Source organism: Cnephaeus nilssonii (assembly GCF_951640355.1).
Source record: "Cnephaeus nilssonii genome assembly, chromosome: 9".
In the NCBI taxonomy this organism is placed as follows: Eukaryota; Metazoa; Chordata; class Mammalia; order Chiroptera; family Vespertilionidae; genus Cnephaeus; species Cnephaeus nilssonii.
The window spans coordinates 64,841,557-64,976,643 of NC_137080.1; the positions used below are offsets into that span (position 1 = coordinate 64,841,557).

Consider the following 135,087-nt stretch of genomic DNA (forward strand, 5'->3'; position numbering starts at 1 on the left):
TTTTTATTTTCCATAGCTAGGCCCAAATCTCTGAAGAGGCCAATGCAATCATAACAAAACTTCAGATATTCCTTTGTATTTATACATCTCATAGAGAATAAGTGGGTTGATATATGGATCTGACGCAAAGAAAAAATTAAGATCATGTGTCTGATGCCCCTGATGTCATGGGAGCTAGTTAAAAATAAGAATTACTTTTATTGAGCTCTTGCTACTAATTGGGCATTACCCCTGTAAGCTTTACATTTGTCTCATTTAATTTGCACAACAATCATTCAAGAAATTGTTATTTTTTCCATTTTATGGTGAAATGGTGTCTCAAAAGAATTAAGTCATTTCCCAAAGTTGATGGTCAGTGGTAGGCAAGGACTGATTCTAACCCATCTGTGAACATATATTGGTAGAGGGTCTTACTAGTTCTCAGACAAGTATCAATAGGTCTGCATAGCACAGATCACAGCTCTGTGGAGAAAAAAAGGAATGCTCTGATTCCATAGCAAGGATATCACATTAGTGAAAAAATAAATTGTTATTAGGATCATCACATTGTTTCCACTTGAGCAAGTCTTCAGAAGTTAATTCATTTTCACAATTTTTTATAGTTAATTCAGTGTGATGTTTTTGAGGTAAATAAAAGTCCAGATTCATTTATCTCTGCTGTCACATAACATAATACAACACCAAGTACATGGTTAGTGCCTATTTAATGACTGTTGAATGAATAGTGTATGTGTACCACTAGCTTTTCTCAGCCAGGGCTTGTCATCTGAACCACAGAACACAAAAATATTTTGAGTGCTTATTTACTTAATTCTCCCAAGTATCTACATAGCAAATACCACTCAAGACCCATAGGCGAGAAGTTGATTCATTACCTACAATGGAAGCCTTAGGACATTAGGGCTTAATTCTCTCTTGGAATCCCATAGAGAACCATACCTAGATTGACCCATGGTCTTTGAGTACTATCTTGACTTTAGTCAGGGGTGGCAGTGTATAGCTTGGGACAAATGTGATTCATAACCTATTTTTATAAGGTCTCTGAACTAAGAATGCTTTTACATTTTCAAAGGTTTATTAAAAATAGAATATGCAATAGACTTACACATGGCCTGCAATGCCTAAAATATTTACTATATGACTCTTTGCAGAACAATTGTGACCTTTGCTTTAGTGGAGCAGGATGAACTTACCTGATAATATTTAAGAAGGTCTCTATGATCCATGGTTCCTAAACTCTTCCCTACCAATCTGTCTTCAGATATGAAAATTTTATCTGTTTTCATTTGTACATGGACATCAAAACATCAGTCTTGCTCCATTTATCCCCCATTAAAGGCTTCTATAAAAATGCACATGCCCTCCACAACATGTAATAGAAGGTGATGCCTTGGACTCAGAGTGACATGAGTGCCAATCTCAGCTTTTATTAGCTGTTGCCTATTAGATGAGGAAGGTGAGTATGTCAGAGTTCATTTCCTCCTTCACCAGCCATATGTACAGCAAACCTCTATTGATAATGCTTCTCAGTATATAGCATCTGTATTGGTTATCTATTGCTATGTGAAAAATGACCCCAAAAATGTAGTGATTTCAACAAATAATACCTATTGTCTCATACTTTTGTGACTTAGACATCTAGGCATGGCTTAGCTGAAGTCTCCAGCTCAAGGTCTCTCACAGCATATAATCAAGATGTCAGCTGAATGTACAGTTCAACTGGGATAGGATCTGATTCCCAGTGCATTCACTTGTTGTTGGCAGGATTCAGGTTCTGGAAACTGTTGGTTAGTGGCTGTCATTAGTTCCCTGCCACAGGCCTTTCCCTGGAGCAGCTCACAATAGGCTGCTGGTTTCATCAAATTGAACAAGCAAGAGAGAGCTAGAGAATACCAGCAAGATAGAGGTCGCAGTATTTGCTAACTAATTTCAGAAGTGCTATCACATCACCTTGGTTGTATTCTATTAATTAGAAGCAAATCATTAAGTCCAGTTCACACTCAAGGCTAAGAGGTCACACACAAGGGCATGAATATGAGCTAGTAGTGATCCCTGAGAGCCACCTTAAAGGCTGCCTACTCCACCATGACTGTCATGGAGCAGGGAGTCCATGGGGTGAGATCAGAGTGGCATAGTAGGACTAGACAAGGGGCAAAACCCTGTGGAGCATGTCATTATCTCTAGGAGGGCACGTGATGAGCATCCTAGCTCTGGAATAAAATGGAAGTGAACACACTCCCTTCTTCTGAGACTTACGTCACCATCTCTGATCTTCTGCTTCTTCAACTGTAAATTGGAGATAATAATACCTATCTTGCAGAGTAGATGTAAAGATAACCTGTAGAAAGCACCCAGCACAGCACTTGGCATTTGGTATATGGTAAATAAAAATATTTATTATTTTCCTTCCTACCTACATACTAGTCTATCAACTAGCAGTCAATACTTTTCAAATCACAAAGCTCTGTGCAAAGAAAACGGCGTCCAGAAATGATGTTTCAGAGAAAATAGTATTGCAATAAAAATATATTTGTTTAACACTTTGCACTTAACCAAGTTTTTTCACATGCTTTATCTTACTTGATTCTCATAAGCCCTGTGAGGACAGTATTAAGGCATATCTAGACTCATGTTTGTAAAATGAGAAAACTAAGAAACAGAAAAGTTAAATGCCTTTCCTGCGATTGCACATTAAATCGGTATATCAGTAAAGGAACTCTGAAAGGGTGTGGAAGTGGTCAGAGTGTATGATGGTGTCAGGCCCAACAACGTGCTGAAAGCAGAGGTACAGGTGAGGCAGGGGACCACACGGTCAAGAATCCAGAGGGTCCCACATTCCAAAGGATAGGGCAAACCAATGAGTCAGCAGCCAGGAAACCAGTGGCTGTCAGGCCTTGCCCAGACCAGAGCTCAGAGCAAATTTGTAACAGGAAAAGATGGAGGCAGAAAATGTTTAAATGCAGATGAGCAAGGCAAGGGAAGGCCAGTAGGTAAGGTGGTCAGGGGCATAAAAGAAACAAAGGGGACTTCTAACAGACAGATCAAGTGAAACTTTGAGAGCCAAGAAATGCTTAGGAGGGAGCTGGAATGGAGCCTGAGCTCGCATAGGGGGCAGGCACTGGTGTGTAGAGAGGGGCTTTCAAAGTGTGATTGGTTCAGCAGGTTACAGCTTTCAGCCTGAGGAGCTAAGGAGCTAAGGAGCCGTAAACTTTCCTGATGGTTCCCTAGTTCCGGAGCTGACTAGTTTTCAGTAGGGGAATGATCTGATCATATTTGTATTTTAGCAACATCCCTTGGAGTGAGAGAAAAGAATAGAATAATCAGAAGAAGATTTCAAACAAAATAATTTATTCCCAGAGAAGTTTCTGAGAAAAGACTGTACCTAATCAAAACAATCTAATTTATGCACATGTTCCCTCTGTATGCTTTATACCTTGCTCCATTATTAACCCATTGTAAGTGATTCTCATTAAAGACACATCTAGATTAGACTGGAAACTACTTCAATTGACACCCTGGATTAAGAATCCCCTTCAGAATATAAGATTCTGTGATTAACTTCACATTATTCACTAATTTCTGAAAGACACACTGGGCTGGTTTTGATGGCCACTGCATTTTTTTGTGGTTTAGAGGTGGGTTTACATCCCACCTCAGAAATGATAGCTAAAAATTTATTTGTTTTTAAAGAAATAATGAACAATAGAAAAAATTTTTACCATTTGTTAGTGGCATCTGCCAGTCTGCTTGGCAGCGCATGACAATAAATATCTTTCTTGCTTTCAGAAAATGACAAATTTAAATGTGACTATTTTCACATTCATTTGGAGGGGAATGAGGTACATATCAAGCACATTGCAAGTACAATAAAGCATAAGATAGTTGCACCTGACTTTTTTACACAGCCTCTTCAGACTTTTTTAGTAGTAAGAATGGAAAAGGATGGAAATGACACTCAACAGCCAGCTGCCATTCTCAGAGTTGAGTATGTAATTCCATGGCTTTAGGGAAAGGGGTAGTTATTTTAGTGTGTGTGTAGGGAGGAAGAGTGGCATGGTATTTAGAAAACAAAAATATTGCCATGGATCCATGACACATGCCACTGATGACCCCCAATATATTTCCCCAAATATACTTTTAATTTCCAAAACTAAATATCAACGATTAAAGATTGATACTGTGTGGTAATCATTAGTGCTGTTCACCAAAAATTTCTGGTTCTCTTCCCAAGCACAGGAGAGGACAGTAGTTTCCTGTCCCCTAAAGTTAAAAGCACCCACTTTTAACTCACTTTGGTCAATTAACTATTAAAATGAAGTGATTTCTGTCATATATAAGGAGAGGTTTCAAGTGACAATGGCTCTCTTATTTCTCTGGAAAAGCAAGTGGGAATGTTCTAGGTGGTGGGCGCTCTATCAATCTGGGTTCCTGAGTCATGATCAGAGGCCCATTGTAGACTTGGTGGACATGTAGCATAAGCAAGAAATGAATGCCCATTTTTATTACAACAAAACTAGCCTATCTTGAATAATAATAAAATTGGTACTTACACATGGAGTGCTACCATAGCAAATAAACCTAAAATATATGTCCATGGTTAAGTCCTGGGCAGTGGACAGTGAGCAAACTACCATTAGAGACTAGAATTCTTTCTAGTTGAAGCATTTGGGTCTAATCAAGCAATATTCCCACCACCCAGGGGCCATCACTTGTGCCTTGTAAGTTCTTATAGATTCTATGAATCAGTAGTTATCTTTTTCTTCCCCTTTCTGATGGCTAGTCATAGACATTAGTGCTGGTCTGGTTCTCTTTGCACTTCTCCACCCAATTGAATTTAGACAGCAACATAACTTGCGGTGACTAATAAAATGTGAACAAGATGATATGTGTCACTTCTGGGTGAAATCCTGAAGAACTAGTATGTAATTCATTGCACTCTTTCTTTCCCTTTCCAAGTTCAAGATGGTGGCTCCTCCCTCTGATTTGGTCTCTGAGACCTTACACTAAGCAGAAGTAATGAATGTGTGTCATGAGCAAGAAATAAATTTCAATCATTTTTAACTCACTGAGAGATTTAGGAATTGCCTGGTTTTACCCCCACTCTAACCCCGTCAATCCTGACTGATAGGTGTAGACAGTGAATTAACAGCTGCTATTTAGACTATGAAATATAGTAAGTGCTAAGGTGGAAACAATAACTTTAGAATCCTTAATATCAATATCCCTATTGTCATTCTGTAGGGCCATGCTAATTGTGAAACAGATGGAATCTGATTCAATTATCTCTATGCTTCATTACCCCCATACCCAATGAAAAATGGCTCTGTCCTAGGCTTTCTTAGAACTTCAGCTTAGTGGTTGCCTATAATCTGAATTGACTGTATAATAATGGCTAATAACAAGTGTTTACTTCTCCTTTCAACAAGATTCAGCAAGATCCTCCACTGTATCAGCACATTTCTAGGCCTCAAGTATATCCTTACAGTGACTGAGACAGATAAGGCTTCTGTTTTCATAAAAGAGGGAGGAAAGGTAGAAGGAAGGAAGGGAGGGAGGGAGGAAAGGTAGAAGGAAGGAAAGAAGGAAGGAAAGAAGGAAGGAAGGAAGGAAGGGAGGAAGGGAGGAAGGAAAGAAGGAAGGAAGGCCGAAACCGGTTTGGCTCAGTGGATAGAGCGTCAGCCTGCGGACTCAAGGGTCCCAGGTTCGATTCCGGTCAAGGGCATGTACCTTGGTTGCGGGCACATCCCCAGTAGTGGGTGTGCAGGAGGCAGCTGGTCGATGTTTCTCTCTCATCGATGTTTCTAACTCTCTATCCCTCTCTCTTCCTCTCTGTAAAAAATCAATAAAATATATATTTTTAAAAATATTTTAAAAAAAAAAGTACTAAAAAAAAAAAATGAAAGAAGGAAGGAAGGAAGAAAAGAAGGAGAGAAGGAAGAAAAGAAGGAAGGAAAGAAGGGGAACTGGCTGAGTTTTCTAACTTTGGCAATGAAAGGAGGATCTCTTCATGGCATGAGGTGACCTGACCTTGAAGCTTCAATCTTCCCACTAGCTCACCCCTCCCCTTGGTGGCATCTTACCCTTTGACCCAAAGAATGAGAAGGTAGGGGAAATTCCTATTTTCCTATAATGTTAAATCCAAACTGTTAAAAAATGATAATATAAGAAATTTAGGTAAGAAGATCAAACTTTATTTAACATTTCATGAAGTAGACAGGCTCCTTTCACAGAACTGCAAAATGGGGTGGGAGGCAGGACGCTCCTACAGAAGAAAAAATAAAGAACAAGGAGGAGAAAAATAGAAAATATCTAATTGTCTGGGACCACATAGTCAACCTCTTTTGGAGTGAGAAGCCCCAGAGTTTGATTGGCATTTGGGGGATTGGCTGACTGGGTATACCGTGTTTCTGGTCAAGCAGAGTATTTACAGAGTCATGAAAGTTATCTAAGTTTCGAGTAGAAGCAATGACATCTTGGGCCTAGAAAGTTATCACCACAAACAGCCACATGACCCTTCCCTTAGTATCCTGGGAACATCTCTTTGACAGAGTGAATGTTTAAACATGACTTTACTAATGGGAATAGGTGGAGGGTATAGCATGAAACTAGATTTTCCAGTTTAACAAGACATAATTTCTCCTCCACAGCTTGTTGTGCATCACAGGGATTCCTTTTAAATTCCTAGTCTGTCCCCAGGAGGCCAGGATGGTGGGGGTAGTGGGAGTCACTATTATCTCAGCACACCCGCTACCCAAATACCCACCCCAAGACCTCATCTACTCCATCTAGTCTGGTACCCAAATCTCCCTCTTTTCCCTGTGCAAGGTCTTCTCTTTCCTATATATTGGTGCTGGGGAGGATGCCCTCCTAGCCAGAGGACTGTGTTATCTGCCACTTTAAGTTTCAAAGAGTCATACACAGGCTATACTTGTACATGTGCTCTGGCAGGAAGGGGTGGGGTCCTTTCCTCCTTTAGCCTTTTGGCATCTCTGTCAGTCTATGTTAAAGGCTTTCTCTCCATAGACACTTACTCTAGTGGTTAAGAGCTCAGATTCTGGGATGAGACTTCTAGTTTTCAAATTTTAGCCCTGCTGCTTCCTAAATGAGTGCACTTAAACATTTCCTTAACCTCTGAGTCTCTGTTCTTCATGTGAAAATCAAGAATAATAATGGTATCAGAATCACAGTGCTGTTGTGAGGATTAACCGAGATAATATGTGTAAAATGCTTATCCCGGTGACTGGTACTTATTAAATTCTCAATATATATTAGCTATCTCCATTATTTTTGCTGTTGTTGTTGTTATCATTATTATCATCCCAGTTCTATTTAAAAACCAAAGCACACCACAATGTTTACAATTTTTTGTTGTTGTTGTTAATCCTCACCCGAGGATATTTTTTTCCATTGATTTTTATAAAGAGTTGGGGGGCGGGGAGAGAGAGAGAGAGAAGGAGAAACATCAATGTGAGAAAGACCCATTGATTGGTTACCTCCCACATTTACCCAGACAGGGGTTCCGGGGTGGGAGGTGTGATGTAGTTTGAACCTGCAACCCAGGTACATGCCCTTGACCAGGAATTGAACCTGTGACCCTTTGGTGCACAGGCCGACATTCTAACCAGTGAGCTACGCTGGACAGGGCAGTGTTTACAATTTTTTTATAGCACCAACCCAGAAATAGAGTGCTTTAGAACATTTCTGGGAATTATGCATACATGAAGTAAATAAGTGGCCTGTGATCTCCCAGCAAACAAATGAGAAGCTAATAGGGCTTTGTTGTGTTTTCTAATTGGCAATGGCTCTGAACTATCTCCTTTCTCTGTCAATCTAAAATATTTAGCTTTCTTTTTTTTTTTCAAATATATTTTTATTGATTTCAGAGAGGAAGGGTGAGGGAGAGAGAGATAGAAACATCAATGATGAGAGATAATCATTGACAGGCTGCCTCCTGCACACCCCCTACTGGGGATCGAGCCTGCAACCCTGGCTTGTGCCCTTGACTGGAATCGAACCTGGGACCTTTCAGTCCGCAGGCAGACACTCTATCCACTGAGCCAAACCAGCTAGGGCTTAGCTTTTTTTATATACTAAAAATAAAAATTAAATCCATGATTTCTAAAACAACGCATATTTTGACTTTTTAAAAAATGAGATTTATTTGACATACAACATTGAGTATGTTTAAGGTGTACAAATATTGCTTTGGTACATTTATAGTGTTGCCATCGTAGCATTAGCTCTACCATGTCACATAATTATTATTTCTTCCAGTGTTGGGAACACTTAAGAGCTAGTCTCTTAGTAGGTTTAATGTTTATAATACAGTTTTGTTGTCTATAATCACTGGACTGTGTATTAAGTCACTAGGAGTTAGTTATCTACTAGTTGCAATGTGTACCCTTAAACAACAGTTCTCCCATTCCCCATCCCTCTTAGCCCCTGGTAACCACCATTTTACTCTGTGAAGCATTTTACATATTTAAGGTACCACTGATATTAATTCTATTTTTGTTGGTATAAAATTGCTCAAATGTTCAGCTAATGCTACACCTTCAGTTTTATTATAACTAAGAGTTGTCTTTTCATAGTTCCCACAACGTAATATTAAATGAGTGCTTTTCTGTTATAAGTTCACTATTGAGTAGGTGTTTGCAGATTGCTGTTAATAAAAGAGCGGTTTAGTTCTGAACCTATGATTCATGAACAAGGCAGAAGATGAACCATAAATCCTGGTGCTGGGAGACAGAATACTCAATCAGATGGACCCCAGACTTCTGATATTGGTGATCTTCTGGGTTCTAATCATTATTTTCAGCAGTAGAGAGAATTAAACTTCGTTGGCTTTCTACAATGAATAAAGAGGTAGTTTACACAAGATCTTTCTATTTGGGTTAAAAAGAAATATACATAAGACAAAGAAACCACCAAATAGTTACGATCCACTTGAGCAAAAATATCCACTTCCGAGTTCAGCTGTATTTGCAATAAGGCCCCGTCATTCTAAAGAATCCCTTTATTTTATTATTTTTTCTTCTTAAAAGACAATATCCAAACCAAACCAAACAAAAACAAAACAAAAAAAGAGGAGACAAGTTATATAATCTACAGACTAAAAAGACTAACCATTTTTATTTCTTATTGCAATTTGAAATGGAAAGGAACACTCCGTCCTAGAACAGGGTAATTCGTCTCCTGTTCCTTTGTCTGCAGCTACAAGTAGGAGATAGTTTAGAACCATTGCCAATCAGAAAACACAACAAAGCCCTACTAGCTTCTCATTTGTTTACTGGCAGATCACAGGCCACTTCCTGCGCATCCCAGACATCCTGTTAGCTCTCAGAGGCCCCATCCAGGCATACCTAGAGTACTTCACTAAAGAAAGGGCATCTGAACAGGCTCCTCTTTTTGTCCTGTGAGCATGTCATAGTTGATTTGAGTTTTTTTAAATATTTTCCACCCTTGTTTGTTTCTTAATGCAGCACCAAGATGTAATTTTTCTGAAAGCCAAACTGGAGACATGCTGAATACGTGAATACTGAGGAAGTGGTTTCCTTAGCAATAACAGGCATGTGAAAGTCAAAACTTCCTTTCCTTCTCATGTGACCTTTTTTCAAAGCAATTCAGATAAAGGACAATGGAATTGAATTCCAAGCACCCACAGTGTTCATGAATTGCTAAGCAATGATTCACCAAGCACCCAAATTACTCTAGACTGCTTGAGCATTTCATTAATGAAATTGCTTTGTATTTAAATTTTCCTTCCTCACTTTGTACTTCAGTTTGCCTCATGCCTACAGGCCACTTTTCCACCACTCCCAGAAAATGGAGATATACAGAGCAGTCCTAAATAGTGATTAACATAAGGACTTTAGAATGTCAGAATTAGAAGGTTACATACAATATTCATAACTATTTGCTACCCTTGGATACATTGGATACTAGAAACTTAAAGAAAGGTTCGTTTGATATTTGAAGTCTATTATTTACTCAGAATAGGAAATATAATTTAATTTTTTGACAACTCCTTAGATATTTTAGAAACACTGAAGCTTTCATTTATTCCAATTACAGATTTATCTTGATCCACTCATTCTAAAAATAATAATAATGTGTTATATTTGGCTTATAAATTGCATGTTCTGGTTAGTCCTCAAAGGTTAAATGGTAGTAACTTATTAAAAACAATATATTAGCAGGCTGGGACTTTAAGGTGCCATGCTGTTTTGCCTTTAATTAAATTGCAGTGTTCTTGAGGAATATAGACAAGGCCACCCTGGGAACTCTTCCTCTTTATAGCCTCTGAATCGTGAATCTCAAAATAACTAACATTATTCAACATTTTAGGATCATAATTCTGTGAAGTGACTACAGTGAATGTTGCCAGACAGACCCAGGACCCAGGGATTTGGGTGACCTTTCCTCTGTGATCCTGTGTGTCACAGGGCTAATATGACTCTCATACTGGCTTACTACTCGTAAAGTGTGTAAAGAGAGGACCTAGCAGACTAAATGTTGCATAGTAGTTGCTCAATAAATATCAGTTTTGCTTCTTTCTCCTGCATGTCCTCTCCATTCTGATGTTGTGTATTCAATTTAGTCTGATCTGCTCCTAGTTTAATGGCTCTCCTGGACTCAGAAGTGGTCTGGGATAGAACCTTCATGTTCAAATGGGCCCCAACCATTATCTTTCTTGATAGTAAACAAGGGATGAGTCCTAATAAAAGTGGAAGGATCTCCAGTGATTTCACTGTCTGGCCACTTTCTGGAGTACTTGTGGAAACTGTTTAACAAACAATCTGAGCTGCCCCAGCAAGCAGGGTAATTTTCCATATCCTCTGACAATGACGGTGGAGATACAGTTTGTAATGTTCTTATTTGCCCAGCACACCATGCACTTTGGCAGTGAATGAGGTCAGGCTTCAGGAAGGTTATTTCTCAGCCTGGATGTGTGTCCCACAGTGTGTGTGCACTGGGTACCCTCAATGAAAACTGGTTCTCCTTCTTAGTGCCATCAATCCTGTAAGCATCCCCTTTCTTTCCTAACCCAGGCTGGTTCTGGAAGGTCGCACTAGCCCGCACTGCTGATTAGACTAGTCCAGCTGCCACTAGAACCAAAGGCACTAGGAAAGTGTACTTGGTTGCCTTTGGAGTGGAATAGCCAGGGGAAAACAGTGGGGGGGGGGGGGGCAGCGGGGGGGGGGGTGTAACAGTGTGATTAGTAATTGCTTGTCAGAATATTTTTAATGTGTTGCTGTTTTTTTGTGGTTGACTCAGCTGGTCAGAGAAAGGTGACTCCAGGAGTAAGGAGTGACCTTGGCTAAGTCACTTTATCTCTCTATTCTTTGGGAACTTGGATTAAATCACAGGTTTTCAAACTATGTTCCAAGTAGCCTTGGAGTTCTGCTGTGCAGAAAGCTGGGACAGTTGGTAAAAAAAACAAACAACAACAACAACACTTAGCAGGTGGGATTCTGGGATTTGGGCTCAGAGAAGCTCTGCTTTTATCTGATTTTATAGACTTATTTAACTTGTTTTGAAAAGGTCCCTTAGCAAAAACAAGTAAATAAGGGTATAAGTTAGGTATTTTCTCGTTTCTGTTGGGCCTTGATCGTCTAGAATTGTATGAGTACAGATTTATAGATTGGAGTGTACATAAGAACCAATTAGCAAATACAAATCAACCACAAAACCATGAACCACAAATCCTGTTTCATGATTAAAGACGATTCTAGTCTTAGTCAGAAACATCTTATTTTGGTCCACATGGTATTGAGAAGGATGGGATAGATAATTCACAGTAAATCAATGGCAATTAGTTGGAGGAAACAATTAAAAACGCAGCACAAGATGAGGTTACCATGCTTGTAAATCATGCTTGTATGGTTCTCCCTATAACTCGGGGCAAAATAGTACCTAGAATCAGGGCTATCTCACACTTACCTATTTCACTAATTCTTTGTGACCTTTGAAAATGTCAAAGGCACCACTGGGTATTCAAAGTGAAGGTCTTAAAAGTAGACATTTCATCCACATCATCAGGCAATATTAGCAAGGACCAGAGCCACAGAAGTGTGCTGGCCACCCTCTTTTTAGTCACACAGTGTTGTCCCAGTCACACAGTTGGGGTCACTCTGCACAGCCTTTTTTTTTTTTAAGAGGTCAATTGTTAGATACCTGTTCCCTCTTATCCAGTGTCTTCAGAAAAGGCTGGAAGTAAAGCAGCCACTCTTTCTGGCATGGTTTTACCCCTATTAAGAGGGCTATTGTTGAACTGTTCAAATTGGGATGCTTTGATTGTTAGCACGTTCAGCCGGCTGTGATTACAGTAATTACAGACCTGTGAAGGTCAAATTGACAAAAACTGAATATAAACTGGAACTGAATATAAACCAGGACAGCACTAGTTCTTTCTATCCTCTTTGGGATGTTGTTGCTGTTACTGTTGTTGAAAGAGTTGCCAAGTGGTAAATCTATAGTAAAAAATAAAAATGAAAGTCATTGATTTCACAATTTGGCTTTGACAGCTTAGCAACACTATGTGAGGTACTGCACTGAATGCTACATTGTGCTTTTGGGTCCAGGCATATTTTTGGCTCTATTACCTTCCTGCCTAGTCATGGCCTTGAGTTTGTGTGATGCATCTAGGTACTTTTTAAAGTACATCAAGAGTCTTCAATGACTTTCCCCTTTATTTTTCTCTTTGCAAGAGTATGATGCTGAATACAAAATGGACAGATACAATTTTTTATGTTTGTGCTGTATTGTGGGATATTCTGCAGAAAACAGCTCTCACAGAAAGAGAACCCACCAAATTATATGAAAATAAATGAAATGATCTTCCTATACTTGCCTAACCAAAGACCAGAATAAAACTGCTTCACAGATAAACTAAATACAAAAATGTATTATTTCCCTTTGTCCTTAACGATGGCCTCAAGCAATGGTTTAAGTAACAATTAAATAAAAAACAGAATCTATTATCATGTGGAGGAGTGGAGAAAGGTAAAAAAATAAATGAATATAAATCCTTTCTACACAACAGATGTGTAGGGCTAGGAGAAGATATGTGGTCAGAACAAAGATTTTGTCTGAATGAAGACAAAATAGTGGAGGTTGGTGGAAATTAATCAATTCACAGAATCCAGATGTTTTAGCTACTCAGAGCCAGATATCTAAATTTTGGCTGCCTGAAATTTTCATGTTTCCTCCAGATGTTTGCTTTCAGGTAGACATAGTCATAATCTCACATGCTTGATTTCATTTTAATGTATCATGTTGTTCAAAATTTAAAGTGGCTTATAACAAGAATAAGCTGTTTTTCATGGTTTAGTAAAAATGACATTGACAACAAATATTTTTAAAGGATGAAATTAAGTCTTTCATACAAATAGAAAATAAATGCGTATCATAGATTTCATTCAACTCTTTAATTAATGAGGAAAACAGCAAAATATTACAACTAGTTCAAAGGAGATTGCTAAGAACTTTAAATGGATATATATATATATACTAGCGTTCCCGTTGCAGGAAAAATCCTGCAATAGGGTTTCCTGCTGCACTCTACCCCACCCTGCCTGCTCTCCTCCCTTGTCCCCCGCCCCGTGATCTCCGCCAGCCCCCTTGCTTTTCTAACTTCTCCGCCAGCCCGCTCTCCTTCCTTCTTCCCTGGCCCCGCCTCCGCTCCTTCCTTCTCCCCTGGCCCCGCTTCCACTCCTCCCTTCTCCCCTGGCCCCGCCTTCGCTCCTCCCTTCTCCCCTGGCCCGCCTTCTCTGCTAGCCGCTCTCCTTCCTTCTCCCCCGGCCCCGCCTCCACTCCTCCCTTCTCCCCTGGCCCCGCCTCCGCTCCTCCCTTCTCCCCCGGCCCCGCCTGCTCAACTTCCTTCTCCCCCGGCCCCGCCTGCTCAACTTCCTTCTCCCCCGGCCCCGCCTCTGCTCCTCCCTTCTCCTCCCCCCCCCGGCTTGCTTGCTTCTCTGCAGCTTTGCTCCCTTCTGCAGCTCTTGGCTTCTTTCTAAGCTGTCGCTATATGCAAATTAGCTGCCATCTTTGTTGGGATAATTTGCATATTCGTCCTGATTGGCCGGTGGGCGTGGCTTGGCTGGTGGGCGTGGCTTGGGCGTAGCGAAGGTGCGGTCAATTTGCATATTTGTCTATTATTAGATTATATATATATATATATATATATATATATATAAAGAAATTTTGAAGTGAAATTACAAATAGAGGAAAAGGGGGTATAACCACAGGGTAAGAGTCAATGACATCTTACCAGACCCAACTATTTTTTATTTCTATGGACAAGCATCATTTGCATTAGTACCAATTTCCTGGAATATACAGAGTTGTAAAATAGCTCAAAGACAATGGAAGGCAGTGAAAAATCGGAAGCGTGCACTATATATGACACTTGCTAGTCTTTTCTATTCCAATTGCAAAATATTTATTATAATTTTTAAACACAAAGCTTTGTTTACTAAGTGAACAGTACCTATATATGCAAATATTTCTGAACCTCCATGGTACTTTTACTTAATATCACCAAATTTACCACTTTTTAAAAATATATTTCTTTATTGATTTCAGAGAGGAAGAAAGAGAGCGATAGAAACATCAATGATAAGAGAATCATTGATCGGCTGCCTCCTGCACCTCCCCCCCAACCCCACAACTGGGATCAAGCCCACAACCCAGGCATGTGCCCTTGGCCGGAATCGAACCTGGGTCCCTTCAGTCTGCAGGCCAACGCTCTATCCACTGAGCCAAACCAGCTGGAGCCAAATTTACCACTTTTATAGGCAGTCAATTACATTATTGAGTCTTACAAATGTCTTGCCTTGCCACAACTCCTAAATTAATTGCCTCCTACTCACCGTGTTGGTGAGGGAGAGGTTCCTGCCCTAACCTAGGATTATGGAGATGGCCAGGCACACAAAACCTGGCACTGGACAGATGCACTCAACAGCAGATCCTAAGTCACATATATGCACATCCTAGGGGAGGAGGACAACATGCCATACAAGGCCACATAGGAGCTGCATTTGGGAACAGAGTAAACAGCCAGGGCTGTGAAAGGCAGACTTTGTAGTATCAAGAAGATGAGTCCCCAACCCCAGCCCATTTCCTGCAGAAGGATGTGATTGATTGGCTTTTTAAATAATTCTGCAGGTTTTCAAGGTACTGAAACCCACTCCTCACCTGGTCTGTTTGACATGGAGGATTGTTTGACTGGAGGTCCTTATCCGCTGGAGCAGAGTGGGGTGGGTAGGCCATTTTGAGTTCTCCCAATTTTACCAGATATCAAGGCAGCACATAGTGAGCCTTAGTTTTAGGCGTTATGCAATACTTCTGGAGAGCAGCAACTAAACTTATCCATTCAATAAACAATTTATTGAGCTCCTACTATGTGCCAAGGGCTGTTCCAGGCTCTGGGCATGCAGCAGTGTCTTGGGGGATGGGAGAAGGGGGGAATCCCTATCTTACATTCTAGGTACAGTCAATATATAAAATGTAAAATACTAGTATGAGGAAGAAATTGTAAGCAGGAGATGGAGGAGGAAGTGCAGAGTGCTGGGGGTGGGAGCACTGGCTTGAAATTTTCAATGTGGTGATGAGAGGCCTCACTAAGAAGATGACATTAGAGATAGAAACTAAAGGAGTGAGCCATAAGGATATGTGGTGAAGGAGTTTAGAGACAGAGAAACCGGCAAGTGCCATAGACCTGTAGGAGAAGAATGTCCTCATGTTCAAGGACAGCAAGGCTCCAGAATGGCTAAAGTCAAGTGAGCTAGGGGAGGAGTGAAAAGAGAAGGGGTCCCACTGAAATACAGAGGCTGGAACACGAACTGTGCAGGGCCTTTGATTTTTACTGAAAGAGGGGACTGCATTAAAGGGGTTTTGACAAAAGAACGAGCCATCCTTTAACTAGTTTTCCCTCTTTCATCTCTCAGAGGACTGGAGAAGTACTGAGATAGGAAGGCTAATCAATATATTATTGCTGGGTCATTGTAAAGGGGACAACCCCTTCCTTGACTGCTTGCCACAATTGTCTACCATGGTCACACTTTAATTTAGGTGACTTCTCGCTTCAATATATGCTCACTGCAGAGAAACAGGCACCCAGGAAATTCAACTTATACATAGTTGAGTTTTGGGGGGCAATACCTTTTCCTTCCATGGTTGCATCCTCTGACTTGTCTGGGTCTCCCTATGGCAGAAAACATGGCAGGGATAGGAGCAACTAACACACTAACCTGCAGTGAGGGACACAGTCTTCCTCTGCCCATACAAATTCCAACAATTCCTGCAGCTTTCTACCATAGGACAAGGCAAGTTTGAACTTAAATACATTAGACATATTTCAACTAGTTTTTCTTCATAAATTTTGTTTACCTGATAGAAATATTTTTCAACTGTATAGCAGTTGTAAATTTATGCTAGGATGAACTCCTAAAATTCCCTTCTATGAACAAGTTCCCATATAAAAACAGCACATGTAATAAATTCTGAGATCAGCAACTTGACTATAGATTGTGCAGTTCGACGGACAGGACTCATAATTTAGTCCAGTCATGCCTTTCCTGAGTAAGTACAGATCGATCACTGACATAATTACCCTATCTTCATTTTCTCCCACCTGGGTCATGGATTTGATGTTTTCACCAATAACATTTAGAGAGAGTAGGGTGTAGAATACAATAAAGTATTGGCTGTGGGTATAGAAAACCAGAGGAATTACTTCATCTGCTGGGGAAATATGTCATTCTGAACCCTGAAGCTGACTTGTTTGGTTTTAGTGAGGTATCAACTCCTATATCTTATATTATTTTTGAAATATCAATAGTTACAATGGGAAAGAGTCCCAGTAATGTGGTATGGAGAGAAAGTTGTCTGATGCAATTAGGCAAGAGCTCACACACATCCTTCCTCAAACTCTTCGCTGCAAACACACCTGAAAATTCATCACCATTCCCAACTTTGTCTGCCTAGAAAACAACACTCATCATTAAGATTCAACTCAAGCCGAAACCGGTTTGGCTCAGTGGATAGAGCGTTGGCCTGCGGACTCAAGGGGCCCAGGTTCGATTCCGGTCAAGGACATGTACCTTGGTTGCGGGCATATCCCCAGTAGGGAGTGTGCAAGAGGCAGCTGATCCGATGTTTCTCTCTCATCGATGTTTCTAACTCTCTATCCCTCTCTCTTCCTCTCTGTAAAAAATCAATAAAATATATTTTTTAAAAAAAAGATTCAACTCAAGGATGACCTTCTCAAGGGAGAACTTTCATCTCTTCTCTCCTGATCTCTCGCAGAATTCACCATAGACTCACTGTACCTAAATATATTCCTATTACTGCCAGTTACACACTGGCAATTTAAAAATAAATGTTGACTCACACATGCATGATACATATAAAGCTCTCACTGGTGCCAATCTAGACAGCATAGGAATATTCCTACCTGAGCCCATTTTCGGACATGGTCAGTTATATATTGCTTTCATTCAAGTTCAAAGAGTGTGTGACGGTAAAGTTAAAGTTGTAAATACTTCATCACAAGGGAAATTAGTCAAGCACTCTGAAAGTGTTTTTACTCTTAATGTGGTATACAGGGAGATATTAGAATAAGTTTATTCAATTTATCAGTCATTGTTTGTATCAATGTTATTTTTATATCATGTTTTTGTTGTTTTTATATCATGTTTTTGTTGTTTTTATATTATATCTTTGTTGTTGTTATATCATGTTGTTATTGTTTATTTATTAATAAATGTATATATTATTTTCATATACATTTTACTAATTTTCTTTCATCTCTGACACTTCTATTATAGAGAAAGGGTGAATAGCGATATTAAATTATTTCTTCTAATTAATTTCCTTTCAATGTGCACGAATCCATGCACCAGGCCACTAGTGTACTTATAAGTCTGTTTCTCCTATTACACTGGAAGCAGTTTAAGTGCAGGGACCACAATTTTATCAGCATTTCATTCTGAACACTGAGCCCGATGCCTAGCACGTAAAGGATTTAAGAAATATTGTTGACAGTTCGATCTTGGCATACTCACTAAGCACAACATCATGCTATGTGAGAATAAAACCTAGTCCAGCTTTGTGATTTGGGAAAGGCCATTCTTCTTTCTTAGAGACAGCCTCATTACATCACAGAGCCACCGCTAGCAGCAGCAGAGTTAGTGTATAAAGAGAACTGGGATCACTAGCCTTTAAATACATCTCTGTTTCAGCATTATGTTACAAGGTATTTATTTAATAGAAATTTTCTCATACTCTCACCAGCTGTATCATCAATGAAAAACGCACTTTTGGTGGCTCTAAGGGTCCAGCTGAAATTTGTCCTTGGTGAAAACTCTTGCTTTGTGTAAAAGAAACCACTCGCTGAGCCTTTTTAAATCATGCACACTATTGGATTTACCTAACCCCTGTTCTTGGGGAAGCCCTGACTAGGAAAACATCTAAATGCCCATAGTTTGGAATAGGATTTACACACTCTATATTCTTCTTTTTTTTCCCAAAGTATTGATTGCCTTCTTGGAGGATAGCATAACACGGCTAGATTATTATGACATTCAATAATGTTATTTGCTTCCTTTTATAGACCAAAGCGTTGGGGGTTGGGAGTCTATGTTCTAGGAGGAAAGGGCCTAAGAAATAACTATAGATCTGGGTACCACATGTGGCAGCCACCGGGGCAAGAAGAAAGAGAGACCAAAGGGGTCCTTTGAAAGATAGTGCATAGATTCTCAAAGGGGTCGCTTAAAAGGATTTCCCATTCTACATTATAAATCCCTTCTCGTAATCTACAGAACTTTGTTATTTTCTGCCAAACACAATAGCTTTGAGTTTGGGGAATAGAGAGATAGTGGCAGTGGCCTGGAAAAGAATTATGATATAGTTGGTGGGGCTTGGCGTTGGAGCAGTGATGCCTTTAAGAAGTGCCAAAGCAAAAGCCTGAATAGCTTTATGCAGCATTGAGACCCTCACCAGGGGCCCCGAGGAATGTCTGAGAACAGCCCTGGCTTCCTTCAGTCAGGCAGGCCGGGAGCTCGGCTAGTTGTCTGTGCAAAGAAAGAAGGATCCTTGAAATACTGAAGAAACTAGGGACACTGGATTACAAAAGTTTTGACTTTTCTCAAAAAAAGTTTAAGGTAAGACTAAAATCGGTATATGTTCCAAAGTCTCTCCTGAGGAGCAAAGGGTTAGCAGCAAGGGTCCATAACCTTTCTGTCTTCACTCCTAGATGTAATAAAAGGCCTCCTTGACCAAAAGAAGCCTCAGAGGTTCCCAGATGCCTCAGGAAAACCAGACGTCTAGTCAGAAGAGGATAGCAGAAGGGGGAGGAAACAGGAGAAAATAGAAGTGTTCCCCTGGATGGTGAGAGAATTCTTCACGGTGCCCTTAGCAGCTTGGATTGTGGTGACAGTGGCAGCGAATAGGTAACATGGCACCAGTATTGACCAAGGGGGACAGATGAACAGGTGAGTGAACCAATCAGCGTGGCCAAGGTGATGATGAGCAGGCAGGAGGCGAGGTGCAGGCTGGCTGAAAGTCAGCAGGAGTCCTGCAGACACCAGTGGTCTCTAGTCTCCCTACATATTGGCCCAGATGCCATCGCTCTAACCAGAGGGACTGCCTAGTAATGAAAAGCATCCTGCCTGCAGTGAAGAACTTTTCTGAAGGTGGATTTGTGCATGGTTGGTAAGGAATTCAACCACTTGGGCAGTCTCCTTCCCCCATATTCCTCCCCACCCCACCCTCCCCGCTTCTTTGGGAGGCTCAAGTCTAGACTATTTTTCCTCCCCTCCTACTTTTCCAGTGCCTTTTGCAGCATGCACTCAGCTCTTTGGAATTCTGTGGGTGGCAGGGGTTTCCTCCTCCATTTCATGTGCTCAGTGATGTGGAATGGAAGAAGTATGAACTCTGACACTTGCTTTTTGTGAACATTTCGATGACAGAACAAGTGATAGTCACAAATCTTAAAGCAGGTGGCAGAGGAGATCCGGAAGACACCTTATTTATTACCAGCAACAGCTCCCCTCTCAGATCATCCCCAAATGCTGGCATGTGCCCAACAGCTCAATTTGGAGAGGCTCCTGTTTTATTCAAGCCCCAAATGGAATAAGCTGTGCAATGGTTCATTGCGCAAATACCCATTTTCTCTCTCCTCTAAGCCCCGGGTCTGTCCCTCTTGCACCCTAGTCATCTTTGCTATTCCTCTCTTTCATTAAAGTCCTTTGAAGTGCTGGATTATTTTTTCTGTCTTTGAAAATTCCTTCTGGCTAGTGGATTTCAGGACTGCAAGTGCTTTAAACGTTTCCCTCCTCTTTTGAATTAATACTGTACTCCACCGTTTTTTCTCTCTCTATTTTTGGTGGGCGACCACTGTGTTGTTTTATATTACATTTTCATTTCAGAACTGTTTGAAAATGGCACTCATGCCATGCACGTGAATATTTTGCCTCCTCTTAGCTGATTTAATCAGCATGGATGCCATTATTCATTCAATTGCATGAATAATTTATTTCACTGTTGTAAAAGTTTAATAAAAGTTTTCTTGTCTTTATCAAATCCCCTTATTCTTTGTTCATTTTTATAGCCACAACATAATCAGAATATAAAGCAGTTCATATCAAAAAGCAATGAATGTCATGGACTGCATTAAAACTCTAGAGTATATTTTATTGCCATTTTACTTATGATTAAATAATATTGTATACAAAATATAGTAGCTCTATAGACCTAAGCACAACGAGCATCAAACTATCAGTGCCACTTATAGATTAGAAGAAAATTGGAATCACAGAATTACTAGTACAAACTGAGATGCCCAGCCTTAATTTGTACTCTCCAATAGTTCTTGGCCATGCCCATGTGTGTATGTGGGGGATCTCCTACCCACTGTGTAATACTATATTGGTGATGAATTCCTGATCTAAGATGATTGTTACTTCTTATGTAAATAGAGGCACTAGAGACAAATACTTGTTCACAGTTAATTTTTCTGTTAAACTGACAACTTACTTTTACCCAGTGAAATTACTCTATAGATTAAAAGTATCTTAATTTTTACATGTTTCTTTTTTTTTCGTCTAACATTTTATTTTATTTTATTCATTGACTCATTTATTTAACAGGAACCATGTATCAAGCCCTTATTATGTAAGAAACTCTACCAGTTCCCTCAGATACAAAGAAAGAAGACATCATTTCCACCTTCCAAGAGTTGTAATGGAGAAATCAGACAAATAAACAGGCAAATGACAATATGTCTTAATGATATTAGTGAAATATTAGCAAAGTATTTGTACAAGGTCATTGTTTTGAGATTCTGGTTGACAAATTGCTTGAACTGATTTGAAACAAGTGCTGACACAGTGACAGAAATATTAGTGAGTGGCACGCCATGTGTACTTGAAGCTCCATTTACTTAGAATTTGATACTGAATTTTATGTCATTTGAATCAATCTTAGAGCAAATAACACCTGTCCATATGCTTCCTGATGCTACATGGCAGACCTTATACACAAGAGCCTGCAACATTTATGTCTACTTGTTAATAAAGTCACATTATCAAACTGTGGATGCTGAAATTGCAAGCATGCTCTTTAAGTAGTTATAATATTATTGACTATATTCCCTATGCTGTACTTTTTATCCCGATGACTATTTTTATAACTGGCGATCTGTACTCCTTAATCACTTTGACCTTTGCACCCATTCTACCTCCTCCCATTTGGTGACCATCAATTTGTTCTCTGTATATATGGGTTTGTTTCTGTTTTGTTTGTTCATTTATTTTGTTTTTTAGATTCCACATATAAGTGAAATCATATGGTATTTGTCTTTCTAAGTCTGACATTTCTCTTAGCATAATACTTTCCAGGTCCATCTATTTTGCTGCAGATGGTAAGATTGGATTCTTTTTTATTGTTGAGTAATATTCCACTGTATATATGTACCACAACTTTTTATTTTTTAATCCTCACTGCAGGATATTTTTCCATTGATTTTTAGAGAGAGTTGGAGGAAGGGAGGGGGAGAGAGAGAGATACACCGATGTGAGAGAGACTCATTGATCAGTTGCCTCCCACTAGGTCCCTGACTGTCCCAGGATTGAATCTATAACCCAGGTACATGCCCCTGACCAGGAATTGAACCTGTGACCCTTTGGTGTGTGGGCCAAGACTCTAACCACTGAGCAATACCAGCCAGGGTTCTACCACAACTTCTTTATTCATTTGTCTATCAATTGCCACTTAAGTTACTTCCCTATCTTAGCAATTGCAAATAATGCTGAAATGAACATAGGGGGGCATATGTCTTTTCAAATTAGTGTTTTGGATCTCTTCAGATAAATACCCAGAAGTTGGATTGCTGGGTCATACAGTATTTCTACTTTTAATTTTTTGAGGAAGCTTCATACTGCTTTTCACAATGGCTGTACCAGTTTACAATCTCACTGGCAGTATATGAGGATTCCCTTTTCTCCACATCCTTGCCTAAGTTAGAAAGTTAGAAATTAATTCAAGATGGCTATGAAGAATCCAAACAGGCATTTATCTGATAAAGGACAAAAGGATGTGACATAACTATAGAGAAAAAAGGATTGGTCACAGTTCGGAAAATGTTCCTTTGCCAACCACAGTCCACCATCTCTTACCTTAAACTCTTGGAGCTAGATGTGTTTTAGAAATCCAGAATTTGGAGAGGTAATCTAATACATATACCTATGTATCATGTAACATCACCTTGGGGGCCTAAACAGCACCCTACAATGAAGTGTTTAATATTTCTTCAGCCAAGTTTACAAATGCCCCATCTGTGTGGGTTAATGACTACACATACTTTTGTGCCCATTTAGATCAGGTTTTGTTGACAAATGAGTTTAGCTTAGGTCAGGTTTTCCTGAAAATTAGACACTGGCTTTTTGAGGCTGTGAATTTGTACCTACATATCAATAAACATCTATGAGCACCTGCATGGCTAGTCACTGTGCTAGATGCTGTGCCTAAAATAAAATATGACAAACTTCTCCTCCCAAGGAGCATACAGTCTAGTTGAGGAGACACTTCAGCACACCCATATTTACATGTTAGCACTGGGTACTGAGGAGAAAAAGGAAAAGAGCATTCTAAAGGACACTGGGAAATCAGGGGAAATGCTTAAAGAAGTTGCCATCTCTAATCTCATGAGAAAGATTTTCATGACTTAACATATGTAAATACTTCAAACACTTCCAGAAGAATTGTATTTCTAAACTTGCCTTTGGGAACCAAGCCATCAAATAGTATATAATTCTCAACCTCCAAAATCCCCTCTGGGTAAAACTGAACTTTTACTAGATTATTTCACAGTAAGAAACAATGTCTAGATTTCAGTGGCTTCCAATAAAAATGGTTTATTTCTTGCTCATGTTACACATAGACTGTTCGTGTGTCTTCTTTTTTCTGATACAGACTGAAGGAGCAGTCCTCACGTGGGACATTGTTGCCCTTAAAGTAGAGGGAAGAGCATCATGGCAGAACCGTGCAATAGCTTTCAGTTTGTCTGCCCAGAACTGGCACACGACACTGCTAATTGTATTTCATTATCCAAAGCAAGATATGTGCTAAAACTTGATATCATGGAAGCATATCTTTACACACAAGGGACCCAATAAGGAACATAGTAGTGCCCAATAAGGAACAGGCAGCAAATTTTGGCATTAATAAAATCTATCACACTTAGTTCCTGATTCTCTGGTTCATTGTCCTTCACTGACCAAGTGCTGTGCTCCCTCTGAGTCAGTAGCACAGTCTCTCTAGATGGGATAAGTGGTAAACCAATTCCCTCAACTAGTGAGAGGATCATTCCTATCAAGTGATAAGTGTGTCTCATGTAGAGAAAATAGGATTTGGGCATGATAGAGGTTGATGAATACACTAAAAAGTACAAGAATTAGGAGTTTAAGAATATACACTGAGTGGCCAGATTATTATGATCTCTGAACGCATAATAATCTGGCCACTCAGTATATATATATATATATATATATATATATATATATATATAGAGAGAGAGAGAGAGAGAGAGAGAGAGAGAGAGAGAGAGAGAGGAGGGGGGCCCGGTACATGAATTCGTGCATGGGTGGGGTCTGGCCAGCCTGGCCAGGGGGAGGGGACAGGGGTGGTTGGCCGGCCTGCCTGCTGGTCAAACTCCTGGTCGAGGGGACAATTTGCATATTAGCCTTTTATTATATAGGATATACACTGAGTGGCCAGATTATTATGCATTCAGAGATCATAATAATCTGGCCACTCAGTGTATATTGGTAAACAAAAAATAATAAGGCCCTTGGCAATGGGCAGAAAGGTCTATCACCATTAGGTAGGTCAACAATAAAAACAAAACAAAAATGAAGAGACTATTCAAACATTTCAAAATTGTATTTTCAACTATTTTAAATAATTTAACTTACAAGTAAAACACTTCTGCATGTAGCTATTTCAAATATCTTATTTAAGAAATGCAATGCACTATTGTATTGGATGAGTGCACTGGGATCATTTAGAAATGTTAAACCTGGAAAACTCATACACATATTTGATAGCCTAGAAACATTTGTTTCTAATCATAATAGACAGAGAACATAAAATAAAATACAAGGATGTCAGATAAAGGATTAAGTATCTATTTATAAGATCAATTCATGATAATTTAAAGTAATGAGATTTTGTCTGGGGAATATACAGTGATCCCTGAAAGAAATAGGAGCAGTTTTATAAAAGACTAGAGGCCCAGTGCATGAAATTTGTGCATGGGAGGGGGTCGTCCCACAGCCCAGCCTGCACCCTCACAATCCAGGACATCCCTCTCACAATCCTGGACCACTGGCTCCTAACAGCTCGCCTGCCGTCCTGCCTGATCACCCCTAACCACTAGCCTGCCTGATTGCCCCTAACTGTCTCTGCCTGCCTGCCTGATGGACCCTAAACAACTCTGCCTGCCTGCCTCTGCGGCTTTGTCCAGAAGGATGTCCAGAATGACATCCAGAAGGTCATTCAGCTGTCTGGTCTAATTAGCATATTATGCTTTTATTATTATAGATAATGAAATTGATAAATATTGCATTTCCTCTCTTCTCTTGTTCCCTATTTCTCTCTCTCTCTTTCTTTTTGTCTCTTTCTCTTAAACACAATATCTCATTTTGGTCTTCCTATGATCATAGAAATATAAGAAACAATAAAAGTCCCAGAAAAGAGGCAGAAAAAATGATTAATGACTTCAAAATGTGTGTGTACATAAAATATTACATATCTATATATTAATGTAAAGTACTCCCAAAAATGTATACATACATTTTGAATAATTACAAAGGCAGTGTTTTTAAAAATACATTTCATTTTCAAAAATGAGCTATTAGCTGTTAAAGTGTGCATACATTTTTGGGGACACCCTGTATATATAGTAAATAAAAGTCTGGGGCTATATAAAAATATTACAGTGATGTGTTTCTGAAGAAGGCTACTTATAAGTTATATTTTTAAAAATCTTGCTTTAGGACAGAATCAAAAGAAATGAAATTTAGTTGAATCAAAGATTTAAGATCTTGTAGAAGCATTATTCTTATTTGTGTGTATTTGGTTACTGTCACTTCCTATAATAATTTTTAAACATTACCTAAAAGTAAATAATTTTATAATTCAATTTATGTGGTTGTGATTAAGTTACATGTTTCTGTTTATTACTACACAATGAATAATATCAATTCTTGTCCTTGTTTATAAACATCCAAAATCATTCTGACTGGTTAAAGCTGAAAGGGAATTTGTTAAAAGGATACATATGCTTCTGGTTAGGATGTCTGATTTTCCATTAGAGATCTGAAGATAAAAAGAAATATAAATAAATTGAATTTCAGAAAGGGAAGAACCCTTCCTAAGAGAGAAGAAACCCAAATCCATGGTCACAGGAGGAGAAAAAACAAAGCCACTGCAGACATAGAGGTTGTGTATCCTTCTCTCGATTACGTCCCTGAATCGCTTATTGCTCTATAACTCTTGGCACTTATCATACACTATTTCATGTGATGTACTTGAGTTCATCTTGCCTCCAAAATTTAAGAACCTGGAGGGCAGAGGCTGTGAGACATGAGTCATATTTCTTTTTCATGGCCCAGCATGGTAGGTTATACATGCCAATGGCTCTATAAATATCTGTTAGGAGACATAGATAAGCAATTTCAAGAGAGTGTAGTGCAAATTGTTTACATAAGTGTTGAAACTCCTTTATTTTATTGGTTCTAAAATAGTCTTTCTCAAGCTTCACTAGGCAAACCCAGTTCTTGGTTAACTAGGATTTAGTACGCTGTGCGGCACATCCATCCCAATGATAGCTTTTAAAATCCTATTGACTTTATTAAAACCCCATTTCAGTTTATTAGACTCAGTTTAATTTTAAATAATTAAATAAGCAGCCATTTAATAAAAAAAGATCACCAAGACACCACTTAATACATAAACTGTGTCTTATTTTGCTTTAATGGAAAATAAAAATAAAACCTCATTACCTAGTTATAGCTTGTCTTCAGTAGCAAAAACTCATGAGTTGGTTATGTAGAAATAACTTTCATGAATATAAGGCAAATTTGTCCTGCTTTCTTCTGATATACATGAATTAGAGCTATATAAAAATCATAATTTTTTAAGTTTAAAATACCTTTATTTTTTTATTTTTTCTGGGAGGAACTGCAAGGTTTTTGTTTCAATCCCTGGTCATGGAGCATAAGAAAAGGAACTGATCAATGTTTCTCTCTCTCTCTCCCTCTCCCTCTCCCTTTCCCTCTTCCTCTCCCTTCCTCCCTTCCTCTCTCGAAAATCAATAAACATATCCTTGGTTAGGATAAATTTTTTAAAAATTTGCTGGGAGAATGACTGTCCAATGGTAGCTTAATGACAGCCTTACTACAGTAACAGATAATCCACCAAATCTTAGTGGTGCAACACAAGTTTATTTCTCCCTCATCTAGCAGTCTAATGTGGATGTTTCTAGTCTGTCCATGACCCAGGGACTCAGCCTCCTTAAACCTAGTGGTCCTTCAACATATGACACTTGGGGTTCATCAGGAAATCAAGAAGATAACAAAAAAGATTATATAAGGCAATGAAATCCAATCCTAAAAGCAAAAGAATGATCACTTCTCTTGTTTTCTTAGCTATTAAGCAATAAACTAACAGCTGGACATTAATTACCAGAGCCCTAAAATTAAAGATTTTGGATGAAATGAAAAACTATTCATAGATATTACTGGCATGATAGTTATGAGTTACTCTTTGTCCATTTAATTGCCTTTGTGTCTGCCTTGATGAAAAACTTGAAACTCTGCTAAGTAACAGATTTTATTTTTCTTTTGTCATTTTAAAATGCAGAACTAAGATTCTCTGTTGAAATCAATTTTATGTTGTGTTCTATGAAAGTAGCTCTTTTCTGCTGAATTAAAATTTTAATTTATTTTGGTAATTCCATTTAAAACTTTAAAATGTGATGTATGTACCCCATGAGAAAAATAACTTGAATTTATTTTGTCTTTTTTTAAATTTATTTTATTGATTTTTATAGAGAGGAAGGGAGAGACAGAGAGTTAGAAACATCAATGAGAGAGAAACATCGATCAGCTGCCTCCTGCACACCTCCTACTGGGGATGTGCCCACAACCAAGGTACATGCCCTTGACCAGAATCGAACCTGGGACCCTTCAGTCTGCAGGCAGACGCTCTATCCACCGAGCCAAACCAGCTAGGGCTTATTTTGTCTTATAATGACTCCATCACTGTTATTACTATAATACCTGAATAATAAATGAATAATAAAGTCCTATTATTTGTTTAAAGCAGGGGTCTGCAAATGTTTTTAAAATAAAATGCCAAGTAGTAAGTACTTTTTGGCTTTGCTGGTCTTACTGTCTCTTTTGTAAATACTCAACTCTGTTGTTACAGAGAGAAAGCAGCCATACACAGTACAGAAATGAATGAGTGTGGCTGTGTTCCAATAAGACTTAACTTATAGAAATGAGAGCAAACCAGATATGGACCATGAGCCATAGTTGCAGACTCCTAATTTAAAGAAACATAAAAATTGTGAAATAACAGGCAGGAATGTAATAGGAACTAGTTGATATAAAAAAGAAAAAAAACAATTAGAAATCTCAAAATAAAAACTATGGTCATTGATATAGAACAATGGTCAAAACAGAATCGATAAATTATTTGTTTGTTTTTTAAACATGGCAAAAAAATAGATAGTTAAAGACATTAAGCCTTTTGCTGAATTTCGGTAGGAGATAAAAATATTACATACATTTTAGACTTTATCAGGAAAATAAGTAAAATTAAGTATGTTTAAGACATATTTAAGAATAACTATTAAAATAATAAGAATATATTTTACAACTTCCAACCCAACAGAGAGGGATAAATGGTGTGGAGTTAATAGGGCCACACACAAACATCCTATGACACTTGATAGCTTTTCATTTCCCTACCTGTTTGAAATTAGATGTGACCAAACAATTTCTTTTGGTTGATGAAATGGAGGCAGAAGTGACCTGTGTCACTTGTAGATGGCAGCTTTAAGAGCCAAATGGGTGTTTGGCATATTCTCTTTACTCTGTCTCCCTCATGGAAGCAGGAGTTGAGATGGAGCATGCATCAGTTTGGGTTTCTGAGTGACTGAATAAGCCAACCCACAATGATCAGGTAGAATGAGTGAGAAATACCTTGATTTGAAGCCAAGAGTTTGGGTGTGTTACTCCAGTATCTCAAGCTTTTCCTGACCGATAGGCTATAGCAGTCAAATTGAAACCATGAAAGGGGAAAATTAAAGATAAAGAAAAAGGCTGGCAAACAGAAAACAATGCAATAGTAAGATTAAAGATGTTATAAGTCATAATGAAGTTTAAGTTGATTAAACTCATTTGTTAAAAGAAAGATTTGGCGATTGCCCAGCTGGTGTGTAGTCCCAAGCACTTGAAGGTTGGCAGTTTGATTCCCTACCAGGGCACATACCTGGGTTGGGAATTCAATCCCCAGTTGGGTGGTGGCACATACGGAAAGCAACTAATCAATGTTTCTCTCTCTCTCTCTCTCTCTCTCTCTCTCTCTCTCTCTCTCTCTCTCTCTCTCTCTCTCTCTCTCTCCTCCTTCCCTACTTCCCTCTCTCTAAGCATTTCCTTGGTGAGGACATACAAAAAGAAAGAAAGATTTGGTGGATTGAATTTATATGCTTCTTAAAACACACACATACACAATGCATTACTTCACATTTTCCAAGAAGTAGACACTAAGACAAGATCAGATATGTAAGACATATATTGGAGAAAACACCTGTGAAGGCAAAAGGGAAAAGTAGGGTGGGAGCCTTCTGTCCTTGACATAGGTCTGAACCCTGAAAAGGACAGGGGAAAGGAAGGACCAAGGAGGAAGATTCTTGGACTGCCCTGCAGTTACAAGAAATTGGTTGACACTCTCATCAGCAGTCCTTGAGTCAAAGTCACCTGGGAGTGCCTGTGGCAAGCGTGGCCTCCTCGTGAATCTGGTCCCGGGAGCAGCAGCTGGAGCACCCCGTCAATTACGCTTCCTGGTCAGGGGGTCTGAGCCCAGCGTTTTCAGGGCCACAGCAAACACAAGTTACAAATAAAGGGATTGGAAATGTCTATCAAGCAAAACCTAAACAAAAGAAAGAAGATAAGAATATCAGACAAAATAGTTAAAGGCTAATAGCATTTAAAAGAATAAAGAAACTAAATAACAATAAAAGGAACCCATGGGGGCTTTGCATTTTGTCAGTTTAGCTAAATGAAACTAGGCTTCCCAGAATTTCCTCCCCTGTCTGCTTCCAGATTAAGGTTGCCCTCCATAGGAATTTGCATGCAATTTGGAGCACAGAAGTTAAGTAATTTGTGCTCTTCGGTGTAGCAGTTGCAGCCCGTGGGGCAGCCCCTGGGCCCAGAGCAACTGTGTCTCCTCCTGACTCACCTCCAGAAGCTTTGCCGTAGGCACAGTGTCCACGGTTCTGTGGCAAAGGGGACCAGTTTCTCCTTCAGGTCACCTGCATTATCAAAGGTCAAGGCTCAAAGGCAGTGAGATACAGACAAAGGTTCCAGTTTGTTCTCTGGGTTTCAGCTTATCCCTTGGGTTCCAGTTTATCCTGCTCTGCCCACTTCATGTCCATTCTCCTTCGTGGCCTTGACCCTGCTGTCCTCGAGCCTAACACCAGACAAGAAGCAGCACAGACAGTCTACCCAGAGTCCACAATTACAGTCCATCAAACCCCTATACACAATCCCTCCTTCGACATTATTCACACTGGTTCTGATTCACTAATCATGCCCTAATTGGTAGACGAGACTTCTCAAAGATAGTGGGACAATTAAGAAGACTAACAAGGAGAAACTCACCAAAAATCACAAGCATGGTAAGAGTTTAACACACTTTTATTAGAAACTGAGGGATCAAGTAGACCCTCCAAAATAAACAGTATTAACAATATTGATCTAAAGATATAACATAAATATATTCGTGTTATATATGTATTAGATATAAATGCCAAAAAATAGAAAAATATTCAGTACACAAGGAAAAATATTGTCCACAACATTAGTTTCAATAAATCGTAAAGATATTATATCATACAGAACATGTTTTTGGATAATAATTAGACTTAGAAATTACCACTAAAATACAGTAAAATATTTATGTGTAAACAGAAACTAAATACTCCCAAATAATCTTTGAATCAAAGGTGAAACAGCAATGAAAATTGTAAAATATTTAGAGTAATTTTCCACATACTACACATAAAAATGTGTGTGATAAACCTAAACTACATTTACAGTACATTTGTAGACTTGAGTGCATATATTGAAACAAATAAAATAAAAAGAATTTTAAATATGCACTGTGTTAAACTAAAAAATATAGTAAAGCAAACCTAAAGAAAGTAAAAGAAAAATAAAGGAAAAGTTAATAAAATGGAAAGCTAATAAATAATAGAGCAAATCAAGAAAGCCAGCTAGAACCTCCAGAAATACTACTCAAGAAACAGAGAGAGTTGATATGAAAAGAAACAAAACATTAAAAATTAAAAGAGAACTAACTACAGATACCAGAAGATTCTAAAAAGTAACAGGATATAATAGGAAAAATTTTTTGCAAATAAAGTTTACAAATTTGATGAAATGGTAATATTTAGAAAAAATATAAATCACTAAGAAAAACTCAAAATAAAAAGAAAAACCACAATAAGGCAATGAACCTTTAAAAACTGGATTGCTGCCCTGGCCAGTGTGGCTCAGTTGGTTGGCCATTGTCCCAAGGAAAGGTTGCTGGTTCAATCCTGTCAGGGCACAAGCCTGAGTTGTGCAATCAGTCCTGGTAGGGGGCCTGCTGATCATTGTTTCTCTTTCACATTGATGTTTCTCTCTCTCTACTTCTCCCTTCTCTCTCTAAAAATCAATTTAAAAAGCTTTTTAAAAAATTGGATTATTACTAGATTATTGTTAGATCTAAAGCCCAGATGACTTTCCAGGTAACCTGACACCAAGAAAAAAAAAATATTATTGTTTTCTATAAATTGCTGCAGAAAACCACAAAACAATAGCCTCAAAATAGCAATCAAAACTAAGCAAGCATGTATAAGAAAAGTCAAGTATAGATCAAACTCACTTATAAATATAGATGCAAAAACACTAAATAAAATGCAAGCAAAAAATGTCCTAGTTTTTCTAGTTTCTAACATTAACAAAGTTTTATTTCATGTATACTTTCTTAAAAACTTAAAATTTTATTCGTTTTATGTCAAAGATATTTGTCATTATCCTTTCACTGTTGAAAACATTTTTATAGTGTTACCCAGAATAACTCCTGTCACCTCTGAAGAATTTGGTAAATGTAAATCAAATGAAATATAATGCTACAGGCTTAGCCCTTGTGTTAACAACAATGAGAAGTGTATCAGTGACAATCTGGGGGCTCTGTTCCATGCCAGGATTAAATACAAACAGAGAAAATTCTCCCAGGAGTCAGCGTGTTGTGTAAACGCAGGCCTTGAGTGGTGTCCTTAGGCCCAGGCCCACATCATCATAATTGCACCTTTCAGTTACATTTTCTCTCCTAACCTTGCTCCGTAATTATTTGGCAAAGACCATTTTTCCAGGCCAGTTGTAAGGATTCTTTCTAAATTAGCTGGGGAATGGTGGTGTTGACAGCCCAGGGAGTCTAAATTACTAGCACTGTTGCATTCCCATTTCTAGTACCATATGGTTAAAATATGCTAAAGGGGAAGGCAACATATGGTTTATTTCTTTCCCTAGAAATTTAGATTTAGTAGTGGCATACTTGGTAGCAGTTTGCAAAAGAAAAGTCGTTTGAAGCCTGAGAGAAGTGGTTCTATTAAATTCTATTGACACGTACCAGTGCAAAACGGGGCTCATCAAGAGCCCCCACCTTTGTCATCACAGGAATAAACACAGTGTCAGAGAAACTGAGGCATGAAATGAGGGAACCCCTCAGAGTGGAGTGATTCCAAGCGCCCAGTGACATTTACAAAGGAAGAGGTAAGTGAAAGGAACCATCAACCATAACATTTCTAAACTTGCCCTGTGCTTCAATTACAACCCGGGTCAATGGAGAGACTACTTTCAGTCAAGTGATAATAATAAGAAACCATGTTTTATCCAATTCAGAATATGCTTTTGCTGCATTTTTTACCTGTATAACTATTATAGCACCTGTATGCTTTTGATGCTAATACAAGGTTTTGGATTAGGATAGAAATTTAATATTTATGGTGTGTGTGTGTGTGTGTGTGTGTGTGTGTGTGTGTGTGTGTGTGTTCTCCTTCATCTGACATCCATGTGGCTCTCTCTGGAGACAGGATTGCACAGTATAAACCAAACAAATTTTGGAACCAATGAACTTAACTTGAATCCTGGTTCTTTCACTTTCATACTTGACCTCGACAAGTTACTCAGTGAATCTCAGTATTCTCATCTGTAAAATAGAAATTATAATACCTACCAGGCAGTAGTTAAAAGAATTGCATTGCTTAAAGATGCATAGTATAAATAAATAATAATAACATAATATAATAAGAAATTGTTTTGCTACTAGTAAACTGATAATAAGCTGTCATTTCTTTTTCAAATCTCTTATGGATCTTTTAAATCTTTTTGGAAATGCTATTATCAAAAAAAATGAAAAAAGTCTATAATCAGATACTTAATCTCTTGAAAGAAAATTCCTTAAAATATAATAAACTATTTTGTTCTAATTATACTTAAAATTTATGTTCATCATAATTAAATTTTATTAAAGCTATAAAATTGGTTTAAATGCTGCTTATATAAATTATTACCATGTACCCACATCTATCAACAAGACCATACATTGCACTTCACAAGGGTCTTTTGAGTCTTGTGAACATTCTGAGTACATTCTTGATTGAAAATCTAGAATCCAGAAAATAATGGGTTCTCAGTTTAACTTTCTGAAGACTTAAAGATTTACACATGATAAATTAGAATACAAAATCATCAACAGATTCAAAGCTTTTGTTTTAAATGAACCAATTTCTTTCATTCACTCAGTTATTTATTCATTTATTCAATTAAAGAATTACCAAAAGCCAACCAGATTTTAATTTGGTCACTAAAGAAACAAATATCTCACAAGCCAGGGGTCTTTCATCTCCATATTCTTCCATCACCCAACTGCCCTCCTCCAATTAAGCCTCTTCTGAATTATCCGTTCCTCTAAGAAATCTAACTTCTGTACAAAACCAGCAAACTCTCCTTGTCACTCTTTCATGTAATCATACACACTTTGGAATCCTTGAAGTCACTCCTTCATAGACACAGCTTTCTGGAACATATTAGTAAGTTGTGTAATTACCAGAATAACTTTACCAATTAATTCAATGTTTTCTGGGTGTCTGGGTCATTTGCATTGCTATCAATGGCTTTTTTTTTTTTTTTTTTAGAAAGAGACTACCTATTAACTTTCTCATTGTAAGATAAACAATGCTACTATATGAAAGTTATTTAGTTGCTTTTGTGATAATAAATACTAACTCCTCAACTATACTTCTTTTTCTGTGGAAGGAAATAATAATTGTAAGAAGATAGAATGGCTATTGACTGGACATAGGGCTTGCTGTGCTAAAAGGTCCCTAAGACAGAAAGAACAGTCAGGGAAGACAGAATCGGGAGAGAAGGGAGAGTGCCTGTGAGCACTGGGAGGGGGGCGTGCAGGTGCGGAGTGGGGATAATGAAATGAAGTAGAAGAAAGAGGAGACAGGATGACACCTTCTCCAGGGCCATCATAGCACTTGGATTTATGGTAAGTAAAATCAAACTATTCAAAGGAAGTAAAGGTGATACAAATTTGAGATGGCCACAAAGGAGAGAAAGAAAACTCACCTAACGGGTCAGCTACAGGTTTTGTTGTAATTCAGCAGCCAAAACCTTGCAAATCCTTCTTGGGTTGGTTCTAACCACTAGCAGGTCTCCATCTGCATACTCCAAAGACGGTAATGATTATCTAAGCACCTTTCTAGTTGATATACTAATTTATGGTCATTTAACAACTCGTTATTACAATAGATTCTACTATTGTTCCATTATAATATCATTTTTAAAACTGTTGCACTGAGCGCACCTGTGCAACCAGCACCCAGACTAAGAAACAGAACAGTGCTAGCACGCTAGAAGCCTTCCTGTACACGAGTAATCCTGACTTAGAACAACACAGATGAGTTTTGCCAGTTTTTGTACTTTATATAAATGCAGTCATGCAGTATGTAATCTTTGGTGTATCTGGCTTTTTTCATTTAATATTATGCTTGTGAGAGTCATCCGTATTCTAGCAAGTAGTAGTAAGTCTTTTGTTTTCATTGCTCTGTGGCATGCTATTGTGTGATTATATACCACAATTTGTTTTCCCATTCTAATATTGGAGCAATTTCAGTTTGGGGCTACTATGATAGTGTTATATGAACATTCCAGTGTCTATAAACCACCACATAAAGCAATGTTTCTTGGGAAGTAATGTGTTCATATTTTCTGTGCTTATATGTTATTTGCTACATACTAGCCTGTATGATCTGTACTTTATAAGTATTTATTTTTATAACCCTATTGATCATCCTATGGAGTAGATACTATTATTACTCCAAATTAACTTATGATGAAATGAAGCACAGATTTTACAGCAAGTGAATGGTAAAAAATCATGGCAGCTTAGAGCTGTGGCCAAGAGTATCCTCCTTGGGTGAAGCGCGAATATTTCTTAGTCATGAAAACCCTTTATTTTTCCTTCCTTGGGCCCTATATATTGGCCTAACAGTTTCCCTTTCCATAGATACTATCTAAGCTTCTGAGGAGATTCTCTCTGCTCCCTGCAGAGAGAAGCAGAACACAATTTCACAATTTGTCCCCGCATTCCCATAGACTTTTGGGAAATTCTGTGCCAACAGAATTAGGAGATATATACATGCTTTCCTCTCCAGATAGCCCACCCACGACTGTTTTCCCTTCTCACGGCAAGATAAGAAACACACAACTATATATTTCCCAGCAGGCTTCATTCTTTTATTCATACCACAAATTTGTGTAGAGCTTACTATGAGCCAAGAAAGTGCTAGGCATTATGGTAAATATAAAATGGAATAAGAAAGAATCGGCAATTTTAAGAAGCATACAGTCTTCTGGAAGAAATGCATAGGATTTCACTTTTTAAAGTATGGTATATGAAACATCTGTGTATAAGGGGTGATATTAAAAAGAGTGAAGAACCTATCAAAGTATAAACACTGACCAATTGGAATGCATGTCGTGTGCAGTGTGTTGTGTGGCAGGCCGTAGCGGTTTGTGCAGCCCCTGCCTGCCCTGTTCAAGGGGCGAGACTGCATACCAGGCTGTAGCCAGAGCAGGGGACACCTCAAACGCCAAGTTACGTGCCTTGGCTTTATTCTCTAAGCCCCACTGAACCACAGAGACGTTCTGAGCATGGTTATGACACAACAGGGCTACGTTCGGAGACTTGTTTCTCAGCCCTTTAGCCTACTGGAGACCCAACGTCACAGCATAAAGAGGATTGTTCTTTTCTATTCTTGTCACTTTATTTCTCAACAACCTATGACCCAAGCACTGGCTTATAATTTTTTTCCACTCACTAACGTTTGCTCCAAGTCCTTGAAGACCAGATCTGGGTAATTGCGTTTGGACATTTGGATTATTGCAGAGTTGTCATCCTTCAAGAAGCAGGCAGCCAACTGAGCTTCTGACTTGTGTGTGCCAGAGAACAACTGAAATAAAAAGCTCGCAAGGGGATGCACAACGCGACTGGAATTCCCCTCTGCCAGCTGGCGGCTCTGACACTTGTGCTTCTTTTCATAATGTTTCCAACTTTTGAGACTACTAAGTAAGCCAGGGAAGCAAAGGTTAAGCTGGGGGCTGGGCAAATCCCAGCGGAGTGGAACAAATGAAGGAATGCAGAGAGATGTCTCAAAGAGACACTTCTTTTGAATTAATCTCCATAAGCATGTGCCCTTTAGCACTATTATTTTTTTTTCTTCTTGAATTTGTCCTTTGGGGAAATGGTTTGCTAATTTCTCCCATATGAACTGAGCACTGCTTCATCCACCAAGGATTAGTTGGCTACGTTTATCAGCGTGGTTTATAAAACAGTTTGAAAAATCTCCTGCCGCACTCTTTGCAAGAAGGATGGCAGGGCTGGAAGAGTGTGAGCACTGGTCTGAGAGTGCTTGGGTATGAATTTTGGCTCCACAGTACATTTGCTGTAAGGTCTTGGGAGGGTTTCTTATTGTCATTTTTCTCATCTGTAAAATGAAGATGATAATGTTAGCTACCTCATACGGTATACTGAAGATGAGTTTTAATGTATATAGACAAGAACTTGACATGTAATAATAACACAGAAAATTTGAGTTGTTTCTATTATTATTAATACTACTAGAGGCCCAGTGGCTGAAATTCATGCACGGGGGGTGGGGGGGGTGGCGAGTGAGGGTCCTTCAGCCCGGCCTATGCCCTCTTGCTGTCCAGGACCCCTTGCTAATTACCGCCCGCCTGCTCGCTCCTTACCACTCAGCACACTGCTCCTTAGCGCTGCCACAGAGGTGGGAGAGGCTCCCGCCACTGCCGCTGCTCTCACCAGCCATGAGCCCAGATGCTGTCTGAGCAGCACTCGCCCTGTGGGAGCGCACTGACCACCAGGGAGCAGCTCCTGCATTGAGTGTCTGCCCCCTGGTGGTCAGTGCGCATCATAGTGACTAGTCGTTCTGGTTGTTCCACCATAATGGTCACTTAGGCTTTTATTATACTAGAGGTCTGGTGCACAAAATTCGTGTATGTGGGGGTGGGGGAGAGGGGTGTTCCTCAGCCCAGCCTGCACCCTCTCCAATCTGCGACCCCTCAGGGGATATCCAACTGCCGGTTTAGGCCCGATCCCTGTGTGGGATCGGGCCTACCGGCAGTCGGACATCCCTCTCACAATCCGGGACCGCTGGCTCCTAACCACTCACCTGCCTGATTGCCCCTAACCACTCTGCCTGCCAGCCTGATAGCCCCCTAACTGCTCCCCTGGTGGCCTGATTGACACCTAACTGCTCCCCTGCCGGCATGATCATCCCCAACTGCCCTCCCCTGCCGGCCCAATTGCCCCCAACTGCCTTCCTCAGCGGGGCTGAGGGTACTGGGGGACTCCGGCTGGATGAGGCAGGGCTGAGGGGACTGGGGGACTCCGTCTGGATGAGGCGGGGCTGAGGGGACTGGGTGCCACCATCTTGTGGCTGTGGGTGCTGCCATCTTGTGAGGGCATGGCAGTCAATTAGCATATTCCCTCTTTATTGGCTTGGGCGCCACCATCTTGTGAGGATGTGATGGTCAATTAGCATATTCCTTCTTTATTAGATAGGATAATAATAATAATTAATTTTTTTACCCTGTGTTTTCCTATGTCTCTTTCTAGTACCTCTTTGTTAATGAAGCCTAAGTGTGTGTGAGCCACAAACTACAAAAGATACATGTATCTCTCAAGAAGCATAAATCACCCAAAAAATACTAAAACTTTTAGAAATGTAATAAAAAGGCAGATAATTTTGCACATTTTTTTCTCTGAGATGACAGATCTCCATCAAGACCTCTGTAATTTTCTGGACAAGGCAGGTTGCTCTGAGTAATTCTCTAATCAAAGATATGTTAAGATCACTGAAATACCTGCTAGCTTACTGAATGAAAATGTTTAATCAATATCATTGATTTATTCTTAAAACAGTAAATGTGAGGGTGTCACACTTATTGGACTAGTAATCCTTCCTCCTCACTGCTCCTCCGGTATACTTGCAAAGGTGAGTTTTGTAGAGAAAACTGCTTTCCAGAAAGAGAAGCAGTGGCCAGGGATGCACTTCACACATTGTTTTAAATACCCATTGTAAAAGAAAAGGTGGAGCAGATGTGAAGGAATGGGAAAAACCATCTACCCAGAAACCATGTGACTTGGATCTCACTATTAGTTTTTGGAGTAATTATAACACTATTCTCTGGCTCTTGTTGGTCATCTATAGAATGGGAATTTTAAATTTTCCTTACAGAGACCCTGAGATATTTTAAAAAATTAAAAACAAAATAAAACTGGGAAGTGCTTTGAGTTCACAGAGCAACAAGGACTGATAGTAGAGTGCAGCATGCACATCGACAGATGGCACTCTCTGTTAGTTTCAGTAAGACCAGCAGCTCATTGTTATGCTATTTTATAAGGAAGTAGGTCAGCAGGAAGCACCAAGCTGGAAAAAAAATGGGGAAAAAAACCCAGCACTAATATGTGTGTGATGATCAATTCTTTGAATTATTCATTCTCATCGTTGATTGCTTAATTGAGTAAAATAGATACAAAAATCCAAAATGCTCTCCAGAACTCAAGATATTAAGATAACAAGCAAGTCTCTCTGGCTTGGAAGGATCTGTCTGTTTTAAAGAACCTAGGATGAAGCTTTCCCAACTTCTCAGCCAAATTTGTTTAAAGTTAAAGGAAAAGATGAAAATGCAATGCAAGGAAACTAAGACTCTCAGGCAAACCTGTGCTAGAATCTGGGAGGGCTGTCCAGGGATGTCAAGCAACTGGGCAGAGAGAGATCAGCGCTGAGGGCAGGGCATGCTGGGAATTTTAGTTTTTTATGTACTACAACTTTCCAGATGGGCAGAAAGTCAGGAATTGAGATATAGGAAGAAGACTCCATCATAAGCCAATACAATTGTCAATTAGAACATATGGTAATAATTGCTCTAAAAGCCAAAGTATAAGCCTAACAATGGAAAAATGGTGGTGTTAAATCTACTGACATACCATTTGCATCGAAAAAATGGTTACTTATCCTATATAATAAAGACCTAATATGCTAATTAGGCTGGAGGACAGAACGACCTTTAGGAACAACCAGTGGGTGGGGCCGCGGGGCCGCAGGGGCCACAGGGTCCCAGGGGCCTGGGCCGGGAGGCAGCCGGAGCCAGGAGGGCCGAGCCCCTTGCACAAATTTTGTGCTTTAAGCCTCTAGTTTAAATATAAGTAGAGATAGAAAAACACACCCAAAAATCCAAAAGCCATAATAAACTGAAAATGGTGTAACTGAAGCAAAAGGGAAAAGGAACATAAATAACCTCTTAAAGTTAATTACTTTAGAATGATATCTGTCATCTTTTATAAGATGCAAGAAAATATTTTTCTCTATGAAATAGGAACAGAAAGTTATAAGGAGAATGAAAGAAAAAAAGTATGAAAAAATTATGAGACATGAATGGTAAACAAGACATAGAATAAAACTAAAAATGCAATTGTAACTCAGAAATTCTACTCAATGGCATGTACCTAACTCTAGAGAGATTCTTAATAGGTGTACCAAAAGTTATATATATGAATGTTTATCATATACTAATTTGTATAGCAAAAATATGACAACAACCTTAATGTCTACCAGTGAAATAATGGATAAGTATACTCAGCAGGCATGGCTCAGTGGTTGAGCATCAACCTATGAACCAGGAGGTCATTGCCAATCAATGATTCTCTCTCATCATTGATATATATATATATATATATATATATATATATATATCCCCCTCCCTTCCTGAAATCAATAAAAATATATTTTTAAAAGAAATAATGGGTAAGTAAATATATTTTTGAATATTTAAAATAGTCATTGTTAAATGAAATCCACAGCAAAAGCAATAAACCGCCAGAATTTGCACTATGGGAAATCAAATCAGGGATCTTAAGGACAAACTTGAGTAGTTTTCCCAGAAAGCAGAGGAAAATTATGAAATGATAAAAATGCTAAGAAAGGAGATGGTAGTCATGGAAGACAGAGAACCAAAAGTAAACCCAAAAGTTATAGGTAATCTCAAGAAGAAGAAAAAACACATGGAGTAGACATAATCATGAAAGATATCCCAGAGGGGAGAAAATTCAAAATTTTATATGAATATCACCAATAAGACTTGAATATTAAGATCAAAAGTATTCCCCATATTCAGGCAAATATTCACTAGAGAGAAAAAAAGACATAGAACCACATTGAGTTTTGTTCTGGAAAAAAAACACACCTTTAAATTCAAACATTAAGAATGTTTATTTTAAGCATCCTGGAAGTAAAAAGTTAATGATTTCTAATAAAATTGAACCACATGCAATTTGTAAGACATTTTCCACTAACAAAATTATGGAAATCAATGCAGCAACATCTCTTAAGGAAAAAATTGTGAAGGTAAAAATTTTAAGACTTGTGCTCCCAGAGAATATAACTTTCAGGTCTGAAGAAAAAGAAAGGTATTCTCAGGTTTTTAAGAACTTAAAAAATAACTATCCATGTGTGATTCTTGGAAAGATTAAAGTTGACCTAGAGATGAATCCTACTAAAGACCTCAAGCAAAGGAAGTCACAGAATAATACATCAAACCAGTTCAACAGAAAGGTAATCTCAAAAACTATCACTAATATCTTTACAAAACAGAAGGTAAACATATTGAGTAAAATTTTAATTTAATGATAATTATCTGTTTCTAATCTTGCAGGTAAGAGCAAGGAAAACACAGAAGTGAGGTAACAATAAACCTAAGGGAAACTAAGCTAAATATCTCATTTTGTATAAAGGGAGTCAAAATCTATCTTTTCTGTTATTGTCCTGATAATTAAAAACTCTGAGTTAAAGTACAGTTTTGAAGGTAATCTGTATACAATTAATAAATACTAGTTAGTGTAAAAGCTTATGACTATGAATATTACTAAGAAAACATGAGAAAATTGCGAATCAAGATAAAAGAAATATAAGTAAAATATAAGTTATAATAAGTATTTGAATAATTGAAAATTTCCTAATAGAAGGAAAAAATTCATATCCAGTTTAAAAACACTGAAGCTCATGAAACTTACAAGAGAGATTCTAAAACAAACTGATACAGACAAGGTAAAAATAAAAGAATGACAAGTATCCATTGGGCAGTTGCAAAAAAAACAAAACAGGAAATACTAGTTTGAGAAAGGGCGAAAGATATTAATGGTGGCTAAAGAATCTTTACATACTAATAAAGATACAAATCACAGGAAAACAACAGTCATTCAATTTATATGTCATAGAGAGAGAGAGTAGGGAAAGGTGAGGAAAAAGGAAAAACTACACATGAAAGAAAATATTAAATCACTTTATTTCAAATACTTTTGTTTTAAAGGCTTTATTTTTCACATATCAAATTAGCGACACTTAATTCTAAAGCCCAGAATTGTTGGATGTGAGATTAGAAATTGGAACAACTTTTCTGGAAGGTAAATTTGATGATCGATATTAAGAATTAATGCCCTTAGATTGAATAACTCTACTTTTAGCCATTCATCTTATAGTCATAATTAGGAAACGTTTGAGGGTAGAGATAGTCATTATGGCATTACATCTGTATTAGTTAAATTTAGTGTTAATCACCTGAGATGTCACAAAATATCCAACATCAGTTGGGAGGGATGTCACAAGTAATTTGTTAGTATTAATAGTAAAAGTGTCAAACTTTAAACACTAGTTAATAAATTGGAGTACAGTCAAGGTTATCTCTGTAATGTTACTCTTACTCCTATAACAATACACAGTCATGAGTGGGAAGGAAAGAAACAGAGCAGTGACAAATGCCCAGGGCAATGTGCATAAGCCAGAGCCTTTGTCATCTAGGTCCGTGGTTGGCAAACTGCGGCTCTTTGGCCCCTTGAGTGTGGCTCTTCCACAAAATACCATGGCCTGGGCGAGTCTATTTTGAAGAAGTGGTATTAGAAGAAGTTTAAATTTAAAACATTTGGCTCTCAAAAGAAATTTCAATCGCTGTACTGTTGATATTTGGCTCTGTTGACTAATGAGTTTGCCGACCACTGAATTCTAGGTGAACATCAGAACTCATTGGTTTCTGAACAATTATACATCAATGTGTATTACGCAAAAGAAAGAAATCCACACTTACAAGATTGAGTTAGGTGCAGCCATTTAAGATATATGATACAGACATTATAAATTGTCTTTTGGAAGAAGTTTGATGAGATAGGTAAATGGACAGTGCAGAAGGCAGGATTGGGCACACAGTGACTCCTGCTTTATAGAAGAAATGGGAGGAAGTGGACCTGTGTTGGAAGTGGTGGTCTCTAGGGGTATTTTTCTCTTTTTATGCCTTCCTGAATTTTCCAAATATTAAGTAGTATTTTAGGACCAGAAAAAAAAAGTTATTCACCAAAATATATTGTAAAATTATAAAGAATAACTGAATGTTTACAAAGTAATTCTGTAATCTTGTAATCCTCTTTCCCTCCTGATCACTATACCAATTAAAACACATAATAAATATTTACAGAGTGGATTTATGCTTTTCTGATTAAAGTCATAGAATCTCTTCTATCATTAAAAAAAAAAAAGGCTTTGACAGCATAAAGTAACTTGATCCTCAGCATGTCTTCATCTAGGCTGCCAAACACAATTTGTGGCTCCTTACGCATTACACATTTAATTAAAAATGAAAACAAAATATCATCATGACATCCCATTTCATCCCTCCTGAGAACGTGCCCTGTTCTATGAGGAAAGGAGTAATAAAGACCAAATGGGTAGGCTTTAGTTAACAATCTTCATTCTTATTTACAGGGAACTAAGTTAATGCCCTCTCTAGGGAGAAAAATAAAAAAGCATGCAGTGACCTTCACTGAACTTCATGCACTAACCAACTGAAAGTGTATTTTAAAATGCCCTGAAAAAAGCTTCAGGGTTGTGGGGTTAACACAATACAAAATGCTGCCAAACTTCCTGTGTTGTCATTGTGTTTTCTTAACCCAGGAATCTTCCTATGAGAACACGAGGTTCACAGTGGGGTGGTGGGGAGGAAGGGTTCTGCCCTGTACCCATGAACTGCCTTTCTAATAACCCATGATTCTGAAGGGCACACAAAACATTGTCATAAGTGCATTTTGTGTTTTCATTTATTTCTTGAGAGAACAGCAGTCTGTATTAATGCATGTTCTTGACATATCATTGGATTCACTTTCCCAACCATTTTGAATTACTACCTAAAATAGTCTTTGGGGAATGTTTAAAAAAAAAAATGCATTCTCAACCAACTTGCCAAAGCACATTTATTTTCCATGAGTTGTACTATTCCAATTTGCTTTCTCAAACACCGTGAATATCTACCTTAACTTTTAAATATTATTTTATAACAAAAATGTACTAGGAAATTTTCTACTTTTTACTTTTGGGGGAGGAAAATATCACTTCTATTTTCTATGACTTGAAAAAAAATCATAAATAAGAATTGTTTTCCTTTTTGCAAGTTTTGAAGTTGATGGTATCATTATGTTTATTTATAAATAAAAAGGCATCTAAAGCAGGAGTTTTTAGCCTATGCACTATTGACGTTTTAAGCTGAATAATTTCTTGCAGTGTGGCTCTGTTTGTACATTTCAGCATGTACAGCAGCACTCCTGGCCTCTACCCACTGGATGCCATTAGCACCCCTAATCCCTCAGTTGTGACAACCATAAATGTCTCCAGACATTGCCAAAGGCCCCTTGGGGGAAGGGAGGGGCAAAATATCTTCTGGTTGAGAACTCTGGCCTAAATTATATCATTCGCAGAGAGCCATGTACTACCTATCTAATTTATCTACTATAATTCTTCAAAAAGTGAAAATTCCTATCTTTCAAATGTTGAGACTGCTTGCTACTCTATTATTTTGGTAATCTATAATAATAAAAGCATAATATGCAAATCGACCGAAAGACCGAACAGCAGAACCACAGTCCAGACGACATTACAGATGACCATGCTATGACATGCACTGGGGCCAGGCCAGCCAAGGCAGGTGCAATGCGATTTGTCGGGGCCCTGCAATCGCTCCACGATCACCCCACAGAGGAAGGCTCAGGCCACCCTCTGCAGGACGATCGATGGGGGGGCTCTGCAATCGATCACCCCAAAGAGGGAGGCCTAGGCCACTGGCCAGCGGGGCGATAGATGGGGTAGGGGGGCTCCATGATCACTCCAAAGAGGGAGGACCAGGCCACCCTCTGGGCGGCAATAGATCGCGGACTCCTGGCTGGGTGGGTGGGGCCTCCCTCTGCTGGGCAATTGTTATGGGGGCCCCGTGATCTATCACCCCACAGAGGGAGGCCCAGGCCACCGGTCAGCGAAGTTGTGACGGGTGTGCGGTGCCGGCCAGTGATCGCCCTGCAGAGGGAAGCCCAGGCCAGCCAAGCGATCGCACCCCATGCCTGTGGCCTGTAGAGGGAACCGGTGGTGGGGGTGGGGAGGGGGCAGCGCTGCACAGATGGCAAGCAGTGGCAATGGCAGGGGCGGGGCCAGCTGCCAGCATCATGGGGAAGGAAAGCCCCGATAGGCCCTGATTGCCGGCCAGGCCTAGGGACCCTACCCAAGGGATCCCGGATTGTGAGAGGGCGCAGGCCGAGCAGAGGGACACCCCCCCATGCACGAATTTTGTTCACTGAAAAATATTAAATATTCTAGTCCTTAAATATTCTACCTAAAGTGAATAAATAAGCCACTAAGATTTTCCATATCCTTCAAAGAAAAACAGCTGACCAAAAAACTCGAGTTAGATGTTAGAGGTAACTGTCACACTGAAAATTTATTTCACTTCTTTTTTATAAGATTTCCTTATTTTTAGGTGGCTATGAAAATCAACTAAATTATTTTATCACAATGAATATTCAGACTTTTGGTTCAAAAGTCCAAGTAAAGAGATTTTCAATAAGAAACAATTTAATATAATTCATACATTACACACACGTCTCTTTTTATTCAAAAACTTTGTAACTAATGCAGCAATGAAGAAGTGAGTTTCTGCCAGTTATATACCTTTAAAAGATTTTTGTAATTTTAATTGTAACATGTTTATTAGAAAATTTTCAGAAAATACAAAAAAGTATGTAGATCATCATAATCCTACTACACAGAGATAACCGCATTTAGGTATTGATCTTTCTAGATTTTATTCTATTCATATATTGTGTATTATATCCTTAACAGATCACAATTTATATTCTATTTTATGTGAATTGAACATAATGTTTGCTGGGCAATAAGGACAAAATTTAGCAATAATAAGAGACGTGGGTACTCAAATAAGATTAGGGCTTGTCTTTACTTTTATTTCCATTCTATGCTATGTATCATCTAGCTATAGATGTCCAAAGTTCTACCAATTTTTCTGAGAATTCTGGGGGAAGGAAGAAAGGGTCTTACATTTTCATGGTCATCTCTGTTCCATATGGATCCACTGAAACAAAACAAGGCCATTTATGTGTTTAGAAGATGTCACTGAACATTTGCCCTTGAACCTTAGAAATTCCCTCTCCATGTCCATTCTATGCCTATATTCAGGATATCTTCAGGAACTGTTTCATGTTTTGAAGTTTCCAACTCACACCATGTCCCTGGTTCTCTGTACCCATTTTTTTCTCTCAGGAGCAAGGGAAATGCTCCTGTTTTCTACACAGAGCTCTTTATCCACCTTGTTGGTTGTCTTCATTCCCTTTAAGTTAACAGAAAGCCCTGAGAGAGTTGAAGAACCAAGTTCTTGATTATCGTAGGGTTTCTAGTCAGAAAGGCCCTAGTAACCAATTAGTCAAGCTCTTCAATTCAAGAAAGAAATTGAGGAAACATCAAATTATTCCAATGTCATAGCTGATGCCCACAGTTCAAAGGATGCATCCGAGTAGTTAAAAGAACATGAATAATTAAGAGACCTGGGGCCCTAGGGCCATGAACAGAGCCTTATCTAAATGGGTAACAGAAAATGCATCTCAATCACTGTATCTCCTTTCCATTCTCTCAAATATGGGAATAGAACCTATGCTAATAAGCACATTGGTGACCCACATAACGGTCTGAAAAGCACATTCTAACAAATTGGCCACTTCCATCCTCAAAACAATATAGCAAGAGAGATAAAGCATCTAAAATTATTATCATCCTCATTTATAGGCCCAGAGGAATTGGTGACCTGGTTGAGTCCCATCAGAGTAGCAGAACTAAAAAATGTCTTTGAATCCAAATACTACCCCAGACTGCCTTCTCATAATCTGGAGAGAAAGTGATGAAGAGTTAATGATATTACATGTGTGAAGGTTCTTTCCAAATTAAGAAAAAAAAAAAGGTGAATGAAAATTCAACACTTATTGCTACATTTATTTCCAGACAAGTTTGGAGAGATGGAATCTATATGAGAATGCTTTGGTTAGAGTTCAGGTAGTTTCCACAAATATTTTCTCCAAATGGCACCATCTATATATATAAAAGCCTAAGCTACCTGGACGACCAGATGACCAGATGACCAGCTGGTAGCTATGACACACATAGACGACCAGGGGGCAGATGCTCAATGCAGGAGCTGCCCCCTCATGGTCAGTGAGCTACCACAGCAGGAACGCTGCTCAGCTGACAGACCTGCGCCAGATGCAGGGCTCAGGGCTGGCGAGCGCAGCTGTCGTGCAAGCCTCTCCTGTGGACACTCCCCCTGTGCGCCTGAGTGGCTGTGGCGGCAGGTGCAGCAGGGCCAGGATGAGTGGGAGTAGCGTGGTGCCCAGCCCGGGCTTGGGCTCCTCCCCGGCCACCTGCAGCTTCATGTACTACTTCGTGCTGTGTGGGATCTACGCGGACAGTGGGCTGGAGCCTGACAAGCTGGCAGATAAGGTTGGGCAGTGGCACAGAGGTCCACTGATCCCCACAGGCCAGGCCGAGGGACCCCACCAGTGCACGAATCCATGCACCGGGCTTCTAGTACATTATATAATAAAACTTTGCATAATGGGATTAAAACATTATACTCTGACAGTCATTTTTACTTTCACCATAATTCTTTACGTTTTTTGGACTTTCTTTTTAGATTTATCCTGCTCCTTATCAACTGGCAGCTGATCCAAAGGTTTGGTGACCGAATAATTAATCCAGTCTAGTCCCTTACACACACACATACACACACACACACACACACACACACACACATACACACACACACACACTTTCTTCCTCCATGGATTCTGTTAATGACTTTTCCCCCTTGTCTTTGAATATTTACAATGCAGACTGCAAATCCAAGAGGTTGATTTCCCTCTTTTCCAAGATGAACTAACTCTAAAAGACCCCCTGGAGTATTTCACAGTGGCCCCAATATGCTTCCTCACTAGCACATAAAGTTATCTATGAGTTATATATGAAAAATCTTAAAATTTGAGATTTTGAGCCCCTAAGCTCAAAAATGTTAATTACTCAAATATTCTCTGTTCCAGATTTCTAAATTCTTTTGTAACTTTCCACAGAAACTTCTCTCCATAATTTTCATTCATTTCTCAAGCTACAAAGCTTACAATTGAACACATTTTCTATTGAGTTTTTCTGTGTGCTGAGTCTTACAGTTTCAAAGGAAATACAATTACTTCATCAAAAACAGGCATTTAACAAACACCCTCCAATCTGTAACTAGAATCTGTGGGATTTCAAGGCACAGTTGTTCTCAAGCACAAAAAAGATAATCTACTATATTATGAATTGATTGTGAAGAAAATAAAATATTTGCACTATACATTCCGTTATAATTGCTTTCTTAAAACCACCATATATATTCCTGATTAATGTTTGCATTTTAGCACACTGAGGTCCCAAACCTCCTTTTATTCTACCCAAAATATTTACAATTGTGCTTTCCCAGCATACCCTACATTTATTTATTTTTTAAACAAATTTTATGTTAAGACTTTTTGTAATATTGAAAAATTTCATCTAAACAATATTCATACTTGGTTTAAAATTTTTAAATAAGACTACAAACCTTCTCACACCCAATTGAAACACCAGCCCCCACCCAAAAGGAAACACCTTTCAATCATGTCTGCTTTTAGAAAACTAAATAATAAAATTATTTGAAAAAAAATATGAAACTTAAATAATGAAATAACTAACATATGTATATATTTGTTTTTATCCATCTATCTCTATATGCTAGACCCTCAGCTATGTAAAATGAGATTTTAGTTCCTTTCCTGTAGTTCTTTTCTCAACCCTCTGTAATTTGGATAATTATATTATTATTTTAAGTTTTGTTGGTTGTAATTTAGAAATATCTACTCATACTTCGGTTCTTGTCCAACAAATTTGAGTTGGGTTCTTGACACCCCTCTAGGTGGAATAAGGCTATTAATGCCTCTACTCGCCTTCCACTTTTACTCCCTTCTCTCATCTTCCACCTTCTGTCAGCTTTTTAAACTTTTCTTACATTTAATTTTACTTTGTCAAGATTGTAAAGTGAACTGTTAATTATGTGAGCTGACAAAAATGTTTTTATATTTAAGTTGAGTTTTTGATACTTAACAGCAGAAACTCTTCTAACTTCATTGAGCACCTCCTACACGCTGACCTGCTGGCCAGAAAAAGGGATGCTACACTGTCTACTTTGTGTAAATGACTCAATTTTAAATGAGATATGATTTTTTAAAGATACAGTTAATTAAAATAGATCTCATAAAACAAAATAAAATAAGATGATTCTGCAATGGTTTTTAAGACAGTATCTTATTCATGAAAAGCCTTTAAAAATAAAACTATTGTAGAATATTATTTAAAAACAGAAGGGGGGAATGTTTATTTTCTAAAAGAGACTACTAAAATTGAAGGAAATAGGTGTATAGTAATCTTAGTGAAAAGATATATTGCATTTGAAATATATTCTAGCAGTTATTGTCTTAACTGTAAAGGCTGCCCTTAATTATAAAGTGTAACATGGGAAGTGACCATGATTTAAGAGTAATTTATAATATGCATTTCAGTTTAAATTTAAAACAAATATTCTATTTTTGAGTGAAACTCCTGACTTTGCAGAAAACATTCATAAATGCATATTTCCTATAACTTTAACTTTAAAAAATAAATGTAAATACATTTTCTCCATCTTGTACCTCTATATTTTTCTGCCTCTTTGAAAAGGGTTTTGAGAAAACTGGTGAATCGGATTCCTCTTCCCCTGTGAAGAAAACCCATAGCAATCTCCTTCATGCTGTCCTCACTGCTCAGCTAATCATACCCAGGTTAATGTTTGACTCAAAATGTTATTCATGCATTTATACTTCACCTTATTTTAGAAAGTCTTTTAGATAGCTTAAATAAAATGCATACATGCAAATATAAGCTGGTAATGTATAGTAAAAATAATAAACCAAGATAAGGAAAATATGTTTCTAAAAACGTCACGATGAGGCAGACCACAATAAGTTCCTAAATTGAGCTGTAAATTTAATTCAGAGCTGCCTAATAGTGGAAATAAAAAGGAGACACTACAAGTATGTCAATTTAGGGGAAACAAAATGTATTCTAATACTAATCACTAAAAGAAATTTTCCTTGAGACTGTGGCCCAAGATAAAATGAGAAGGGATGGTTAGTTTTTTTTGAAATTTTCTCTCTGTTCCTTCACATACATATAAAAGACTCTTGCCATAAATATACCACAGTGAAGAAACTCCATGGTCGGGTTCAGAAAAAAATATAAGTTTTATAAAAGGAGAGTTAAAAAACTCTGATGTGGTTCAGAAAAGAAAATTTCCCACATCCATTTCAGAAATAGAAAGGAAAATGAGGGAATTATTTTTCTGTTCTCTCTAACAAATACTATTTCCTTTTCCTAATAACATCATTTTCAAATGAGTGAATTGGATTCAGTGAATTGGTGAGAAGTCACATGGAAGTTTGATTTGTCCAAGACACACAGAAATTCAGAGGCATACCAATGATCAGAATCGGTAAGATGTGAATGCAGTTATCTATTCTAATAAAAGAGAAAGATGCAAATTGACCGTACCTTTGAGATGCCCACCAGCCAATCAGGAGTGAGTATGCAAATTAACTCAACAGAGATGGCAGGTTAATTTGCATACACAGGAAAGCATTTTGCACCGCCCCAGCCACTCTGGGCCTCTGGGCAGCGTGGGAAGGTGGAAAGGCGGCTCCGGGCCGGAGCAAAGGCTGTGCTGGAAGCCAGTGTAAGGAAGGCCCATTCTGCATGAATCTTCATGCATCGGGCGTCTATTTTATTATAGTCACTGATAAGAAATATTGAGATAAAAGTATCTTAAATGTAATATTCAGAAAAAATAATATTGTCATTAGTCAGATCATGTAATTCAACTTATAAAAAACTCTCTGTTTTTTTGGTCCTGGCTGGGTGGCTCAATTGGTTGAAGTGTCATCCCATATACTGGAAGATTTTGGGTTCAATTCCCAATCAGGGCACATACCTAGGTTGGGATACATATGGAAGGCAGCCAATTGATGTTCCTCTCCCTCTCCCTCTCCCTCCCCCTTCCCCTCCCCCCTCCCCCTCATCCTCACCCTCTCCCTCTCTCCTCCCCCCACACCCCACCCCCTCTCCCTCTCTCTCTAAAAATCAATAAAAACATACCTTTGGGTGAGGATTTTTTTAAAAAACCTCATGTCTGTGTATTTAAAAATTATTCTGGCCCAGCTGGCATGGCTCAGTGGTTGAGCATCAACCTATGAACTAGGAGGTCATGGTTTGATTCCCAGTCAGGGCACATGCCCGGGTTGTGGGCTCGATCCCCAGTGTGGGGTGTGTAGGAGGCAGCCAATCAGTGATTCTCTCTCATCACTGATGTTTCTATCTCTCTCTCCTTCTCACTTCTTCTCTCTCTAAAAATCAATAAAAATATTTTTAAAAATTTAAAAACTATCTTTACAAATGCTAAAACTACCCCCAAAGTCAAGTTGTTTAGTAAACATTTAAATATATGTTAAAACTGATAGCTCTCTAAAAGAGGGACTGCTCTCCTCTTCCTTGTTGAAAAGCTGATGAAGAAATCATCAATGATGATTCCAATGATGACTTCTTCATCAATGGAGTCACCCATATTACACAAACAATTGATAAAATATTCATTCCCTGAAATAAATGGGTGTGGACTTATTAATTCCTAATACTGGTTTTGACTTAAATATACTGAATAAGTGGTGCAATTTGGATTCATAATAATCGATCCTTCCATAGTTCTCACTCAGTTAATTAGCTGAAAATAACAACTGCTGGTTCAATTAAATTTAGCAAATTCCACATTCTAGCATTACCATATGTACATTTGTTTGAAGTAATAATTAAACTTCTGTATTAGATTGTATATTTTTGAAGAAAGTAAACAAATTATATTAAGACACATGGAAATGTCTTTAAAATACATATTTGCTTTTCTCTTTGAAAATTAAGCACAAATATCTTAAGTGTATCCCTGATAAATGGCTGCAAAATTACTTTATGATGTGGGTATAAACCTGACTAAAGCCACTAACAATTTCCATGTAAAACTATGCACATTGACAGCTATAGGCTATGTTAATTAAATGTCTCCCCTAATACCTTCTCCATTAAAAAATAGGGAGGAAAACAGAGGAAGGAAGAGAGGGAGGGGGAGGGGGAGAGAGAGTAAAGAATTAAGCGGGAGGAGTCTCATTTACATCTAATTTGAGGGAAAACTTTCAGATTGAGAAAAATATGCAGTCAGAGGAAATATTGAAAGACTGCTAGTGGGCAAGTATCTTGACACTTGCTTGTAGAAAAGCAGAGATAGAGTGTAACATGTTAAGACTCACAGAAAACAAATTCTTTACAATCACTATCTTGGTTGCATCTCACAGCACCTGGATGAGGCAGGCAGAGTCTGGAATACTGTCCTTGCATAACTAGAGTTAGTCACTAAGAAATTTGCTCAAGGTCAATACAGAATCTTTTGAGAAAACTTAGTCTTAGGGCCCATGTTATCCCTTGAAGCTACTTTGATAAGGTGTGGTGAGTTTCAATTGCAAAAGCAAAATGGTAACACGAGCCATTTTTATTTTGTTTGATCTCTCCTCTTCCTCCTCCTCCTCCTCCTTCTTTTTCATTGTACAGATCATCTTAAAATAAATTTGGTCACCAAAATGATTTATGCAGAAGGAACATGTGGCAAGTGTACAAAAATGTTTAAATGCAAAGTTTATTGCCAGAAGAAATAAACTGAATGTGACAGCTATCTGAAATACAAATAAGTGTTATCTGTTTATAACATATGCAAATCATGTTAAAATTTTCACCAGTAACTGTTTTTATCAAAGTGTAGTCCTCTTTCAGTAAAAAAAACCTCAATAAATTTTACAAATCTTGTATGACCAAATCCTATTAGTATCATATAAACAACTATAGTGTCTATTATTTGCAAGGTACTGTGATTGAATGCTAGGGTGGTTTAGTCAAGTCCCTCCCCCCCCCCCCCCCCTCAGCTATTTCATCCAATCTCTATTTAAGATAGTATGTGACTTTATTGCAGAAATAAAGTTCACAATAAAGATGACTTGAATACAAAACTCCTATATTTTCATTCTTGAATGAAGTAAGAAAAGAAAACAACCTTGTCAGTGTCATGACCGCCTGCCTTTTGAAGAAGGCTGGAAACCGGTTTCAGATACCTGGTGTACTGGCCAATTTATTAAGAATACCCATGTTCAGGACAGCAGATGTACCCATCTGCGAGCTGCCCAATTAAACACTTTAATGCGATGTCCTAAAAGGAAAGTCTTTAACTCGAATAGTTAACAGTGCTACTCTGTGTTTGTGCAGCTTTCCTTCATGTATGAACTTTCGCAGAAAAAGGAGTTCAAGTCCAGGTAGCATGTAGATGACCTACAAAAGTAGCGCGTCCAGTGTTCCCATTTTCGTCCACACCCCATATAACAGTCCTGTAAGCGCCGGACTTCCCTCCATAGACTCTCACCCTGTGACACCGCTCGGCGGGGCCGGACTCACCTTGCTCTGGGAGCCCGGAGCCAGGTCCCGCCGCGGGCTCCGAGAGGTTTGCTCCCAGCGGATCAGGGCGGGGTGTGTTGCCGGAGTCGCCTTCTATTGGCTACCCTCTCGGGGACTGGCCGGGCTTTCCGACACTTGATTGGACGGAACTGCCCCCGTAGGCCGAGGCCATTGGAGGCTGCGGGAGCCAGGGGGCGGGGCGGGTCCCCCAGGAGTCCTGACAGAGCGCGCTGGGCGGCGGAGCGGGGCGCCGGGCGCCGGACCGGAGCTGGGCGGGCGGGTGGGCGGCCGCGGTGGGAGGGCGGGAGGGTCCCGGCGCGGAAAGGGGCTCGAAGGGGGAGGACGGTGCCGAGGTTGGTGCCTGGCCGCGTCTCCCGAGAGCAGTCCCGGTTTTGTCCCGGCGGGGGCCGCTCGGAGACAGCATCTGTCAACGCCTGCCCCTCCTCTCTCCTCCTCCGGCCGGGCCGGACTCCGCCGGCGGGGGACGCGGAGCCGGCGCGGCGCGCCCATCAGCTGTCAGGCGAGTGGCGGAGCGGCCGAGGGCGGCGAGAGACACACAAAGAACGCGGTGAGCGGCGCGGCGAAAAGGGGCGGCAATTTCGGGGCGGCTACTCCCGGCCGCACCCGCTCGTGCCGCCGCCGCCGGTCCGAGGCCGCGGAGACAATACGGCCGCGCTCCCATCCCAGCGCCCGCGCTCCCCCGGCCCCTACTGGACGGTGCCGGGCTCGCCCAGCCCCCTGCTGGCCCGCCGGCCCCCGCCCGGGAAAGGGGCGCCCCCTCGCTCTCGCGGCCGGCGAAGGAAGTCGGTCCGCGGCCGCCGAGCCCGGCAACTTGCGCGCCGGGAAAAGTTTGCGGCGTCTTCGCGGGGCGGCGTGGCGCGGCCCCCGCCCCTGGCGTCCACGGTCCCGGGCCGGTGACTTTTCTGGGCTCGTCGTCCGCCCGGGCCTGCGGGTGAGTTGGCTTTGGGCGCGGTGGGTCTCGGCGGTGCGGGCCACCTGGGCTTGGGGAGAAGGCGTGCAGAGGGCCGTTAATTACTTTTTAGAGGAGGAGGCGGGGGAAACACATAAAAAGTGCGAGGGCTTTCAGAGGCGCTGACATGCCACTGACTCGTGAACCGTATCCGTGGGAACCCTGCGGGAGCCGGGGCCACCGAGGGCCTGTGCGGGAGGGCGGGCGGGGGGGGGGGGAGGGTGGAAAAATGAGAAGGTCGCGCACCAGCCCGGCCTGCCACCCACTGGCTCTGCTTGACCTTGGGCAAGTGACTTAACCACGGAGACAGCCTCCTGGGTGATCCATGAGGCCAGAGCTACAGGAGCTGCCTGTCTCCCCCCTTTTAAAAATACATCTCGGTTTGAGATTTTTTTTTTCCTTGGGCCTCCGCGTGAAGCGATAGGCCAGGATCCATCTACCTGCGCCGGGGTTCACCTTTCATTCTACGGAGAAGTAACTTGGAAGCCAGTTGTGTTCAAGCAGTCGTATTTCAAGGTTTTGTTTGGGTTTTAATGGAAAAAAATAAGTTACTCATGACTTGTTTTATACACATACGCTTCTCAAGACTGTCTGTTTTTGCTGCACCCGCTTAAAAAGTTTTAGGGGCCGAGGCTGGGAATAGGAGAACCAGGCTTGGGGGTGAAGTGACAGGTACCCTCAGCGATCTACCCCTTCATCCCTTCAGTTTAGGGGAAGAACAGGGTTTTTATTACACGTAGGAGAGCGTAAACAGGGCAGGTGTTTTTTCCCCCTTGTTTTTTTTCTGTATTTCTTTCTATGGAAAACTTGTGGTGGGCAGTGGGGGATGGGGCTCTAACTTCTGACAAAGAAGGAAAAGAAAATGTCACTTGGAACCAAAGAAACCTTAAACTAATGTAAATCTTCATAATGCAAGTGCAGCTTGATCTAATTTTAATGAAGGATTGAAAATAGCTGCTGTGTTCAGTATCCCTGACGCCAAGATGGCTCACTTACATAATCTTAGTTGGGATGTGTTAGTGGCATGTATAATTTTAATAAATTATTAATGTTAAAGCTTTGGTCTAGTAATGGTATTGAAAGATTGTTATCACAGGTTGTGTTGCAATACAGTGGAGTGTTAACTTTTGGTTATTATGGTAAACCTGCCCTTTTTTTCCATAAAAAGTGAAGTCAAACATTTTTTTCCTAACCAAACTTTTCTCAACTATTAAATACCTACTTGTCAGTACTTAATACAAAAGAAGTTATTTTGTCCTCTCAGTGATGAGTTAGTTCCTCCAGTTTTCTCGTCATTCTTGAGAGTGCCTTCTAGATGCCAGGTGCTCCTGGGCATTTTATCTTCTCATGGAGCTTATAGCAACAAAAGTTGATTTAAAAAAAATATGTGTACACACATATACTCAACAAATATTTGCTGAAAAAATACCTAGTGTTCAGATAATAATAATTTTAAAAAATTGCCCAACCTTAAAGAGAATTATCATCATGCTTTACGGGAAAGAAGGAGAGTATTAAAGAAAAAACTGGCAGAAAAAGTGAGTTTTTTCTAGTATCTATCCTAAAAGTGTATAACTTAAAATAGGGATTCAGATTTAGAAAGAGACAAGACAATTGATAGGGTTTCTGGGAGAAAGATAGCAATATTGATTTAATGTAATAATACCGTTTATGACTTAGCTTTCTTTGAAGAACACAAACCTTTTAAAAGGTATCTTATATAATAAGTAGCTGTTTGCATTGTGATTGAATGTCTAATTAAATGGCCTAATCATACCATAATATTTCATATCAGTGCTGTCTGACTTTTAAACTCGGTTTTAAAAAAGCATGAAATAAGCCTTTTAATGCAGTTGCATGAAGGAAAATGTATATTTGAAATCCAGTGAGAAAATTGTCTCAAATCTTATACCAAATATAAAATAAGCACTGGAAATAGCATCTTGCCAAGAAGGTCTTCACTCTAGACAAGCATTGTGTCTGGAGATATCCTATGTGGACTGCAACATGAATGAAATATTTTTCCTGAGGGACCTGTCTATTTGGTGATATCAGGAAAAGAAGTCCCCAACAGTTGTAAGCCTGGAAACTTCTGGAAAGTCTAGTAGCCTTATTTAAAAGTGACCACTCTGCATTGATATTTGAACAAGCAAACTGTCTTTGTAGAATGTAATCCTCAGAGCAGGTTTGCTGGTTAGACAGCCTTGTAGAGGAATAGTGTATCTGAGACCATCTGTATCAGAATCTTCTGTAGCACTTAGAAAACTTCAGACACTTGGGCACCTTCCTATAAGCATCAGAATTTCTGTTAGCAGAACTTAGAGTCTGTATTATTAACAAAACTCTCCCAAATCACACTACATTTTAAAAAAGTGTTAGAGTTTTCTTGCCAGTATTTAATGTCAACTGTTGCTTTTGTCTAGGAGCACTAAAAAAGCATCCTGAGGTGCTCACTGCTCAGATTGCTTCCCCTCCAGGACCAGACATGTTGGCTGTTGGCTTCATCTGTTAGCTGGACCAGGGACCCCCCCTCATGAACTGCTTCGGCAAGCTAACCAAGATACCACCTACAAGCAGAGTTAAGGCTGCTCTGGGGCACAAGATCCAAGAGATCCCTCCTACTGTGGGATACTCTCACCACCACCCCTAGCCTGTGTGTGATCTGTGGGAGTGGCAATCCCAGCCACTTCCTCCTCTTCAACAGGGAGATAAGGTTTCAAGCAAATAATTGGGAATTGATCCCAAGGGACAGAAGGCCTGAGAGAGAGCAAGAATGCCGAATGGAAAGCTATTCCCTCAACACAGTTAAACACTCACATTTGAAGATTTCAGTCTTAAATCTGATAATTTGGAAGAGAAGTATCTGGCTGAAAACAGGCCCCTTGCCCTCTGTTGTCAAAACTTCTGACTAAAATCCCATATAATGGGTCCTATAACCTCTGTTTGTATCCATAAACTCTCTGACATGTAAGTGAGGACTTTCATGTTTATTGAAATAAAAGGGAAGAATTTAGGAGAGAGGTTCAAAGCATAAGCTGAGAGATCGAACACACTTGATTTAAATCCCGGCTTTACCTTTTACTACCTACATGACCTTGAACTGCATTCTCGACCCTCTGAGCTTTCAGTCTTACTTGAAAAATGAGGATAACAGTACCTGCCTCATAGGAGTTATTTTGGAAATTATGTAAGATTATAAATTATGTAAGATACAAATTAGTGACAGATAATAACTGACACTCAGTATATGTAGCTTTTGACTTATTGTAGTAACTTTTAAAAATTTCTCTTTTAGCCCTGGAGAGTTGCTATCGAAGAGGGACAAGAGAGGAAGACAATGCTGGAGGAGGTAAGTAGCTCTGGACACAGGGAAGGTCAGACCACTAAACAGCAATTGTTGAGCAGAGGGAAAGGGACAGGAGAAGGATGCAGACTGCAGTGCCAGCTAATAACCTGGGCTGCCTCAGCTGCTGTCTCCTCTCCCCTCCTCCCTTTTTGTACCACCTTTTTTAACACTTTATATACTTTGTTGACTCACTCTGAGAAATACTATGTGTTCTGCCTCACATTTTTAATCCTGGTTTTGTATTTTAGTATTGATGATCCTCAAACTTGCAGGGGCTTAGTGTGGAAGCTGTCTTTCCTTTTGGGATGTAGGTTTTAGAATTACTGAGGGGAGGAGATTTCTCCGCTGACCCCATAGTAGTACATCCAGAATTCAACTCCAAATTTGCCTTTTCAGAGAAATATATGCCATCAAGATGTGAGGACATGATCAGAGAGACCCCTGCCCCTGACTTTTAAAAATACCTTTACTTTTTAGAGTAAAAATATCTGTACTTTCCAAAGTGCCTTTTCTCACATCAACTCACATTTTCCTTACAATAACCCTGTAAAAATTATTAATATTAGTAGACAGACCCCAATGAGGCACCACAAATGTTTCTCTTTTCCCATCTCCATTCTGTCTTGCAAACATATTGCAATGGTAGTCTTTGCTGTCTTCACCTCAGTTTTCTAAAATCAACATCCTTTCATTATTTCCTGTTTACCCCCCAATCAAATTGAACCTCCTCTTCCTGGCTCATATAGTGGTCCTGAAAACATGGTCTTATGTACTCTGCAGTTCCTGGAACATGGCTGGCTCACTCACTATAGTGCTTTAGCCCATATTGTTTACCTCATTAAGGATGCCTCCTTTCAAACCAACCAGATTCTACCCCTTCTTCAATTTCCACTTCCTCCCTGGAGCCTTCCCAGATCATTAACATCTTAAAGGTTCTCTCCTCCTCTGAATTCCAATGGTAGCCACAGCTATTCAGTCAATTATAACTTGGTCTTAAAGTCCTAAGGGAGAGAAAGTATATGATAGATTTTATATAGAGAAGAAAGCAGTGGACAAAGTATGTTTTAAAGAGTTGACATCTACTAAGGAGCTGTGGGAGATAAGCCAGGTTGCTCTACCTTTGTGATTCTACATTTCTTGAGCTGTAAATATGGAGAGGTTTGGGTTAGATCCGTGGTCGGCAAACTGCGGCTCGCGAGCCACATGCGGCTCTTTGGCCCCTTGAGTGTGGCTCTTCCACAAAAAACCACGGCCTAGGCGAGTCTGTTTTGAAGAAGTGGCGTTAGAAGAAGTTTAAGTTTAAAAAATTTGGCTCTCAAAGGAAATTTCAATCGTTGTACTGTTGATATTTGGCTCTGTTGAGTTTGCCGACCACTGGGTTAGATGATGTTGATGGTCCCTTCTCATTCTGAGGTTCTAGGACAACTTGGTCTTCCTTATGTGGGATGGGATATTGACTCTTAATTGAGTTCCGGACTTGGTCTATCCCAAAGATTGCTAATGCTAAACTTGGCAGTTTTTGAATGCCATGTACTATTTTGGTAAGTTTTTTAAGCCTAAGCATTCAGGGAAGGTTAGTGGAGGAGATGCATTAGGTAGTAGGATGGTGTATTAAGGACAATAAAGGGTTGTCTTTGTGAATGACTTCTTATTATAGAACTAGAGGCCCGGTGCACAAAATCGTGCAAGAGTAGGCCTTCACAGCTGCAGCAGCTGCCTCGATCCCTCCCTCGCAGCCGAGGTGGCTGCCTCCATCCCATGGCTGCAGCCCCAGCTTCATCCGGAAGGTTGTTGGCAGTCTGGTCTAATTAGCATATTACGCTTTTATTATTATAGATAAATAGGGTCACCTATTGGGTGAAGTTTAGTCTTGGTGTTTATAGTGTACTTTGCATTTCTTCTTTATTGGATAATGCTATATAATAAATAGTTATTTAGTCAAAACTCTAGAATAAATGTTAGATGCCTTTCTATAGTAATCTGGTTGGTGACATATTGTAAGTCTGTATATGTATGTACATGTATCACATGCATATTACCTTTGAATTAAGAAGGGAACCCCTAAATTATGAGGTGTTATTATACTCTGACCATTCATAAGAAGAATATCTCTTTAAAGTGTGTTGACATTTAATTGACCTTTGAAAGTTCATTCTGTTAATCATACTCAAAGTGCTAAGGCTATGGTTGACTGCTCTGGTGTTTTTACATTCAATCGTGCCTAGCATATAAATTCTTCAGCATAATTGCTACTTATTTAGCCAGAGTTTCTTTTCTTCACTGAAAATGCGAGTTGTATTTTATTTTTGTATCTTTTAAAAAACACACCACAACAACTTTGCTTCAGGCTGGATAGTGCTAGGAGTTTGAATTGAAATGTTTTCCTGTCATTAGTTGTATGGGGTGTGGCTTCTTAATATAGGAGTAATGGAAATTTTTTGCTAAGTGTACTTTTCTTCTGGCAGCAGTTAGAACTTTTCAAGATATAATGCTAAAATATGGAGAAGCTTAACAATTTGACACTACACATTTTTAACATAAACTTTTGAAAATCTTTCAATTTTTTTGTATAAGTTAAAACTATCATTCTATTACTTTTTATTAACAAAGATTCAAAGGATCTATTTTCATAGCAAACTCTTAATTCCTTGAATTGCTGTGAATGAAATTTTATTATAAATGATGTATTTGTTTTTAAAAAGTCAAGTATATTTATTTTTCATAGCTTAACATTTTATTACTATTGCCTAGAGACCATTTGCTGAAATGTTTAAACATTTTTGAGTATTAAATTTATAGCATCAGTCTATGGAAATAATTTTTAATATGGATAGTTTAGCTCTCTTACAGGTTTCTAAGTTAATATTTCCAACACTTTTTGCTGATAGAAAATAAAAACTTATAATTACCAATTTTGGGTAATTTATCTTGAGACTCGATTTTTTAAAAATACTTTTGTCTTAAAAGCAATTTTTAAATAGGGAAAACAAAGTTTAAATCAGAATTTTTATTTTCATGAGGTAATTTTATACTTTCAAATATATAGCTCTAGTCCTCTCTCTCAAAATCAATCAACAATATATAATGTTTGTGGTACATCTTGTTTCCTACTTATAAGTTTTAATGTCATTATATCATTTATTTATTCACACATTACAAGTATGGTAGATAGTCTCATTTCATGAGGCTGACTTTCTCATCATCATCTCTCCTTCCATATTGTCCTATCTTTTCTTTTGCCTTTTTATGTTCCCAATTTTACAAATTTCAGCTATCTTGTGGCCCCCCACCAAAGGAAAATGAATCATTTTCCCTTAGTCCAAACATTTAACTTCAAACTCTATCCTTTTTAGAATAGATGGTGAAGCTTCTAAGTAATATCTAAATAATACATTAATAGTGCAAATGACTTCAATCCTGAATAGTCAGATGCAGGATATCCCAGACTAAGGGTGAACTTTCACATTTCCATTTTTCATACAGATAGATTTATTTCTTCCTCAGTAATTAAGTATCTCAGGACAAGGCTAGAACTGGTTAAATACAGAATGTTAAGCTAAAGCCTGGTTCCTTGTGTAATCTTTCTTGATAACTCGACTGGACAGATGACACATGTTGACAAAATTAGTATATTTGCTCTTCTATTTGAAGTATGTTTTGCCATCATAAATTACTTTCTGTCATTTGAATCTGGATATATTAATTTATTTTATTTTCATTTTATTTAACTAATTCTTATACTCACTGTCCTAAACACTTGATAAGTATTAGTTTATTTAATGCCATAATTAAATTTATTATTATATAGTTACTAGAGGCCTGGTGCATGAAAATTCATGCACTGGGGGGGGGGGGGTCCCGCAGCCCTGCCTGCCCCCTCTCACAGTCTGGGAGCCCTCAGGGGCGGGAGGTGAGCCAATGATCAGGGGAAGGCGACGCCCCTATCACACCTCTGCTGCTGCCACTGCCGGCAGTGCAAGCCTTAGCCGGCCCTGGTTACCTGCGCCTCGGGCCGGCCCTAGGCGGCTGGGCAGCCGCCATCCAAGGCTTGCCTGCACTTCGGGACGGCCCTGGGGGGGCTGGGGGTTGAGGGCGGGTCTGGCCTCACCGTGCACCTGCTACCCCCACCCCCAGCTGGGCTGAAAGGACTGGGGGAATCCAGCAGGGCTGAGGGGACTGGGTGCTGCCATCTTGTGGCTATGGGTGCTGCCATCTTTGTCATGGCGTGACTGTCAATTTGCATATCCCCTCTTTATTAGATAGTATAGTTTGAGAACACTAAGGCACAGAGTTTTGTTTTAGGGTAGGGCTTTAAGTGAGGGGGAGTGATAAGTGCAGTCAGAGTGGATAACACAGTAGTGCTAAGAATCAACAAAAAGATGTTCAAGAGTTTTGGGAAAAATGAGTCTACATGGAAAGGATCGGGGATCTAGCTTGGCCCAGTCTTAAAGAGCAACATGTCTTCCTTCCTCAATTTTAAGCATTGGACCATAGAGGCAGAAGCCTGCTAAGTGATCATTGCCTTGGGTTTCATTTGCCTAGTCAGCCTGGTGAGGTGGGCCATGCTGGCTCTTTGAGATTCTCATAAGGCTGCAGGAACTTTTATGTCTTACCTCCTACCATTTCTCAGGATTCAAACTTCTTTCCCCCTAAAGGGTTTAGCTCCTCTTTCTGCTGGAAGTGGGCATTGCAAATACCAGTAGAGAATGTTTTTGTCAGTCTTTTTTTTTTTTTTTTTTTTAATATATTTTATTGATTTTTTACAGAGAGGAAGGGAGAGAGATAGAGAGAAACATCGATCAGCTGCCTCCTGCACGCCCCCTACTGGGGATGTGCCCGCAACCAAGGTACGTGCCCTTGACCGGAATCGAACCTGGGACCCTTCAGTCCACAAGCCGACGCTCTATCCACTGAGCCAAACCGGTTTCGGCTGTTTTTGTCAGTCTTAACGTCAGCTCATTTCATCCTCCCTTCTTGCCCTACTTTGTGTGTTACTTTGAAAGTATTATTCAGTGGTGTTTATGTTTGTGTGTTGTATGAAGTTTAGAGACTGGTGTTAAGCAACAAGATTAAAAGACAAATCTATCATTTCTGTTGGAAGAAGATGAGAGAACAACTAAAAGGAGGAAGTGTGGAGAAAAGAGAGACATCATGGAAAAGAAGAGATTTAATGAGGGAAAAATAATGGTGAAAAAAATGAAGAAAGAGAATTAGTGATTTCCTTCATACCCACACCTCCTCCCCAACTTCACAGTAACAGAGGCAATTTCATTCTCTTTTCCTGACGAGGTTCGCCAGGGAGTTATGTACTGTAGGAGTGGAAAATTTCTCCCTTTTACATTTTGAGACTTGGGTGTGCTGCTTTGAGATGCCACTGGTATCTAAGTAATATTTGTTTATACTGGATATTTTTCTCTGTAGCCTTTGTAGATGGGGTTTAGAATACAAACAATATTGTTAGCAAAACTGCAGGTACTCGATTGCTATGTTTATTTTGCTAGTTGAAAAACTTCCAGAGCCTTAGGACTTCTGAGTACATTAAAAAATACAACAGGCAATTTTAAAGAGTGCTTTAGAAAGAAAGGAAGAATAAGAAGAAAAGTTAGGACTGTCAGGCTCTGGGATTCCAACCAATGTGGTAAGTTTTGTGTTTTGGTTTTTTTAATTAGTGTTTCAAAGACTAAGTTAGGGTAGTTTTATCAATTATTTTTTAAATTTTTATTGAATTTATTGGGGTGACATTGGTTAATACAATTTATATGGGTTTCAGGTGTACAATTCTATAATACATCATCTGTATATTGTATTATGTGCTCACCGCCCAAAGTCAAGTCTCGTTCTATCACCATTTATCCATTTATCCCCCCTTTATCCTTTTCTACCTTCCCCCAACCCCTTTCCCTCTGGTAATCACCATACTGTTGTCTGTGTCTACGAGGTTTTTTTTTTCTTTGTTTAATTCCTTCACCTTTTTTACCCAGCCCCCTCTGAAAGCTGTCAGTCTATTCTCTGTATCTATGAGTCTGTTTCTATTTTGTTTGTATGTTTATTTTGTCATTAAATTACACATATAAGTGAAATCATATGGTCTTTCTCTGACTGGCTTATTTCACTTAGCATAATACTCTCCAGGTCCATCCATGCTGTTGCATAAGGTAATATTTCTTTCCTTTTTATGGCTGAGTAGTCTTCCATTATGTAAATTTTTATCCACTCATCTACTGATGGGCACTTAGGCTGCTTCTAAATCTTGGCTATTGTAAATAATGCTGCAATGAACAAAGGGGTGCATATATTCTTTTGAAGTAGTATTTTGGGTTTCTTTGGATAAATTTCCAGAAGTAGAATTGCTGGGTCATAAGGCAGTTCCATTTTTAAATTTTTGAGGTAACTCTATATGCTGTCCGAAGTGGCTGCACCAATCAACATTCCCACCAACAGTACATGAGGGTTCCCTTTTTCTAAATCATTGCCCACATTTGTTGTTTGTTGATTTACTGATGATAGCCATTCTGACAGGTGTGAGGTCATCACTTATTTTTTAAGATGGGTGTAAAGTACTCTTATTGTATATAAATTACCTTTTCTTAATAGTTTAGGTGAAATAAAAGTGTGGCACTTTCATTCCACAGATTATAAGACTAAAGTTAATTCTTTAGGGAATTTAGGATTTCTTTTGGGATGCTGCTTAAATCATGCTTAATGACTTTTCTTGGTCAGATCACTAGTCTGAAAGTATTTCCTACTGATTTATGATTGTACTAGAGTTCCGATGCACGAAATTTGTGCAAGAGGAGGCCTTCCTTTCCCCGGCTGCCAGCACTGGCTTCCCTCTGGCATCCAGGACCCCGGCTTCCCTCACAGCCCCAGCTTCTTCCGGAAGGTCGTCTGGAAGGACGTCCAGTCTAATTAGCATATTATGCTTTAGTTATTATAGATTGGGATAGAATCATTGGAATTGTGATGCTTCCAGAACATCCAAAATAATATGGTCAATTTTACCTTTAAACTTCCTGCTAATTCATTTTAGTGCCCCCTGAAGTTTCTCTCTTTATCTGCTCTTTGAATCTCTGTAGGAAGGTATATTACTCAGTAGTATTTATGAAAAATACTTGCTTTAAATAACAAAATGTTGAGCTAATTTAATGATAAAAGTATTGATTTGAAGAAATTAATTTATTTTTAAATAGCTATTCATTTTCCAGGTGGAGGGGCCTAGTCTTAACAAGTTTGATTAGATCCCCATCAGTAAAACAAAGAGTAAAATGAAAATGTGTTTTCTTGTTCATTGCATGGCAATATCATGCTGTTCAGACATTTCAAGAATCACTAATAAATTTACCTGTAGGGAATAGAAAGAGGGAAAGGGCGTTTTTCTTTCTCATTTGTTCTTTTTAAATTTATCCATTTTCCTCCCACTTGTCCATCCTTCCCTAGAGTCATGGAAATTTTTAGTTTCCTCCACTGTTCATCAAATGTTCCCCATTTGTACATCCTAGATTACCACCACACCAAGGTTTCTTAGGGAGAAACGGAATCTGCATCTTTAGAAACTAATGGAAATCATCCCATACTTTTCAGACCCTCTTTCTTCCTTACAGGAAAGAGAAGCAAAACAATAGTTGGTAGTTTGTCATTGTTGCTTCTGTGGCTGCCCTATTTGGTTGACCTAAACTTTTTTACCTCCATTCTTAATGCTTAAACCTACAAATAAAATTAGGGCCAGTCACACTATATTTCCATCATCAGTTATCCCTAGTGGTTCAAATTTAGCACAAACCTGCTGTTTGAGTACATATTAATTAGGTGAATATAATAGGATGAAATCGTGAGTTTTTTAAGAACTATTCTTTGACTTGAAGTATAGTTGTTATCTTGTGAGTTTACAGTTATTTTGTTGAAAGTCTGAAAAAGTCCTCACATGAGCAACTAAGCTGCTGATTGCCCAAAATAGTGTAAGTCATACATTAACTTGTAGTAAAGTGCTGCTGAAAGTGTTTGGTTTGGAGATGCCGTGAGCTATTTCAAGTTAAGTTGCCTTTCTCTATATGAAATAGGGTAGAGGTCTTGCAATCTGATTTCAAGGTTCAACCCTGAATACGAATTTTTTGGTCACTTTTTCTGTATGCTGTGTCATTGTTTGCCACAAGTATAAGGCATATGAACCTCTTTTGCTACTTATAACCCAATTCCCATGCCAGACAGTATTGGAGATAATTAAGTTCTATTGAAAGCTTCATAAGTCAGCTACTAACTACTGTGTCCATAAATATACTCTCAAACTATCTTATAGTCCTGCTTTTTAAAAAATGCGTGGGTGTGGGAAGTGATGGTGAGTGAAGTCTGGCTAAATTGTGCTTCTTTGTATTAAGAAAAATCGCACCAATAATGGAAAACTGTGCCATGATTCGTGTATGTTTAATATTTAAAAAACTCTTCCAACCCTCTCCCACTCCAGTTCCCACCCCTACCTCATAAATTCAAGCAGTTGAAGGGATTAGAGTCAGAGGATTTTATAGCTGGAAGGATTTTAGAGAGAATCTGATTAACCTTCTTGTTACAGTTGAGAAAATTGATGTCCAATGAGGTCAAATGAGACCATGTAGCAAGTTTAAAAGCCCAAATGACATTATTAGTTTATTTCCCTTAGTAAAAATTCTTCTGATTAATCTGCCCTAACATGTTCATAATCAGAAGGTAATAATAAGGAAGAATAACTAATCTGTGCATGGTGCTTTCCCGTATTTTAGTCATTTCGCAGAAGAGGTCTGTGAGGTAGGTAAGGTAGTGTCCAATCACAGAGAAAACAGGCTCAGTGACAGTCAGAAACCTGCTTGTGCCAGTCATCTATCAAAAGGGCCCAGTGCTCCCTGTCTTTACACCTTGACAGAAGCATCAGCTGGTCTCAAGACAATTTCAAAAACCAAAGGCTAGGGAATCACATCTTCATACTATAGCTTTGGTTCTAAACATGAACCAATTAATTTTAGTCTATTTCGTCACTTTAAAAGGGGGCGGGGAGACCCTATTTTTAAAGAGCTATGAACTCATAAATTTCTAAGGAAAGATGCTGCATAATTATAAATAAGGTGTGTTTTAAGACTCTCCTTATCAACGTTTTAAAAATTCAGCCCACATACTTTGGGTACCTACTATGTTAAGCACGTTATACTCTAGGAGACACAATAATGGCTGAGACAGAAACATGGCCTTCAGAGCTTATATAATCTCTCTTTTCAAAGATTTATTGAGGTGGAGAACTGTTCCTGAGAAATGGCTGGTACTATCTACATATTACTCTTGAGATATGGGAGAAATTAATTATTATATCTGGGATAATGGGTCAGTCATTTTTTTTCTAAATGTTTATATTAAAATACTCAAAGAAAACTTACAAAATACAAAAAAAGTAGGAAGGAAAAATATGTATGCTCTAAATTTTTGACACAGTATTGTTTATATTATACCTATAGATTTTCTTTTCTTTTCTTGAATTTGATAGGATATCTAATGTTTGTATCACTGCAGAGCTTTGTAACCTGTTTTACTGATTACATAATTACAGAAGGAGTCAGTTTCTGAGTATGTCAATAATCTGGCTGTTTTTCTATGGCAATTATTGATGTTATTTTACATAAAATGAAGAAAAGACTCTAACCTTGGCTAATTCTAAGAAATACTTTTTAAAGTATTTTTTAAATGCACTAAGTGGCAAATTACTTTCAGATTTTTAAGAGCATCAAAATCATTTAGCTTGGCTAAAATATCCATAGAAATATCAACTATGTACAGTTGCCATAAATTAGAAACAAATTGTGAAATGTATAAACAAAAAAATATTTTTAAATGCATTTCTAATACTAAACATGTTGATTTTTTACTGTTTGGAATAATTTAATAGCTTTGATTTTAAAAAACAAAAACAAGGATTGTTTGAATTTGGAATTCTTCCATGTGATGATTACAATGAAATTAATCTTAAATTTCTAATGTCCCTTTAGAAATAGGACCTGGGTGAGAGTGCTCTTTGTGCGAAGTCTAATGGAGCAGGAATTTCTGAGTGGGGAGAGCTGAGCCAGCAGGTGGTTTGAGGGATGTTGCCTGGGAACTGCTAACAGTAACGCTGAAGGAAGAGAGAGAGAAGGGATGGGAGAAGAGGGATGGAAAGTCCCTCATTAGCCTGAAGACTGAGATGCCCTGACCCTCTGGAATCCCCCTCCCTAGTGAGAATGCCAGCCAAAATAGGAGAGGATGATGAGAAAGTCAGGTGATAATAACCACAAAACTCTGATAAGCTTGAATAGATCCTATCTTGGTAGCCCTGGCCTCCATTGTAAATCAGTATTATCTTTTTTTTTAAAAATATATTTTATTGATTTTCCACAGAGAGGAAGGGAGAGGGATAGAGAGCCAGAAACATCGATGAGAGAGAAACATCGATCAGCTGCCTCCTGCACACTCCCCACCGGGTATGTGCCCGCAACCACAGTACATGCCCTTGACCGGAATCGAACCTGGGACTCTTGAGTCCGCAGGCCGACGCTCTATCCACTGAGCCAAACCGGTTAGGGCAATCAGTATTATCTTAAAGGAGATTTTGGCAAATGAATAAAATATATGAAGAATGAATGAATGATTGAATGAATTGTATCAGCAATGGATCTGGATATTTGTTTCTACTCAAAAAGTTTTTTATTTATTGTTATGTCCAATTTATAGTGAAAACACATTTTTATTGAATTATCATTAACTATATCATATTTATTTAAACCTACACCCTCTCCAGCTCCACAGATGACTCAGAGAAGGTTAGAATAGAAAAAAAAATCATAATGTTGCAGTGAGGGATAGATGTGATTCCAACTCTCAAAGCCTGGTGTTTCCATCTGTGTGATGATGATACTATGGCAAGAATAAAATGAGATTGTGTATAGACATTGCTTGACATACAACAAAAATGTATTAGAGTTAAGGCTGTAAACTTGAGTATACACAATTTAGCTTATTCTCAACTTATTTTGCACTATAATTTTACTAAAGAGTGTTAATTGAACAAAATATATTACTTTCTGGAGTAGGAGAGATCTTATTCTTTATAACTCTGTTAGCTCTATACTATCCAAGATAATGCTTTGCTTCCTAGAATCTGAGTTTCTTAATCTTCCAGGTGTGCACAATCCATGGGGAAATGTTTCCAGTAAATTTCTACAGCCTATGGCCAGTTTCAAGAGGCAAGGACCAGGTAGGTCTGTATTTTTATTTTTTCTTAAAGCAAGGGAAAGTTCATCACTGTCATTAGTAAAAAATATAATGAGAATTAGAAGTGGAGTAGGCTAAAACACACTGTGGACTACTAAGTGTAAAGTATAAGTAGAAGAAGATGAAGATTACTTTTAAAAGGCAGAATTTTGTTTGTTCATTTATTTTCCTTTCATTTCAGACCAGTTCTATGTATGTTTTCTACAGAAGGAAGCAGAGACTACTTGTGTTTCTTGCCTTAAGGTGGGTTTTCTGAAGGAAGGGATAGGGGCCAAATGCCAGTACGATTGATACAGTTTGCCTGGAACCTTGGCCTCCAGAGAGATGGTGGATGGAAAGATGCAGAACAGAGCCTGGACACTGGGTTCTGTGCTGACATGAAACACTCCCATTCCTAGGATGTCAATGCAGCATTCAGAGACCAGAGGGGCTGGAGGTTAGATGAACATGCAGGAAAAGAGAGGTGGAACCATAGGACGAAGCATCATTCTCTAGTAGGTAAGATCACTTACATGCACCTTTGCATTTTCATGGTCAAAGGACAGACCTAGTATAAATAAATAAATCAACAAAGAAAGTAATGATAATTTCCTCCAGCTGCTGATGAGTGCCCAAAATCTCACCATTCAAGTATGAAATACTCTGATATCCTAAAATCTGGAGAATTTAGGTATATGAAAGGAGGGAGGTGGGGGAGCATGAGCACTGTAATAATTTAAGCTGATCTTAATTATGCAGAGTTTAGGAAAATAACCTGATTATAGAGTCAATAAGAGGGTTCAAGACTGAATAGTTTGGGATAGCTAAGGAAATTTTTAAAACTATCGGGTCAGTCCTAAACTGTGCACTGCCAGAAGGAATTAATCCTTCAAACAGTTAAAACAAAATGATATGGGGAAGATTACAAAATCTGATTAGAGTATAGACATCCAGAGATGCACTTTGGGTAGGGAGACTTTTATGGATTTTCAGGGTTCTTTAACACAAACCTGGGTCTGATGTATTAGACACAATTGATTCTTATACTGCCATGTTTGTTTTTAATTCATGATTTTTAAAATAGATTTACTGGTCACATTTCTCAGGTAGTGGCAAGATCTTAAGCAAATTTATTTAGTTCTGTCTTTCTAGATGAGTGGTTTTCTGTCTAGAAGGTATAGCAAAATCATTTTATAGCTTTTGTGAAATGCACATACTCAGCTCCCTTCCTATATGTATAAGAATTGCAGAGTCCATAGGGCAAGAGGCCGTCCAGGTATGTGGGACTAGAAAAAACTGTCCTGGGAATTGTTGCCACACTCGTTTGGGCGGTTGCTATTCCAAATAGAACTGGTACTGGTCAATTACTCACAAACAACCAAATAGCTTAAACAAAATAACGTTGAGTCTCCAACTGGCAGAATTATTCTGCACCTAGTTGGGATGAATCTGCTTTACCTTTCACATGGATTTCATATAGCTGACTTGCTAAAAAGGAAACCCATGTATATAAACAGTGAAGTACTGTATTGATGCTTGTTAAATGCCCTTCTATTTATGAACTCTTGTAACTAAGATCTTATGGTTTTTCATGCTTTGTTTGGAGAAGTTTTTACGTTTATTCATAGAGCTCTGAGCAAAAGGCTGGATTTCCAACCTTGTGTTAAGGTTTAATATCTTTCACCTGTTACAGAATTATTCCTTGAGATTGTTTGCTTAGGATGTACTACCAGTCACTTAGGGTTTTTCATTTTTAATTTAAAGTTATTATTTAAAAGTGCTAAGATTCCAAAGCAAGTAGGAGATCTGTCACTTTGAGGAAAATTTATGGGAGTGGAAATATTTTCTTTTTGTAAACAGTTACTGCTATACAATGTCTTCACAGGGTGTAAGGATTGTTATTTATCTGTTTTAATTAAAGAGTACCCTGCCTGTCTATTTGCGACTAACTTAAAAGAAGTGGGTGTCTTGGTGAGAAGTTCACAAGGTTGGTTACTGTAGCTGGGTTTGGTGAACTGACTCAAGCTCTAGTCAGCAGTGGTATAGGAATGCCAAGTACTAAGAATTTCTGGAATGTAGAATCGCACCGCACTGATAAAGTTTGCTTTGTTCCCCTATGTGACTTGACCCATTGAGAAAGCATGGTTCCCTAGGAAGTTTTAATAGTTCAAAGCCCTTAGTTAATAAAGAAAAAGGCCACAACATAACTCAGCTTGTTTTCACCTGCTGCCTCAAAGATTAACTTTCTTAACCTTAATGGGATAGAGTTACCCTTTGATTTGAAAAAGTAATTTATAGAGCTCTTCACATTTGTTAGTTTCAGTAAACATGACACTGTTTGTGTGGATTTGTTTATGTTTTGGGTTTGGTGTCACAAACTACTAAGACTTCTGCAACTTAAGAACCTTATGGTAACTTCATCTGAAAACAAATCTCAGGGAAAGGCACACCCTCTTTTCTGTATCAACTTAATCTTTCACTGGACTAGGAAGGGTTTTGAATTACTTCAGGAAAGTAGTGACTGATAGAGCTTAACCTTCAGTTTTCCTCATTTATTTTCATAAAAGAATGGGAGTGGAATTCAAAACATTCAAATTTAGAGTTAATGTGCGTCACTGTTGCGAGTAATAGGTTCAGTGTTTTTCCAGTGGGAAACTGTGATCCACAAACTGATATATGCCTGTTGTAGACCTTGTTATTCCATTCTACTTTTCTCCTGATTGTTGCTTACTCTTTCAAAAACCAGCTGACTGTACAAATTGTTTCTGGGAGCATATTTCAGAGCAAAAGTGATACATAAAAGCATCACGTAAGTCTTGTTTTTGTCAGAATTTACAATGTTTGAAATAAATCTTTTATTTTCATTGAGAGTCTAACTTCACTTAAATGTAGTATTTAATGTTAAATGTGCACTTTATGTTGTTAACATGATTTAATTTCCATGTTTGGTCACTTTCACTGGAAGGATTTTAATTACATAATAAATGCTGGAGTCATTTTAAGTAACTCTGCCTTTGCCTGTTTGTTCCTTGTAGCTACCAGTAATGGATAAAATCTGTTTGCATATGTCATCTTAGTACATCATAGACTTGTATAGGAACTTGGTAAATGAATAATAGACATTCATGAAGCTTTTTGTTTTGAATGTGAGACATTTTTAAAGAATATTTCTATTTAAATGAGACTTCAGTGATGTACAGACTTGCTGCCTATACATCTTAGAAACACCTGCTGGGGAACCTTCTTCAGGTTAACAGAGGGAAAGCAGATCCCTGTTGACAGTGAGCAACTGTAAACATCCTCGACTGGAAGCTGTGAGGCCACAGATGGGCTTTCAGTCGGATGTTTGCAGCTGCCTACTGCCCCGGACTTCAAGGAGCTGCTTTAGGGGCTATTATCTTGTTAACTAGAACTGAATACCTTGCTTTCTCTTTGATACATTTTTACAAAGCTTGGATGAAAATGGTATAAATTAACTTTAAAACCATTTCTGTACATTTTTAGAGGACTTCAGCAGGGCAGGAGAAGAAGTGCTCTGTGTCTGCATAGAATTTGCAAATGGGAGACATCTGTAATACTCTCAATAATAAAAACTAATTTTTAAAAACAGCAAAGTATTCCTGAAGGAGTAAGGAAATGTATTATAGTATTTTTGTTCTTATAAAAAGTGTACTAAGGCAATATTTTACAAATCACTCTAAAAAGTGATTTGTGTTCTCCTGCTGTTTATCTGTAATTTCAAAATAAGTATTTTTAAAGAGCCATTCACTAACATTTCTATTAATGAAATGAAATTATTTGGAAAGAAAAAAAAATAAAGGCCAGAGTGAAGAGTTAATTCACTTTGTTTGGATTAAATCTCTTTTATTTCTTCATAGGTTCAGTTTTTAAGTAATAAAGTAGTTTTCAGTTTAATAAGATACTTAAACTAATATTGACTCAACTAACTCTTATTTGAAAAATCTATTTGTTCTTGTTTTAGCTGATGAGAATAGTATTTTAGGCATTTGTTAATACTGCCCCCATTCAATCGAACTGTTAACTTTGCTTTATGTAGTAAGATATATCTCTTTAAAATGCTATACTAAATATATGAAAACAAGCTAAGTTTTTAAAAAGAACCCGGTTTTGGATCTCTGTGAAAGACCTAATTTCTAACTTGTTTTTTTGTTTTGTTTTGTTTTGTGTGTTTTTTTTTGGTAAATCTGTATTTGTCTTATGGAACATTTGTTTAATATGAAATATTTAAATAGTAGAAATGAGACACTTTAAAAGGAGATGAGGGCAGCATCCTTTATCCTCTAACACATAGTATCTTCTAAACACGTGGTATTGTCATTAATGTAGAAATTATAGTTTCTGTTCCCCCATTAATACCTATTGATGATGTAGATAAGAGGTGATACTGAAACAGTGTGACTGTACCACCATTTAAAATTTTACCAAACTACGGTTGAACACTCAGCTGGTATGGCTATATATATATATATATATATATATATATATATATGTATGTATATATTTATATGTGTATATATATATATGTGTGTGTGTGTGTGTATATATATATATATATATATATATATATATATGCCTTTAAATTTCCTTCATACATAAAGCCATCAAGTGAAAAAAACTCAAATTAGTCATACTGGGCCATGAGAGGTTAGTAGATTGCCACTGAAACAGGTGGGAGGGGTGAGGGCTTTCCTTGTGCTAGGCCTGGGGTCTGGAATTGAGAATGTGGCCTGATTTTTAATAGGTAAACTTAAAACACTTAGAGTAAATAACTCAGTTGTGTCCCAGGGTAAATGACTATAAGTTTGGAGAAATTGGTAAACTTTTCCTAGTTCTTTGACCTTCACTTGCTTTAGGTTCTTTTGTGTTATTTCACATGCCCTTTCTTTCTTCACTGACCTCTAAATTTTCCATTTCCCATTTCTATTTGTTTATTTTCTTCATTTAAGTAATTGCTTATTAGAATATTTTAATTTATAAAAACTACAACATTCTTAAATATTTTTAAACCAACAAATACAAATCTCCAGAAAACATTCTGGATAGTTTTTAAATTCTATTATTTGTTATGCCCTGTGCCCCATATTTCCATAGTAACAATCTAAAGTGGTATTTTAAGATAATAGCAAAAGTATGCAATATGTATTTGGAATAAGATCTGAATACATTTTTTTATTTTGCAAAAATATCCAACTTTTAACTTTACAGTATTACATTTTTACAACTATATTAGACAAAGTTATTGTGTACTTAAGTAAAATACATTAATATTTAGCATAAATTACTCTTTATTGCTAAGTATTTTCATGTGTTTTTTCTTCTTTACATAACTTCGAAATTTCATGTTTGTATCAGCATAATAAAATATAACATATGATCTAGAACATAAAATTCTTGAAATGGACCCCAGTAGGTCAGTTACTGAGAATAAAACAGTAAAAAATGTGGGCTAGATAAATGTAACCTAAGTGTAGCTATAAAGTTTGTAACGTTAAAAAAAATAGCACCACACTGAGTAATCATCATAGCTATCGTATGCTTGGTTTTTATTTATAATTTGCCAAAATAAAAATTGGCACATTCTTGGAAGGGAGATTTTCAAAGGAAGTGCAAGAGGTTCTAAAAGTGGCATTGGTGACTCATTTAAATAATACTTATTTCCTGACCTTAAAACTCTGATTTGAACCTGCACTGCATTCTGTGATGATGCTATCTGTAAAACCTGTCCTCTACTAAAGAATACTTAAAACCAGGAGCAAGGACTGTGGAGGCAAAGGTTACTGCATGAAGGCCTGCATGGGAATTAGGAGGATATACCTATGAAACCTGGCTCTGCCCAAACAGATTGCTCTCAGAATTGCCTTGTTTTCTTTCACTAAAATTGTAGTTAGATATTACTATTGCAGGGGAGAAAAATCTCTCTTGAAGTAGTGTCAGTTTGTGGTGGCTTAAAAATAATGCAAAGATGCCAGTTGTTTTTCTGTATTAGAAGAGTAACCAGAGGTTAATTATTTCTCTTAATTTTTGAAGTGACTTACTGAAATCTTACTGAAGTTCTTTGTTAACCAGCTTATCGGTCTCACTAAAATAATGGAAAAGACGTGCTTTGTATTGCACTATATCAGAATAAGTATCCTAAGTAGATATGGAAGATGTGTTTAATAGTGTATACTATAGCTGTTGTATGCATGAGCTAAGCTGTTAAATCATTTAAGAGATTGGATTTCTTATGATTATTTTTTCCCCTTCACTTTTTTTTACTCTTAATGGCAAAAAGCCAGTACAGAAAAAGAGGGGAGGGAACCTTATCCTATAAATGTGCTTCTTATTAGAAACAGTAGTCAATCAAATAAATATTCTTTAATAGGCTTCTTTAGTTGTTATGCACGAACAAGTTTATCTCGCTAATTAATACACACTTTTAAATCATCAGTGTGAATGTGGTGGGCAAGTTAATGTTGCCAAGTGATACTTAATCTGCTTTTCCTAATTTGTATATCTAATTATTATATAAACTTAATGATCCAGTACTTTGAGAGTAGAGGCTTTTAATGCAAATTAACACAAAGTAGATTGGGGATTCATTGAGCACAAAACACTCAATGTGAACTTACTGTCCCCAAAGGCTTCACTGCCCCACATGGTTAAACAAATTAATGAATGAGCTCCTTCAGGTATTGTAACAACACTGAGTAAAATCAGAATCTCTCCATAGCTCTCAATTCAAAAATGACACCATGATATTTCAGGATGTGAGATACCTTACTGGCAAGTGTGTTGGAAAACATAAAATGTTATATACAGTAGGTTGATCAATGTGCTTCCTTGCAGGGACTGAACTACCATTTCTGAATTTTGGATTTGGTCTTTTTAGCTAAGGAGTTAAACTCTTGAACAAATGCTTATACTAATGAAGGAAAATGTATGTAAAAGCTAAAGAAATGCACGCAGTTAAAGATGTAAATAAATGTTCCAATGCCATAAAAGAGTGTCACAGTCAAGATTCCCACAGTGGAAATACATTTATTTACAGGATTTGTGATGTTAATGAATGGAAGCATTGTTGCCCTGTTTATGAAGATTTATTTGCACTGAGTGTAAGTATACTGAAATGAGTCAGAAAATTGGTGAAAGTTGCAAATTCAGGTATTCAACTTGCAGTATTCATATTTTGCACATAATAGATCTTTCTAAGTACATATTAAGAAAGTGATTTTGTTAAATTCTTTAATATTTAATTATCATGTTACATTAAAATTATATTTGGAATTATAATCTTTTAACTATGGACTGTCCATCTGGAAAATTTAATTTTGAAACATTTATTCTTTTTCATACACTGTCAAGTGGCTTTCTTGGCCATATCAGAAATATAGTTGTCTTTTTTCCAGTTCTCATTATACTCCCTTACTCCAGTAAGTCTGTAATTTATTTAAAATAATAAGTTCTGACAGTCAGATATTGAATAAAAATCTAGGAAATTTGTATACTGTTTATTCACAGAAAGAATAATCTTCAGTGGTATTTTGAACCAGTCATCTAACCTTTCTGTACTTTAGCTTTAGTTTCTGGGCTGACTTTATTAATTTCTTATAACTTGTTCCTAAATCTCTAATTAAAAATAAATAATTTTGGATTGTTAGAAATTCTAAAAATTTAAGACTATTTTAATAGCATAAATTCAATTTGTCAAAATGCAATTTACTAAAATATAATTTCTCTTTTTTCTCTAGAAAATAATATTTGGTTGTTGGTTCTTATTTAATTCTTAAAGACAGTATTAATTCAGTTTCCCACCCAAGATAACATGAGGACCAGTGCTGGGAGAAGTCAGGGTTATGTTTAGGAATGGAAAATAAGTCCCAGGGCCTGGTGAGCAGTGCCTTGCTCTGACTCTTGACATAAAGCTATCTTTTTCTGAAGGGAACACAAGAGTCTTGGGAGTGACTAACTTTAACTACCAATTATTTTTAGGTTAAAGAAGAATAGGAAAATACCAATGAAGGCAGGATTTTTTCTTATTAAGAATGACTAGAGGCCCGGTGCATGAAATTCGTGCACAGGTGGGGTCCCTAGGCCTGGCTGGTGATCAGATCCGATCTGTGGGGTGACCGGCAGGGTGATCAGGGCCCCGGCTCACACCTACCTTGGCCTGGCGCCACCCGCTTGCCAGCCCCACCCCCTGCCACCGCCGCCAGTTGCCTCCCTCTGTGGGGTGACCTGCGGGGTGATCGGGGGCCCCCCGCTTGCACCTGCGTTGGCTGGCCTGGTGCCGCCTGCTCACTGGCTCTGCCCCCCACTGCCACCGCTGGTCGGGGCCTGTGGGCTGGGGCAGCTCCTGTGTTGAGCGTCTGCCCCCTGGTGGTCAGTGCATGTCATAGCGACCAGTCATTCTGCTGTTTAGTCAATTTGCATATTAGGGTTTTATGTAGATAGATTATATCTTAGATTAAGATATTACTTAGTGGCTACATTACATAATGCTGCATGGCCCCTCTGTGGGAACATCTTCTAAAGGGGCTATTCATTATTTGCTTCTGCCCCATCTTCTGCTCTGCCCCAGCTTTCTAAGCTCCAGCCACACCAACTTTCAATTCCCCGAACAACCTTTCCCTATTCCTTTGCATTCCAAAGCCTTTGTCTTAGCTCTGCCCTCTGTATAAATTGAATACTCTTATTTTACCCACCTCTACTTCTAAACATAAATCCTCACACACTCATACTTTAGGTCTCATACTTAATGTCGTTTTTTTCATGGGAAGTTTTCTTTATTCCCTTCTCCTCATGATATGGGCTCCTTTGTCCTGAGAAGCAGCCCATCAAAATTATGAGGTAGGAGGAAAGCAGTCCAGGCAGAGGGAACAGCAAGTGTAAATAAGCAGAAGTTGGATCAGGCAAAAAATTATGAAGTGTTCTGGTTCAGGTGAGCAAGACAGGGTCAGGAAATACAGGGCCCTGTAGACCATAATGACAAGTTTGAATTTTACTGGTAAGCGCCAGATTAGTATTTGTTATCATAAAATGTTCTTTGAATTATGAGTTAAATTAAATGAAATTTAAGGACCTCAAACGTATTGACTGACCCTATCAGAATGTGGGTAATAATTTTTTAAAATGAATTGTTTCAATAAATATTGAATGCCACTAGTATAAAGAATAGTGAATGTTAGGGACTGAAGGATACAAAGTTGAAAAAGACTTGATCTCTGTGGTTGCTAATAAAGGTGGGATGAGATAATGGCATGTGGACCAGAGACCCAGAATTACCTGAATCCCGCTGGAGACCAGCCATCCCTTCACGAAAAGGTCTCACAGGAAATACATGCTAAGAAAAGAAAAAAAAACCATAATAACATCACTAAGTGTAACATCCTCTCCAATCCCCATATAGAATGCCAGTGAACCAGGCTGAACCATTTCATACTCCTTTAGCCTAGAGCAGGATAGAGTATCTGAGGAGATGAGTATATCATATTGCTTACTCTTGGGAGGAAGAACATCCACAAGAAAGTTTATCCAAATGGGATAAAAACTGTGCCCATGCCTTTCAGCTGAGCCCAGAAATGTCAAGAACAACATTCCTCCTCTTTGTGTATGTATCTGGGGTAGGAGCAGGGGAGTCAGGGAGGAAAGAGGGCAAAAGGTGCTGATATCTAATTCCCCTTAGATTCCAGTACTGCCCTCAGACAATTTTTATTGAGGTGAAGTTGAAATACATGTAAAATAAGTGATATTGGCACATGATGTCCTGAATAATGGAAGTAATAATAAAATATTGGCTGGCATTTATTGAGTATGTGCCAGGCACTGTTGTAAGTGCTTTGTATTAACTCACTTTAATCCTCACAATAGCCCCGTGAGTTAGGTGCTATCATAATTTTACAGATTAAGTAAGTGAAGCACAGAAAGGCTAAATGACTTGTTCAAGGTCACTCAGTAAGTGGAAGAGAACCTAAGTAAAGAATAAAAAGTGCTGATAATCACATAAGAAAGAACAGCCAATCTAAGCCTGAAGAACAGTGAAAGGCATTTGAGTCATACTTTCCTCAGGTTGAGGATGTGAGGAAGCACAGGGTGTGTTGGGGAGTGCAGGGAGGGCAAGTGCCTAAAGAGGTGCCTGCTCCATGCTGCCTGGTTACCCCTCAGCAGGTCAGAGGGAACCTGGAAGCCATGTAGTCAGAAACTGTGCTGGAATGTTGTGGAGGCTCTACATATGTGGTGCAAAAATATCTACACTTTTAAATGGTGTTGAATTATAGGATACAATTATGCAGAAATGTTTTGTTTCCCTTGAAAGCTAGAAAACAAGGGTCGGTTCTGGCTGCCTCTGTAAATAGGCTGCTGTTTTTCTTTCTTTTTGTAGTTGTAAAGAATCATTCATGCCAGTGTAGTTAATGAGCTTCCGCAGCTGTTAAATAAAATTACATATTCTGTTCATCTAGGGCCCTCTATGCTGCCATTGTCTCCTGGCCGTCTTGGTGTCTTCTGAGCACCGGGATACTTCTAAGTCACAATGGCCCGGCTTGTTCTCAGTCCAGGAGGTTCTTTGGTCTGGGTCAGACAGGCCTTCAGAAGGAGAGACTATTTTGGCAAAGGTAGCCATAATAGGATGTTATTTTTCCATATCACAGCTGCCCTCCTCAGCAAGGACTGTGAGGAATACTAGAGGGGAACTATTCACAATTTTCTGAAAAGGTTATTTTAAGCAAAATTATTATCCCTCAAATTATACACAGACACTAACTTTCAGTTTTCCAAGTAGGGCACTTCACCAACTCCATAGACAGCTGTGGCTGAGGGGATTGACCCCGATTTCGCTCTTCTCTTCCTTCATGATGTTTCTTTCCACACCTGTCAGAATTGGAGCTTCCTGGTCATAGCTTTTAGTATAAGTCTGAAGATATTTCAGTCTCCCAATCTATTGTTGCTCTAAATTCAGACTTTTACATCTAGTCTTCCTCACTGTCTCTCTGAGATAATCACATCCTCTTGTGCACTCCAGAAGTTGCTAACTCCCCATGTGCCGCCAGGAAGTCACTCTTCATTCTGGCACCACCAGGATCCACTTTGGAGCTCTGATATGCAGCTGCTGACCTCTTCTGGGCTGTGTTCAGTGGGAATCTGCTGCCTGCTCTGGTGCTGGGACTGGTTACAGCCAGATGCTTTTTGATAAAAAGGAAGTAACCTCACACTGGGACTAACTGCACAAGTCTCTTTTTATTGCACAGGAGTTGTGAAACTCTGTGCTTCTTCATAAATGTCCCCTCTTTCCAAACACCTAATTCTCTGTCTTCCATTGAAACAATATTTAGATTTCTTTTCACAAATACTTCCAAAAATATTTGCTAGGTAGTATTTGACTATCTGCTGTATGAAAAACAACTAATAAAGAGTTAATCCTGATGAAGTATTAGTTTAACCAGTGAATAAGCCAAGAAAACAAAGACATATGTGCAGCTACGTATTCTTATACTTCCCATGTCTTTGCCTTCCCAGTGCCCATATGGACCTTCCATAGGTGCCCATTTGTTCTGCTCTTTCTAAATTTGAGCTGTTTGCATAATAGGTGTTAATCTAGTTGTGTTATTCTGATCATTAGTTACATCTTCTGCATTTGATGCTATAGCAATATATACATGTTGTCATAATCTCTTTACCCTTGCATCTCTTAACTTTTGAAGAGGGAGTTAATTTTAGTGAAAAGTGATGAGGAAAATATCCTTGAACAGTAAAAACATTGCTTCATAAAAAGAGAAAACCATGAGAGTTTTCCATCGCTTGTTCTCTATTTCTGTTACTAAGGAAATGTTAAAAATATAGTCTGGAGACTATTTTCTGTCCTATAACTGTAGCACAACTATCTGCTGACACATAGGCCACTTAGGAAATATTGCTGAATAACGCATTTTCAAATAATCTGATGTCATCTCAGCCAAATTCATATCTGAATTAACAGTCCTTTCTGGGCTTCACACATCTGCTCAGAGATCTGTAATACTAGTAAATGGTAGATATTCAAGGACTGCTGCAGTGTAGTATTTATGCAGCTTGGCTAGAAGCAGTCCCTCTCTTAACATGGTGGGTAAGATGAAGACTAACCCTGTCATTGTACAGCACAGTAGGAACATTGGCCTGCTGACTAAACAAATATGATTGCCAGAGTGAATTATTAAATTCCAACTGGCCTCACTTGCTAGAGAATTTCACTCCTTTTCCTCCCACACAGCTTCCTACTTTTTATTAGATGAACAGTATTCAGCTCTTGCAATTAATTGCTGTATTTTGTTAGTCACTACTACAGCAGTTTCCCCGTGTTTATATTTTTAAACTAGCACTTGGATGAGTCCTGTTGAAGCAGAACAAATATGTGTGTGCATCTGTGCAAATATTTGTCTAAAATTACATTATTAAAAGTCCCAGTGAACTTTCAGGCTAACCGCTGTGCTTTGTATCACTTCAGAGACTTCAGAGACAGTCACATCATCAGGCTACTGTTACTTTACTAAACATGGGTGACTTCATCCCAGCATTTCCGTTAGAGGACTATTTGGGAGACTCCCTTCCAATAGAGGAAGTGGGTTGATGAGGGCCAGTGTTCTCATTCCAAATCCTTCACATCTCTGAAAAGCTGCATCCTTTGTAGAAAATAGATCTGTGTGTGTGCCAAAGTGTAACCCTGATGTTCATCAGGGAGGGGAGGAGGTCACATATTCCTTGTCTGTTTCAGCAGCAATTCTCCCATTTGGCAGGAGCTCAAGAGGAAGTATTTAACAATGGGATTTTCTAAAATTCAATGTAGTAAAGAATGTTTTTATATTTGAATGGATCTAAGGAAGTTTTATTTTTCTCCCCCCTGATAAGTGGAGGGTATTTAAGGGTAATGGTATCTGTGGATTTGTTGGGAGGATTTGGCTCTTTTATTGGACTTTGTGAAATAATTATTTTTCCATTTTATCATTTTCATGAAAGGTAATCCTCAGAAGAAAAAGCTGTAGTCTCTTAACTTCGTACTGATCTTAAATATTTTCCTTAGGGGGAATTAATGAGGAAGTAACAATCTCTCAGGAAGGTTTAAAGCTGTGATTTTATTCAACAATCAGAGCTCTTTTAATGTCTCCAACCATGCCAGAAATTATAGTTATTTTCTTTCATACTCTCACCATAAGGCCCGATATTTTTAAAAGCCTGAAACACAAATAGCTTTACGTTAAAAATAGCACAAAGTAGAGGAAAAGATGTTCTTGTTATCACTTCAACTACATGAGGTCTCCAAGGGAGCCACTGAAGACACAAGTTTCCTAGGTCCAGCACACCTATCAGATAAGGTCCAATGGTTGGTTAGCAGCTACAATAGAAAGTTTGAGGCCATCTGCTGAGGAACAAAGATCCCTTTCCTTTAAGGCCTGCTAGGTTTATAGGTCTAGGGTACAAGAATGGTCTTCATTAGCCAGTGGCTCGTGCCACCATAACACATAGCAATAGTTACCCAAAAGTGTTTCAATGACTGCTAAGAAAAAGGACAAAATACCACCAATGTACTTTTCAATTTGTAATACAGTCTGTTTAGACTTTGTTAATTTCTAGTCTTAAAAAAAAAGTAACTTTAAGAAGATTTACTTGATACAGAATCATAACATTATAAATTCTTCCTCTTGGCAGGGCCATTAAGTCACTTGGTCCACATCTCTATCAAATGGGAATCCCACCAATTGGTCATTCAGACAATGTTTGGATGTCTCCTGAGTCAGGAACCTCATTACAAGATCATATTTTGCACATATAAATTAATCCATTCACTTTATAGATGTTTATTAAGCCCTTTCCACACAGAGATATGGCAAAGAACAATGCAGCCTCTTATTACAAGGAGTTAGCATTTTAACAGAAGATAAAAGCATGGAAACCAGTGATTACATGAGAGAACCTATGGTAGGGTCCTGTTGAGAATTTCAGAAGAAGATGGCATACAGAGTAGATCTATTTCACTTAGATCTATTTCAGGAAACAAATGTTGAGCATATTGAAGGACAAATGGACCCCGACAAGTAGAGCAGATATATCAGAGAGACCAAGAGCCTGCTCAGGAAGAGTGACTAGTGGATCATGCTGCCTTAGTCAATGTGAGAGGAGAACCATGGACAGATTCACAGAACATGACATTTAAAAGTGGGCAGAGGAAGATGCCTGAAAAGGAGCTAGGAGAGGAGGAGGAAATGAGGCTAGAGGCATGAAGCTAATAGAGAATTCAAGGAGGGAGAACTCAACAATATCACCAGCTTCAAAGAGATGAAAAAATTGGCCTTTAGCAGAAGGAGAGTCCTCTTCCTAGGAAGAAGAAAGTATGAGTGGACATCAGAACAGATTTGAGCTGAGATGCAGTAATGTGGAGAACAGAATGTACTTTATGAGATAGAAAGTGAGGTGGGTAGGTCATGTCTGAGAGGGATGTAGCTAGGGAAGAGGTGGTGGTTTGGAAAAGCTGCTGTGGGTATAGAGAGGAAAACTGTAGAAGCTATTCTGCGCTTCATAGGACCAACTGAGATTAGAGCCATAAATTTGGAGAAATTTGTATACCTTCGCTAGTGTGACTTTTTCCAGCCTTAAATTAAAAAGCCAAAGATAGGCACAAAGGAGGGAGAATGTGGTGCCCTGGGAGAATGTGGTGCCCTGGAAACTCTACCTGAGAAGGAAATGTGACTGTTTTGGTGGGTAGTGCACAATCACTGTAAAGAGTAATGTGATGTAATATATGCAACCTTTGGGTATTTTGGTAAATTATACATTTGACTTATATAGAAGCAGCTGTTTCCCCTCTCTGCTATCAGGACTCCACAAACTTTGGTTGTGCCATGACCTCAATGTACTAATAGCTCACAGATCTGGCTTGGCTCAGTAGAGAGTTTGGAATGGAATGCGTCATTTCTCTGACTTCTCATGCTTATGACTGTCTTTTCTCAAGTATTATGGATCAACCTGTATACTTCATTGCTTAAATTTTACAGTAGTACCTGATTAATTAGACCCCATTCAGGAGTAAGCTGATGACCCTCATAACTTAATTTTCCAGATAAGTAAATGAGATTTTATGCCTGCTACTTCTCTATCCCATACAGTACCTAGAACAATGCAGATAGAAGATCCATAAGTACTTGATTGATTTCTAAAGATAGCACAAGTATCTTAAAGTTGGCTAAAATCACATTATCTTTTTTGGGAGGCAGTCATCAGTGTTTTTTAGGTTGGACTTGATGTCAATTAAAACTCATTCCTTTTTCACATGAATTACTCTTTTGCCCCATTTGGTACTTGTTCGGCCCATTACCTCAATTTAACTAGATATTTACATTTATCCGGAAGACTTCATAAGAGCTGCAGTTATTTCACCTTTTCTTCCATAAGAAATTTCTTAGAAATGCTACCTAATTCTTTTTTTTAAATATATTTTTTATTGATTTCAGAGAGGAAGGGAGAGGGAGAGAAAGAGAGAAACATCAACGATGAGAGAGAATCATTGACCGGCTGCCTCCTGCATGCCCCCTACTGGGGATCGAGCCCACAACCCAGGCATGTGCCCTTGACCAGAATCGAACCTGAGACCCTTCAGTCCACAGGTTGACGCTCTATCCACTAAGCCAAACCAGCTAGGGCAACTATCTAATTCTTAAGTTAGATTGTTCCCATTGCAGTAATCTGTCAAAGTCCTTTTGGATGCTGATTCAGTTATCCAACATAATTACTAACTGCTTGACTTATTTGTCAAATTGAGAAAGCTTTTATTCACTAATTTAATTGAGGATATTGATAAAGATTAAAATAAAACTATTGCATAGAAAGGTCCAAGGAAGGACCAAGCCTGGCTCTCAACACTCTCCTCCAAGTTGATATCTGTCTGATCATCAGGGTTTTGTTTGTTTGTTTGTGGGTGGTTTTTTTTGTTTGTTTTTTGGTACAATTGTTCAGCAGTTGTGAATCTTCCTAATTCTATTGGGATCCAGTCTAATTTTCTGCACAAGAACATCTTGAGAGATTTGGTCAAGTATACTTTGCCTAACACATTTTCTGTCTGCCTGTCCACAATCCTATCAAAATGGCAGAAATAAACATCAATAGCCATATTATATAAATATGATCTCCTGCCTGCCTTCTCTTCCAGATCCTTATCAGAAAAGATCAACGATCATTGAAGCTCTAAGACAGAGGATCTCAGATATCAATTTTTTCATTCATTAAATATTTCTTAAGCAGTTACTCTGAACTGGACCCTGTGCTAAGAGTTTAGACTATAGCTATGAACAAGCCAGCCATCATCCCTGCCCTCACCAGAAATGTCAGTTGTTGCCTGGCTGCTGTCAAAGGCTGAAGGGCGGGCTAGAGCATAAAGCAGCTGTTGTAAGTGATAGACCAGAGCCGGGAAATAGCATGTGCAGAAGTGGAAGCTTTTCAAGTTACTAAGATTGTAACATAAAAATATGGTGTCAAGGTCTAGATAGATTGGGAAACTGGTTGAACTATGTAACAAATAAACCCTAAGAAGCTTAAATTTGGCACAGCTTGTTTTCTAAAACATTTGGTATTAATAGACTTTCACTCCAGTAACTCAAGTGCATACTAGCGATAGCTTTCACACACGCTAGTTAGCATGCTATAAAATTGGCACTCTCATCTGAAGTAACTGTCTTTGAACTTAGAACTGCCATATGAGAATTTTGATTCTTTTGCCACAGGGAGAAAAAAAGACCTAGCAGAACAATGAATCAATTTTTACTACATTGCTCAAGTCTAATGTTCTTTGGAGAATTGCATATGCAATATCCATGTCTCCCACTGTTTATTCAGAGGGCTCGTATTAATCATTTTCTGAAAGTACTTCTTTGTTTAGGTATGTGTACACCTGGGCTGACTCTTATACAGACTTCCAGATTAACTATACTTCATGCACAGATATCAAAACAACTGTATATAATTGGCCCAGGGACCCTATTTAACCCTAGCTTAGTTCCTTTTTTCTTTTTCCCCTGAAGGTTATTCCTGAGAAAAGTTTAGTAGTCTCATTTGAAAAGACTGCGGAAAAGCAGTATTCGTTCTTTCTCTGGAGCTCGCTCCTGCAGAAACCTACTTCTAGGTACCTTCCACCCTGTAAGGACCTAGTAGGCCAGGGTGCTGGTGCACAAACCCAGAAACTCCGTACAAGACCTCTCCAGTTGAACAAAGAGAAAGAAATGTTTCCTTTCCTCACTATTGCTGTTTTCTTCTCCCCTTCCTTTATATATTTTTCTGCTAGCCTCTTTACTTCCCAGGCTTCTTTCAAATCCCTGTTTATATGGTAGCTTCCTGTACAAATGTGTATTCCACTTAGATGGAAATCTTGCCTAAATGAAATTAGGCAGATATGTCATGCCAGATATACACATGACTCACTCTCTTGCTTCATTTAGTTCCCTGGTTAAATGTCACTTTACTAAGAAAGGCCTTACCTGAACCCACCTCCATCTCAAAGAGCTTTCTCTCACAAATGATCATTTAACATACTATACTTTCCCTTGAAACATTCATCATACTATACTTTCCCTTGAAACACATCAAACTATGTGTTAATTTCTTAATTGACTTTGATCCTTCACAAACACCATGAGACCAGGGCCTCACTGCTACATCTCTATAGTCAAGAACAATGTCTGGTACAGAGTAAACCCTAAAAATTTTTAAATATAAGAAATACATATTAAATTATGCCAATTAAGAACCTTGAAGTTTATCTTTTAAAGCTTAGTACAGTATATTGAAGTTCAGAGCTTCCTCAATGTCACACAAGTGGTAAGTAGAACCAATATCTAAACTCAGATCTGCTGACAATTTATTCATATGACCCTATAAAATGCCGAAAAAATAGAGATAAATTAATTTTATAAATATATTTATTGATATATCTTTATAGTTAAAGCATAATGAACATAACGGGCAATGCATTAAACTTTATTATAAGCAACTGCTTATTAGAACATTTTAACTACTTATCAGAATGTACAAGACCAGAATATCAATTGTAACTAATATGAAGGTTGCATATCAATCAAGTGCGCCAGTTTTTCTCTGAAACTTTTAATATGGAATTTTAAGAAAAAGAAATGGCCAATTTTATTTTATTTTTTATTTATTTTGCTCATTCCTCAAGATTTAAAAAACTCTTGTTGCTTTATTTTCCTCTCGTTTGGAAAGATGAGAAAGATGGTGGAGAAATACATCTTTCAAGTTTATAAGTTATGCTCCTTGCAACCCCACAGATGTCTATTGCTTCCCTAGAGACACTTGGGGACTGATGGTTAAGCAACTAGATTTGAAGCCAGATTTTTGTTTAGGCATTCGAACTTTTTCTTCCCTTGCAAACTCCTCAGCCTTCAGATGAGTTGGAAAGAAAATGTATAGTTCTCAGATTAATTTTCACATAATAGCATTTTATCTTTTTTCAAAGATTTTCTTGATGGGGAGGAGATAAAGTGTACTTGGCTACAAGATTTTATTTTGCAAAGGTAACAAGACAACATATTCTTTTGTCATAAGATTTTTTTTATCAATTTCTTTTTTCCAATGTGAAACATACTTTCAATTTTAATATAATGAAAAAATAAAGATATGTGATAAATTTATGTGTATAAACATAATTAGAAAGAGATAAAGATTAAGTACCCTGACAGAGTCCCCAAATATTTTAATACTAATTTGCTTTAAAATTTTCAGCACATTTTCTTCTCAGCTTCATTCTACTGGGTTCTGTTTTCCATCAAAAGAAACATTCTGTCATGTTAATATACAATAGCAGCAAAAACTGCATAAAGATACCATCCTCAGTGCTGCTGAAAAGCATTTTCAAACATTTTCTTAAAATATAAGAAGTCACCTATTCAGGTTCCAATGAATATAATCAGCCATCTGAGGACTTTTTATATTTTTGTGTGGTGAGCAAACATCTTTTATTTGAACTGCCTAAAAGAAGCATTACATCAATTATCTCAATTTCATCATTATGAAGCTAGATGCTCATGTCCTTCTTTATCTTAAAAATGGTTAAAACACTGAGAAAGTAGTAACTAAAAAGTCCTCAAAGAAAAATGATTCATAACCCTACTATTTACACCCAAATATTTTAGTTTTTGCCTTTTACTTTGAGTGCCTGCCCATTTTTGTGCAGAGAGAATTATTTTATACATTGAAAATCATATTAAGCTTTTTAAAAATATATACTTTATATTAGTCACTCAAATGCCTACATTGTACCACATTACTGTTTAAATTGTCTTCTCTAATGACTAATATTCCCATATAACTTTTGGATCTGTCACTTTATTTTCTTATGATAAATTACCTTAAGCAATATCACCAAATCAATGCAGGCTTTTTAGCTACACATGATTATAACATTTGCTGAAGTGATGCCTGTAATGTGTATACTGGGTTGGGTAAAAGTAGGTTTACAGTTGTTCATATGGAAAGTAATACAATCATTAATAAATAATAATACAGGAATAAACTCTTGTTTCATGTACTCACAACTGCAAACCTACTTTTGCCCCACCTGAATGTTTAAATGTTGCTAATTTAGTAGTTGTAAAGTGCTAACTCAAATTTATTTACTTGAATCTTTTCATTGTAAAATAGCAGTGATCTCTATATTTTTTGAGTTATGTGTTCATAGCTGTGGAAGCAGGCATTTCTTTACACCATTATTGCATATTGAAACATTGATAGACAAGAAATGATAAAGACATTGCATGATCCCCAGAGAATTAACTTGAAATTTTATATAGTCCCCCATGATGTTGTAAGACTATAAAGTATCCAGATATAGCTGAGCCTCTTTTGCTTTTCTAGTATTAATAGATATTAATATGAAGTTGTCAGAAACAGAATACTTCCACTCATTAATATTTTCTCTGTTTAGAGTATGTGAGTTTACATAGATGCTGAGAAAAGTCAACTGGGTTTCAGATCTTAACTCTTGCATAATTTTGAGCAACTTTAAGCCTCAATTTCCTCATCTGTGTGGGATTTTTTTATGGCATTATGGTAATTAGCGTTTAGCACAGGATTTGGAATATGAAAAGAATTCAACATGTTAACTATTACTATTAAGTCTGATCAATTGTGTTAAACCAGAACTGTTAAAACATATGGTCTATTCAGGTAAGTCGATGTAATTAATTTTAAAAATGCATTTTCTTTTTCTATTTGGAAAATTTATAATATTCAGTATAATATTACTGTTAACAGTAATTGATGGCATTACAGCAGCAAATATGTTGTACCAGATGTATTTCCTAAAGCAAATCTAAGTGATAAAGCATGCTGCTATCACCATGAAATGCACATAATGCCCATCCACTGAAGGACTGTGCAGTAGGTAGTGTAATGTATTAAACATGAATGTTGGCCATTATAACTTTATAACTTAGAAAGCAATACAGCGACAAAGAGACAGTTGCTCTATCTATGATAATTTGAAATAAATAAACTGCAGGAGACTCCACTTAATAAGAGATAAACTATCATGCTGGAAAATAAGCTGAACAGATTAAATGAAAGGAAATATAGGAGCCATAGAGGACCACAGAGGTTAAACAGCAATCAATAATTCAGGCATCCTGCTATATAATAGGAGTGTGAGCTATAGAGTCAGGCAGACCCACAAGTCTGAAGTTCATCACTTATTCGCTCTGTGACTCACAATAACCTCATTGAATCTCAGACGAAGAAGAAGAAAAATATGTTTTATTAAAGAACACTGTTTATGCCCTAGCCGGTTGGCTCAGTGGATAGACCGTCAATTCCGGTCAAGGGCACATGCCCATGTTGTGGGCTCGATCCCCAGTAGGGGGCGTGCAGGAGGCAGCTGGTCAATGATTCTCTCTCATTGATGTTTCTTTCATTCCCTTTCCCTTCCTCTTTCTAAAATCAATAGAAATAAAAATATATTTAAAAATATCCAAAAGCAAAATTAAAATTTTTGATAGTACCCCAAACTGACCTTACACATTTATATGAATTTGTTTGACCTAATTAACTTACACTGGTTATCTTCATATTATTAATAAATCTGCCTCAGTCAAATGACAGAGCACTATAATCATGGATTTCAGTTTTGCCCCCAAAAAGCAAAATTTAAAATCTTAAATCCTGGATCTCCGAAGATCTACTTTACTGCACTTGAAATCATTTAGCATTCATTGTCACTATGTATAGGTTTTTTTAAATTAAGGCTTGTGGTGATTCATTTATTTAGAATTCAATAACTATAGTAACTATGACAGTGTAAATTACTGGTGTGGAAAGCCTAATAATACAGTACTTGTTTGTTTGTACATTTCCAACTAAAGAGAAACAAGTAGCAATGCTTTAGGTTATAGTGACACCTGGTGGCACTGTTTTGTTAGAATATTTTCTGATTAGAGCTGTTTTGTCTCAAACTTTTTTTAAGTAATGGTTTTATCTGCTAGAATGTGCCTTGAGAGCCCTCTCTCCCTTCCTGGCCCCACATCCCCTTATGTGGCAGGAATACTTGGGCCAAAAGCCCTGCTGGAAAGAGCAGCCAATGTCCCTTACATTTCTGCCTTGGGTTTCAGAAATAAATCCATGTCGTTGCACAAAAGAAAACTAATTTAAGGCAGAAAGAATAAAGACACCGTTATATGCTAAAATTGGAAATATTAAGACTAGTGACATGTTATGAAGTGTTTCTGCAGATGTGTATTTATTGACTGTGCCTGGCATTCTCGAGGAGGTACATACTGTATTATTTTAGCATTTTATAGATGGAAAAGCTGAGGCTCAGAGAGGGCTCTAGATAGTACCCAAGGTCACAGAGTTAACTAACTTTATTAAATCTCCAGAAAATCCAGAATTACAGTTGAACCTTATCTCTAATTTTGAGAGAGAAAATTAACTATATTGATAGGGAGTAAAAAATATTTATTCGTGTTATTTTTTTTTCTTCTGGGAACATTAATTTAATCGAAATAGTATGTATAAGCAAAAAAAGATTTAAAGGAATCAAGAGCCCAAAGAAATTTGAAAGAAAGCATGATTGAATAGGTTACATCATACTGGTCTCCTAACTCCCTTTGAATCTCCTCACAGCATTCTACACAAAGGTAACCCAGACTTCTGGATATTTTCTCACACGAAAGATTTTACCAGGTTTTAGACTTAAACATGTTGATTTGTGCTACAGTGAGAACTTGCAAAAGAATCGCTTTAGGCACAGATTTAAAGTACAGCACTTCGAGGTCAGGAAGTAGAGCTTTTTCCCAAGGATAGCCATGAGAAGGTTAATTAGAGAGGGAGTGGACTTTCTAAGAGCAAATTACTTGCAAATAAAACCATGGAATTTTTCAGCTGGGTAAAGCTCCATGAATTTTGTGAACATATTCTGTACTAATATCTATGTAAAGGTCACATTATTGTTGGTTATATATTGTAATATTGTCATGAGGCATTCCATACTTGCAGTTTTCTGTTAGAATCTGGGGTAAATACAAACTGGAGTGAGAACCTTTAAAGTTACACTCTGTGTGTATTGTCACATTTTCATTGTGATTTTTCTCATAGTTGTTCCTTGGAAATTTCTATATAGTTTATGGTTCATTGACAATATGTTTGTCAAATTGTGAGAGTTTAAATGTTGTTTTCATCTATAGGAGGGGCAGGGTAATGGTTCCCTATTAAATGTTCATGGCACACAGTGGGCAAAATGAAAGTAGAATGGCAAATGTATGGCCTAGGTGAGGGAAAAGGGCAGGTGGCAAAGTAGCTGGAGGAGATATGCTCCTAGAATAAGATGCAAGCAAGCATGTTCACCAGGAAGCTGCAACAATGGGAGGTGACCTGGAGCCTGACTAATAATTAGTAACACCCATGATTGGGGAAGGCTGAAAATCCTGAGTACACAAAATACATTAAGCTTCTAACGGGTTTTTCTCCAATTAATCATTTATGGCTACTATAAAGCTGCTACATTTTTAACTTAAAAACTGAAATTTGAAGAAAGCTACTGCATATCTTAACCCTTTGCACTCGGATGTTGAGTGTGACTCGACACGGTTAGCATCGGTAGCAGCTCTTTTTATACTCTTTGAATGTATCAATAATTTGAAATATAAAAATATCCAAATAAATAAGTTTGTATGAAAAGAAACTCCAGTTTTTTATTCTACTGCCACACTTTGTAAAATCTGGGGTATTTAAAAAATTAAATCCCGAGTAGAATAAAGGAATCGAGAAAAAAACAAGCGAGTGCAAAGGGTTAAAAGATGATGTGTACTACCATAGAATTTTTTTTTATTGTTTAAAGTATTACATACAGTAGTACATATATCTCCTTTTTTGTTCCCCATTGACCTTCCCCCAGCCTCCCCTAACCCCTGTCGCATGCCCTCATTCCACACCCCCAGTGTCTTATGTCCATTTGTTGTGCTTATATGCATGCATACAAGTCCTTTGGTTGATCTCTTTCCCCCCCTCCCCAACACTCCCCAGCCTTCCCGCTGTAATTTGACAGTCTGTTCGGTGCTTTACTGCTTCTGTATCTATCTTTTTGTTCATCAGGTTATAATGTGCTTTATTTTCCATAAATGAGTGAGATCATGTGGTATTTTTCTTTCATTGCCTGGCTTATTTCACTTAACATAATGCTCTCCAGGTCCATCCATGTTGCTGCAAATGGTAAGAATTCCTTCTTTTTTAGAGCAGCGTAGTATTCCATTGTGTAGGTGTACCATGGTTTTCTAATCCACTCATCTGCTGATGGGCATTTAGGCTGTTTCCAAATCTTAGAATGGTGAATTGTGCTGCTATGAACATAGGGGTGCATATATCCTTCCTGATTGGTGTTTCTAGTTTCTTGGGATATATTCCTAGAAGTGGGATTACTGGGTCAAATGGGAGCTCCATTTTTAGTTTTTTGAGGAAACTCCATACTGTTCTCCACAGTGGCTGCACCAGTCTGCATTCCTACCAGCAGTGCACGGGGGTTCCTTTTTCTCCACATCCTTGCCAGCACTTGTCGTTTGTTGATTTGTTGATGGTTGCCATTCTGACAGGTGTGAGATGGTACCGCGTTGTCGTTTTGATTTGCATCTCTGGGATAATTAGTGACTTTGAGCATGTTTTCATGTGTCTCTTGGCCTTCCCTCGGTCTTCTTTCGAAAAGATTCTATTTAGGTCCATTGCCCATTTTTTTATTGGATCATTTATCTTCCTTTTATTAAGTTGTATAAGTTCCCTGTAGATGTTGGAGATTAAACCTTTATCAGTGATATCATTTGCCAATATGTTCTCCCATACAGTGGGCTTTCTTGTTGTTTTGTTGATGGTTTCTTTTGCTGTACAAAAGCTTTTTATTTTGATGTAGTCCCATTTGTTTATTTTCTCTTTTGTTTCCATTGCCCTAGGAGCGGTATTGGTGAAGAAATTGCTTCAGCATATATCTGAGATTTCTCTGCCTGTGGATTCCTTTAGTATTTTTATGGTTTCCCGTCTTATGTTTAAGTCCTTTATCCATTTTGAGTTTATTTTTGTGTATGGTGTACGTTGGTGGTCTAATTTCATTTTTTATTTTTTTTGCATGTATCTGTCCAATTTTCCCAACACCATTTATTGAAGAGACTGTCTTGACTCCATTGTATGTTCATGCCTCCTTTGTCAAATATTAATTGAGGATAGTGGTTTGGGTCGATATCTGGGTTCTCTATTCTATTCCATTGGTCTATTCCATTGGTGTGTACTTGTGCCAGTACCAGGATGTTTTGAGAACAGTGGCTTTGTAATACAGCTTAAAATCTGGTATTGAGATCCCACCCACTTTGTTCTTCTTTCTCAGGATTACTGTGGCTATTCGGGGTCTTTTTTTATTCCAGATGAATTTTGGGAGAGTTCTTTCTAGGTCTGTGAAATATGGGGAGTGCATTGAATCTATAGATTGCTTTGGGTAGTATGGACATTTTAATGATGTTGATTCTACCAATCCATGAACATGTTCTTCCATCTGTTTACGTCTTCCTCTATCTCTTTTTTCAGTGTTCTGTAGTTTTTCACATATAGGTCTTTTACCTCCTTAGTTAAGTTTATTCCTAGGTATCTTAATTTTTTTGGTGTGATGATAAATGGGATTGCTTTTTTAGTTTCTCTTTCAGTAAGTTCACTATTGGTGTATAGAAATGCCATAGATTTCTTGGCATTAATTTTGTATCCTGCTACATTGCCGAATTCATTTATTAAGTCTAATAGTTTTTTGATGGAGCCTTTCGGGTTTTTTATGTTACAATATCATGTCATCTGCAAATAAGGACAGCTTTACTTCTTCTTTTCCAATTTGGATGCCTTTTATTTCTTCTTCTTGTCTAATTGCAATAGCTAGTGCTTCCAGTACTATGTTGAACAGGAGTGGTGAGAGTGGGCATACCTGTCTTGTTCCTGTTCTTAGGGGAAATGGTTTTAGTTTTTGCCTTTTGAGTATGATGTTAGCTGTGGGTTTATCATATATGGCTTTTATTATGTTGAGGTATGATCCTTCTATTCCCACCTTGCTGAGAGTTTTTATCAAGAAAGGGTGTTGGAAAAAAAAAAAGGTGTTGGATTTTGTCAAATGCTTTTTGTGCATCAATTGTTATGATGATGTGATTTTTATCTCTCAATTTGTTTATGTCATGTATCACATTTATTGATTTGCGGATGTTGTACCATCCTTGCATCCCTGGGATAAATCCTGCTTGGTCATGGTGTATGATCTTTCTGATGTACTGCTGGATCCGATTTGCTAGAACTTTGTTGAGGATTTTGGCATCTATGTTCATGAGGGATATTGGCCTGTAATTCTCTTTCATTGTGTTGTCTTTATCTGGTTTTGGTATTAGGGTGATGCTGACTTTGTAGAATGAGCTTGGAAGTGTTCCTTCCTCTTGAATTTTTTGGAATAGTCTGAGGAGGATAGGTTTTAGTTCTTCCTTGAATGTTTGGTAAAAGTCCCCTGTAAAGCCGTCTGGCCCTGGGCTTTTGTTTGCTGGAAGCTTTTTGATGACTGCTTCAATTTCTTCCATAGTTATTGGCCTATTGAGATGTTTAGATTCTTCCTGATTGAGTTTTGGAAGGTTGTATTTTTCTAGGACTATGTCCATTTCCTCCAGGTTGTCCAGTTTGTTGGAATAGAGTTGTTCATAGTATTTTTTAACAATCCTTTGTATTTCGGTGGGGTCTGTTGTTATTTCTCCTCTTTCATTTCTGATTTTGTTTATTTGGGTCCTCTCTCTTTGCTTCTTGGTGAGCCTGGCTAGAGGTTCATCAATCTTGTTTATCCTTTCAAAGAACCAGCTCTTGGTTTTGTTGATCTTTAGTATTGTTTTTTTGGTCGCTATGTCATTTTTCTCCGCTCTGATCTTTATTATTTCCTTCTTTCTGCTTACACTGGGCTTTTCTTGTTGCTCTCTTTCTAACTCTTTAAGTTGTAGGGTTAGGTAATTTATTACCATTGTTTCTTGGTTTTTTTGCAGTAGGCTTGTAGAGCTATGAACTTCCCTCTCAAGACTGCTTTCGCTGTGTCCCATAGATTTTTGGATTGTTGTGTTTTCATTGTCGTTTGTTGCCATGATGTTTTTTATTTCTTCTTTGATCTCTCTGGTAACCCAGTCATTGTTTAATAGCATGCTGGTTAGTCTCCATGTGTTTGATTTCTTTGGATTGTTTTTATTGTAGTTGATTTCCAGTGTTATGCCACTGTGATCTGAGAATATGTTTGATATGATTTCTATCTTCTTGAATCTGAAGAGACTTTGCCTGTGACCCAATATATGGTCTATCTTTGAAAGTGACCCATGTGCACTTGAGAAGAATGTATATTCTGTGGCTTTGGGGTGAAATATTCTGAAGATGTCAATTAATTCCATCTGGTCTAGTGAGTCATTTAGGATTGATGTTTCTTTGCTGATTTTTTATTTAGAGGATTTGTCCAGTGGTGATAGTGGGGTATTAAAGTCTCCTACTATGATTGTATTGCTGTCACTATCTCCCTTGATATCCTCCAGGAGATTTTTTATGTATTTGGGTGCTCCTGTATTGGGTGTGTATATGTTTACCAGAGTTATTTCTTCTTGTTGGATTGCTCCCTTTAGTATTACAAAGTGTCTTACTTATCTCGTTTTATGTCCTTCACTTTGAGATCTAATTTGTCAGATATAAGTATTGCTACCCCAGCTTTTTTTTCATTTCCATTCACCTGAAAAACCTTTTTCCATCCTTTCACCCTCAGTCTGTGTGCATCTTTTTTTCTGAGGTGGATTTCTTGTAGACAGCAGATATATGGGTCATGTTTTCTTATACAATCCATTACCCTATGTCTTTTGATTGGGGCATTTAATCCATTTACATTTAAAGTTATTATTGATAGGTACTTGTTTGTCGCCATTTTTATTATTTACCCCTGTGTTCCTTCTTCGCTTTCTATTTCTTTTTTTTACAGCAGACCCTTTAGCATTTCTTGCATTGCTGGTTTGGTGGTAATAAACTCCCTTAGTCCTTTTTTGTCTGTGAAGCTCCTGATTTCACCTTCAATTTTGATTGATAGCCTTGCTGGGTACAGTATTCTTGGATTCAGAGCCTTCCTTTGCATAACTTTGTATATTTCATTCCATTTCCTTCTGGCCTGATGTGTTTCTGTTGAGAAATCAGTCGCTAGTCTGATGGGGGATCCTTTGTAGGTAACTTTCTGTCTGTCTCTGGCGGCTTTTAAGATTCTTACTTTGTCGTTGGTGTTTTCCAATTTAATTATTATGTGCCTTGGCGTCAGTCTTTTGGGGTTCATTTTGCTTGGGACTCTGTGAGCTTCTTGGATTTGTATGGGTTTTTTCTTCCCTATATCAGGGAAGTTTTCTGTCATTATTTCTTCAAACAGGTTTTCTATTCCTTGCTCAGTTTCCTCACCTTCTGGAACCCCTATTATGCGGATGTTGTTTTTGTTTTCTGGTGTCCCAAAGTTCCTTTAGGCTCTTCTCCTGCTTTTTAATTTTTTTTTCGAGAAGCTGCTCTACTTGGGTATTTTTTCCTACCTTGTCTTCTAGCTCACTGATGCAGTCCTCTGTTTCTTCTAGTCTACTCTTGATGTTTTCTATTGAGTTCTTTACAGCAGCAATGTCATTTTTCATTTCTTCTTGCTTCTTCTTCATTTCCTCTTGGTTCTTACACATATTGTCAAATTTGTCTTCCATTCTTTTCATCCACCTTATGACCATTTCTCTGAATTCTTTCTCTGACAGGTTGCTTGCCTCCATTTCGTTTACTTCCTTTTCTGGTGATGCCTGCTTTTCTTTCATATGCAGGCTGTTTCTTTGTCTCCCCATGATCTCTCTTCTCTGGGTGTCTGGTTGTGTAGTTCTCTCTCTCCTTATCCCAGATGAAACCTGACCTTTCCTTGAGGGAGTGTAGAGCTCCTCTGAATCTGCATGCTTGCACTAACTGGGGACTGGTGTTTTCAGGTTCGCAGCTGTTCAGTGGGTGCTGTAGTTGTAGATTCCCCAGGCTTATCAGGTGTCTGATAACATCTACTTTCCCCTTCAAGATGGCGCGGTCTCCGCGACCAAGCCGGTCGCTCTGGGAGGGAACCCAGCAGCAGTGGGGGCTGCCCGGTCAGGGGAGCCCTGTCCAGCAGTCCCCGACAGTCTCCTGGGGTATAGCTGTCCCTCAACTCACCAACAAACACTCCCCATGCGGCCACACACTCTCCCTTTGTTTTCTCACTCACACACTATCTTGCAGTCTGCCTTCCCGTCGGCAGCCATCTTCAACCTCTCCAAAATTTTTTAAAATAAGATAATAAATAAAAAGTTTTTGAATACAGAATGTACCAAATGTAATCAGATATAATACACACTTGAAATAAGTATCTTTTCATTTAGCACCAAGAGTGAGCAGATTACTAGTTTATGTGATTTGTTTTATGTGACTAATAAATCAGAAGCCCTACTTAAAAAAAATAGTAGATGCCATGTTACAACATGAACTTCTCAGACTTGTCTTTGAGTGGTGAAAGTGATCGTTTTATGTAACTAAAATTATTTTAATGACTGTATTTAGTCATGGTGCAGTTCTTTCCAGTTAGAACATTTAAACTCTTAAATGATTATTCAATAGTCAGACCCAACTATTAAGGCCATTTCCTTTCTTTCATGTTCCTTTATAAACTGTTTACATGCATTTCTCCTCTGCATTTAGTTTGTACCCTGGTTTTTCTTCATTTAAAATCTATCAACAAAGAAATTAAATAAATAAAATCAATAAAACTGCCTTTGTGAAAAGTTAACTTTCCAAAAGGTTTTGCTCCATTTAAGGAAAGATTACTTGTGATGCAGTAATTTCTCTTTTTAGCCATGAGTTCCTTAGAAAAGCAAAACAGTTTAACTTTGAATTACTTGTTATTTAAAACCTGAATAATCATCTTCAAATTATTAACAAATTGCCAGGTGGTAGATGACATGATACATTCATTCATTCAGCATTTCCTGGGAACCTGGCTATATGTGTGAAATTTTTTTATTGAAATGAAATATGGTATTTTTATAGAGAGACAGGTAAGCAAATAATTGTAATAATGTATAAGTGCTGTGATACAGAAATATGCAGAGTACCTTGATGGTTAATGGGGGGAGTGAACAGTTCCTTGCCAGGTTGGGGGAGAGGTGCGGGTTTTGGGGATGTGAACACCAGAGCAGGCTTCAGAAAAGAGAATACTGGATTTGGAGTTTGAAGAATGGGTGGGCATTTGCCAGATAGAGGGTGAGTGGAAGTGCAGAAGCAGTGAAATAAAGAACGGCCTTGTATGATTTAGTCCTTCAAAATGTCTTCATCCCTTCAGTTATGAAAATTATATCCCTTAAACACAAGTTCACAGACTTTCCAGCCCAGATCCGTGAAAAGCTACATTGCTACTCTTCAGAGCTCTTTCCTTCACCATCTCTCTCCAAATTCATTCCCTCCTGCATGAAGGGCCTCATTAACCCAAACCAGACTGGAGATCTCACCATGACTTCTCCCTCCCCTCAACCAGGCCCTCCAAACTTCTTAACCTGGTATATAAGGACCACCACCACTCCTATCAGTCCCCCCCTACCCCACCCCTCACCCCCCAGCAGCCTCATCTCCCTTCACCCACATGCATCTTTGGCTCAAACTCTGCCAAATTCCTAAAGGTCTCAGCATACATTGTCTTTCTCCAGTTGTGTGACTGTTCTTCCTGACACACTTCAAGCTACATTCTCCCCCCTTCCCACCCCTTCCAAACCTCCTTTAGCAGCATCTCCACACTGCTAACTTTATTCAATCTTTAATACTCAGCTCAGCATAGCACTTCTCACACTTGTAGTCATGGTTTGTGTGCCTATCTTGCAGTTAGGCCATGTCTTTCTTGAGGGCAAGGATGATACCATTCATTTCTCCTCACTCAAAACTTAAAAACATTTCTGGCATAGGACAGTCATAATAAATGTTGGTTGGATGAATTAATACACAATGTACAGTAACAGTTTGAAATTATGTGCAACTTGGTTTAGACTCTTATCATGGAGGGCTCTTTTGTGATGTGTAATATTGATGACTTTCTTTTCAGCCAAGTGTTTTGTGCCCCATAGATCAATTTAGCAAATGAAGTAAAAAAAAAAACACATTTGAGTAAATCATTATGAGAAAATAACTTTAGGTATCAACCAACTCCATTCATGTATATGCTTCTAATTAAAGATTTACTTCCTTCCAAGTATTAGATTTTTATGATTTCAGCATTATGTTAGCAATTTGCAATGCACCATCTTATGCATATCAATTATGTCCTATCATATTTACTTTTTTTGCTCATATGATTGAATTAAACTGATGGATGGTCTTCTATCTGCAAGCACAGTTGAGTCATAGTTCTGTTACATGCAGGAGTAAGCTGGAACAAAGTTATATAGCTCATTATAGTAAATACTTAGAGGCCCAGCACGTAATTGAAATCGCGCGTGGAGGCACCCCGCCTCCCACCTCCTGCCAATGCGAGGAGGCGCTCCGCCTCCCTCCTCCTTGTGCGGCCACCCTCGCACGCCTTGCTGCGCATGTAGCCTCCTGCTGATTGGTCGTTACGGTGTGACAGTGTGATGACCATTAGCATATTAGCTCTTTATTCTATAGGATAATTAATCCAACCGCATTCTTGTTTACAGTGGGCCACCAGAACAGGACAGATTCAAATCCTGTGGCAATCTGATTTCTAGCCTTAAACTCCTTGACACTCCTCCTGGAACCCCAGTGGGATCTGTGTGTATATGGGGATCAAAGGAGCCCCCTGGACTCTTTATTCTTCCTAGTCTGTTCACTGAAAAAGGTTTACAATATGCCAACATGAAAGGGATAGCCAGTTGTATCAGAACACAAGTTCACTCCATTTGCTGGGCAAGGCCACACCACCACCAGACATCAGCATGCGGTAGCAACAGTGCAGCATGATTGGCTTCTGAGGATACTCGGCCATTTATGCATCTGGATAAATTTCTCATAAACTCTGAGCACTGTTTCCCCCTTGAGAGGCAGGAGGTATAGTTTACGTAAGAAGACGGGGCCAGATCGTTTTGGGGGTTCTTTCTCTTTACCTCTGTTGGATGGGAATAAAAGGGCGAGAGTCTTATAGAAAGCGTTTCTCCAGGCAGTTTCCTCCTGGTACAAGGCAAGCACACATTCCATCTCATTACTGTCTGAGGTCCATCCAAATGGGAATGGGACCACTGGGCCCTCTAGCCTTCCTGCCAGACAAGCATAACAGTCACTTTTAGTTAGGGCGCATAGAGAATATTAACCCATTCCACCCAGGCATTCGTTCACTTATCCACATTCACCTCTCTGATTAGGAGTTGCACTGATGGGATGTCACACCATCCCATGTATTATCCAAAGGCTAATTGATACCGCATTGACCAAACAGCAAAATAGTCTTCTCCTAGACACTGTAGAGCATGAAAGTCAACGAATGTCAGCTGAGTTTGAAGAAAAGAGTTTAAATAAAGAAAAGGGGGGAATTGTGAGAATGAACAAGTCATCTTTTCTATCAAAGAACAGTTTAGACAGCCGCCATTTTGGACTGAGTGACTTGGCAGCCGCCATTTTGGACTGCATGACCTGGCAGGCGCCATTTTGGACTATGTGACTTGGCAGCCACCATGTTGGCTGCATGACTTGCAGCTCCTTGGGGGCCACCATCTTGAAACAACAAAGGCCAACCCCCCTTTTTGAATTAGCCAATCGCGAAAGACTGTGCGTCTGAGCTCCAATCAAGAGTGAGGGACAGGTCACTCAGAATTAAAAAGCTGAGCAGACCACCTGTGCTCTCAGACCATGTGCGTGCTCATATTTCTGTGCAGAAGTAAAGATATTTGCCTTGTTAAAAAAAAAAAAAAGTTATATAGCTCAGAGTGTGTGAAGTTGGATTTCACATCAACTCACACAGAAAGGAAAGGTGTGCCATTTAAGTGGTGGTGGATCTTTTGAGACGATGTTGTGTAATCATAGAATATTGAAAATCCAACACTAACAGAATCCATAAGTGTGCAAGGCCAAAGCTAGAGACCCCAGGAAAATTTTAGGATGTGCAGAGCAGGAAGAGAACAAGAACTGAGGAAGTGGTGTCATGTGGCCTCCCTACCTACCCCCCAGCCAATACTGAAAGAGCCATAATCTAGTCCAAGTGTACTTCTCTGATCTTTCCTGTAACACACTGTGGTATCTAAAGTGATGCTGGGTTTCCTGAGGCTTGCGTTGCTGACTCCAACCCCACCCTAGAGAGCACTGAGCGACAGATACTGTAAACATCCTACACTCTCAGCTGTGGAAAGTAGAAAAGCTGGGAGAAGGCTGTTTACTCTCTCTGCCTTGGAAATCAACCAAAGAGACATGGATTTGGGGTGTTTTATATGTCTTATAATTGATCCTAACTAGTATTTTATGAGGTCAGTTCTAATAGGGAAGAAAGTAAATTAACTGAGTCATGCTAACAAATATAAAATAATATGTAAGATCACTTGTCTTTGAACTAACATCATTTTTAAAAAAAGATTGCCAAGTACCCAACAGATGAAAGTTCTGGTAACTTGTATGAGGCTACATTTTATGAATTGTTGTAGTCTGGTCTATAAAAGCAAAAAACCATTGAATGTCTACACAGTACGCTGAGCAGTTCTCCATTAACCTGAATAGCATTTCCATGCTGAGTTTAGCATTTTTTAAAGAAAAGTCTGGTGTCCTAAGGCTTGTTTTTTGTCAGAAGATCAGATTCCATTTAAAGCCTCGTGGTTAAAAATTATAATGCTGAACAGTATGAATAAGGCTTGCTATATAAAGCCAGAATATAGTTACACATCCTGAGAAAAGATAGGATTGTGGGGAAGGCAGGTATGATGCAGAACTAACTCCTAGACTCAGTCTTGACCAGAAAAATCAGAGCACTTCATTTCTTCTTTTGTGTAAATAATTAAATTGAAGATTTATTTAATATTTGTCTAGAATTTGACTTATTCAAATTTAGTCCCTCTGACTTTTTCTAATATTAAAAAACTCTTCTTTTCAGAGGGGATATTTGAGTATGGTATAATCTAATATAGCAAGCCCTTAAAGGTTAATTAACTTAATGCCTGCTTTGAATATTAAACAAATCTGGACACAATGACTTGCCTATATTATATTGGCATATCAACATATGCCAGTCATTTAAGCTAAAATACACTCTACTGTTTTAAAAGAATTAGAGGAACTTTTAATTTCACCTGCTTGCTGAGACAATAGGAACAATTGTTTCATGATTGTCTTGCCAAGAAAAGTGTATAAATATGATTACCTTAGCTCATGATTTCTAGGAAGTATTTGAACAACCTGGCCTTGCAGCAGTGCAACACTGTTGAAGTGCTTGCTGAGCAACTCCAGTTTGGGTGAGTCATTAACCCTTTTAGATTCTGCCCACAGGCTTAAGGAAGACCTCTTTGTTCTATAATCTTCTCAAAGAAATAGTTATTGTGGATAGAAATTTTGCTTTCTGCCAGGAGGTGCAGATTCTATGGGTAAATGCAAAAGCAGCTGAAAGTGGAAGGAGAGGAATGACCCATGTGCCTTTCCATAGTTCTTTAGTTATTCTGCCTAAATGACAAGAAACATTCAGCTATTTCTGATGTAAGATGATTTTTGACTCGCAGTCATGAATGTAGCTATTTGAAAGTTATTGAAATATGTGCTGATATTCACTCCATCCTCCAAGAAATATTTATTGAGCACCTACTATGTGCCAGTTCTAGACACTGGAGATAGAGCAGTGAATAGAAACAAAGTCCTTACTCTCACGAATCTACCAATAAATATATATTGTGTCAGGATATAAACACCTTATTCACTTCAAGTATCCAAAATACCTCATTTTATTCAATGGTATTATTGCCTTTCTATATATTTTTAATATTTTAAAATGAATTTAAATATTATGGAATGTTTATTTTATTGTCTATGAAATACCTCTAAATATAAACCTATATAATATTGTTAGCCTTGTATTTTGCATTGTTCCAAATATGTTATTATTGTTACTAGCCTGTTTTATGACATGGGTAAGTGGTATTAATAAACATGCTTGTGAGGTCACTGTTATGTATTTGTATTTACTGAGAAGACATCGCTTAAACATGTATATTAACATAAAAGGTTAAGTGTATATGTATTTATATATGCTTATATATTACATTTATTATATATCCAAATTATCATTGTATATAGTATCAGTAAATGTGTTAACTTTAACTACTCTTTTCAAGCTTAAAGTTCTCCAGATACTGATAAGGATGGTTAATCTTTACACTATATTTGTCTATTTGTTGAATGCTATACAAATGTTATAAATACTTAAAAGAAAAAGTATTTTAAAATGTAAACATCTATTTATATTTGAAATAACATAAACTTTAAACAATTTTTGCAAGCTTAATTATGTCATAAAAATGGAACAGAAATAAAAGTCTAATATGCATATACTTTATCTATAAATATAAAAGCCGAAGCCACCGAACGATGAAACGACTAAACTGGTCACTATGATGCGCACTGACCACCAGGGGGCAGATGCTCAATGCAGGAGCTGCCCCCTGGTGGTCAGTGCGCTCCCACAGTCAACCTCCTGCGGCTGGCCAACCTCCCGCGGTCCCTCCCCGTGGCCAGTTGGCCCTGATTGGCCTCAATCGCCAGCCAGGCCTAGGGACCCCACCCGTGCACGAATTCGTGCACCTGGCCTCTAATTCATTTATAAATTCATGGTTTCTTTGTCTCTTTTTGTTTAAATTAGTAAGTCATTATAATATAAATATTTTTATGTCTAGTAGTGATCTATTTCTATAAAACAAAACAACTTGGCTTAGATTTCTCTAGATTTAAATATAGTTCCTCTCTCCTCTTCATTTTAAAACTTCAATCCACAACAGTGGTTCTTGGATATTAGTGTGTTTAACTCTGTCATTGAAAAGCTAAGTGAAATAAGTCAGACAGAAGACAAATACCATATAATTTCACTTTATATGTGGACTAGAGGCCCGGTGCACAAAATTCGTGCACGGGGTGTGTGTCCCTTAGCCTAGCCTGCACCCTCTCCAATCTGGGACCCCTCGAGGGATGTCCGACTGCCCGTTTAGGCCCGATCCCACTGTGGGATCGGGCCTAAACGGGCAGTCGGACATCCCTCTCACAATCCAGGACTGCTGGCTCCCAACCGCTCGCCTGCCTGCCTGCCTGATTGCCCCTAACTGCTTCTGCCTGCCAGCCTGATCACCCCCTAACCACTCCCCTGCCAGCCTGATTGATGCCTAACTGCTTCTCTACCAGCCCAGTTGCCCCTAATGCCCTCCCCTTCCAGCCTGGTCACCCCTAACTGCCCTCCTCTGCTGGTCCGGTCACCTCTAACTGCCCTCTCCTGCAGGCCTGATCGCTCCCAACTGCCCTCCCTTGCAGGCCTGGCCCCTCCCAACTTCCCTCCCCTGCTGGCCTGATCGCCCACAACTGCCCTCCCCTGCTGGCCATCTTGTGGCGGCCATCTTGTGTGTTGGAGTGATGGTCAATTTGCATATTACCTCTTTATTATATAGGATTCTAAAAAACAAAGAAAATGAACAAACAAAACAGAAATGATCTCATGGATACAGAGAACAAGTTGATGGTTGCCAGATAGGAGTGGGGTTTTGGGGATGGGTGAAAAGCGGAAGGCATTAGTGAAGTACAAATTGGTAGTTACAAAATAGTCATGGGGATGTAAAGAATAGCATAGAGAATATAGTCAATAATCCTATCTAATAATAGAGTAGTATGCAAATCATCACTCCGCTATACTCACAAGCCACGCCCACCAGCCACGCCCCAGTCACGCCCACCATTCAATCTGAGTGAGTATGCAATTAAACTGAAAACATGGCGGCAGCCCCGCCCCCCAGCCTCTCCAGGTCTCTGGGAGTTGGAGAAGTCAGGCGCCAGCGCCTGAGGCTGGCTGCAGCCACAGAGACCAAGAAGCTGCCTGCCCCATGATCCCAGGCTGCAGCCAGCCTCAGAAGCCTCAGGTCCGCCTGCCCAACTTCCTGGGGAGACGGAGAAACTGGGCTCCAGCGCCTGAGGCTGGCGGCAGCCACGGAGACCAAGAAGCCACCTGCCCCATGATCCCAGGCCTCAGCCAGCCTCAGAAGCCTTAGGTCCGCCTGCCTCACATCCACCTGCCCCACGTCCTGGGAAGATGGAGAAACTGGGCCCTGCGCCTGAGGCTGGGTGCGGCCGGGAGACGAAGAAGCTGCCCGTCCCATGATCCCAGGCTGCAGCCAGCCTCAGAAGCCTCAGGTCCGCCCGCCCCATGTCCTGGGGAGACGGAGAAACCGGGCCCTGCGTCTGAGGCTGGCTGCAGCCACGGAGACCAAGAAGCTGCCTGCCCCGTGATCTCAGGCCTCAGCCAGCTGGAGAAGCAGTTCACCCCACGTCCTGGGGGAGACAAGAAACCAGGTGCCAGTGCCTGAGGCTGGCTGCAGCCTGGGAGATGAAGAAGCCGCCTGCCCTGTTATCCCAGGCTGCAGCCAGCAGCAGAAACCTCAAGTCCGCCTGCCCCACCTCCTGGGGGAGACTGAGAAACCCGGCCTCAGCGCCTGAGGCTGGCTGCGACCTGGGAGATGAAGAAGCCGCCTGCCCCGTGATCCCAAGCCGCAGCCAGCTGGAGAAGCCGCCCTCTCCATGTCCTGGGGGAGACAAGAAACCGGGTGCCAGTACCTGAGGGTGGATGCGATCTGGGAGATGAAGAAGCCACTTGCCCTATGATCCCAGGCTACAGCCAGCTGGAGAAGCTGCCCACCCCATGTCCACCCGCCCCACGTCCTGGGAGAGATGGAGAAACCGGGCACCAGTACCTGAGGCTGGCTGCAGCCCGGGAGATGGAGAAGCCGCCCACCCTGCGGTCCTGGGCACCAGTACCTGTGGCTGGCTGTGGCCTGGGAGACAGAGAAGCCACCCACCCTGCGGTCCTGGGCCCCAGTACCTGTGGCTGGCTGTGGCCTGGGAGACAGAGAAGCCGCCCACCCTGCGGTCCTGGGCACCAGCACCTGCGGCTGGCTGTGGCCTGGGAGACAGAGAAGCCACCCACCCTGCGGACCTGGGCACCAGTAACTGGCTGGCTGTGGCCTGGGAGACAGAGAAGCCGCTCACCCTGTGGTCTGGTGCCAGCACCTGCAGCTGGCTACAGCATGGTAGATGGAGAATCCGCCCACCCTGCAGTCCCGGGCACCAGCACCTGTGGCTGGCTGTGGCCTGGGAGACAAAGAAGCCGCCCACCCTGCAGTCCTGGGCGCCAGCACTTGCAGCTGCAGCACAGGCGAAGCCCCCTGTCCACCATCCCCTAAGGCTGCAGCCAGCCTGGGCGCCTATGGCTGACCAGAGGGAGAGAAGCCCGGATCCTGGGTGCCTGTGGTCAGCTGGAGGAGGGAATCCTGGGTACCAGGTGTGGGCCGAGGCAGAGGTAGTTAGGGGCAATCAAGCCAGCAGGGGAGCAGTTAGGGACAATCAGGCTGGTAGGCAGAAGCAGTTAGGGGCAATCAGGCAGGCAGGTGAGCGGTTAGGAGCCAGCAGTTCTGAATTGTGAGAGGGATGTCCAACTGCTGGTTATCCCATGAGGGGTCCCAGATTGGAGAGGGTGCAGGCCAGGCTGAGGGACACACTCCCCGCTGCGCCCCCCCCCCCCCCCCCCCCGTGCACGAATTTCGTGCACGAATTTCGTGCACCGGGCCTCTAGTATTGTAATAATTATGTATGGTGTTAGGTGTGTACTAGACTTATCAGGGATCACTTCTTAACTTATATAAATGTCTAACCATTATGCTATATGCCTGAAACTAATATACTAATGTCAACTGTAATTGAAAAATATTTCTTTTAAAAGAAAAAGATATTGTAGTAACTACGTATAGTACCAGATGGGTTCTAGACTTATTGGGCTGATCACTTTGTAAGTTATATAAATGTCTAATCATTATGTTGCACACCTGAAACTAATATAATATTGTTTGTGAATTGTAATTGAATTTTTTTTAATTATAAAAAAGAAAAGGTATGTAAATAATTTACAAAATCAGTTGTATTTCTATATATCAGCAGTACACAAATAAAAATGAAATTAAAATACCACTTACAATGGCAATAGAAATTATCAAGTACCCCAAGGAAAAATCTAACAAATGTTGTATAAGACCTGTACACTGGAAATTAAATATTGAGAGAAATAGAAGATTTGAATGTAAAGGAGAGATATACCATGGCCAGGGAGAACAGGACTCAGTAGTGTTAAGTGGCTAATTCTTTCCAAATCAATCAAGTAGATTCAATATAATTCCTAAAGTTGATAAGCTAATTCTAAAATGTGTAAGTCAAATGACAAAGAACAGCCAAGGCAATTTTGAAGAAAAGATGGAGAATTACCCTACCACATATCAAGATTTACCACATATTAAGATTGTGTGATATTTGTTTAGCAACAATTAGATAGACAGTAGGTGACAGAATAGAGACACTATTATTAAAAAGATAACACCAAGTTCATTAGAGAAAAATGGTCTTTTCAATTAGCAGTGCTGGGTTAATTTAATACTCATTGAAAACAATGAATTTTTGGTTTCTAGCTCACCACCATGCATATAAATATCAATTCCAGACAATTCTAGTTCTAAATATAAAAAGTAAAACAATTAGCTTCTAGGGAGAAAAAAATAAAGAACATCTTTATGACCTTGGAATGGGCAAAAAGAAAAACAATTTTTTTTTTTTTAAATCACAACACTAAGCAGAAAATTTTTAAAAATTTTAAAATGACAATTTGGAAAAATAAGATCAGGAGCATCTATTCATCAAAAGATATAATTAAAAAATACACAGACAATGTATAGAAGAGAAGCTATTTTCAACAAATACTAATAAACTTGTACCCAGAATATATAAATAATTTTACAAATTAATAAAACAGACAACTCAGTAGAAAAATGGGCCAAGACTTGAACAAAAAGAGGGTATGCAAATAACCAATTAACATGAAAAGTTGCTCAGCCTCAAAAGTTAAATAAATGCAAATTGAAATCACAGCTTTATGCCAAGACTACTGGAATGGGTAAATTAAAAAGTAAAAATTGTGGATCAACACTCCAGATGGAAGAATTAGTTGGGACAACCACTTTAGAAAACTTAGGTGATATCTATTTAAGCTGAATATATCCATACTCTTGTTTTTTACTCCACATAAACTTCAGAATGTTCACCAAAAGAAATGAATAATAGCATGCTTTGTAATTGCCCCAAGTTGAGAACTATCCGAATGCCCATTAACAGGATTTATAAATTGTGGTGTAGTTTTACACTATAATACCATAGCACTAAGAATGAAAGATTTACAACTTCACATGAAATTATAAGTGAATCTCAGGAGCATGAAGTTGAACACAATAAGCATACTATATGTTTGACATTTATGTTAATTTCAAACAGGCATATCTTATTAATGTCTATGGGATAGAAGTCAGGATATGGCTATCTTGGTGGGTGGGGGACAGTGACTGGAAATCAGCATGAGATTCAGGTCTCTTGGGTGTTGGCAATGTGTTGATTCTGGGTCTAAGTACTGGTTACACATGTGCTTTATGAAGTCTTCAAGCTGAAACTTATTCAAACACTTTTCTGATTGTTATACTTAAAAAGTTTTTTAAAATAAATATTTTAAAAAGCTATAAAACCTGATCTTTAATTAGGCACATAGAACTCTTATTCAAACAGTCACTAAGAAAAGTTCTTTCTCCCACATTTTTCTCTTGAAATACAGCAATAGTACACATCTTGAGGAACCTTCTCTGTAACTGGCACAAACTGTTCCACCATTCATAAGTTCACATAGCAAACTGACTTTTAAATTAACATCCTCTTTTTTTAAGATACTATTCTATTTCGCACAACACTACTCCCTTCAAAAGCTGTACCAATTCAATCATTGTTTTCCAACAAGTAACCAAATTTCTGAAAGATCAGAGACAAAAGGCTGATGTTGAAAGGCATTCAGTTATTGCCATGTTGGTACATTGCTTCAGTTACATGTGTGCAGGAAGGAGGTTCATTGGCTTACCCAGTTTACATGGGCATCAGTAGCCACATGAAGACTGAAGGAAACACTGCTGCCTTCACTCTGTGATGTCTCAAAGTATATCTATAGCCCAGTAACCCAGGGTTAGGCTAGGAAAATATAGAACCTCTACTACTCAGTCAAGAATACAAATAGATTGTAAATTTAGCATTATTCTCTATTTTTAGGATGGTTATTATGATTGAATTTTTGTCTTTTTTTTTTAATGAAAGAATGAATTGTAGTTTTTAGAATTGTCTTAAATTTTTTTTTTTTAAGCAAAGAAAAAGGCTTCAGCTTCAAGATGCTTTAATATTCGACCCAAACTAAAAAGCCTCGACTCCCTCACACATCATGTCGCATGTGTTAACAAGCTTCATTCAGTGGGCCCTGTGAGGGTGTGGGAAATGTGTACAGGCATTTCTTGTTTTCACAGTAACTGGAAAATTCTTATGAGGCCTTTGACAGTCCCACACAACAACAAAAATAGTTTTGGCCAAAATAATACCAGTCCCCATCCGTAGATAAACTTATATTCTAAAGGTAATTAACTTTTAGGAAAATTGAACTATACACACTTTAGAGTCCTTAGTGTAACACATCTCTGTAGTACACTACCTAGGAGCCTGCAAGTCTGATAGAGAAAAATATGATAATCTGAGAGATCTTAAGAACAGTCATAATTAAAGAGTAAAAATTGCCTCAGACTGACTAGAGAAATACTCTGATCTTAGAGTGACTGCCAAACACTTGTAATGCAGAGTTCATCAAAAGCTTTGTCACCAAAAAGCCGCGTAGGGCCTTGAAGTGCTTCCTTTTTGGCTCAGAGAGAAAATCCATCCTATTTTAACCTCTAAGTTTCAAAGGGTAAACAGTTATTTCTGCATTTTGCTAATACCCATTAGTTGAGAACCTGACAACATCTAGGACTTCACGGTATCACTTAGTTACTGGAAAGCCATGAATTCCTAGACGTGCTAAAAAGCTTCCAGCACCTGGGCTTAGATATCGGAAACAAAGGTCCTTTAAAACCACCTTTGAATTTTAAGTGGGTTTGGTTTTAGTGTTGTTGCTAGCCCAGGTGTGTGAAAGTGCTGAAGAGGCCCGGTCTCCCCTTCCTGTGAGCGCTGATGAGACATTGTCAGTTACAGTTGGTCACTGCAGTAGTGCTGGGCCTTCCCATCCCTCCCACTCCATACACACACACCCATCTCCGGAACAAGTCGGTGCTTCAATGGTAGTGGACAAGAGTGGCAAACAATGGATGTACCAGTATGTCTCCATCTTTAGGAAACTTCTAGTTTTGTGGGACTGTGCTTGCTACACTAACTGCTAAACTTGTGCTTCAATGAACCTTTTAAAATTCTACCTAATCCACTCCAGCTCACTCAGTGGAATCTGACTAGATATTTACTGACTCGCCCCTCCCCCCAAAATATATTGAGTAAATCAGTGCTGGGCAACAGCAAGCATAGCTTCTGTGCTGGCATAATCATCATCCTGATAACCACTAATTGTCATTAAGGGGTCTCTGTGTTCCAGAAGCCATGTTAGGGGCCAAAAGCAAATACTTAATGTCCTTACTAGATGCCAGACATTATTCTAAACATTTTGCTTATAATAATTGGTTTTATTTAATCTTTGCTTATATTAATTGTGATTTAATCCTCACAGATAATAGGCACCAAGGTTAATTTTCAGATGAGAGAGAATAAGAAAACTACCCAAGGTTACCCTAATAAGCCTTAGAATTGGGTCTCCAACCTAGACCGTGTGGTGGCAGAGATCTGCTCCTAACCATTAGTGATGTAGGGAAGCACCCTGTAAGTTAGGTGTGATTGCCCCAACTTTCCAGGGGAGGAAACTGAAGTTGAAAGAGTTAAGAAAATGTAGTAGTCACTGGAGTTCTTTACAAATATTCCAGTTCTCTTTGCTCTGGCAGATGAGAAAGCTGTACTTCTCCACGTCCTCTGAGGCAGGCGTGGCGGTGGGACTTGCTACAGTCAATGAAATGGGAACAGGAGTACCAGGGAAACATTAAGAGCCCAAATACCATATACCACGTCCCTTCCCCCCTGTACTGGTGAAATACTTGTCAAAACAGAGCCTTTGTCACCCTGGATCATTGAGCGACTGTGAGAGCACCCCTCTGCTAGACTGGTGCTGGACATACAAAGGATTTTTGTTTTGGTAAACGCCTACGTTTCAGGGTGAAGATGGAGAAGGAGAGTGTTTGTAACCAACCATAACATAATCTAGCCAAAATTTGAAAAATTTCCTAAATAACTTGCTCAAACTCATGGCTTGTTGGGGCCAGATGTGTGTCTCTAATCCAGGGCTCTCTGACCCAACAGTTCATGGTTTGATCATTTATTATTTCCCTGGTATTGCATGACCTTCAGGATCCTAAACTTAGTTCTTTTCCTTGCTTTTTAATTTTATTATATGTAGTATTGAAAGTGTTTAAAAAGTGCAAGCTGATGTCTACAGTTAGTCCAAGATTAAGAGCATGTAGAGGAAAAGTGTCATTCTCTGCCTTACCTATTTGGTTTGAAACTTAATATTATGATCTACCTGTCCCTTGTGAATATTTTCTGCCTTTGTTAATTCTGACATTTAATTTCTGGCAACAGACTGTCAGCAAGCATATTAGCTATAGAACGCAAATTTGTCCAGAATGTTACTCAAATTTCTGACTGCACTCACTAGTACGTTTTTTTGTGGTGCAAGTTAGTACATGACTTCAGCCTTCTGTGTGTTAACTACCACTCAAACTCTGTGACTCTGTAATGTAACACCATCATCCATGGATGTATTGCTCTGTCTGTATATGGAAACCCCAAACGGTCCAGGTTCTCACTTTTAGACTCAGAGTTTGGGGATTTCCAGACCCACCAGCTGAAGGCACTAAATTTAGCTGGGCAGCCCTGACCACCATGACAGTCAACAGAGAACCACAGGAGATTCTGAACCTCTTCCCTGAGGATTCTCCTCCTGAAGCCTCAGTGGATAGAAGTCCCTGGGACCCTGCCTTTTGCATAATTTGAGTTACTTCATGATTTATGGGGCAGTAGGTGTTCATGTAAGATGGGAAGGATAAGGAGGAAACGATATCCCCTAAATTAGCAGGGTTACCTGTTGGGAAACTTGGGGTTTTCTCTTTCTAGTATCTTCTGAAAATAGACAGTTTGATTACTTTAACTCTGTAAAGTTACTTTATCCATGTAATCACCAAATTCCTAACCCTTGATTAAAAAGCTCTTTTGAGCTATTTTAAGTTGTTTACTTGTTTATAATATTACCTTATTCCAGAAGTTAGAGGAAATTATTATGTATATGTTTAACCTAGGCAAATATCTGTTAAATGATACTGAGATAACTTGTGGAATAATCTATACAGTGAATAGATTGTATAGTTGTTCTTTGTTTCACTTTTTATTTTAAAATAGTTGTAGATTTTTAGGAAGTTTCCAGATACAGAGTGATCCTATATACCTTTCCCCCAGTCTCTTCTATTAGTTACATCTTACAAAGTTATAGTATCCCATCAAGACTAGAAAACTGACACTGGTAGTTCTATACCATTTTGTAACATGTATACATTCATGTAACCACTACTGCAATTAATATACAGACTATCCATCCATCACCATAAAGATCTCTCTCTTTATGGTCACACCCACCATTTCCCTCCACCATCCCTAATTCCTGGCAACCACTAATCTGTTCACCCTATAATTTTGTCATTTCAAAAACATTACATAAAGTATTATTTTTTAACAAATGAAAAATTTAAAAGTTATAAGTTATTTTCATGTGTTAATTAAAGCATTAGAAATCTGTTAGGTCTCGAGCATACCAAGATTATTATTCATATTAAACAGTGATGATTAATATACAATTTGTTTTGGGATACCATTTTCAGTTTTTTTCTATAATCTACATATATAATAAATATTTTTATATATTTTAGAGGATGAAGACTTTCTTTATGACCTGATCAGCATCAGTTTTTCTGTTGGTGATGGCAACTAACAAATAAACAATAGATGAAACATACTGCATAAAGTATGGTTCTAATAGGCCCTGGGTTTGATCTAAGACCTTAATCATAGTGAGCCTTCAGGTTGGTTTTATTTTATGGAAGTGAAATTTGATATAAATCCAAATATGACATTCATTAAAAAAATATCTTGACATTCTATTTAGAACAACATAATAGTTCACTGTATAAAGCCTAAATGGATGTGTAGCAGGTAGACGAATTGTACAGAGGATAAATTAATGTAAAATATATTCATTGCTATCTTAATTAGAAATAATCTTTCTGTGCCCACCATACGTGATCATTTCTCCAGGTTCAGTGAATAAACCTGTTATTAGGTCACAGTCTATTGTTAGGAACATATAGGCAGCCAACTGGCCAATGGAATATCATTCTGCCTAAAGAAGAGAAAAAAAACACCAAGGTAAAATGAAAATGCCAGTACATGCTGAAAAAGAGCTCATAGAAAGCATGTGACATTACCTAGACTGGTAATACTAAAAATAAATGAAACAATGGTACTATTAAAAAGAACATGTGTGTATTTTATTCTTTGAGAAACAGGCTAGGGTAGGAGCTAGAAAGACAGGAAAAGAATGTTAATTTAGTATATTGAAAACTAACTCATTCATCTAAAATCAAAACTAAAAATTGTTGTACACAATCTTCAAATGTTTGGTTACTTTTTAGAGAGGTCTGCATTAATATTAAACGATTAAAGAAGATAGGTTAGATTCTACTCATAACTTGTCTCATAACCTTAAAAATACTGCTTTAAAAATCATCAATTTAGAGGGAAGATGTATGTGGCAACAGTATTGTTTTCAGTCCTGCTACACCACATCTTTATATTCACTAAGACAAAGACATTGTTGGATTTATGATTCATTTTTAAAGGGAGCAAGAACACAGGATGTTACAGCAGATGAATCGAGGCCCAAGTAAAATCTCCATAGGCCAAAAGGATGGGCCAGGTTGGATACAATAACACTGAATTGGTAGAAATGGACGAGTCCCCTCTTTGGGATCAGATAGCTAACTGCACAAGGACTACAAGAGGACATGAGACTTGTCATCAGCAAATGTGGAAAAAAGACTTAGGGCTTTTCTCAACCACTACCTTTGTGAGCCACAAAGTGACATGATGGCCAAAAATAAATGAGTAAATAAATAAAAAAATAAACAAACAATGCCATCCTATCTAATAAAAGAGTAATATGTAAATTAACCATCACTCCACTACACCAACAAGCCACGCCCACGAGCCAATCAGGAGTGATTATGCAAATTACCCCAACCAAGATGGCTGCAGCCATGGAGGGAGCAGGAGGGAGGCTTGGGTTTCCCCGGCAATGGAGGAAGTCAAGCTTTCTGCACACCCTGGCCGACCCAGGCCTCCGCTTAAGGCTACAAAGTTTCAATTATAGAAGATAAATCCCAAGAAAAATGGCGGCAGCCACGGAGCTGGAGAGAGCAGGCTAGGGTTGTCCCCGGCAACGGAGGAAGCCAAGTTCTCCACCTGCCCTGGCCAGCCTAGGCTTCCTCTCCAGGCTACAAAGTTTCAATTATAGAAGGTGAATAAACCCCAACAGAAATGGCTGCAGCCACAGAGTGAGCAGAAGGCTTGGCTCCACTCCAGGCTACAAAGTTTCAATTGTAGAAGGTAAATAAATCCCAGATACCAGGGCCTCTGCTTGGGTCGCCGAGGGGCATGGCTGGCCTGCAAACCACCACAGGCCCCTCACCCAGGCCACCCCACACCCCAAGGGAACCCCCACCCTGATCTGGGACACCCTTCAGGGCAAACCAGCTGGCCTCCACCCATGCACCAGGCCTCCATCCTATCTAATAAAAGTAATATGCAGATTGACCATCACTCCAACATACAAGATCAAGATAGCTGCTCCCATGTGATCAAAGATCCTGCCCCCATGTGGACACAAGATGGCCACCACAAGATGGCCAGCAGGAAAGGGCAGTTGGGAGGGACCAGGCCTGCAAGGGAGGACAGTTGGGGGCAATCAAGCCTGCAGGGGTGGGCAGTTAGGGGTGACCAGACCGGCAGAGGAGGGAAGTTGGGGGCAAACAGGCTGGCAGGGGAGCAGTTAGACATCAATCAGGCTGGCAGGGGAGTGGTTAGGGGGTGATCAGGCTGGCAGGCAGAAGTGGTTAGGAGCAATCAGGAAGGCAGGCAGGTGAGCAGTTGGGAGCCAGCAGTCCTGGATTGTGAGAGGGATGTCCGACTGCCCATTTAGGGCAGTCGGACATCCCTCAAGGGCTCCCAGATTGGAGAGGGTGCAGGCTGGGCTGAGGGACACCCCCGACCCCCGTGCACGAATTTCGTGCACCGGGCCTCTAGTATGTATGTGTGTGTGTGTGTGTGTGTATATATATATATATATATATATATATATATATGGCATACGGGAATGAATACAGAACTACTTGGTAAATCTGTGCAACATGAAATAGAGTAGGACAATTTGTTCTCCTATTCTGGACATTACATATATATATATATAATATTTACTTTTTTAGAGAGGTGTGCATTAATATTAAATATTAAATGGTTAAAGAAGATAGGTTAGATTCTACTCATAACTTGTCTCATAACCTTAAAAATACTGCTTTAAAAATCATCAGTTTAGAGAGAAGTCATAAATACGCTGAAGCAGAATTCAACACAACATAAGAAAGAACTTTTTAGCCATATTTGCAGAATCCAAAGATGGACTCATTTGGAGGCAATGAGTCCCTTATCTCTGAAAAACTTAAAGCAGAAATTTCAGTAGCCAATACGGATGTGTTACAGCAGTGATCTAAACAACAAAAACATAACAGACACTTTGATTCTGAGATTTTTTAAATGTGTATCAACAATTCCCAGGTGTACCACTTACCAACTTCTTGGGTATCACTTAACTTCTCTGGGTCTCAGTTCCTCCTATTCAAAGGACTTAGGAGTGATGGTAACTTATTAAGCTGTTAGAGAGATTAAATGAGGTTGAAGAACAATAGCAGTAGCCTGGTTCCAAATCTCCCCATCACAGTCCCAAAATAGCCATACGATCAACAAATAAAACTGCCAGGACCTGTAACTTAAGCATTTCTAGGAAACAGGAAACACTACAACCTTCAAGTGACTTAGAAGAACCAAAGAAGTAAGTTCTAACAACGCTTCTAATACCTGCAAACCATCCCAGTGAACCTGTAGGTATGGAGAGTCAGAGTGAGGAGACAAGGAGGAATGAAATACACAAAAATATCAAATACAGGTTGGGATTTGGTAGCTCATAGCCCTGGCTACAGGTAAGAGGCTTGGAAGTGTACAGGGCCTGAAGTGGCAGCCTCAGAAATGCAGTGCTTCTTGGGGAGGAGTAAAGAGAGAGAAAAAAGATAGTGCTCCTTGGATATGAGGTGGTAGAGGGAAAAAGATATAAAAGGAGAAAATGAAAGATCTTGCTGAATAAGGTCAGTTAATTGTGTCAATGTCAATGTTATGATTGTGATAATTGGACTATAGGTTTATAAAATGCTGCCATTATGGGAAGTTGCAAAAAGAGTACATGGAATCTGTATTATTTCGTGCAACTTCATGTGAATCTTCAATTATCTAAAAATGAAATGTTTTATTTTAAAAACTGATTACATTTTAATAAAGGTAAAAAATAGGCAAACAAAACTATATTGTTTAGAAACATTTCGAAGTAAAACTAAAGAAAAGAAATTGGCTATCATGGAAATCAGGTCAGTGGTTTCCTTTACAGTGGGAGGAAGAGGTTGTCACCAAAAAGAGTGAGGTGAGGGTTTCTTACCTTCTCTATTGTTACACTCTGTTTGCTTTACAATAATTAAGGTCTTCACTTTTTTTTTTTAATTTTCAAGAAAGGTACTGACCGCCAGGCCATAGACAATAGAAAACAAACAGGAACAGGAGTAATAAGAAATTATCTCTGTTTGCAGGTGACATGGAAGTATACATGGGAAATCCTAGAGAAGCAATGATAAAATTAATTTAAACAAATAAAAGAAAATTAACATGTAAAATTAATAATAACCAGCTAGAAGATATAATGAATGCACAAACCAAACATTTACAATGGTAACAAAAAAGATAAAATATTTAGGAACAAACCTCACAAGAAGTGTTCAGAATCTATATGAAGAAAACTAAAACATTTCTTTAAGGCCAAAAAATATACTTGAAAAAAATGGAAAGACATCTCTTATTCTTTATTAACACATATCAACATCATTAACATGTCAGTTTTTCCTAACTTAATTTACAAATATGATCCCAATAAAAATTTCAATGGGCTTTTTTATAGAGCTAGATAAGTTGGTCTTAAATTTCATATGCAAAATAAACACACAGAGTTAGAGAAATATAGGGGATGGGGGAGCAGAAGAGCAATGAGGAAGAAAAGGTCAGAGGGATTCAAAGCATAAGAATGGCTGACCTGTTGGTTGTTGTCTTTGAAGATGGAGAAAGGGGACGGGGGTAGCTGAACAGAGAATGGAGGCAGATCTTAGAAACTGAACAACCACCTCTGCCAGCAAGGAAATGAGGACAGTTCTACAACCACAGCCAACTAAATTCTACCAACAGAATGAATGACCTTGGCAGCTGATTCATCCCCAGAGTTTCCAAAAAAGGAAGCAGCCTGGATGACACCTGGATGTCAGCCCTGTGAAACCAGAGCAGAGACCCAGCCCGGCCACCAGATGCCTGACCTACAGAAGCATACAAGTATTACATGCAGACCACCAGGAAGAAAACAACGAAGTCTGCTGAGGAACAGGAAATGAATAAATGTGGTTGGTTAGGGCCAAAAAAATTATTAAATTACACTAAACTCATCTATTTTTAAAACATAGATGAGAATAGTCAAGAAGATTTTGAAAGAAGTATAATGAGGAAGACTAGTCTTACCCAGATATTGAAAATTTTCTCAGAACTCAATAATTAAAATGGGATAGTACTATCTCAAGAACAGACAAATACATAAATAAAATAGAAAGTCTGCATACAAAATTATGTAATTACTAGAGGCCCGGTGGACGAAATTCGTGCATGGGGGGTGTGGGGTGTCCCTCAGCCCAGCCTGCACCCTCTCCAATCTGGGACCCCTCAAGGGATGTCCGACTGCCCATTTAGGCCTGATCCTACCGGGATCAGGCCTAAACGGGCAGTCGGACATCCCTCTCACAATCCAGGACTTCTAGTTCCCAACTGCTCGCCTGCCTGCCTTCCTGACTGCCCCTAACAGCTTATGCCTGCCAGCCTGATCACCCCCCTAACCACTCCCCTGCCAGCCTGATTGATGCCTAACTGCTCCCCTGCCAGCCCAATTGCCCCTAATGCCCTCCCCTTCCAGCCTGGTCACCCCTAACTGCCCTCCCCTGCAGGCCTGGTCCCCCCCAACTGCTATCCCCTGCAGGCCTGGGTCCCCCCCAACTGCCTTTCCTGGCAGGCCTGGTCGCCCCCACCTTCCCTCCTCTGCCGGCCTGGTCACCCCTAACTGCCCTCCCCTGCAGGCTTGATCACCCCCAACTGCCCTCCCTTGCAGGCCTGGTGCCTCCCAACTGCCCTCCCCTGCTGGCCTGATCGCCCACAACTGCCCTCCCTTGTAGGCCTGTTCCCTCCCAACTGCCCTCCCCTGCTGACCATCTTGTGGTGGCCATCTTCTGTCCACATGGGGGCAGTCATCTTTGACCACATGGGGGCAGCCATCTTGTATGTTGGAGTGATGGTAAATTTGCATATTATTCTTTTATTAGATAGGATAGAGGCCTGGTTCACGGGTGGGGGCTGGCTGGTTTGCCCTGAAGGGTGTCCCGGATCAGGGTGGGGATTCCCTTGGGGCGTGGGGTGGCCTGGGCGAGGGGCCTGTGGTGGTTTGCAGGCCGGCCACGCCCCCCAGTGACCCAACCGGAGGCCCTGGTATATGGGATTTATTTATCTTCTATAATTGAAACTTTGTAGCCTTGAGCAGAGCCAAGCTTCCTGCTCACTCTGGACACAGCCATTTCTGTTGGGATTTATCTTTTATAATTGAAACTTTGTAGCCTTAAGCGGAGGCCAAGGCAGGCCAGGGCAGGCGGAAAGCTTGGCTTCCTCCATCTCCGTGAGCAACTCAAGCCTCCTGCTCTCTCCAGCTCCATAGCTGCCTCCATTTTTGTTGGGATTTATTTATCTTCTATCATTGAAACTTTGTAGCATTGAGTGGAGTCCTGGGCCGGCAAAGGCAGGCAGAAAGCTTGGCTTCCTCCATTGCTGGGGAAACCCAAGCCTCCCTCCTGCTCTCCGTGGCCACAGACATCTTGGTTGGGTTTATTTGCATATTCACTCCTGATTGGCTGGTGGCCGTGGCTTGTGGGCATGGTGGAAGTACGGTCAATTTGCATATTACTTTTTTATTAGATAGGATAAGGTCATTATAAACCAATAAATTTTTAAATAATACTAGGACAATTGATTACCAGGGTAAAAATAAGTTCTTTACCTCATACTGTATAGCAAAATAAATTGTAGCTGGATTAAAGAGTTAAAATGTTTTTTAAAAGCCAAATAGGTGACTATTTATGTGATCTGAAGATGGGAGAAAACTACCTAAGCATTAAAGCAACTTTCAAAAATCCACAATATAAAAAAAGAATTAAAACATCACATATCAAAATGTGCAAACAAAATATGAGAAAATGTAATTTGGGAAAATATCTGTAAAACTTATGACAGTATTAACATCATAATATATAAGACACTCTTAAATAATTGAAACAGACTTTAAAAGAAAAATGGGAAAGTATTAAATGATAATCACAAAAGAAGACATTAAAATGACTGGTAAAAATGCTTAAAAGTTTCAACATCAAGAATAATCACAAAGGATCTAAAATGAAAGTTCTCAAACACTGAGGGCGGCAATCTCATTAAAAAGTTAAGACTTCATGAGATGGTCCATTGGCTTATCAGAACCACATAAAATCGAGTAAGTTGATGTGATATATCTTTTGAGCTGCATTTTTAAAAGCTTTGAACAATGTCAATAGAGAGTAAAATTCTATTGATCATCTATAATATGAGATTGACCTTGAGATTGCAAACTATTTTTAGAATTAATGGAAATAACCACTCTTTTTTTTAGAAAACCCATGTAAATATAATTTTTAAATACTAATTTATGCCAGAAACAAAAGAAAATGTACCCTGATTATAAGCCTAAATTCTATAAAATCTGGATTTTAAAGACATATTGAAGTTTCATGGATCAGTGCTGTCAGCAGAAATGATTTTTGAATTACAGATTTGAAGCAGCTGCCATTGACCTTAGTTTTGCTTGTTGTGATTTAAACCAGTATGAATTACTGTGATGGAATCAGGAGTGGTTAATATCCTCTGGCCTTCTGCAGGAGCACTGTAGCATAGCCCCAATCCCAAGGCAGACACAGAGGACTGCAATTGCCTTGAGGTCGTTTTGGAGCCCATAAATACAAACAATAAAGTTTTATTAGTCCAAAGAGCAACAATGAGTTAAAAGGTTTGTTTTCAACTGCAAAACATTTTTTAATTTCCCTTTATTTTGTACATAAAAGTTAGCATATAATATACTCTTTTCCACTTTCATTTTTTCTTTCATCGATAGTATCTCTGAGAAATATTCCAATCAGTACAAAGAACGCCTGATTCTGTTTTATAGCTGCACAGGTCTCCACTGTGTTTATGTACCACGGTTTACTCAGTCAGTGCCCTACACTTGACAAGGACATACTGTGATACTCTGTGAATAACTTTGTGCATGACATGGGGATGCCACTCTAACCAACTGAGTTACTTGGCCAGGGCCTAAAGGGAAATTTTAAAAAAATGCATATAATGGCTTATCATTATAAAAAGGAACACAGGAAGCACAAGCCAGAAAACAATGAAGTCGGTTACCTACAAGGATTTGGGGAAATTGGGTAGAAAGAATACAGGAAGCAGTGATGCATCTCTGATTATACCTTTTATAGTCTGACTTTGAAAACATGCATATATTCCACATATTCCAAAAGTAAAATTAAATCAATAAGAATAAGGAGGTACTAAAATTGAAACAAAACAAAACACTGAAACACATGAATGTATTGTATTTCAAATGAAAGCCATAGCCATACTAAAAAGAGCAAGGGCAGGAGGGAAGGCAGAATGACCAATCTATGTCATTTATAAATAATATCTGACCAAATACCCTCAGTCTTGGGGTAGAGAGGGTGGAAGAAATGCAAACAAATCCCAAACCCTTCTTGGTAGATTGTTTATTGTAATGGCATGGGCCAAGCAGTTCTGAAACTGTTTTAGATGTACTAAAGTTTTGAACAAATAGTAAAAGTGTTGCTCTTGTGGAAGCCAGAGTTTTCATTATGGAAGAAGGAAATACAAATTTGGAATGCTGGAAGGCAAGAAAGAACACTTTGGGAATGGGAACTAGAAGTATTGGTGTGAAATCAAGATTTCTAAAATATACATGTGTATATTTTAGAAGTTAATGTGCACATATATATGCATGTGTGTGTGTATATTGGTATTCAGGTGTGTATGCATATGTGTGTATATACATAGATTTCCTAGCTCTCTCTCTCTTTACCAAAACGACCAAAAAGCAAAGACCAGAGTAGCAACAAGCAAACCTAGCACCCATACCTTGGTTCCCACTAAAAGAACCAAGGCTTCTAGGAGAAATAGCTGATTCCAGGCCTGTGACAGGGTAGTTTAGTTCCTAAAGAGACAGGCTGCTTGTGGCATCCAGTGCTTTCCCTCTTCTCTTCAAATGCTACAAAGCCAGCCAGTTTCTTCTGCCTGGTCTGAAATAATATGATTTTCAGTCAATCTTCCGGGGCTGCCATCCTATCTAATAAAAGAGTAATATGCAAATTGACCGTACCTCCACTACATCCACAAGCCACGCCCACCAGCCAATCAGGAGCGAATATGCAAATAACACAACCAAGATGGCTGTGGCCACAGAGAGCAGGAGAGAGGCTTGGGTTTCCCCGGCAATGGAGGAAGCCAAGCTTTCCACCTGCCCTTGCCGGCCTAGGCCTCCACTCAATGCTACAAAGTTTCAATGATAGAAGATAAATAAATCCAAACAGAAATGGCGGCAGCCACAGAGCTGGAAGAGCAGGAGGCTTGAGTTGCCCCCAGCGATGGAGGAAGCCAAGCTTCTGAAGCCCTGGCCTGCCTTGGCCTTTGCTCCAGGCTACAAAGTTTCAATTATAGAAGATAAATAAATCCCAACAAAAATGGCTGCTGCCACGGAGCAAGCAGGAGGCTTGGCTCCACTCCAGGCTACAAAGTTTCAATTGCAGAAGATAAATAAATCCCAGATAGCAGGGCCTCTTCGTGGCCGGCCTGGCCCCTCGCCCAGGCTGCCCCACACCCCAAGGGAATCCCCACCCTAATCCGGGACACCCTTCAGGGCAAACCAGCCAGCCCCCACCCGTGAACCAGGCCTCTATCCTATCTAATAAAAGTAATATGCAGATTGACCATCACTGTAACACACAAGATATCTGCCCCCATGTGGACACAAGATGGTCAGCAGGGGAGGGCAGTTGGGAGGGACCAGGCCTGCAAGGGAGGGCAGTTGTGGGCGATCAGGCCAGCAGGGGAGGGCAGTTGGGAGGCACCAGGCCTGCACGGGAGGGCAGTTAGGGGTGACCAGGCCGGCAGAGGAGGGAAGTTGGGGGTGACCAGGCCTACAGGGAAAGGCAGTTGGGAGGGACCCAGGCCTGCAGGGGAGGGCAGTTAGGGGTGACCAGGCCAGCAGGGGAGGGCAGTTAGGGGTGACCAGGCCTGCAGGGGACGGCAGTTAGGGGCAAAGAGGCTGGCAGGGGAGCAGTTAGGCATCAATCAGGCTGGCAGGGGAGTGGTTAGGGGGTGATCAGGCTGGCAGGCAGAAGCGGTTAGGGGGGCAGTCAGGAAGGCAGGCAGGTGAGCAGTTGGGAGCCAGCAGTCCTGGATTATGAGAGGGATGTCCGACTGCCCATTTAGGGTAGGATCGGGCCTAAACGGGCAGTCGGACATCCTTTGAGGGGTCCCAGATTGGAGAGAGTGCAGGCTGGGCTGAGGGACACCTCCCCCCCTCCGTGCACGAATTTCGTGCACTGGGCCTCTAGTCCTATATAATAAAAGCCTAATATGCTAAATGTTCGGCCGCCTGATCAGCCATTCAACCAATCAAAGCGTAATATGCTAATGATATGCTAAGGCTGCTCAACTGCTGCTATGACGTGCACTGATCACCAGGGGCAGATGCTCTGACCGGTAGGTTAGCTTGCTGCTGGGTTCCAGCCAATTGTGACTGAGGAAGACGGGCTGGACATGCCCTAGGGCCCTCCCACGGTCCCTCCCCAGCTGGCCAACTTCCCATGTCCCTCCCCAGCCCCGATTGTGCACCAGTGGGGTCCCTCGGCCTGGCCTGCACCCTCTCACTATCCAGAACCCCTTGGGGGATGTTGGAGAGCTGGTTTTGGCCCTATCTCGCAGACCAGGCCAAGGGACCCCACTGGTGCACGAATTCATGCACCGGGCCTTTAGTCAAGTTTATAATGCTCCTCAGAATGTTAAAGAACTTCCAACCAGTCCCAAACTGTCTCTTATTTTTATCTTGTGTTTCTATAAACATTTTTCTAAAGGCCATATAAAACTCAGATTTTAATTTATATCCTGGTAAACTTCCCTCATTTGCAGTTGGTTTCACATTTCTACTCCCATATGTTTTCTCTGACATTATAGGTCTAAAAGGTTTGCCAGAACATAAATGTCAGAAAGATTGGCCACAACAAATTAAACAGCATACATTGCAGAAGGCATCCAGTATCACATGGTAAATATATAAATATATACACACATATACCATATATGTTGAGAGGGTTTGTAATGAGGGTGTGCTCCAGGATCATTGGCTGACAATACAGCTGTCCTCAGAGCATAGGGTAAATACATCAGACAAATTGCATCATACTTCATTGGCCCTTTATCATTTTCCAAGTATCCATCTGAACTTTCTATTACCAATTAGATTCTATTGTAGACTACAGCTATGTCAGAAGATGTGCTTTCACCTGGAAGTTGCAGTCTACCTGAGAGAAGGCAAGAAGGTCCTCTCACCCAAAACTGCTGCCACACAGACTGGTCTTTCAGCTTGAGGTGTTCTGAGCTCCAATCAGAATGTGCTGAATTTTGAGAAGAAAGGTCAAAGCAGTCACCCACCAAATAGAGCATGCCTTCCCTTGGAGAAGAGTTGGTGAGGAGGAGGAAAAGCAACTGAAAGCTATTCTTCCCAGGGCTTCAGAAAAGGCAAGCGTGCTTTATTGATGGGGCCCAGGAAAAATTGAGTTGTGTAGTTTCGTTAAGTGCAAGCTCAGTAGTATCTTTTGGCAGCCCCTCTTGCTTCTGCTCCACACTACGAAGCCGTTTTCCCTTTTCCGTATATGCTTTTATGGCTTCTTCTGCTGATTAATTCTGGCTCAAATTACTGTGCTATATGTTTGAGGCTCATCCAATATTAATCTTAGTTACATGAACCATATTGTCCCCAGTTTTAATGTTTGCTTAAGTTGCTTTTCTCTGGATGAAAAGAGAAGGGATACTTAAACAATACAGAGAGAACATAGATTTTCTTCTTTTCTTTTTTGATTCCTGAATTGCCTAATACAGTATTTTCAAGTGGCTTATGGAAAGGATTAAAAGTGAAGGGTAAAAAGACAAGTAGAAGCTGTTTCTGTTGTCAGCCTCTGAAGTTCTATGAACAGACTGAAAGTTCAATTGAGGTCTGTGAAAATATTAGCAGCTGCCAAAGGCCAGCTGCCAGGATTTGTGTCTTTGTGCAAGAACTGATCATCTACCAACAGCTAGAAAATTTACAAAACCTTGGTAGTGATGGAACAGTCCCATACAAAAAAGAGTGAGAAACATTTCTGAAATGCTTATATATATGAACTTGTAAAAAAATATTCTCTACAGATTCCAGGCCTCTATGCATGTAGATGACTGGAATATTAAGGCATAGAGATGACATTTACTTACTTATTTTAATGATGCAATTAGTAATAGTGGTTGAAATGAATTTGACCTAATTTAAAATCTTTTATTAAAGGGAAATAATATACACAATTATTAGTTAAAATTTAAGTTTTCAATAAGCAAATATTTACTAGTAAACTTTTAAGATGATTCTATTTTTAATTTATTCAAAATGTTAACCACATGACATCTTAATAAGATGGAGTTTTTTCTCAGTAGCAAATTTAATTAATTACATTAACAAAATCATGATTGGCCTTTCTTAATTTATTCTTCTGACTATTTAAATGAGAAATATATGTTTGATTCATCTTTTAAAAAAGATATTAGTCAACATAGTAAAAAAATAGGCTTTATAAAATGAATTGAATCCAATGCCAAAAGTTAAAAATATTCTTTATAAAATGAAATTTGCATTTGTAAGGTAAAACAGAAGTGACAAAAATAGGTTTAAGGCAAATATTTGAGATTTTATTTACTAATCAAATTATAAAACATGTAAATGAATAGAAATGCTTAGTCAATGATAATTTCCTTTTTATAAATACAATCCATAGTTTTAATTTAGCTTTATCAGAAATTAGTTTATTGCTTTTATATCTATATGGAAAACCTTTCTACTAAGTAATATCTTAATAGATATTTTACTGTAATGCCAGGAAAGAAACAGTAGAGGGCACTTTAGTTCTCTAACAAAATAAAACCATCCTAAGACCTTTTGTAAATCAGTAAAACAGACAATGAGAAGATTTGATCTGGTAAAGGTTAAATAAGAATGTGAAGCAAGCGCCTCTGCTTCCCAGTACCTAATAAAAGATATCTCAGGTAGATGGCAGTTTTATTCTTCAATCATTCCATTAATCAACTGGGTAACATGAAAAACAAAAGTGTTCTCACATCTGCAAATTTGTAAATCTATCATTTCAAAAGTATTTCACTTTTTGAACTCTCACATTTATTTGGAAATTGATCTATTGAATTTACTTTATTTAAATGAGTAAGTTCTCATTATCCAATTTTTTAAAGAGGTAGACTGAGTCTCCTAAATATATAAGAAATAGCATTACATAACAGTGCATATTTCTTGTATCTTGGTTTGATACCTACTAACAATTAGCTTTTGACTTTAGTCATGTTGCTTAATCACAGTTTTCTCCAACATTATCTTTATCATCATCGTCATCAGCATTTCAAGGACAGGTGCCTGCTTTTCAAGTAACTTCCCCTCTATTCTAGTTGGAAAAAAATAAGAATAATGTATGAAACCGCAAACAATAGAGAAGACAATGCATAATTAAGTCTAAATTGTGTCATTCAGTGTGCACGGGTTCTCAGCAAATCATTATAATTCTCTGGGCCTCAGCTTTACATTTGATGATGGGGTTCCGTTCTTGGTTATCTGACTAAAATGCTGTCATCCATTCTTTTTTTTCTTTTTTCTGTATATAGTTCTGTTAAATTTGGTTATTTAGTGTCCAAGCTCTCAAGGTATTTACCATGGTTCTTTTGGAGTGTAAAGACCCATTTGAAGATTTGACAGACGATGTTAAAATCCCCCTGAAAAGTGCTCTAATTTATAGCTTACTCAAAATGAGTAAGATTCATTTCAAAGACCTTCAGAAACCAATCCACAGGCTCTCTAGTGAACCAAAGACACTGTCAGAATCTCTGATAGATGCATAAGTTATAGAGCTCCCACATAATTTGGGAATTATTCCTGGAAATTGTTTGTGTTGTTGTTGGGTTAAGATGGATAGTGAGGAGAGGGAAGTTTGCCATACCAACCAATTTTGGACTTTTTCCCATAAGAAACAGGAAGTAAACTAAAGTGTTTAAACATAGAAGTGAAAGCTATGCATTTTAAACAGAAAAATCAGGAAATATTAAAAAAGCAGGAGAAAAAGACAGGAAGCAGGGAGATCATCAGTCAGTCTGTCTGCACAATAAACTGGATGAGGCATAGTGAGAACCTGTTTTAAAACCTTTCCCACATTAAGGATGTTTCCTTGTCTAAGATAGGCCTTCTTTGATTCTGTGAAATAATGAGTTGGGAATTTTCAAACACCAAGGGACATTCTGAAACTAGACAAGGGTGTTCTGAAGTTCCATTGGTTTTCTACTCAGGGCAGCAGTGGATACTAGCAGCCATGCTTTTGCATTCTTCTGCCTCGGTGGAGCACGTCAGCAGCCCAAGCAGTCTCAGACCCCCCAGGTAGGGTGGCGGACTCCGGTTCAGGCTGACCTGGAGGGCTCTGCTCAACATGCACATCCAGTTTCAGGAACAGGTGCTCTGTCCCTTTTCATTACATCCCTCAGGGCAGGAATGAGTGGCAGAAATGATGGGCCACTCATGATGTTATTTGAGGCTGGACAATGAGGAAATACCTCTCCATTCTCTAATAGCCAAAAACAACTAGCAAGCAAAATTTCTAGATAGAGACATTTGTCAAAAAACTGTAGTGAAAATTTAATGATGGATGGATGGATAGATGATAGATAGATAGATAGATAGATAGATAGATAGATAGATTGATTGATTTGCTCATAGATCTTGCTATTGGCACAAATCGCCAACTCCCATTTGTTTCCTATAAGAAGGGGGAAAGAATATTAATTAAATGGTGATGATTGGGTACAGAGACATCTCATTCTTATAAAGGAAAATTTGGCCTAGGGCCCCCAAGAATAGGACCAGGAATAATGTACCAATGGAATTAGAGAAAATAATTAGATTTAAGCCTTAGTTTGTTGATTCTGCTCAAAACTTGTTTTTTAGTTAGATGTAGAAAATGAAACCAATAGTTCCAAACTATCTATAGAACAAAACCCACCTTCCAGGCTCCTGCCCTGCTACTGCTCACCTCAGTCCATGTTTAATGACACCCAACTACTAAACACACCTCACACCTGATGTCTCTGTAAGTCTGTGCACATTGTCACCTTGGCCCAGAATATCCTTTCCCATGAGTCTCCATTTGGTGAAATCCTGTCCACCCCCAAATCCCAACCCCAAAGCCACATTTTCTTCTTAAGCTCTTTTTAACTCCCTCTGCCCACTTCATGTAAATATATATAAAATCACTCCTCTCTCTGGGCCACTTAGAATTGTGTTCACATGGGTAATGCTGACCAGAGTATCATTTACATCCTCTTTTCCCACTGCAGTGTGAGCTCCTCGAAGGAGTGTTGTCTAGTTCCTTTTCTCTCCCAAGCTTCTAGCACAACGTGGGCATATAATAAGAAATACATACGTATTTCTTAAAGAAAGGGAGGGAGAAATTTCAGTAAAAAAATTATTAATATAATCCAGACAGAAAGTATCATATAAGCCCAAATATGAGGAGTGGCATTGGGAATGGAAATTCAAAATTATGAAAATAGGATAGATTAGATGATTAAACAAAGGTAGTGAAAGGGAAGAAAGACTTGAAGATGATTCCAACCAAATTTTATGGCCCAAGAGACTGAGAACATGGACAGAGGATAATGAAAACATAACAGGAATAGGATGAAGGGAAGAGTAGGATGTGGAAGTGGAAACTATGGAGTGGATGATATTGAAGAGAGGAGGACCAATGACTAAATTTGGGGGTTTTCCTCTATTTAAGAAACAAGAAAAGTAAGAGAAGGCAGTGACAGAATCTGTTGAGAGGCCAATGAACCAATCCGAGAAAGCAGTGTCTGAGGAGCCACGAAAGGAGAGTAACTCAAAGGGAACGGGAGCCGAGGGCACAGAATGCTGAGGCTGAGGCACAGGACTGCTGACGCCACTGTCATAACGACCAGAGAAGTGGCAGCAGTATGTCGATGGAGCCAATGGGGCGAGGGCGTGAGGAAGGGAGTGTGACCTGCTCTTTTTAAAATGTTAGTCATAACAGGGATGACGGGTGCTTCCCACACATTCTGTAAATCTTTTTCTGCGTGTGACCTACATTGTCTTTTAATTGAATGTTGGCTTAATCAGGTTCATTAAAGCTTCAACTGCCCACGGCTACAAGGATAATTTTTGCTTTTATAATTTAAGAAGTTAAAAATAGAATTCGTGTATAGGCCTGGAGTTCAGGTGGCACAGTAATTTGATTATTCATTTACAATGTTTTAAAGTTATATCATTTATTTCTAAGTATGAACCAATGGATTTTTTTTTTCTAAAAAGATGAACCCAGAAGACCTGAAAGAGTCCCTTCCATGAAAAGAAAGAAAGAAAGAAAGAAAGAAAGAAAGAAAGAAAGAAAGAAAGAAAGAAAGAAAGAGAAAGAAAGAGAAAGAAAGAAAGAGAGAGAAAAGGCTCTATTAAAAAAAGGCTCTATTAAATCCAGCTGGGATTGTGTATGCTCAACTACTTCAGAGCTGAAAGGGGGCCAGGGTTTAATTTCGAGTCCTATCCACTTGAAGTCATTATTTCTCACTTGGCTTTCTCCTCCTGTCACTCTGGATTGCAGGCTGTATTGTTTAATGTAGCAAAGGGAGAATGGAAAGGTCTGCCTTCCTCGCAGTTGAGTACTTTTTATTGTCCCATCCCCTATTTATTACTGAGGAGATCTGTGGGGTTTAAATCATAATCAGTGAGACTTGGGCTGTCTTTATCCAGTGCCATGCACAGCTTAGTAGGTTGACTTTACTGAATTCAGAATTGAAGACCTGGGTGTTTTAATTTGGTGTTAGTCAATTATAATTTAAATATATTTTCTGAACAGGTTTAAGAAATATAACTCTAGTTAAAAGGGAGGCTTTTCAGAGATCAAAGATATTAACTAAATAATACATTCAAGGTCATCTCACTCTTTTAGTGATTTCTTGGAAATTACCCTTGATGAATTTCTACAGAGGAAGTGGCTCCTTCCCAGGGGAAGAAATAAGAAGCCAAGTTGAAAGAACCTAAAAGGGGCTGTGAAAACAGAGAGGAGGGGCTGCTTCTGGTAACAGCAGAGGAGGCATTTCCTGCTGGAAACCAGTTTTAAGAAAAGCTCTATTTTCTATGTGATATATTTAATTAGGTATAATTTATTTATGTATTTTGTTTATTGCTATCTAAGTGTTAGTGTCTTTCCACTAGAATGTAAGTGACAAAGGGGTCAGCATTTTTTGTTCAGTGATATGTCCTAAGCACCTAAGTGATATGTCCTGCTCACACTACCTGTCCCATGACCATGTGTTGCATGAGTGAATCAATTATGTAAGAACCCCTCAGTCCTGTGAGCATTTCACTTTGCTCCTCACAGGACCCCAGTCCTAAGCGTCTCTAGCCAGGGGTATTGACAAGTAAGTAGTAGCAGGACAGGAGACTGGAAGGTGAGTTGGGCCAAATCATGAAGTGTCTCCAAGGAGGTGTGTGGATTTTGTTCTATGGACAGTTTGGAATTATTGGTTTCACTTCCTACATCTAATTAAAAACAAGCTTTGAACAGAATCAACAAACTAATGCTTAAGTCTAATTATTTTCTCTGATTCCTATTATCTCTTTCCCTCCCAGCTTTCCCCACCCTCTCCCTGCCTCTGTCGCTCTCAGAAACCTCCCTTTCCTTCTACCTGGTGCACTTCGAATACATCTCACTCCCCTGGAGAACACAGTCCAGGGAGGGTCATCCATCTTCTGCTCCGCTGGTTAAGGGGGAAATCCTCCACGTGTCTTTTGTAGAAGTGAGGAAAGGGGACCTGTAGCCCACTGGTGCTAGTTGATAGGGGAAGGGACCTAAAAAAAATAAAAACTAGTCACCAATTTTAGGACTACAAGCTGAGAGAGACCTTGGATATTAGCATGGCTTCTGTAGGGTTCTGGTGAGCTTTCTGGGCTCTGCACTTAAACAGCATGCTGCTGTTTTGATGATGTTGTTGTTTATTGCCCCAGGACAAAAGGTAAAGGTTGTGGTAAAAAGCCAATAGATTGGACCTCTGTGGATAATGTTCCCTCTACCCCATTCCCTATTGAACAATTAAATTGATTGCAGTATTGTTGGTATATGATATTATATTAGTTTCAGGCATAAAACATTGCTTGAGCTGAAACCAGTTTGGCTCAGTGGATAGAGCGTCGGCCTGTGGACTCAAGGGTCCCAGGTTCGATTCCGGTCAAGGGCATGTACCTTGGTTGCGGGCACATCCCCAGTGGGGGGTGTGCAAGAGGCAGCTGATCGATGTTTCTCTCTCATCGATGTTTCTAACTCTCTATCCCTCTCTCTTCCTCTCTGTAAAAAATCAATAAAATATATTTAAAAAAAAACATTGCTTGAATAAAACTAAACTAAACTAAACAAAAAAACAAACATGGCTACAGTATTGTATGAAGACGAGAAACTCTGTCACAAATTTACATATCCTATTACCTGTCCCTGTGTGATGCTTTGGCTGAGGGTAGCAGTTATCAAAATGGAAGAAAATAGGAGAAAAAAGAACTTACACTTCTGCACATATGAGGACCTCTTATGCCTTTGTGGGGCCATGGAGACCGCTGGTTAGGTCCCCTTTCCAGAAAGGCTGCCTGGGAAGCCTGTTTGGCTGACAGCCTCCAGCAGCTGCACCTTGAATCTGCCACAGCACTCATGCCTGGGCCGAGCTTCCTATGGGTTGATTTTTTGTTAATTTTTTTAATCTCAGTAGTAGATGCTTCAACATTCAGCCCAATCAGTGCTGAAAGGTTATCTGTTGGCAGATCTGGAAAAGCACCTCCTGCAGCTGTTCTCAAGGAGAAGGTTTATGTCAGCACCACTTACACCAACTCTGCTCAGAACATTGGTGTCAGCAGCATAAATGCTGGCATGTCAGCATCTCTGTGTCATACCCCACCTCCGAAAATGTGTATAGTATAATTAGACCAAAAATAGGAAGTGGTTTGTTGATAGCTGGACCTGGAAGTAATGGCTTCCTAAGGGGACATTCCTGCCCACCCTGGAGAATAATATATGTGTCGATGAAAAGCCAAACCCTCCTGGCCTGTTCCATGAAGCAAACTATTCTCAGAAAGTGCTAACGCTACCCCTGAATCAAGAGGAGTATTTATGCTGAGTTGGGGTGAATAATTTGTTTAGACACCCCCAGCTGGTTGTGCTCTGCTACTACCAACTTCCACCAGGCACTCTGAATTCTTCCCTGTGCGGGATTATGTTGTTTCAATGCTCAAGTTAAATATGATAAAGAGGCTTCTGCAGAGAGAACCAGAACCAACAGATCTACAGAACAGCCCTGCAGCCCACCGTTAGTGAGTCTTTTGGAGGGGAGAGCAAGTTCCCCTGAAGAAAGAGGAGATCCATGAGCAGCCAAGCCTCAGGACAGATACAGAACGCTCCCTCTGCCCTGAAATGTTCTTTGGCCCTTACCTTGGTACAAAAAGTTGTGCTAGTTTCTGTTTCCAGTAGTACTGAATGGTAATTTTAGAAAGCAGTTTGTGTTCATTCTTGGAAAACTAGAAGAGAGAGATGACTGTCTTTTCAGTCACCAAGGGGAGAATTGAATCCCCTAAGTTTTAGAAAATATTTAATCATTTGAAACCCATTCTATGAAGAGTCAGGTAGTGGGAATAAATGTCAGAGGAGAGTTTAAACACATCTGCTCAGATTTCTGACGCAGAAACCAGAGATTCCTCTATGATGATAACAACCAGATACCATATTCTGACAAAACAGAGTTGTTATCGAAAGCTAAGTTCCTTCCTGACCACTAGCTGAGTTCCTCACTTATATTTCTTCCTCTACTAGAACCTTCTTTTTATAAAAGGAGCACTCACTACATTCTGACCTCAAACATCTGTTCTGAAACACACACATACACACTGAGAGCACTGTTCTTCAATGTAGAAGTTTAGTGGGCTGGTCAGCAGATGTGAGGCTCTCATCACAGTGATAGACCACATGAGGGCTCTTCTTGGGGTTTTATCTATTTACTATGAAATATTTACATCAGGACCCTGACAGAGACCCAAAAAGGATTATAAATTCTCAGCTTGGGGCTGCCATTGTCGTCAATCAAAAGCAGTTAATGCTCCCCAAAATGCCCATGGGCATAAAATCCCACTGGCTCTAAATTTTTTTAAAAAAGAATAAAAATCTTTTCTTCCAGTCTGACCAATGTCTATTGCACATTTTAAAAATGTACTTCAATAGACATAATTCTAGAAAAGCCAGAGTTATGGACATGAGGATCAGAGTAAAATATATTAGGTGTCATATGTGACTTTGTTAACACAGAGTAATAATTTTTACTTGCACTGCATCTTTTTGAAGGATCACAAATTGCTTTACTGCTGTCACTACAGAGCCCACTATTCAATCTTTCTGAGGAATTATAAAGGACACAAAAAAACCTCTGAAGATGAAAGAAGTGAAATGCTTTCCTTATCTAATAAAAACGAAAAAGAAGTGCCACAGGAAATTACAGACTGCTGGACATATATGACTACAGAGTACTCATGATCAAACAAGCCATTATAATACTGCATAAGATATGTAGTAGTGAATATAAGTTTTTTTAAAGCAACATATCAACTAGGATTCTATAGGTGTTGTTGTTTTTAAAGGAATGACATGAACAAAGCCATTTTAATGGCAACATGTTTCTGAGTCCATTGCATTAAACAAGCTACGTGACATAGTGCCATAGATGGGGAGAAAGAATGCATGGATCTAGCTTTGTCTCTTCTATGGACTCCTCATGAAACTGAGTAAATCACTCATCTTTTTATTTCTTGGATTCTCCTCCCATAAAACCAAACAATACTTCCTACTTGTCAATATCTCCTGACTAGAGAGCTTGAGCAGCTTAGGACTAGGGTCCAAAATTCCAATGATATTTGTATCTTTCATCAATGCCACCTGGCGTGGCTGCCTGGCTCAAAATATCACCACCCACTGGAATTAGTCCCTTTGATGCAGAAAGTTTGGGACAGAAAATGGTCATATCCTATTCCGTTTGCCTAGAGCTGAATAGTACAGACATGGACACTTCATTCAAACGGAGCTGATCAAATTTTCTCTCAGGACACCAAATGGAGAGACAGAAAGGCACACAAAGATTTGCAATTATCTATCTAGAGCATCATAAGACATTTGTAAAATGAAATAATAGAATGGAATAATTCATGGGGCATCACTCTCAGCCCCTCCCCACACACATTGGAGTGGTTTCTTCAGAGTGCTGTGGACTAGCCAGGGCCTGCTGTGCTACAGAGAGACTGCCCCCCCCCAACCTCTTTCCCATTTCTCCCCTTTGGGATTCTTTCTTCTATAGTCCTACACCCCCAACCTAGGGTCAACCAGATGCTCCTGA

At 39.0% G+C, this 135,087-nt stretch overlaps 1 protein-coding gene across 1 annotated transcript; it reads left to right on the plus strand.

The window, feature by feature from the left end:
• Positions 1–47,164: 47,164 nt before the first annotated feature.
• Positions 47,165–92,113, plus strand: LOC307105715 (uncharacterized protein; the record flags this gene model as incomplete). The annotated part of the gene is made up of 6 exons (XM_079781619.1): positions 47,165–47,315; positions 53,602–54,392; positions 57,706–57,759; positions 68,924–68,998; positions 69,197–69,258; positions 69,414–92,113. 6 exons carry the CDS (start codon positions 47,165–47,167, stop codon positions 69,454–69,456), a joined length of 1,176 nt encoding a protein of 391 aa, XP_079637745.1. The 3' UTR covers positions 69,457–92,113.
• Positions 92,114–135,087: the final 42,974 nt, after the last annotated feature.